The sequence below is a fragment of the Marmota monax genome, unplaced genomic scaffold, assembly GCF_021218885.2.
Source record: "Marmota monax isolate L192 unplaced genomic scaffold, Marmota_monax_Labrador192_F-V1.1 WCK01_AAM20220418_F8-fsc00013, whole genome shotgun sequence".
NCBI lineage: Eukaryota > Metazoa > Chordata > Mammalia > Rodentia > Sciuridae > Marmota > Marmota monax.
In genome coordinates this window covers 23,390,181-23,512,076 of record NW_026692202.1, presented here as the reverse complement: position 1 = coordinate 23,512,076, position 121,896 = coordinate 23,390,181, and the positions used below count along the sequence as shown (strand labels likewise).

Here is a 121,896-nt window from a genome sequence, read left to right as displayed (position 1 = left end):
TAATCCACGCCTAACATTTACATTTATCAGTGAGAAATCTGATCATCCAATTTTTTAAAAAAGAAAAGCACAAAAAATTTAAGGCCCTGTGCTTCAGTTTTAAGAAGTAGGCAATTAGAAAAAGGGTCACTGCCTGAAACAGGTCAAATGGTATTTTACCATTGGAAATCCTTGGTAGGGTTTCTGTATCCCAGGGACTGGTTCCAACATTACAGCAAAACATTTGATGTTAAAAGGCATACAGTAATTTTATTTCAGGAAAATCATCAATCCAATTCACAAAAGACATAAATAAGAATAATAATTCCAGTTTATTAGTTTATTATGAGAAACAAGAGCTTGTTTAGAGAGCAGCCATTTCTGTCACCACTCATTACTTTCTTTCCCAACAGACACATTTTTTATGGGAAACAAAATTATAATTACAAAGTTGCTTTGTAAGCATGAGAACAAAGGATAAAGTGAGAATTGAATAATTTCAATAGTTGTGTCATCAACAGCTATAATAACCAATAGTAATAATAATCATAATAACAGCCACTATTATTGAACTTTTACTACATGCCAGGCATTGTGGTAATTTTCATGGATTTATGTTCATGTATTTTAAAACTGTTTTACAGATGAGGCTATAAAAGATCAGAAAGGTTAAATGACATAAAACCCCTGTCTCACACTGTCTTACCCGAGGGTGGTGCCTTGCCACAAGAGGGTGTATTTACAGGACAGAACAGTTCTCCCTGAATGATGCCATAGCCATTCTGCCAGTAGTAATTTTTCTGTTTTTCTTTTCTGTGCCTCCATTGAATATCATCACCTCTTTTTGACTTATTCTTTCTTTGGTTATGTCAAAAACCATAATGAGGTATTGAAGTCTGTCTGAGAACCATTCTGCCACTTGAAGTGAGACATCTGAATTCTGATACCAGAGTTAGGTCCTACTTTGGATTCCTCTTTGGGAGTTTAGCTTCTAGAAGATAATGCTTGTTCCTCATTCCTCGCATCTTCAGTTATATCATGTCTTGTGCACCTCAGTCTTGAGAATACTTCAGAAAATTCTCTGGCTTCACAGTAGAAGCATCTTGGAAACTTAAAGAATATTATTTTGAGGCCTAACAATAGACAATTGGACCAGTGTTAAAAAATATCTCCTTGGGTGATTTAAAAAGAAAAGTTGCTTACCTGAAATATGTCATATCCTTCAAAATCCAGATATAATGGGGGATGTTCTCTGGACTTTTTAGCTCAGCATTTGGTAGAAATGGTATGCTTACAATAGGCCATTAAATTGCCTTTATTCATGAGATCAAATTCTTCTTTAATTTTAATATAATTAAAACTCTTAATATAGAGTATTTCAGTGTCTTTGAGTCAATTATTATGTCTATTGGGCTTTTCAATATATAAGACAAATCTGGCCCGTTTTTCTGAGATATCAATTTTACTCAAGTATTTAGGAAAAGAATATTATTTTTGTTAAGATAAATTTAATTGTATTATAGATTTACTTTAAAAATTTGCATGAATTTTAGAGATTAATTACTAAGACTTGAGAGAAATTTCTTGTTGCAGTAACTTCAATTATGGTATGAATTGTTTCATCTTAACTGAGGCAGATAATAATTTACATTATTCTGTGCAGACAATATAGTAATAAAGCAAAGGCAAGAAGTGTAGGCTATCAGGGGAAAAAATGGAAAATGGGAATGAATTAGTGAAAAATTGGGGACCTCATGTATGTATTCATTTAGCAAGCAAATTATTCAACAGACATATGCACCAGAGCTGTCCTGAATCTGGAGATCGATTCTCAAAAGCTTGCAAGTTAGTTGGAAGAACCATGGTATAGGTATAATTACAGCAAGTGTGATCAGTGCTGGGAAAGAAGTATATATAGAGTGCAAATGCAGTGCAGAGTGCCAACCCTGATAACTTTAAACAAGTTAAGAGTAGGGATGAAAAACTAACAGAGATGATACCATATATTTGTATAGAACTTTTTTTATTTCAAAGCATTTTCACATAAATTATTTGGTGGTCCCCAAGCACTTTGAGGTAGAACAGATTATCTTAATAAATGAGGGAGAGATTTGTCAGGGTCACTTTTTCAGTCCATGCCCTGGTCTTCTGTGTCCAAACCCATTACATGTCCATGATATCATCTTCCATTCATGCCATTCAAATATGATGCCACTGATGCTAATTAGGAAATAGGAGAATTTTAATGTTGTTTTATTTTCCTTTTTAAAAAATATAAGTGTGAAGTGATTTTGGATAGAAACAAAATCTTTCACTTTTTAACATTTCTGTAACACCTGCATGATGCTACTTGACTGATTGATTTTGCCAGTATTAAAGGCTGATGAATAAAACTCCTGCCAATCACTGTTTTCTTGGTCTGAGGAAGATAACTTTTCTTCCTTTTGAAGTCCTCAAACAATCCTTTTCATATTTAAAGATTAAAGCCTGTCTCATTGGTTTCCTTTAAAAATATGTTTTCCAACTTGCGCTGTGTGTTATTATAACAAATAAAAACATTAGTAAAAGCTCTGAGTAAGCTTTTTCCTTTAGATAAGTGCTGTGCTACTAGAACATATGACATCATATTTGGCTCCAATGTTTGGAAGTGAAACAGTATAAAAGATGACAAGTTCTAGTAGCCACGTCATAACAGGAGATGAATTTGAAACAAGACTGACAAAATAAGGTTTGAGGAAACTGACTATTTTTTAAATGGTACATTTATCATGACAGTTTTGGGGTTAATCTCTGGCACCAGCACAAGGATGAAATGAGGTAATATTTGCACATGTTTGTGGATAAGATAACTAAAGGGGGGAAAGCCCATTTCCAGGCTAATGTGCAACTGAGATTATGTACTTGATGGCTGGAAACTGCTGTGTGATTAGGATAATACAGGGTCCAAATAATGCTGCTGGTGAAGTGCTGAGCAGGCACATTGAATCTGAAGGACTCTGAATAGGGCATGAAAAGAGGAGGAGGGGAAAGGAGTAGGCTAGGGCCCGCCAAGAGAAGGATCTGGAAAGTCAGAAATGGGAGGTAAACTACCAGCTCCCTCATAGAAATAACATGATAAGGATTAGTAATTAAAACTTCACTGAAAAGTGAAATCTGATGATGAAACTAGCTTAATGCTGTTCATGTATACATTAGGATATGAGAGGGGAGACTGTAACACTGACTTCCATTGCTTACAAACCAGATGTTATTACCATCAGAGAAATGTTCAGTGGTCTCTGGTGGACCCACTTTGTTTTGTCCTACAGCTTTGAGGAAGGGGAAAGAAAGCATTGTGCGGGATGTGTTGACTGAAGTGCACCATTAATTTTGTGTCTCCTATGTAAAAAGCACTTTTAAAGTGTGCCAAGGCATTTTAAGTGTTTCAACAACATGCTTTTGTGACAATAGAGAAGCAAGGGTACATTTTCATGATATCAATAAAAATATCACAGTAATTTACAGGGTTGAACTGAACTCTAAATTGGATCACAATGAAACTCTTTCAGAGTTAGGGGCAACTTTTGGTCCATGGAGATCAGAATAAACATGATCTCTGATTGTCTCTATGATCTGAAGTCCCAGTTGCCAGGGGGCTTGGGTTTAATGGAGCGCCCCATCTTTGGAATTCTCTTTTCCTCACCCAGCAGATCCCAGATTTACAAGCTTTGAGGTCTTCATAGGAAATAAAAAAGAAAGGCACATTTGTTTCTTTCTTAACTGGTGTAGGTTTCCAGATGGTATTAGAACTATTATTGGCTGAGAAGAAACACTTGTTTGTGTCTCAGTCTTGTACTTGGTTCTGCAGACTTGGCAAATGGCTCACTTTGAATATCTAAACAAATAAACAAAGCATTTCCAGGATTTGCTGACACTAAATATCTTATTCTTTTCAAATTTCCCCAGGAGCAAACACTAAAAGCCAACTCTAGTTTCTGTTCAGTTCAAAATTTGTTCAGAGCATTATACTGTAAGAATCCCATATGGATTGTCCTAATTATGGTGTCTGTGGATATAAGATTCCTTGGTTGTTTACTAGTGAGTTAGTTGCACATGGTAACAAGATAGGGACTTGTTAATTTAACTTCCTCAGTGACGTGCCTGAAGGGGCACTTTTACATCAATGTCACATTAAGTTTTGACTATTCAAAGCATGAGAGTAGGCTAGTATGCAAAGATGATTAGGATGAATTTTCTGACCTAAAAGTATCTATGAAATCAATAGTACACATCAATAGCCCATATACTGCATTTCAAATCTTTTACTTTAAGAGAAATAGTGAAGGAGGGAGTGATAGAAAGAGAGAAAGTGGTAGAAAGAGACAAATGGGTTTTGCCATCCAGATGTGTGTCAGTTCAAATTCTGGCCTCTTCTACTTCCTGACCTAGAGCGCGTCCTTTAACTCTTGGTTTCCATATAGGAATAGTGGGGAAATTGCAGTTACTTTACAGGGATATTACAAACACTAAATAGAATTCTGTATAAAAAGTGTCCAGCATATGCCTAATATATAAAAGGAGTTAAATAAATATTTTTTTGAAAAGCAATTAAGGATTCATATATGAGGGGATATATGGATCCCACTGCAAGTAAGTAGCCTTTAGGGAGAGTATTGAAGGACACACAGAATTTCATACTGGTGACTTGCAGAGCACTGTAGAGGAAGACAGAATAGCAAAGGGATAAGGAAGGAAGTATATTTGGGGAATAACATGCAGTTCAATTTGACCTAAGATAATACAAGGAAAAAAGCTTTGTGTAGGAATGGGCTAGAGATAAAGGTTCTGTAGCATCTCCAAATGCAATGTGAGGAATTATAATATTTTGTGAGGCAAAAACTATAAGTAGTCACAACATGTTATCCCCAAAGAAAATTGATCTTATATATTCACTGGATGACAGTCAGGGTAAGCAGAGGTCAGAAAACTGGTTTGGACAATTTTAGAATGACTCAGAAAAGAAATGAATGTCATACAGCTGTGGCAGAGGAAAGGATAAGACTCCCTCAGTCCCAGACTCTGAGAATATAACCAGTCCCTGAAAAGAATGTGTCTAATATAAGAATGCATACTGAGTAAATAAGGAAGACAGACAAAGAGGAATGGCCAAAAAAGAGTAACAACCATAGGAGAGGAAAAGATAAGTAAAAATGGGGAAGGAAGTGAAGAGAAAAAATGAGAGGGATGTTTTGGAACAGCTTGAGCTCATTCACAAGCAGGGATGTGGAATTGTAGCCATTAAAAATTAGATTAACACTTCCCTTCTTTTTTCTTTCACCCTGAAGCCCTCACCCCATGCACTGCCCTTCATAAATAATACTTGATGAAGATGGTGATGATGTGTCCTCTTCATGTTAATCCAGGCAGTTCTCAGTTATGAATGGATTTGGTTCCAAAAATCTGTTGTAAGTCAGTTGTTTGGCTATTGGAATGTATTTTTCCTTTGAGACAATGTAACACTCAGAGGTTAAATTCTCAAACTACTTCACAAAAGGCTATTTAATCCACAATGTGTCAGAATTACAGTGCTAATGTACTGCAGAATAGTAATTCCTTATAGGCATATTATAGACTTCTTCATGGTTTGCAAAGTGCTTTTGCATACATTTTTGAAAAATGGAACATCTCTGCATAATATTTTTTCCACGGAAAAAATGTGTTCCAAGTTTTAAATGCAGAGGCCAGTTACACATCCTCCACCCACTCTGGTTTCAGTGAAAAGACTTGGCTTCCCTCAAGGAGAGACTCCCACATTGCCCTTCCCAGAAATGGTCATTGCAAGGAACATCCTAAGGTGGGAGCAGGGAGACAGATAAGTATGGGTCAGGGCAGGAGACACCATGGTGAGAGCTGGACCATCACTGACTTCACAGTCCCAAGAGGGGATTTCAATCTAGATTCGGCCACTTACCAGCTGGTAGACTTATGTGAGTGTTCAGTCTCTCCTCCTGCTGAAAGAGGGTCACAATACCTGCCAGACGGGTTTCTGTAGTGTTTGAGATGAGATGTATGAGGGAGCACATAGCACAGTATACACATAGTGGATGCTCAAAGTTTTCACTGATGGGGCAGGGCAAGGGTTCAGGGAGTGGGAAGAGCTTCTGGTGGAGATATCTCCTGAGTGATTAACCAGTTTCCAGAGAAGGAGTCATAAAGGTTCCAGAAGCTGATTCTCCTTGATGACAGTGGCAGCATCAGCATCTGTTTCCACATCAATGTTGTGAAGACAACAATCAGAAAATGGTACCAGGGCTGGGTTTTATTGGCACTGTCACATAGACCCCACATCTCAGTTGCTCAATACTGTGAAAGTCTAGAACTTGCTCACACTCACGTGAAGTTCCATGGCAGCTTTCCTCCATGATGTTTCAGTGATGTGTTTTTTTTTTTTTTTCCATCTGTGGCTCTGCCTAACTTCAAGACTTGGCCTGAAGCTGGTGGAAGAGGAAAGAAAAAGTGTTATTGTTGTATTGTGTATGGGAGGCTTTTCTGGGTCAGAACTGGAAGGGGCTCCTGTCCCTTCTAATTATAGATCAATGGCTAGCATCATGTGATCACATCAAACTGCAAAACATTGGAAAGCATAGTCTTACTACCTGCCCAGAAAGAAGAGAAAATAGTTTTGGTGGTCCATTAGCAGTCTCCAACAAATAGCTGCTTGTTGGTACAAATGATACTTTAGTGTCTCTCCTCTAAGAAAGTGTTTAAGCAGTGCCAAACTTTATAACATAAAGTAACTTCTTAACATTACTGATGGTGGTTTTTTTTTAATTTGTTCAAATTAGTTATATATGACAGTAGAATGCATTTTGACACATCATACATACATGGAGCATAACTTCTCATTCATCTAGTTGTACATGATGTAGAGTTATACCAGTTGTGTAATCACATATACACATAGGGTAATAGTGTTCTATTCATTCTACTGTCATTCCTACTCCCATACCTTTACTTTCCCTTCACTCCCCTCTGTCTAATCTAAAGGTACTGGTGGTGTTCAAAGACACAGACAGTCACTTTTCATGTGGTTCTATTCTTTCTTTCATTTTTTAAAAAAACAGATTCAATATTAGGATATTCAAGTCAAACCATGGCTCTTGTTGATTAAACCAGGTATCTAGATTCCAACCTTTTCTGGACAACCTCTGGAAAAGGTCTGGAAAAGGAATGGATTTTGGAGTCCCATCACTTCAGTAGGTCAAAGTACATTTTGGTGTTAGGTACAAGAGGTACATAAGTCATGGAATCCTCTTACAAGAAGCTTAAAAATCTAGTGATGGAGATAGAAACATAAATAAGGAATGCCAGTACAGTAGGATTAGCACAGTATTGCACATGTTCATGAGGTGATGACTTCTGAGAGTAAAAGGAGCTGGTAGTAAGTAAGCTCTACCTGGTAGCAGACAACCTTCTCCTAGGATTATAATCTGTAATATCACCAAAGTAAAGGGAAAAAGAGGCAAGTGAGGACATCCATTGGAATGGAGGTGAGGGTAGGCAGGAGCCAGCACACAAAGGATCTCATTAGCCATGGCAAGGGGATCAGTCACTCTCCTCTGGCTGACTAACTTCACTGATGCATAAGCCCAGTGAGCATGATTTAAGAATTTTGACAATTTATTTGCAAAAATGTCTTCCCAAAGGTCTCTATATAACAGAAACAGTAAGGAAGGTTGCAGATTATGTGCCATGTGTCCTTTAGGCTAGTAAAATTATTTGTTTTCCTAGAAGAATATTTCTCAAAGTCAACTTAAAGTACAAGTAAATGTATCCCATTGAAAGTTTGGGGGCATTCCAGGTTGCATTGATTTAAATATTGATTTATCAATCAACATTTATAAAACAGTTTGCTTTACCTACTCCAAAAAAATGGGCAAATAAATGGGACCATAGAAGAAAGGAGAACAAGAATCTGTAGAGTATGAACCAAGACATTTCAGTTACCCGTTAAATCTGGGATGCTTGGAGCATTTCTCAGTTTGTGAAGCACCTGTACATTAGAGTGGCTTTTGACTGTGGCTGCTCGTTATAATCACCTGGAAATGTTTAAAAAAATTTTGATGCCTAGCCTATACCCCAGAAAAATGAAAATCTCCAGAAGTGGAGCCAGGTACCAATCTTTTCTGAATCTCCCCTGTGGCTCTAATATGCAGCCCAGTTTGTGAAGCACAGGTCTATTAGATAGGATTACCTGTTATATAGAAATGACAAGTTCCAATGAATCAAATCAATTCATTTAAATCATATGCCAAGCACTGTGTCTGTTCCTGAGGGGGTACTGAGATACTGGTTCAGCATTCAAGTACATCACACTCCAGGAGAGGGGTTGGGCCTTCTTGGGGCTAGAGGAAGGGTAAAAGTTGAAGAGACTGGGCAAGTTTCCCGCAACAGGAGGTGTAGACCAAGAGTGAAACTTGTTTTGTTTCCTTGACTTCTTAATAATGCTATCCTATTCTTCAGGGTAAGGTAAGGTCTGATTCCTCTTTGGGTATTGCAAATGTACATCACTGAAAGGAAGAGAGGAAACTTCAAGGTAGATATTTGATAACAGTCATATTCTGTAACTGGAGAAACTGAATTATAAATCTTGAAGGACTCACTGGGAGGGATGCTAGACAGAGATTATAAGCCAGGAGAACCAGCTCCCATGCTATGTATAGCAGACCATAACTTTTGCCTATCTACTTTGGTTTCAACTAAGAACTTTTAAAAAAGGCAAATCAAGGATCCCTTTTTATAAAACTACTTAAAATCAACAATATCTTCATGGATAAAATGAATACAGTATTTACCTAAAACTTAAGAATAAATATTTTAAAAAAACTTATACAGTAAAATTTATTTAAAATTATTAAAAACACAGTATCTTGAACATACAATATATTTTTTCTCTTTAATGTTTATAACTAAAAAGCTCTGGTAGCCAATAACCTTATCCTAGGATTATAATCTGTAATATCACCAAAATATGAAGATACTTTTGACTCATCTGGTAACTGACGGATAAACCATATGAATACTCATCTCTTTATTTTATTTTACATTTCTTTCATGGGCTAGACTATTCTATACTTTTTCCAAACTAGGATCTATAATCATTATTTCTTTTCTCTTTATCACGTGGTTGTATGTCATGGATGGAGCACAAGCATTGAGCTCTGGTTCTGCTCAGTATGTCTCTGGGCCTGTGTTTCCTTGTCTGTGAAATGGTGACAGCATATGTTTGGTTGAGAAACTTGAGTATTGGGAGGACTAATTTTAACAAATGTGAAAACAAATGTGAAAGAGCCATATACAGGTTTTCATGTTTATTAAATGAATACTTGTAAATGAGTTGTAGAGACATGTGTTGCTCTTTAGCTGCTGAAGTACACATAGAATATGCATATAACATACTGATGCTCTTTTTTAATATTTATTTTTTAGGTGTAGATGGACACAACACAATGCCTTTATTTTTATGTGGTGCTGAGAATCGAACTCGGGTTTTGCCCATGCTAGGGGAGCGCTCTACCACTGAGCCACAATCCCAGCCCCATACTGATGCTTTTAAATGAATGTTGTTTGGACACCTTTTCCCATGCTCTGGAAGAAGTTGTAAGAGATTTGTACATAGTTCCTGCAACATCGATTGTGGGGATGGGGGGCAGATTTCTTTGTGAAACTTTGTCACTTTTTCTAAGTGAACAGAAGCTAAATCAGAAAACAACGTCACAGTAGCTTACAACAATTTTACATGTCCCACAACAATGTAAAACATAAGATAATTTCTATTATAACTTAGAGATCATAACTGGATTCTCCAATATTGTCATGACTAACATAAGATCAAAAGTTCACTTCTATAATTTAACATTTTAACTAATGAAATCCACTTACTTAGATCACATATAGAGTTAAATTTACATTGATCATACATAGTGTTAATATTTATAAAAGGCAATGACTTCTAGGTACCGTAGATAACAGGTAAACAACTTGTGTGAGTTTTTTCTCTGATTTGTCTCATATTAACAGTCCTTTCGAGTTGTTGCTGGTGTTTTAAATTAAAACATCAAGTCAGTTGATACATCTGGCCTTACTTGGTGGTTTCCTAACTTGCCAATGTTGTACCTTAAATGTACTTACGTTAATCATAGTTCAAAATAGCCACATCATTAAATAATCATTTTTTTTAAAGTTTATATTCTTAGAAATGGTACATACACCCGCTTCAGTTTTTGTTGTCAAGTCAGGGGCTGGGGTGGGAGTGGGAAGGAAAAGAGTGCCAAGTCTGCTTGCTGGGCCATGGGCTCATTCCCCAAGCTGTTTCATGTGAGCTTCAATTCTGTTGCCAACGGGAGAATGGAGATGCATGCGGCCACATTGTCGTCCTCTCCTGCCAGCTGCAAACCTCATCACAGTTCCTGTGAAGTACATTTCCACAGATCAGGTTTCTGCCAGGGAAGACTTTAACAATCTCCTACTCTGCTTTCAACCAACAACAATTAGTATTAACAAATGGCGCAGGCCACTGCCTAGGATTACATATGATTTCTATTCAAAAAAGACACACTTTTACTGGAACCAGACCCACATGCTGAACACTTGTGCTCCCCTCTTAGATATAATGAAGCTGAGACAGTTTCTATCTTTCATTTAAATAAGAAATCACTCTCACAACTTGAAATCAAGTTGGCTGTTTTCCCTTGGCTGGGTAAGCCATCTGGTAGGGGGGAACTTTTGGAGCACTTATGTCCAGGCCAGGAGTTTTTGGGAAAAAAAATCATTATCCTTTTGTCCTTTCATGCCTTATTCTTTTAATGTGGTCAAATGTTTTTTAAAAATATTTTCACAGCAGGTTTTTCTTTCTTACTTTCAGATAACACATATGGCAAATACATTAAATTCTTAATATATTTTACAGTCAAAATTTGCTCTTTCAGAGTGTGGATCAGAAAAGCACAAATCCTGATTGAGGTCTACTATGGCTCATGGTAAAACAATGAAGATTCAAAAGAGTTCATTCTCTTGGTCCACTACGTACCTTTGACCCTGCTAATATTGCTATGCTGTTTTCCATGATAGGGTATTCAAGGTAAAGAAGGGTCAATTTGCTGGGAGTGGTGGCATGTGCCTGCAATCCCAGTGGCTTAGGAGGCTAAGGCAGGAGGATTGCAAGTTCATAGCCAGCCTTAGCAACTTAGTGAAACCCTAAGCAACTTAGCGAGACCCGGTCTCAAAATAAAAAAATAAAAAAGGCTGGAGATGTGATCAAACACCCCTGGGTTCAATCCCTGGTACCAAAAAAGAAAAAAAAAAGTCAATTTTCTTGTTTCATTTCTATAAAGCTTATGATTGCCTATTAAAGGACATCCTTAGCATGTTCAGGGATTATACTGATTGTTTTCAGATAAATTCTTGAAAAATTGGTCTTGATGGGTGCTGTTGACCCAATCACTCTTGTGGTGTTTTCTTCATGGGCAAAGGCTGATTACACCAAAGTGTTAAGAAACCTATAGAGAACTACCACCCTACTCTAATAATTCTATTACGGTCCTTCAGCTTCACAGACAATTCAGTACTGAGTTTAAAGATTAAAGATTGCTGAAAATATCATTCCTATTTTACAGATAAGATAGTTAAATTTCAGAAAAATAAGACAATTTTTTTTCAAGCTCAGACAGGTCAGAGTGAAAAGGGTGCTAAAACCTGAATATACTTTTGGCCTTAAGAGTTTTACTTATTTTACCATGTTGTAAGGTATGAGTACTGCGTCTTTGAGTAATTTTTTATATCATAGTGACAATTGTAGAAAACCAGACATTTTAATAAAATTATGAAACAACATGGATCCTAATTAGGAACCTGTTGTTAGCTTAGGCAAAGAGCTTCTTTTAAGTCATCGAACAAGTAAATTTGTATGTAAAATGCATATTAATATGTATGCATACTACTCTAGAGTCATGAGGAATATTTATCTAATAGTCAACAAATCATTTATAAAGGAGTAGCTATAGACTGTGAAAAAACATTTGCAATACACATACTTGTTTACAAAATATAAAAACTGGAAAACTCAATAATAAAAAAATAATGCAATTAAAAATTGACAAAAACATAAACAGGTATTTCATTGAAGAGGATAATCAAATGGCATATAATCAAATGGCATATAAGAATATGAAAAAAAATCTAGCATTATTTGTTGTTAGAGAATTTCACATTAGAACCATAATAGGATACCTAAGAGATTGCCTATGCTGCAGAAATTTTATATATATATAAAATTTTTTAATTTGCAAAATAAAAATTATATATATATATAAAATTATATATATAATTTTTAAATTTGCAAAATAAATAGTGTTAACAAACAATAAAATAAATCTATTACTGTGTTACATATGATAAATGAGAGAATGAACAGTTACAACAAAAGCATTCCAACAATCTTCTCTCAAGAATATTATTGCTATTTTGTACATATGCTCTAGAATAAGTACCCTGAATACATTTAAACATTTGAATATTAAATTTCAAAATCCATCACCTTGATGTTGATTGCCTCAAGGAGAATGAAGAAGGAAAATCAGAGGTTAAGTCAATGGCATTGAAAGGCTATGTAATGGCTTTGTAATGTGTCAGTTTGGTTAGGCTGAACTAAATTTGTCAGAATCCTCTTTCTTGTGTAGCATGGGCCACAGGGAGGGATTCTTAGGAGATATGGAAATTGGTATTGAAGCAGCAAGACTTTTGCAGCTCATTTGCTGACTTACCATTGTCTTGAGGTAAAAGTGGGGTCTGAGACTGCTCTACCTTCTCCTGGATCCTCCTTCAGTTTCTCTGACTCCCTGGTCTGGTGTGTGTAGCTCTGGGATGGGGGAGGGTTATTTCTGCAGGACACTTGTATTAGGTTTCACAGCCACAGAGGTGAGGTGTGAAACAATTTCTTATCTTAGTCAACTGGTTAGATGTTTATCACCTACCTAGTGGGGATAAAACCAAGATATCTGCAAGCCCACCTTCATTTCTAGAGGCTTCCTAGAAATTAAATTTAGTTCATCCTTTCTTTGCACTTTTCAGCCTCTGGAGGCTGCCCACATGCTTTGGCTCATGGTTTTTCCTTCCACTGTCTTGAAAGCCAACAATGGCTGTTCCAGTCTTTCTTATAGATCATTACTCTGACACTGACTCTTCTGCCTCCTTCTTCCAATGTCAAGGAGCGTTAAGTTACATTGGGGTCACCCAGAGAAACCAGAATACACATCTCATCTTGAGGTTAGCTGATTTCAACCAACAACCATTGGTATTAGCAAGGGGTTCAGGCCACTATCTGCAATTACATATGATTTCTGTTAAAAGAAGATGAACTTTTACTGCAACCAGCCTCATATGTTAAACACTTGAGCTCCCCACTGTAGATGTAATGAAGTTGAGACAGTTTCTCTTTCATTTAATGTTTTAAAAAAATCACCCTCATATTTGAAATCAACATGGCTGTTTTCACTTCCATCCAAAATCCTACTTCCCCTTTGCTGCATACAGAACACATTCACAGGTTTCAGGGATTAGGGCATATTTTTTGGGGGGGCATCTACTACTCTGTTTTTGTTATCAAGGTCAAGTGCAACAGGAACTGGCATGGGTTTCAGTTGTTTTTGAAGGGTATTTCTAGCTCGAGCTTTTGATCCAAGTTTGTTCTTATTCCTCTCCACTTCGTATCCCTTTTCCTTCCCCCCCACTTTTTAAAATTTCATATTTTTAGTAAATTATTCATCAAAATAAAAAATTGGAAACAAACTTAAAAAATGGATTAAGAATTTCAGCTTCTGATAAATGTGGCATGAAATGAACACAAGTAACATAACTACATACATTGCAACTACATAAAAATTTATCTACAAATATTAAAGCAAGTGGCATAAATAGCTAATAGTTTCTTTTTCTGAATGTTTATCCTGTGGTCTTCAAGAGGCAGCATCAGCTACCGACAGGAGTCTTTCAAAGATTGCTTAATCAGCTCCTGTTGTTGCTTAGGGCTGATTCCCTGTAACAACTACCTATCTCTGCAAATCAATGTGTCTGTCTGTCTACCTGTGTGTCTACCCATCATCGATCTAATATCCAGTGGTTTATCTTCTCGGGTTGATCCCTGTGTGGTATAGTACTCAATTCATCCTCCAGTAACTGCAGGTATAAGGGAAATGAACTGATGTCATCATGACAAGGGGAGGTTAGAGTCAGTTTGGCACAAGGTCTACATTCAGAATCATTTCAGCTGTAGGGTCATCTCTACCTTTTCCTCTTTGATTACTTAGTTTCATAGTGCATTAGACCATAGTTAGTCACATGGGCATGCCTAGTTTCTAGGGGACATGAGAAGGATATGAGAAGGGTAATCCTTTATGTTCCTAGTAATGAAGAAGAAGGTGATACTGATGAATAGTAATAATGTCTACCACAAGAAAGGTAAAAGAGAAATATGTGACAATGAAGGAAATGAGAGACCATGGCTAGAAAACAAAAAGAGTAGTTACAAAAGATGAGCTCTGCTTGGATTTGCTTGGATCTCTCCTCTTTAAGTCCTAACAAGAGGCTGCCATGTCATCATCATTTATTTAGCCCTTTGCTTGTCTGGATGGGGAAAATAATTTTGGATTGTTCAAGGCTATAATGGCAATACTATCATTAAAAAAAGGAAAATTGTGGGGAATTTTTTATATAAACATTTTCATGATTTTCTTCTTTAAAATCCAGGTACAATGTGAAAAATACAAGGGATATTATGGAACTAAATACTTTAAATGTAAAAACACATTACCTACAGGCAAAAAACTTATTCCTTTAAGTACATCATATTAGGCAAGCAGACAATTATGGGAAATGAATTTGAACAACTTTGGGTGCAGGAGAAATCTCCAACTGTTTTTTATTAAGCAATGAAATTTTTTCATGAAAGAGGTGGGATTTAAGGTTCTTTTGTAAAGAATTAAGGAAAAAAAATTGTTTTTGGCAGGAGGCTCTTTTTCTCTAATGTATTGCAAATCGACTAGAAATATCTAGATTATTTCCTCTCCCTATTTTCTATCTTACGATCTGACTCTAAGTGGAATGTCGTGGTAGTTATGCAAGTGCAATCATATCATGTAGGCAGTTTAGAAAATATGGTAGTGTATGTATGTTCACAAAATTCCTGTAGAAATAATTGGTATAGACAAGTCTTTTCCTTGTGAAGTTCACAAAGAAACATTAGCAGTTACTCAGAACTGCCTGGAAATTTGACAGTCTGGAAAAATATTGAAATTTGGTGGATGTCTACTCTTCACATATTGAGAAAAGCATGTCCAATTTATCTTCTTGTTCAACTTCATTCAAAATTTCAGCATTTGCTGATCAGCTGGTGTGCTGATGTGGTTGCCAGAACACCACTCCCTCCAAGCACACTTATTCAACCACCCACATCCTGGCCCTTGGCCCACTGGCACACTGGCTGTTCTTTGTGAATCAGGAGGAGAGTGTAAACTCAATCAGCTACACACACAATGGCACATTCTTGGAGCGTGGCTGTCTAGACCACTTCCTTCGCACAGTGGCTCAAGGGTCTTTTTATGGAACAATTACCGAAACATTAAATTGCAAGTAGTGCCTTCTTCAATAGATTCCTTACCCAGTTCTGACAGTGGCATTTTTGAGTGGTCTTCTGTGGATCAGTGTGGTCATTAACTTGCCTGTTTACATTAGCTTGGAGTACATTCTCTTGCAGAGGTGCTCTGCACCTCTCACCTCTTCTCTCCAGAAAGGAAGAGGATTTAGTCTTCTGTCCTTACTCCCCCCGACCCCCATTTCTTTTGTTGTTTTTCTGGACTGGGATGTAAATTTAGGGCAAAAAATAGAAAGTATTCAAAATAAACACAAGAACATTCTGATGCTGGTATCTGTGAATTTTCAACTGGTTAGAGAAAGTTGAAGTATTTAAAAGGATGTTTAATGCCTCCGACCTCCTGAAACTGGGTACGTGGCACCACACTTGTTGGCAAAGTAACTTCATTTCCATGCACCTCATCTTTCCTATTTAAAAGCAAAAAGCAAAACAACAAGAAACCCAAAAGAAAACGGTGTTCAAATAGTCCCCATAACAAAAAATGTGAATATGTGTTGAGAGTGATAGATCAAAAATAAACAGAGGAACATAAACTAAGCATATGTTAAATAAAACTGTAAAATAATGCATTATTTTGGAGTTTGAAACTGTACCTTTTTATGTCTATACTGGGAAAGCTTTCCTTCTAGTGTTACAAAAATGTCATTTCACATTGTCTTTTGCTGATTTTATGATTCCTTTTGCTCAGATTGTTACACCAACTGTAATTTATTATTGTGTATATCTTAGGGCAGGTATTATGTCCAATTGTTTCAACATCTCTCATTTAATCTTCTTCCAATTAATTTACTAGATATTTTTATCAAATTCTAAATTCTTGGTAACCTCTGGATCTCTTTCTGTTACATTCACTTTGCCAATGCCATAAAGTTTTAGTTATTGTAATTTTGTATCATGTTTGATAATTGGTATATCAAATAAAGATATCCTGTCTTTTAGAGGTGCACATTGGAATCAACTTGCCATATTTGTTAAGAAATTATGATTATGATTATGCTGAATTTACAGATGCATCTGGTACAGTTGCTAATTTCATATTGCAAGAACATGGTCTATTTAGGTCTTCCTTTTCGTCATTTCATCTTTCTCAGTTGTTACACAGCCTGAGTTGTTTACATTAGAGAAGAAACAAAACAAAAACAGAAACAAAAACCAAAACCTCTCCATGATGCTTGAATTCTGTCAAACCCAAGTTTCTTTTGTGATTGTTGTTCTAGAAAACGTCAGATTGTTAAAAGTATCAGTTTTATAAATTAAAAAATAATATAATTGCTTTTACCACTTGAGTGTAAATTTGTTTTTTGTATCACAGAACATCAGTTAGTAACTGCTTGTTATTGGCTACTAAGTGCTGACTATTATTTCCAGGCAGGGAAGCTTCTGCCCCAGTTTTACAGCACTTCTCCTGATGATCAGTAGGGGGTGCTCCTGCAGCAAGAGGTCCCCTTAATATCTGAATCCTAACAAATCTCAAGTCATAGGAAGTATTGGTTTATAAATTATCAACTGCAGTTCTCACACATTCTAACAGTCTCACATCTGTAGGCATTTTATGTAGAAGACAAGTAATGGGAGAAGGTGAGATCTTCAAAGTGTCTTGTAATCGAAGAAGGCCTGCATTATTGAAGCACAGAAGGCAGAAAGGGATTATAACAAGTCATGTTTGGGCTAACAAGTAGAACCTCTGCTTTTAAGGCCTGTTCCTGTGAGTGCTGGTGCCAGCAGACTGCTTTGTGAGCTGTCAGTTTCCTGATCTTAGTTCTTTAAGGGCAACATCTTTCAAAGTGATGCTTTAAAATGGGGAGACAGCTCAGGAAAGCCTTGAATTGGGGGCTGTGGAAGGAAAACAGGTCTGGTTATAGACTATCAGAGGGAAAAAGATTTGATTTTACTTACTGGCTTTGGAGCAGTTTCCCTCATTGTAAATGGTGCTAATGTTCATACTTCTCTACCTCCTCTACTAGTCTGAGACCAGCTCTTCTTTTTCATGCTCCCAAACCACTCAGTGCTTATTTCTATTTTGCAAACACAACATTTTAAGGCATTCACCTGGCTATTTGTTTATATCTTTTTCTAGGTTAAGCAACATGTGCACAGGACGTGTTGTGTTTGTCAAACACAGAAGGCAGGCATTCAGTAATTATTTGTGTAATAGATGAAGGGGAAAAAGGAAGAAAGGGAAGAAGAAAGGAGGAATGAAGAAAAAGGTTTTACACAGCAGGAGATTGTTGTATTTATGGGTAAGTTAACTTTTAAACTGATACAGAATCTGGAAACAATAGTATCAAAGTCACACCAAAAATTACTGGTTTGTACCTAGTACAAATGATAACAAAAAGCAATTTATTGGGCTGGGGATATAGCTCAGTTGGTAGAATGCTTGCCTCACATGCACAAGGCCCTGGATTCAATCCCCAGAACCATAAAAAAAAAGAAAAGAAAAAGAAAAAGAAAAAAAGCAATTTGTTTCTAATGCACTTAGTAATAATATTTGTAATACCCAATACGTACATATAACCATAACCACAACTGTAATAAATTCTATTTGATATTTATGTGGATTACAACATTTAATTGAATAAACATTGCTAAAGACCTAAAAAGAGCATGCTACAGGGACACTGCTACATCGATGTTCATAGCAGCACAGTTCACAATAGCAAGACTGTGGAACCAACCTAGATGCCCTTCAATAGACGAATGGATTAAAAAAATGTGGCATTTATACACAATGGAGTATTACTCTGCATTAAAAAATGACAAAATCATAGAATTTGCAGGGAAATGGATGGCATTAGAGCAGATTATGCTAAGTGAAGCTAGCCAATCCCTAAAAAACAAATGCCAAATGTCTTCTTTGATATAAGGAAAGTAACTAAGAACAGAGTAGGGACGAAGAACAGGAGAAGAAGATTAACATTTAACAGGGATGAGAGGTGGGAGGGAAAGGGAGAGAGAAGGGAAATTGCACGGTAATGGAAGGAGACCCTCAGGGTTATACAGTGGAGGGGGTAGAGAGAGAGGAGGGGAGGGGGGGGAGAGGTGGGGAGGGGGGAGGGTGGATGATGGGAAAGGCAGCGGAGCACAACAGACACTAGTATGGCAATTTGTAAATCAATGGATGTGTAACTGATGTGAATCTGCAATCTGTGTATGGGGTGAAGGTGGGAGTTCATAACCCACTTGAATCAAAGTGTGGAATATGATATGTCAAGAAATTTGTAATGTTTTGAACAACCCACAATAAAAAATTAAAAAAAAAAATTAGTGAGGTTCTCTAATGTAGTGTTTGTGTACAATTTTATTAAAATTATATGTTTTCCTGAAATTCAGATATTGCAATGTCAATTCATATTCCCAACTGTGACTTTTATTAGAATAGAATTTTTCTTATGTTTGCCTTCTCCTTCTTGCTTTTTCTTTTTTACTGTAACAAGGAAAAACATCAGATGACTATTAATTGAAGAGGCTGGTTGAAGAGTTGAAATTCAATAAGGAATTAATTCCTTGTATTGCCATTTCCAGTAATACTGTGAACTGTCTTCAAGCAACTGCAAATCAAGGTATTTCAGGAGTTCTCTCTCCTGTGGGTAGTTCATTATTTGACAATCACATTTATATGAATCGTTTTGGGGACCCGTAAGGGTAACTTGAATGAAATAGTGATATTTAAATAGAACAACTTTTTAAGATGGTCCCACTCAAAAGTGTCATGTTTATTAATTTTTAAGAAATAATTACATTAATAAAATTGTTTTTCCTGTATGTACCCCTAAAATCAATTAAAAGTGTGAAAATCCTCTGTTTCAGAGATTCATAGCTAAAACAGGACAATATTACATTTTGATTTTAGGCACTTAACTTTTTTTTTTTTAACGATCAACATGGACAATGATTCTTCTGAGCAACTTTTGATTTCAATTTGTTTATTTAGTATCAACTAAATGGGAGCAATGGGAGATTGAAGGAAGCTGAAGAGGGAGCAGGCTTAAGGACACTAATGACTTTTCTAAGGTTTGTAAATTTGGGGATGGATTTTTTAAAAATTATCAGGCCAAAAATCTCACTGTATGTGGGATTATGATACTTCTTAAAATTTACTAAATGTTGATTTAGTAAACATGAGCTAATATTTATATTAATTTGTACAATGTATTCAAATCAATCAAACACAAGTATAGTTGCCTGATTTTTTTAATGTCTAAAATGATGTAATGAACATAAAATAGGAAGGCAGATGTATTTTTGTTTTTAGAAACACTATTAGTATTTGTTGAATATCATCTTTTGGGGGTAAAACTTGCTCTGGAGTCAGATTTCTAGGGTTCAAATTCTAGCTATGGCACTTGGAACTGGGGACATCAGGCACGGGACTTAACCTCCTAAGCTTCAGCCTTCTTATCTGGAATATTCTTTAAGATAGCTACAATCTCTTTTTAGTATCATAGTGGTGATTAAATGGAATAATTCATGTAAAGCAATTGGCACAGTGTCTACCATACGGTAAACTTTCATGGAACCTATTGTAGTCTCACTATCATGCTAGGCCCACAGGAGAACACAAAAATGTTTAAGACACTGTCTGTTGTCTGTTTTCCAATTAGTAAATTTTACCTATTATGTAAAGATTCTGGGCTCTGTGCAGCAGAAGCACACAATTCATTTAAAAATATTCTTGCCTTCAAAATGTACCTTTCATGGAAATACATGTGTGAAATAGGATATTCTTACATTTTATTTATCACTTTTTGTTGTAAAATAAATATAGCCACATAAAACCACACAAAACAAATGTAGACTTTAGCAAGTAATCATACGGCAAACAGCTTTCTAACCATCACCATTTTAAGAAATAGAATATCAGAGCCTCTCCAGGAATGCCTCCATAGATCATCCCCATCACAGCACCACTTCCCTCCAAAGGTAACCGTGATCCTATATGTATGGTAATCACTTCCTTGTGTTTCCTAATGGTTTAATCACCTGAGTGAACACCTATACATATTATACAGTTCACTCTTACCCATTTTTAAAAAACTTAACTTTTTGTACTTCTTTTAACCTACAATTTCTTTAGACATTTATCTCTTTTTCTTACATCATATCTATGAGTACCCCAGGCATCTGGCCTTCCAGAATAAATGGTCATTCCATATGTTCCGCTGTCCTTTGTCTTTCCTGTAAGTTTGGTAGCTGGGTCCAGAAACATAGTTGGACCCAAGTTAAGTCTCTTTGGCAAAATGATAAGTTTTTATCAAGAAGCACATAATATCTGTTTTTTGCTCTTTTTAAATATTTATAGCAGTTGATATTCAAAGCTTACACACATTAATTTATTGGAATTGCAAAACAAGGTAACAATATAACTCCGTTAACTCTTTTTCATTTATTTAACTGGGATAATCTTTTGAGACAATATTTTCCTCTCATCTACTATCTGGTTACTTAGTAACACAGTTCCCAAAGGAGAGGTGATGTAAATGCTTGATTCTTTTATTACTACATTTTCAAAGTTATGAAGTGATTTTTTGTCATCCTCAAAGGATGATCAATTAATTTTATCTTAAATATCATTGCAAAATCCTAGACTTAAATATATTTGATAAGTTTTGTTAATTGTTAATTTTATCCTCCCCAATACTTTCATTGTCCCATCTTTGGCCAATGGGATCATCTTTCAGTTTGATATCATAGAATGTTTTTTCCTTAATTTCTCTTATGTCAAAATATTTCAGATCATCTTGAACATTTCTAACTGCAGAACTGGAATCAGCCATTTCTCTAAGAAGCCCTGGTGTTTTTCAATAGAAAATAGTTTATGAACACCACAATCCAGGCTGCAAGATTTCTCACTGGACCTACATTTGACATGTCTTTTAGTTCCCTCCCCCCGCCCCCAGCAACTTATCCTATCATTTCTAATTCAAATACAGAATTGCAGTGCTTTTACTTTCATTTTCCTTATTACATTTGTATCTTCTTCCTTCTACACTGAGAATCCTGATTCTCCAGAACTTAGGGAATGATAGAATAGAATGTTCCAGAATATTCACTTTCTTTCCTGTGTTACAAATACAACAGCCTCAGCAATAACAGAACTAAGGTCACCACTGTGACTACTGAAAACAGCTAAAACTCTTTCCTTATACCCTTGCTATTCTTTCCCTACCAATTTTTAACAACATTGTACTATATCTATATTAAAACATTACCTAGCCATTATAGTCTATGATACCTTTCTCATTAAATCTTAGTTCTATGAGTAATAGTGCATTTAATGACCTCCCCCATTTTTTAACAGTAGATGGACACAGTACCTTTATTTTATTTTTATGTGGGTGCTGAGAATTGAAACCAGTGTCACACATGTGCTAGGCAAGCACTCTACGAACTGAGCTACAACCCCAGCCCCTTCCCCAGTTTTGATGTTAATGTCCCTGAAGTTGTTTCAATTGTCTAAACCTTGTTCTTCAATAAATTTCAAAGAATGACCTTCCCTAAATTCTTCTATGTTGATAACTGTTTTTTGAAGACTTTTATACAGTTTATATTTTCTTCCCTTGAGCGTCTTAAATGCATTACCTTTATTTTTTTCCTGCCATAATATATTGCTGTCAAAAAAAGAGAAAATCTTGTAATTTGTGACAACATAGATGAACTTGGGGGACATTTATATGTGATCTTACTTATATGTGGAACTTAAAAAAAATTGAACTCATAGAAGCAGAGAGTGGGTGGATTGTTACCAGAGGCCAGGGACCAGTATGGGATTGGAGAGATGTATTTGGGGACATAAATTCAGGAGATCTATCTTATGACATGGTGATCATTATATAGCAATATTTCAAGGTATTGTATTCTTGAAAATATTTAAGATAGTAGATTTCAAATATTCACACATCAAAATTAGGAAGATGCTAGGTAATGGATATGTTAGTTGATTTAATCTTTCTACAACGAATACATATGTCAAAACATATTGTACACCATAAATACATACGATTCTTATTTGTCAATTAAAAGTTTTTTGAAAAAGCCAAATGACAATGTATTTTTTTTGCCTCATAAACAGTGTGTTCTTTTTACATAGATGCAAAAAGGATGCTATTTCTATTTTTTAAAGTTCATTACTTTTATTAAATTATGTGTAGTTATTGGTTGTCTGGGTCAACGTTCTCAGGTGTATATGTTCTAATATGTTTTTTCCTTTTTTTAATTTTAGGAAAACTTTCTTAAATTTTATTATTTATATTTGTTCACCTTCTTGTTTTTTTAAAGCAACTTTTAGATCAAGATCTATATATGTCACTTTTCCATTTTTCCCTTTCCCTTTAAGTTTATTTGTTTTTTTTTAAATTGAGATAAAATATCCATAACATAAGGTATATCATTTAACCATTTCCATGTATAGCTAGCTCAGTGGTACTAAGTACATTTATTCTGTTATGTAACTGCCACTACTATCCATCACAAAATTTTATCCTCCTCTCAAAGAAATGCTACACCTATTTAAATGAGAGTTCAACATTTTTGCCACACCTTTCACTTATTTTTGAAAGTTTTTCATAAGGCATTTTTATGTGTTTATTTGCTTTCTCACAACTTCATTAATATGTAACTGACAAATAAAAATTGTACACACTTAAGTTGTACCACATGATGATTTGATATATGTGTACATTGTGAAATTATTACCATAGTCAAGTTAATTAATATGTCCATCATCTTGCATAGTTGCCATGGTTTATTTGTGGTGAGAACACTTAAGAGCTATGCCTAGAAAATTTCAGGTGCACAATACTTTATTATTAATGGCAGTCACCTTGTTCATCTGGGTGATTTCCAGACCTTTTTGTTCTGCATGATCAAAACGGGTACCCTTTGACCAACATCTCTCCATTTTCCCCACATTTCAGTCCCTGGGAACCACAATTTTCTTCTCTACTTCAATGAGTTTGACGTTTTTAGATTTCACAGAAGTTTGATCACATGGTATTTATCTTTTGGGGGTCTGGCTTTTATTCATTTAACATAGTGTTTTCTAGTTTCATCCATCCATGTTGTTACAAATGGCAGTATTTCCTTCTTTTTAAACTCTGAATGATATTCCAGTGTGTGTGTGTGTGTGTGTGTGTGTGTGTGTAGGAGCTGTGTCATTGGGGGCATACCCAGGAAGGATGCATCTTCTCTGTGGCCCCTTTCCCTCTCTCTGCTACTGGCTGGCTGACATGAGTTAAATAGCTTTTCTCTTTACCATACATTTTGCCATGATGTTCTGTTTCACCTGGGTCCAGAGCCAACCATGGACTACATCCTTAAAACCATGAGCCAAAATAAACTTTCTTCCTCTAAATTTTCTTGTCAGATATTTTGGGCAAAGTGACACAAAACTGATTAACATACATACTATTGCCAAGAAGTCTTTTCCCTATATTTTCTCCTAATAATTTCACAGTTTCAGGTCTTACCTTTAAGACTTCAATCCACTTTGAGTTGATTTTTGTATGTGGTGTGGGATAGTCCAATTTCATTCTTCTGATGTGTATATCTAGTTTTCTCCTAAAATATTGTCATTTCCCCATTGTGTGTTCTCACAATCTTTATAAAAGATCAGTTGACCAGAAATGCATGAATTTATTTCTGAGCTCTCTATTTTAGTTCACTAATCTATATGCCCATTTTTATGCCAGTTATTTCCAACTTTTCCTTTAAGTCTGTCATCCATTTCTGAAATTTTCACTTATGATTAATTTTCTCTAATAAACACATCTTATTCTTAATGTCTTTTAACTCATTTTTGAAATGTTATAATTCTGATTGTTTTTCGAGCATGTTTCTGTAATGCTGTAATTATTTAAAGACTGTGATTCTACTTCATATTTTCTCTTTTATTATAATAACTTTTGTGTGGGATTTGACCTTAAAACTTTCCTTCTGCTTATTTTTATGTGTATTTAGTTTTCTATAACTTCAGAAAGTGGCTTGATTCAGATGTATTTTTTAACATCGCAGAGCAAACTCTTTCATTATTTTCATTTGTATTGAAAAATTGGGTTACTTGCTGTCTTTGAGTTTCCGTTTTTTTTTCCACTTATGCACTTTATTAGAATCTTTCCCTTTGTCTCCATTGTTTCTATTCTTCTCAATTTTGATTCTTCTGCAGGGAGTGTCTGCTTACTGTGAAGCCTTGTCCTGAAAAGCCTTGTCACTTTTGAGAATTTACAAGGGCAGTGGTAAATTGCACTGAGCACTAATGAGTGGGCAAAATCCTGCTCAGTGTCAGTTTCTCTTCTAGACCTTTTCTTCTTGGGTTTGTGGGATCCTTTTTTGCCTTCCTCTGACTTCTTCCACAAAGATATCAACATTTATATTTTGTGCCTATAAGTTATTTGTCTCTTAATTTCATGTATTTTGGTCTCTGTTAAAATACTTTGCCTAGTTATTTTGGAAATGTTGTTCAAAGGTTTTTGGTTTTCCTATCTAATTTCTCTTTCTTTGTTTTTCTCTAGGCATTTGGGAAGACCCCAAACTACACTGGCACCAATTTCCCAACATTCTCCCACTTTCGAGCATGAAAATGATGTTAGCTATGGATTAGTTTATTATTTAATTTTCAACTTTATTAAAAATTAAACTGCAAATCAAATAAAAAACTTTAAAAAAATAGAACTATATTCCAACTAATAAAAATGGGGTTTTGAGTTTTAGGCAAAGTCTTGCCATGCAGGTGGCTAATTTAAAAGTGATCCCAGGGAGCAGTGGTGGAGGACAAAGATGGTGCAGTGGAAAGAGGGAAAAACCAAACAAGGGTACATTATGGAGATGGATCCATCACTGGCAATTGACTGAGGCTGGGATCTTTTATAGAGCTTTACAAAAAGAATCTTAGAAGTGTCTGATAAAAGTGGATGATAAAAAAGTAAAATATTTATTTTCCTACCTTATTTCTGATTGACCTGGAGTGGCTCCACAGTGGAATCTCCAACACTTCTGGTCTGAGCATATGAAAATGCACAGTGTTTTCCCCTGGACATCACAGCCATGCATTATTCCAGGAAATCTTGTAAAATGTAGGAGTTTGAGAATTTTTACAGTGTCTCAAGAGATGTTTACAAAGTTTGGTTGAAAGTTTTGTAAAATACCTAAAAAACAAAATCATCTAAATTAATGAATAGTATAAGCAGATTTTAGAGGAAATATATTAAGAATTTAGGTGTAGACTTCAAGTAATGAGATTAACTTTATATGAGCCTGCATGCAATAAATTACATTAATCCAATCAGATTTTGAAGTGTCAATTACAAGCTATTCTCATAGGTTAATTAGCTTAAGTTCTTGGAACCTGTAATAGGGCAATCACATGGAAACTTAGTTGAAGTTACTCTCTTTTATGGAAGGCTATCACAGAATGTATAGGATGTTTAATCTGAGTAGTTTTTCTAGCAAAAGAAAAGGATCCTCTCTCGCTTTCCCATTTTCTGATTTAGCTGTCCTTTCTTACCTAGTTTACCTCAAACATATTTGTGAGATGCCTGACCAGACTTAAGACAATGGCATATAAGAAAATTAAATGGCCCAAACAAGAAACAGCTGAGGTCCTTGATTTAATTACAGTTATTCCAAACTGCATATTCATATAGAGATGTACTTAAAGGAAACAACAGACAAAACTATTTTGACCCAAAGCACTACATAGAAAATTATCTGGCAATACAGTTATAAATGGTGGCTACATAAACTAACTATGCAATAGACGCTGTCAAAAAAGCTTGATCTTTTTCTAGGTTATATATACACTAAATGACACTAACTTTATTTTTTTATTGGTTGTTCAAAACATTACAAAGCTCATGATATATCATCTTTCATACATTTGACTCAATTGGTTTATGAACTCCCATTTTTACCCCAAATACAAATTGCAGAATCACATTGGTTACACACTCACATTTTTACATAATGGCATATTAGTGACTGTTGTATTCTGCTACCTTTCCTTTCCCCTACTATCCCCCTCCCCTCCCCTCCCATCATCCCTCTCTACCTCATCTGCTATTGTTCAATTCTCTCCCTTGTTTCCCCCCCCCCCTTTCCCCTCACATCCTCTTCTATGTAATTTTGTGTAACATTGAGGGTCTCCTACCATTTCCATATGCTTTCCCTTCTCTCTCCCTTTCTCTCCCCCCACTCGTCTTTGTTTAATGTTAATCTTTTCCTGACACTAACTTTAAATAAATCTTTTGACCTCTCTGGGACTTTAATTCCTCATCTATAAAATGAAAGTTGAGATTTCTGTTCTGTAGTTTTTGAGGTTTCTGAGCCTTAACCTTAAGTACGTTAACAGTGCATGGATAAACCATGACATTTTGCTGTTCCTCTTTGGTAACTAGCACCTACTGGATTTTCAGTATGTGTTTGATAAATAAGTAAACCCAGAGTCCTTCTCATCAGCTCCTCAGAGAAATTACGTTGATTTGTGTCTTAGGCTTTTAAATATCTGTATGTGATCCAACAGCTGTGACACATACTTGAGTGTCAGTGAATAGCCAGAGACCACAAATGTTCTTATAGATACTGATATTAATAATTGATTTAGGTTGTGAATTAACTGTTATGAAATAGGTTGAGTAGTGAGCATCTTTGGGTATTTCCTTTGTATAATGTGCATTAATTTTGATAAAGTTTCACTAATTTGATTTAAGCTTATTTCATATTTTAGATGGCTTAGAGAGTGTCTGGGCTGAATTTTTTTCATGTAAACAGCTCTTTCTTAAGTGATTAATATCACAATTTAGATTTCTGAAAGTTTTGTAGTGTGAAAAACAGTTTGCAAATATTAAAATTATTCCAGAAATTCTCAGATATGCATATTACACATAGACAAGATAATAACTGAAGTGTTAAAGATACCTGCAAGGTAATTTATATTATTTTGAGTCCCTTCAAAAACTTTAGATTAACTCAGAAACATTTTATTGAAAATTATCTAGTAGTTTTTAAACTAATTTAGACTTGTCCTTCTCTCTATGGATGAAAAAAATTCTGAAAATATTGACATATTTTACATTTTACTAAGATAAAAACTGAATACATCATAGATAGGTTCTTTTGATCATCAGAATCAAAATTTATATCAAGTGGAATGGGCCATCATAAAATATTCTATTTGAAGAGCAATACTTTTGTTTTATAACTGAAACACATTCATCAAGGGCCTCCCTGTGCCTTGGGAGCCAAAATAACATCTTCAGTAAATTTGATATTGAATATGTTGGGAAAAAAATTTTTGGGCAAGCCAGAATAGTGAGTATGGTGGGTATTGGTGCTGATTATAATAAATCCTATACAAAGTTCTTCAGTGACATTACTGTAAAACCAAGGAGATATACTCCACTGAATATATATTCATCAAATTTTAATGAGTCCTTAAAATGAGGCAATGTATATGCATATAAGATCAATACTCATTCTTAAGATAGTTCTTTTAGCAGAAAATCTTCTACTCGAAAAAAAAAAGAATAGTTTCTAGAGGAAGGGGACACTGTAGATTGGTCTTAAACAGGGTAGAATACATTTAAAATCAGCATTTTTTTTTAGTTAAGTCATTAAAGATTAAAAAAAGATAGAATACATTTCAAAATGGAGAAATGTGTTTTGAGTTTTGCCACACTCCAATCTCAAGATGTTCTCAGAAACATAAATTCTTTCTACTTCATTCCAATATTTTATTTACAGAGACTTACTAACTGATGCATTGAATTTTAAGATATTAGATCTAGTTTACTCAAATGTAGCAGGGCATCGCAGAGAACAAAAAGGTCATGCCATGCATATACCTGCTTTCATTGTTTAAAAAAAAAGGTTTCTTTAGAAGTGAACACATAATTAATATTAGCATGGATTTTTGATTCCTGTTGGTTTTTCTTGAGTATCACTTAGTATTACAGGATGCTTTTTTCTTCTTCTTTTTATTCTTTATGAAAATCTATAAAAGGGATCAGTTTAGGAATTTGTTTCAGAAGAAATATAAATTGGACAAAAAAGAAAAATAAAAATAAAATTGGAAACTGTTTTTTTTTTCTTAAAGGAAAACCACTGAACATTTCATGGACTTAATACAAGAAGAAGGAAAGCATCTATGGCAGGCAATTACATGTTTTGCAATCTTGATTACATGTGCAGTTAGAGTGGTATTAATACCTGAGAAAAGAAAGTCATATTAAAAAATATTTTTATGCACAAAACACTTTTTAGAGTATTATTGGATCCTGAATAACACTTTCAAATTTATAAGTTGCCTCCAAGTCATAGCTATGTTGCAAACAAAAATATAATATCAATTTATCATAAGACATTATCTACATCTTAATTTTAAAATGAACACTTATTATTGCATTCAAATACATTATCTCCAATAAAATGTTAAAGTGAAAATTATATGCAGATGATAAATTCTTAATCTTCTAAGTTATAAACTGCTTTGTGTTACTTCCTAAGTGCACCATACCTGTTGATAAATTGGGGGAAGGTTATTTTTTGAGATGGATCAAAGTTCAAAAGATGACAAGCTGTGGAGCAGTTTGGGGTTCAGAGATGCATGTGAGTGGGGATTTTAACTATGGATGTGGTGGGTGGGGGGATCTGGTTCTGTTCCTGGTCTTCAGAGTGTCTTGAACTGTTTTTCAGTGTTCTGGGTTTGGCAAACCAAAGTATGTTTTGCTAAGCACTTTTCTCTTCATTTTAAGCCCATGTGTATTATAAAGGAAATTTAATCCGTATGTTTTTGATTCCTTTACACTTAACTCATCAAAATGTTGTTTTGTAAGAGCTATTTGATGTCCAAGAAGGCTTTGAGTCTTTTTATAATTTTTAAAAGCTTCCCTTAGCCCCTGAGACACAGGAAGTTTTGTTTTACTAAGAATAAACAAACTAAAAAACAACAACAAAACAAAACAAAACAGAAATATTAAGAAGCTAATTTATTGGAAGACTTCAAACTGAGTATAAACATTAAAATTAATCATTTCAAAGCAAATACTATGTGTTTGGGTCTAAGAATTTTACATATTTTGAGCTACTCAGTTCTTGGAAATATCCTGTGAAGTTGGTGCTTTTACCATCTGTTTTAAGAAAGAAAAGTGAAGTTCCATGTCCCCAGGTTGTACAAAGAATAAGGTGCAGCTGGGATTTGAAGCCAGCCACCCTGTGTCCAAACTTTTAACCATTATACTATACTGCCTGTTTTCATGATACTACCGTGTACCTTAAGAACTTTAGATATTACTTAATTAGTTACGAACCCAAGTACTAGATACTAAGAGCTTCATGTTCTTGTCAAGAGAGTTTACTTTGTTATAATGGGCACAAGGTGGGGAACCCTAAATAAATACTGTATTTTTCCTAGATATCATTTATTGATTCATTCCCATAAGACCTATTATAGGGTATCTAGTAATGTCAGGATCTATTTTGGTCATTGGGGATGCAACACTCATGAATTTTGTTTCCAGATAGATATTATATCCCTTTTAAAAGAGCACACCCCTGCAGGAAATTGGAAAAATGCCTGACCTGTTTCAGATATTTCCAATCATAACAGGTGGGGCGAGGAGGTCCTCGGCAGACCTGTAGCAACCCCGACCCAGCCTGTGTGCTAGGGAGAATGGATCTAATTAGAAGATGTAAGCATTGGGGATGTCCAGTCTAGCTCCAGAGCAGCCACTACATACTTTCTTGCTAGCAAGTTCTTCTGTGCTCAATAATGTCAAGAAGCAAGTATTCCTATAAAGTAAAATAAGATTTTTATCTTTAAAAATCTGAGCTAAGTTGAGAATAAAATATCTTACAAAACTCCCCAGGAAAGGTCACACTCATTAATATAAGTTGATATGTTTTACTACATCTTAATTATGAATAAGATAGCAAAAACCAAAAAGAAGTTTAGCAATTAACTCAGTAGGTTAATGTTTATTTGAAAAATCTCATGGGTATTCTACAGAACATTTTAACATAAAATATTAAGACCAATTTGTAAAACAGAACAATATTAAGAAAATGAAATTCTACCTGTAAACACAAGTACAGATGATATTTCTGGTGGTTACAAATGTTCTGTTTATTTTTTAAACATAGCTGAATTTGTCTTGATTTTCACTTGTTTCTTACCTTTTCGATAACTTTTTTCTCATTCAAAGAAGAGAAACATCATATTTTAGATTTTAAAATTTAAAAAATGCAATAGAATTTGGAGCCTTGAATTCAGCTTTGCTTAATGTTTGAAGAAAATCACATTTTCTTAAAGAAAAGGCCACTTCAGTAAGGCATAGTTTGGCTAATCAGAATTTTTTATTGTTTTTGTTCTGGGGATTAAACTCAGAGGCACTGGACCACTCAGCCACATTCCCAGCCCTATTTTGTATTTTATTTAAGGATAGGATCTCTTTGAGTTGCGTTGCACCTCGCCATTGCTGAGGCTGGCTTTGAGCTCATATCCTCCTGTCTCAGACTCCCAAGTCGCTGGAATTACAAGTATGCACCACTTTGCCTGACCTGCTAAACAGAATTCTGGCTCCCAACAGAAGGAAGTCACCCAGGAAAATGTGAAATTAAAGCTATCTGAAGAGCTGTATGGAAAGGCAGGAAAAGTCACTCAGAATTACACCCTTAAGAGTACACAAGACAGTTTAGAAAGTGTTCCCTACCAATCCTCCCAACTATATAAAACCCTAAAAGTGGCTGGCTGGAAATAACAAAATTTTGTCAGGCCTGTTACAAAGATAAACTTTTCTTCCAGTTTTTCTAAAGGAGTTTGAAATTAACTATATTTTGGAAAAATTACTCTACTCATCAATATTGTGTGTGAGAAGACCTTTAAAAGTTTAAGCTTTAAAAATCCCTAAAACTTTCACAAATCAAGCTTTAAAATAAAATATGCTGAAATATAAGCCTAAAGTGTCAAACAGTTTTAAATTAACCTCAAATAAAAGATAAATAGTATTTTTACTTTAATTTTTTTAGTTGTAGATGGACACAATACCTTTATTTAATTCATTTATTATTATTATATTATTATTATTTATATATTATTATTTATTTTTATATGGTGCTAAGGATCAAACCCAGTGCCTTACAAGCAAGCGCTCTACCACTGAGCAAAACCCTGGCCCTGGTGTTTTTATTTGTATCAAAAATAATACAGGAACCAACTACAATAAATAAAAAATCAATATGCTGACAAAAACTTGTGTTTTTGATCTTTCTATTACATATCTCTGAGCATTCAGAATGGGCTTGCTTCTTTCTCATGACTTTCCTCTTTTTGTCAATCAAAAATTTTAATAATTTTATTAAAATGTTAAAGGAATTAAGCAAATGTTAAGGAGTTAAGAAAAAATGAACATTTTTGAAGAAGAACAAAAAGGAAATTTCTGAGTTATTCATGTTTCATACTTCAAATTCATTTATTTGAAGGATTACATTTTGCAGATTTATTGAAGCTTTTCATTTGTCTTACAACAATTTCCTCTTAATGTGCCTCTGTGTCCTTTGTCATTTTGCCAGAGTTATCCTCATCTACCTTCATCTTGTACTCCAATTCGACTATAGTAATGAATTTGTAATTCTCAAGCATGTCTTTATCCAACAGTTCTTCCCCTGAACTTTCTCTGGGAAGAAGAAACAAAGAACAACTAAAAGTATTTGGCTGCTAGTATGGCTAACAAAAGATTCCCTTAGAAAACGAATTTCTCACTTTGAATCCTAATCTTTCCACGTATTATATCCTCTCTTTCAAAGGACATGAGTGCTCATTTTTAGTAGCTTGGGATATTTCAATTTCTACTATTAAGAAATAGATAACCTGTTTTAATGGACTGAAACAAATAATTATGTCACCATTACTATGATGGTGTGAATTCTCTCTGAAATAGGTCATGGAGGTTCAAACAATTTGGCTTGCCACAAGAATTACTTAATTTTATAGCTAATAGATGCATCTAGCTTTCAAAGTCTGGGATCCTGTGTCTCCATTGGAGTGGATGAAGACAGTAGTGAGAAGTCCTTCACTTTGTCTCATCTTTGTTTTTTTACTGCAATCTGTCTCCTCGGTGTTCTAGAAAGGAAGGACACACAGAGATGAGTAAGTGGGTAAGAATTATGTGGACTGTCTTCCTTTCTTATTGGGCCTCAGAGCCTTGTTTAACGGGGCTAATCACTAAGACAAAAGTGAAGATCTTCTGAGGACCTGATGAGGTCTGAGTGGGTTCCCAGCTCATCAAATTCCCACTCTAAAGACAACTAAGTCTTTCCTAAAATGTGGCTCATATGAGCAGCTTTATTTGAAAAGAAAGAAAAGGATGTAAAGAAATCAATTCCATTTATAAGTCACCTAATATAAGAAGTAGTCATCAGGGATACTGCACAGTTACTCTGGTTTATGAATCATGAGGTGGCTCTTAACTCCTCAAAGCCAGTCTTGTCTCTAGATCAGATGATAACATTTTCTATCAGTCACTTGAGTACGGATAGGGAAAAAAATTAAAATTTCTTTGCATAGAAATTGAATGGAGTGGCCAAGGCACTGGAATTTTAGACACTGGGAGAGAATCATCATCTCACAGTGATGCTGAAATCGCTGACTTAAGGGTCCTCCACTATTATTTCTGTTCCATTGGTCTGGGCCTCTTATGGACTTAAGATTCTTATCTTAGGCAAAATGTAAGGCTCAATAGTGGAGGGAGAAGAAGATGAGAGTGGAACCTGGAAATTAGAAAACGTGGGCCTTGCTGTTTTCTCGGTACCCTTAATAAACAACTGTGGGCGGGAAAATGGCTTCCAGCCTGGGCAGAGGTTGTGAGAGGAGGGAGCCAACTAGAGACAGAAGATGATGCAGATGGTGTGCAGGCCTGAGCTGCTGCACCCCACTTCTGGAGCTGACATGAAGGAAGAAAATAGCAGCTCAGCAGAAACATTGTAGAGGCAGGGGAAAGGGAAAGAACAAAAAGTGAGTGAGCATTTGGTTATTTACTATGTGTTAAGTTCCATGCAAGCCACCAGAAAGCAACTTCACAAAGGAAAGATTTTCATTCTCATTCCATAGATCTCTACATATGAGAAATCCATACTTCCAAAACATTTCCTAATTGTGCTAGTCAGCTTTCTACCAGTATAACACATACCTGAGATACTTGACTTGAAAATAGACGAGTTATTTTGGCTCAAAGTTTTGGAGTTTCCAGTTTACCATCGCTTGCCGTGTTGTTTCGGGGCTTGTGGCAAGGCAGTATATCATGGCAAGGAGCAGGTGGTGGAGTGTAACTGCTCACCTCATAACCAGAAAGTGAAAAAGAGAAAGAAACTGATGGCTGTCAGTCTCCTCCAAAGGTATGCCTCCCAGTGACCTGTACACCTCCCACGAAAACCCACTACCTAAAGCCTCCACCATCTCCCTATAGTGCCACTGGCTGGGGTCCAGCCTTGAAAACGTGGGCCTTTGGGGAACATCCCAGATCCAACTTGTATCACTAATAACAAGTTTCAAGATCTTTGCAATCAGAACAAGATTATAGGTGAGATCTGAATGCAGCATTCTCTGTTTTCACAGGAAAGTGATTCAGGTACAGTGCATGAAGAAGTAGTTCACCACAGAAAAATTCTTCCCAGTGAGCAGTTTATCTACTAAAGCAGAAAGAATACTTAGGGAGAGATATTGACTACTTGTGCATAACATACTTTAATGTCCTGTTGGCCAGAGGACAAAATGATTAACACAGAGGTAGGAAAACCCACTCTCCCAGTGATGCCCACCCTTCCAGAACCCCAGAGCATGTTGCAGTGGCCTCACAGACCAGACACAGAAAGACTCACAAGCAAGTGAAGACACATGCACTGCAGAGTGTATTGAATCAATTTGAAACATAAAGCAAGAAATAAAGAGAAAATAATGGTGTGGATGGAAACACTCAGGATAACAGCCAGAAGGGCAAAGGAGCTCTAACCTGCATCCTGAAGTATGCAACACTCATGTGTCTTCTGTCTTTCTGCCACATCAACCTTTTCTGCTGACTATGTGGTTACAAGATCCAGACTTGAGAGTGAGAAGGGGTCTCAGCGACAGAGCCAACAATACCTGTTCCATTGGAAAGATGTAGAGAAAAGCATGCAAAGCCAGAAAGTGAAGCTAACTCAGACTTGAGTGAGTTTTTATCTGTAGATGAGGTCACTAATGGCTTATTAAAGGATGCTCAGCTGTCATAAATATTTAGCATATCATAAATGTTTTTATTCTCAAAAATTAAGTTTTAAAATATCAGCTTCCTTGAGGTATAATTGACCTAAAATAAGCTGCACATATTTAAAGTGTACAATTTGATGAGTTTTGTCAGATTGTAACCATAACCATAATCAAGATAATGATCATATCCATCATCCCCCAAAGATTTTTTTATTCCCTTTTGTAATTGATCTTTCTTGCCTCCCCAAGTCTCATTCTCAGACTGCCAAGGATCTGCTTTCTGTAATTATAGATGCTTTGCATTTTCCACAATTATTTTTATAAATGGAAACATACCCAAAGTACTCTTTATTTTTTGGCCTGGCTTATTTAAATCAACATAATTGTTCTGAGATTCTTCCATGTTGTTGTGAGTATTAATTGTCAGTAGCTATTTATTGTTGAGTAGTATTCCATTGCATAGAAGGACCAAAATTTGTTTATTCGTTTATTTGTTGATGGAAATTGCATCACTTCCAGTTTTTGGCTACAGTGAGAAAAGCTGCTATGAACACTCATGTGTAACTTCCTCTTTCCTTTTGGGAGAAAAGTCCTTCATTTCTTTAGGTAAATATCTAGAAATGAAAACACTGAATTACATATTCGTTTAATGTTTTAATAAACTGACAATTGTTTTCCAAAGTGGTCATACTGTGGTATTTCCAGCAGCAACATATGAGAGTACCAGTGACTACTGACTTCATGTCTAGACAACAGTTGTATGGCCAGTGTTCTTAATTTTATCTTTCTATTGTGTTTGTAACGATATCTCATTGTAGTTTTTATTTTCACTTCAATAATCTCTAATGAGTATCATGCACTGTACTTTTTTTTGGTGAAATATGTGTTCACATTGTCTATTTTTATTGGGTTGTTTGTCTAATTATGTGATGAATTCCTTTTAATATTGATATGTCCTTTTTCTGATTCTTCCAGTGTTCAGTATGCTTTTTAACTTTTGTAACAGAATATCTTCAAGTAAAACTTCATCACTTTAGATACAGCAAAAGAATATAGCAAATTGTGTACTTCCATTCCCCCAGCCTTTGTGTTATTGCCATATATTTTATTTCTACATGTTGTAAACTTCAAACTCCATTGTTTATTATTTGTTTTTTCAAAAGCCAGTTATCTTTTAAAGACATTTTAAAAATAATAAATAAAAAAACATTTATACTGTGTTCTTCATTCCTTTGTGTCAACCCTGGTTTCCATGTGATATCAAAGTTCTTGTACATGAAGGATTTGTTTTAACCATGGTGTGTGTGTATGTGTGTGTGTGTGTGTACGTGTGTGTGTACGTGTGTGTGTGTATGTGTGTAATGTCTCATTGGGAATTTTATCAGGCTTTGTACAACTGATTATGTTTTTAATCTTACCTTTATTTATGAAGAATATTTTTTCTGTGTATATAATTTTAGGTTGATAGTATTTTTTTTCATTTTACAATAAAATGAAAATGCTGTCCTCTGGCTTGCATTGCTTCTAATGCAAATTTAATTGTCTTCCTTGTTCCTTGGTACAGAACCTGTCTTTTTCTTTGGTTGTGTTTAAAGTGCTTTTTTTTTTAAAAAAAAATATTATTATTATTATTATTATTATTAGTTAAGCAATTAGACTAGTTGCTTTGGTATGATTTTCTTTATTTTTTCTTTATGATTTATACTGGGGTTCATTGAACTTTTTGGAGATGTGTATTTGTAGATTTTATAAAATTTAGAAATGTTTCAGTCAGTGTCTTTGCAAATATTTCTGTCTTTTGTCTCTGGTCTTCCTTGGGGACTACTATTACATATTTATTGGGTTGTCTCATAGTTGAAGTTGCTTTCCCACAGTTCATTGACATTCTTTTTATATTTCTATTGTCTGTTTCTATTTTTTTCATATTTCTATTTCTCTGCCTTCAAGTTTATCAACTTTTTATTCTACTGTGTCTAATCTACTGCAAATTTCATCTGGTAATCATTGTTTTTGATTCTGGGAGTTCAGTTTTGGAGTATTTTTAAAATCTTCTAATCTCTCCTTATTATGTTTATATTTATTAAAAGCTATTTTAATGTCCTTGCCTACTAATTCTGTCGCCTCTCTAATTTTTGAGTCTATTTTTAATAGTTGATTTTTCTTTGAGTTATGAGTCATATTATATTGCTTTTTTGCATATTTGGTAGTTTTTTGTTGCATGACAAATATGGTGAATGCTACTTTGTTTAGTACTAGATGTTTTTTCTATTTTAAAACATATCCTTGAGCTTTGTTCTAGGAATGCAGTTAAGTTACTTGGGAACAGATATATCCTCTCAAGGCATGCGTTTAAACTTTATTAAGGTGGGTTAACAAAAAAGATTTTAAGTCTAGGACTAATTTTTACCCACTACTGAGCCCAGGCCTTTTTGAGTACTCTGCCTGATTCCCTGTAGATTATAAAGATTCTTTCTATGGTACAAACCCTTCGCGACTCTGTGTGAGCTCTGAGTATTGTTCTGCCTTTTCCTTTTCTGAGGTTCTGTCCTTAGCACCAGGCGGTTTCCTCACACATGTGCTTGTCAGTATTAGCTGAAGATTCCAGTTAACCTTGTGCAGATCTCCAGCTCTTTCTCTGGAACCCTCCTTCTCTTACAACTCTCTTCTCTCCACTAAGTTCTCTCCTCTCAATTGTCTTCATCAGAATTACAGCTGACCCTGTCTCTCCATCTTCAACTCAGAGAAGCAGCTGATAGACTCTGAGTTCTCCCATCTTGCTCTACAGTCTGGAAACAATAATAAACTCTCCTCTGTTCTCCTGTTATTCTCATATGTTCCTTTTCCCAAGGATGACTGTCCTTATGCTGCCTGTCAATATCTGAAAATCACTAATTCATATTTTTGTTCAGTTTCTTAATTGTTTATGGAGGGAGATACTTGGTCCTTCATGTTAACCAGAAGTGGCCCTTTCTTTCTATCCTTCCCTATCCAGGTTTAGCACACATATGCTTTACTTTATCACTAATGTCTCAAGAGCTATTTACTTACTTGCTACATATGCAGGCTCATATTATGGAGAAAAATATGTTAGAATTTCCTTCCTTATTACACAAGTACCACATGTTTATTTTGGAAAAGACAGAAAGTAAGATAAGCAAAATGAACAAAAATCATCATTACCTTCTACATTGAGATCACTATTTTGGTGTTGACATTTCTGGATATATTGATATGTATAGCAGAAGAAAGTTCTGCTTAGATAAAAAATCTCAGTGCTTGCTTCCTGGTTTAGGAAAGGAGAGCATGATTTTAAAACTGGAGAGTTCTGTTGAGAAACATCAAGACATTTCTTGCTGGACTCATCTGGTTGATAAAATGAGGTCTTCTGGGCATTTGATACTCAAGGAGATAAGGAAAGAGAAGACTGTTTTGTTCTGCCTAATATGGACGAGAATGTGCAACTAACTCTCTAGGAGCTTTTCTGAAGTGATAAAGAAAGACAAAAAGAAGAGAAGGCTTAAAAGAAGTCATGAAAAGGTCTATAACCTAAGGGGAGAAATTCCCTGAGGCTAGGGAATTTCTTAATAATTTTTTTCTTACTAAATTTTTAGAACATATATCTAATATTAAGTTATAGTCCTAAATTTTGCTGTGTTAAGGTTTCTAGAACAGCTTGGTTATGCTTTTGGTGCTTTATGGAAATATATTCATCTCTCTGGGTATCTATGAGCCAGGCACCATTGTAGATGCTTACAATGTAACACAGATCCCTTCTACCCTTTGAGCTTGCATTCAATTAGATATTGAACAATGTACAAATAAAATAATAAATAGGTAAATTTTAATATCTTAAAAAGTGATAAGTGCTATGGGAAAAAAGAGGAAACAGCAGAGGTACCTCATGGGGGTAGTTGGAGTGAAGGGGGCAGGTTATAATTTTAGGTAGGATGGTTAGGATGTGCAAAGACTTAAAGAAGATGAGAGGGATAGCCACATGGGTATCAGATATCAGGGAGAACAATCTTAGCAGAGGGAAACATCTTTGCAAAGGCCCTTAGAGTCTCCTTTGTGGAGGCTCACCAGGCTCACCCAAGACTGGCTGAGGAAGCGGGGCCTATGGAGGTGGGCAGGTTCCGGCCTTAGGATACCGCAATCAGGAACTGCACAACCAGCCATCTTCAAGCCTGCACTATCGCCCAGTTCTAAAACCTGGCTGAGGCTGCCCAGGGGATCTGCAGGCTTGGTCGCTGTCTCCCCAATGTGTGCCCCACTTGGGCTCACACTCACTCAGCTGCTCAGTCCAGATTCCAGTGGGTGTTTCCTTCTCTTTGTCGGTCGAATTAGTGTTTCTTCTCCATATGCATGTGCAGTGGCTTTAGGGCTCTGGAAAGTTTAGGATTAAATGTATATCAATGACTGGTCATGGAAACTGGCATTCCTGCAGAGCCATTCTTAGGACTCTAGGTTGCCAGCTTCTATGTGTCCTTCTAGTCTGGAGATGAAGACTCTTTTCCTGTCTCTCCAAACTCATTGCCATTTGTGGTGCCACGGCCCCAAGTCTGGGGGTGAATGGATCATAGTCTTGTCCCACATGGTGCTGGGAGAGGCATCTCTGCAGGCAAGGGTCAGCTTTGGGCAGTCAAGTGGGAGGGCTGCTGCTGGCTTCCTGCTCCAGGTCTTGGCTGTGGTCACTGATCACCATGCCACCATGCCACATAGCAGGGCAACACCAAGACTGTCTCACTGGAGCCTGGGTGGCCATTGTCATCAGCCTACCCCTTTGGCCTTTGATTTCCACTGGGTGAGTAGGAACTGACACTCCATCAACCTGATCCTGGGAAGAGGTATGATGCTAGCAGTGGCTGGGACTTCCTCAGCTGCTCTTTAGCTGGCCAGGCACTGCTATTATTGGTCAAAGTGACCATCCTCATTGTGGCATTTATTTCCACAGCCAACACTTAGAGGATATGTGTGTGTGGGGTGCACAGGGGCGGGGTTTGGGGACTACTGGGTGCAGCAGGCCTGTGGCCACCAGAGGAGAGGCTGTTGCTCTGTAGAAGAAGGACCTTTGCCATGTCTGTGGGAAAGTTACTGCTGGACTCTGCACACAGTGGGAATGACTGTTGGACACAGCAAGGCAGGGCTTCTGCTTTGGCTACAACTTCCTTTCCCACTGCTCCTTGGGCCTTTAGCCCCCATAGATAGGCTTTCCTTCCTCCTGCAGTGGGTTTGCTGTGGTTTGACTAGTCAGGGGCAGAGCCTGTCTGATATCTCTTTTCTGGTTATGTATAGGATCTTGCCTAGATCAGAATGAAAGAGAAGGGTACAAGGCACGTTTAAGGATAGATTCTTGGAAGGACAATGGTTTCATGCCCAACCTTAGGAACTCCACAGATAAAGAATAAAAACCCTTATGCAGAAGCTGCCTTTCATGTTAAAGATCCACAAGGAGGTCAGAATAATGTTTAATTACTCATAATAAAAAATATAACATAGACATGTATATTCAACCCAACAGTGTTTGGTAAACCACAAATTTTAGGAAAAAATGCACTTGTATCTAGACAACAACAAGAAGCCCAGGCAGATACTACTTGGAGGATTGAATTAGGATGACCATTAGCAAAGAAGTAGTAAAAATGGTGCAAAGCAGGCAATAAAATACATCTCAAATGTACTTGATTTGTTATTGGTTAGTAGTTAATATTAGAATTGTTTAGATTCAAGTCCTAATCTGCTTTTATAGTGTCCATTTATAACTTTGGTCTTCTCTTTGTTTTTCACATCTTCCTTTTGGGAATTTGCCCTTCCCACCCCAGGGACTGTCGATCAATAGGCATCAAGTACCTCTAACCCTGGGGCAGGCAGGAAAGTCAGAGGACTTTAATTCCTAGACCAAAACAATTGGTTCAGAGATAGGCACACTGTATAATACAGATATATATAAGTCTTTCTGAAAATCCATGTAGATATCAAGAGGTTGCACTACTTTCTTTAAGAACACTGGTTACAAAGATATGAGCCAAGTGGATATTTTACTTATGTGGAGATAAGCTTGATTAAAAAAAAAATGAAGTAGGAGAAAGAGAGGGGAATGGAAGGGAAAATAAGAAGGAGGAGCTAAAGAGAGAGAAAGAGAGAGAAGGGAGCGAGATCTCAGTTAACCATATACAATGGCATAAATTTAGATTGCATAGAAGTGAAGATTGAAAGTGCATAGAATTAAATAGGTCCAACTGCCATGCAGGCTGAACAAGATAGACTCTTAAGTAAATAAAAAGCTTTATTCTCAATTTTAAAAAGCTGAGCAAACTGGTGACTTGTCAGTCTACACTAACATTCTTACAAAATAATCAGTATTATGGCAATTACTTCTTTCAAAACATATTTAGCATCTATGAAGGCCATAGACCATGACAGCTATTTTCTTACACCACCTTATATGATTTGGAATAAAGTTATGAAAGGTACTCTCTAATCTACAAGTGAAATCTAAAAGTAGTGGTTAAATAAAATTCTTGGCCAATCTTTTAATTTCTGTGAAGTAAGTTAAGTACAGGGTTATGTACTTGGTTTAGGGGTTATTGAGGTAGGTTAGGGGAGGTTTGGCAGTGGAAAGTGATGTTAGGAGAACTTCCTCACCTTATTTTATTTGAAGCAGCACTAGACCTTACTGGGCTCCAGGACCCACGTTTGATTAAGAAACCTAGAATTTGGAAAGGTATCAAGTATTTATGATTTATGCAGAGGGTTTTTTATTTTGCCCATAAATTTGGAAGATTATGCTTTTTTATTGGTTGTTCAAAATATTACAAAGCTCTTGACATATCATATTTCATACATTAGATAAATTGCCAAATAATGGCAAAACCTCAGACGTAATTTGCAAAACCCAAGCACCTGAAATTTTTCCAATCTCTTGGAACACCCCTGTAAAACACGTTTCAGGATTTGTGACTGTATCTCTTTTTTATCCTTTCTTTAACCATATAATGAATAGTTTCCCTCTTTTCTCTCTCAAACCTACACTGATTTCAGAAGAGCCCTTTTGTTCTGCAATAAGTCTATTACAACTTTCTGGGTTCTTCAATCTCAGCCCTGACCCTACCACACCCTAATGAGAGGGGTTGGAACCACTTTGGGTATCATGTATCTGACCCAGCAATGATAAATTCCAGAATTTAGGGGAAATCTCTGCCTCTTCCTCTTTATTCCCTCTTTTGCTCCACACTCCAAAACAGTTGAAATGCTAAAAGAATGCAAAAGAACAAAGCAAAAGAACAAATGAGAACTCAAAGTGAAAAAAGACACTTTCTATATTTTTTTTCTTTCCCAATGCAGTATGCTTGTGTTGTAGCAGATGGGATTTCCGAGTCACTGACTGCCCTGTTTGGCACAACATGTGGAAAAAGATTCAATAATTTTCAGTCATTCTGACTGGCCAAGAGAACTCCCTATTGCCACTGGTGCCATGTGGTAGGAATATTGGGCCAAGTGTCTGGTAATTTGGTGTTGTTGTTGGAGTTCAATCCAACTAACTGAACCCTGTGCAGCATCTTTGTATTGAAGGAATGGTTCAGTATGTAAATAGAATCATTAAAGGTACAAGCCCAATTCCCAACTTAAAAGCTTTGGTGCCTCATGGATAAGTATTATTACTCCTTAAGCCAGTTTTCAAAAAGCCCAATATTTTCTATTCTTTCTTACATTAAGTAATACAAGTTCTATTTAAAAAAAAAAAAAAAAGAACCACCAAGAGGAAATGGAAACACCAAAGAGGTGAGAAGCCAGTAAGCAAACATTTGCACAATTCTTCCAGTGGTGGCCAGAGGGAGCAGGAGTCTCCGTGAGACACTAGGGAATTCCTTGCTTTCTTTTTTGTGGATTTTTCCACATAATTATAAAAAACTACTACAGGATTGGAAAGTTTTGACTCGCTACAAGTTTCTTTTATTTTAGCAAATAAAAATCTACTCTTCCCATAATTTTCTTTCTCTGTGTGCCAGGAATCTAAAAATAAAAAAAAAATTCTCTTTTAATCAAACATTTGTCTCTAGGTATGTGTCAAATCAACATGTTTCTCCCTTCAAAGTCAGGGCCTTGTGCCCAGGTGGACAGATATCCTCTCAGTATGATGTAGCTCATTATTATTTTCTATATCTGTGTGAATATTAGAATCTCATTTTTTTTCTTATCCAGTAGAGTTCTAGACGTTCATTAAGTATTTGTTTCAGAAGGTAATTTGTGGAGCATTTGTGACTAGTAATGGTAGACCACTAGCTCACATTCTGGTTCTTTCCCTCACTGTCCCTGGCAGACATTACTGATCTCTGTGGGTGTGCTTTCTCCTACAATTTGGGTGTGCTTTTGAACCTTCCTCAGTGGCATGCTTCAGACAGCTACTTCCCATCAGAGATGGCAAACAAAAGTCCACTTATTAGCCAGTCCTTGGCTCCAGCATCTCTGGTCAACCTAAGCAGCATTGCTTCATTTCAGCTCTCCTTGATGAAAGGAGATGAGCAGGGATTCCCCTTACTGGAAGATACTTCAAAAATACTGACTTCATAGACCTACTGAATCAAAGGAGCACTCGGCTTCAGGAATTCTGAAATAAGAACATCTGGGGAAGTCATTCCCAACCAAACAGAATTTCAATTCCACATAGTCCAGAGGAGACAACCAGCATAAGAGACACCAGAGACTGCTGTCATTTCTTAATTAGCTGGGCCTCAGTTCTCTCCATTCTTTAAAGGACTCTAAATATAACTCTATCCTACAGCAGCCCAAACAAAACTACCTGAGTTGTAGAAGAGGATGGTCAGACTTTGAAGTTGTAAAATAGACTATAACTGCCTTTTAGGATAACAGAAGGAGAGAAAGAGAGCCAAAGAGCAGAGGGAAACACCCATGAACTGCACTGCAATAATACAAAACTCATCATTTGGACAAGGCTGCATTATACTTAATTTTGGTCATGTGAGTTAAGAATGTTGGACAAATTAGGAAGGTAAAAGATTGTTCTGTGAAGACAGATTATTTTATACATTTAGAGAAGTTCATGTTAATGAACATATTTAAAAACATAAAAATTGCATTTTGCTGAAAATGTTCTCTAATTTAGACTTTTCATAGCAGAGGGCAGCCTTGGCTTGAATTTGCCTCTTCTGACCAGCAGAAAATATCATGGCTTGATATAGGTAGTCCCAACCCATAGAATCGCATGTTGGCTGCTTGCATCTTGATTCTGTGCCCATTCCCCTTCTCTTCACCTCTGCATTCTCTGCTCTTACCAGTTTCTCTGCCTTACTTCTTCTTTGTGGTCTCTTCTACACATGCAACATTGTCTTCCTTTAAGCTTCAAATTGTCAGCTTCATTTTCTAGGATACCTATCATGACACTCACTTTATACATCAAGGGTATAAAGGTCTGTTGTCTTTAAAGGAAATAGTCAGAGGACATTTCATCTTCGTACCTTTACTTCGAGGTTCATCCCCAAATGGATATGGCCCAATCTTATTAATGAGCCTGGGCACAACTAGTGATGTTTTCACATAGAAGAACCTGCTTTAAGCAAATGTATAAATCTGGTATGTTTTACTTATTTATTTTAAAATTTTATCTCACTTTCCTTATGGTATATTTCTCTCCAATCTTGGCACTTAAACACACACACACACACACACACACAGAAACTTTAGAGATTACTTTTTTAATTTGTTACCTATTTTTGAAATTATCTTTGTAAGTATCTCTAACAACACAAAAGAATAATTGATGAGTACTACTTAGGAATCAGGGAATATATTGCAAGAAGCATACTCAAACTTAATTTTCCTATTTTTATCTTAGGGCCATATATTTTACTGTTTTCCATGATATATCTTTGCTTTTATTATATAATAATTTGCTATTGTTTAATTCTACCTGTTTTATAAAGTTTAAGATTGTCAGATTTAAGGAGTAAGAGATAAGGAAACTCAGTTAAATTTGAATTTTATGTAAAGAAAAAATAATTTTATATAAGGACACTTTATCTGGCAACTCTAGTAAGGGCTGAGGTGCTTTGCTTTGCGACTCTTTTCTGGAAACTGACATGTTGACGTGTACTGGCAATGGAATCAGAGTTTTTCTTCATTGAGTATCTTAATATTTCAGTAATTCAGAGTCCAGTATATAAAGGTACACATTATATTGCATCCATGCTGAGCACAAAAGGATCACAAGAAGTTTTAAACCTTTGGTAATTATGCAGGTTAAACTATGACTCTCCGACCTTATAAAGTAGCATTTCATCAGGGAACTCTCATCTGACATTGCAGTCCAGATTCTGTTTCTATGATACTCAGTCACAATTCTTAACCTTATGGACTTTTTTAACTATGGAATTATATGGTGATTGCAGTGATTATTTCATGTATGGCTCTATCACAGCCATAGGCTTCATGAAGGAAGGGTATTTTCTGTTTTGCTCGGTGCTGTGCCTAGTGTTTATCATTGTTCCTAACGTAATACATGATCAATAAAATGAGAAGCTACAACAGAAGTTCTCATTTTCCATAAAAAAAAAAAAACAGAAAAAAAAGTTTGGAATAAACATTTTAACACATATGGAAAACAAACATGAAAAAAACTTTAAAGTACTTCTGAAAGACACAAAAGAGAATAGGAAATTCAAAGTTATATCCTGTTTTTAGATGGGAAACCTTAGAAAATATATAGATGTTATTATGTATTGAATTGATTTACAGGATTCACATGTTTATGAAACTTAAGAAGGTGAGTCTAATGTTCAAATGTAAACAAAACAAACAAAAGAAGAGCTAGGAAAATTTAAAGAAAACATCAGTAAGAGTGGATCATCCTTCTTCTTTTTTTCTTTTTTTTTTAAATTTTTACTGTTGGTTGTTCAAAACATTACATAGTTCTTGACAAATCATATTTCACACTTTGATTCAAGTGGGTTATGAACTCCCATTTTTACCCCGTATACAGATTGCAGAATCACATCGGTTACACATCCATTGATTTACATATTGCTATACTAGTGTCTGTTGTATTCTGCTGCCTTTCCTATCCTCTACTATCCCCCATCCCCTCCCCTCCCATCCTCTCTCTCTACCCCATCTACTGTAATTCATTTCTCCCACTTGTTTTTTTTCCCCCTTTCCCCTCACTTCCTCTTGTATGTAATTTTGTATAACCATGAGGGTCTCCTTCCATTTCCATGAAATTTCCCTTCTCTTTCCTTTTCCCTCCCACCTCTCACCCCTGTTTAATGTTAATCTTCTTCTCCTGCTCTTCCTCCCAACTCTGTTCTTAGTTACTCTCCTTATATCAAAGAAAACATTTGGCATTTGTTTTTTAGGGATTGGCTAGCTTCACTTAGCATAATCTGTCTGGATCATCCTTCTAAAGTAATATAGTGTACTACTATAAACTTCTATGATTAAACTGTGGTAATGGCATATAAACAGGCAGATAGGTGGAGGAACTAGATGAAACTTAGTTAGGAAAGATGGAATTTTCATTAAATCATATTTGGACATCAGGGTAGTCATTTGAAAAAGTAAAGTTAAATTCACACCTCACATCATACCCTGTATAAACTTTAAAATAGATTGTAAATTTAAATGTAAAACTGAAACTGTATATGTAGTAGAAAAAAATCTGGCAAAATTCATTTGTAATATTGAATATTCATTTGTAATAAAAACAGAAACATAATTATAACTATGACTTAAGAACTAGAAGGCACAATAACAATACTGAGAGATTAATTAGACTCTCTACAAAGGAAGAAAGATATTTACATGCCATAAACAAAACACTTACTTAAGAAAAGTAAAAAGGTAAATAACAAAATTGGAAAAATACTCACAATTCTTATCATACAAAAAATTCTGATTCTTTAATATATAAAAAGCTTCTTGACCAATAATCTAATAGAAGATTAGTGCTATGTTATTGGAGAATTTATGAAGGAAAAGACATGTTGCTATGAGTGTCACTGGATAAACATTTAAGAAAAGTAACTCAGTAATAACTACAAAAATTAAACATGATGAACAATTTAAAAAATACATGAAAATATAAAGCTATTGGCATTGTTTGGAGACCTAGTGTTTATTTAAAATGGACTTGTTAAATAAATAAATCTTTACAATGGAATATTACTCAACTGTAAAAATGTCTGATTTCATGCTCTTATGTATTGAAAGAAGACCTCCAAAATATATATGTGAAAAAAAAAGGTGTTCAACTGAATGCACAGTGTAACAAAGATTTTGTGAATGTAATATATGCATGTCTGTGTACACACACACACACACACACACACTCAGATACATATAATTTACATGCATATTTAGAATGCATAAGAAACTCACTAAGGATACATTAAAAAATACTTAAGAGTAGTTCTTGTTGGAATGGTTTGATTTTAGAAGAGAAAAATAGATGAACCGGTGCAGGGACAGGAAAGAGACTTTTCACTATGTCATCTCTTATTACTTATTTTATTTTTGAAAGATATGAGGGTAATATATACTTAATAAATTATATTAATAAATTGATTTAAGAAGAAAAGAAAATTGCATGATCTGGAATAATAGCACCTGCTCATTCTGTGAAATTAATTGCTGTGAATTGGCTAAAAGTTCACTAAAAGTTTATCAAGGTCAATGTCATAGTGTTTTATGTTCTTTTATTTTAAGTTGCTGTAAACCAGTTTTGGAAATGAGACAGATGAATAAATAAACATAAGCACAAATATGGATAAACTTGGGATAAATATTTTAACATATATTGGAACACATATATAAAACTTTAAAGAAGGGCACAACATGAGGTATGAACATTTATGCTAAAATTTGTTGGTTAGTACTGATTTCTCTAGCAAAACTACCAATTCCATTATTTAGAAATAGGTGTCTCTGCAGAATTATTCAGACTCATACAGGCTTCTTAAGATATGTTCATAGGTTTTGTGCTGCAGAAAGAATGAGTAAAGGCACCCTGGCATTCTATATAGCAAGAAAACAACTCAATAAATACCTGACTAGAAACTAAGCCATCTCAAGGGGATAACAAGCACTCTTCTTCCTGCTGGGTGGTGCTGGTAGTGGCCTCCGGTGCTGTGATGGGAATGGAACATCAGAGTCAGAAATTGTCCTCATGTGAAGTGTAAAGTTTACTACTGCAACTGTACCATGTCACTTTCAACAACAAAAGAGCTGGAGAACATAAAACAAGTTCCCATTCTTATATACTATAGTAGGGTCACTCTTTACAAGAGCATCCACTGAGTATATTTTAAATCCAAACAGAACAATTTCCTTGATACTCTGTTTATAATAGAGGTCCTGATGAAATCCACATGGCTTACATTCAACTGAAGTGAAGTTGATTGACAGGGGAAAGGAGTTCAATAACTGGCAAGAAATAAGACTTCATTGTGGAGTGAGGAAGTTTACCTCCAAATTATGAGGCTGAGATGGAAATCGTAAGTTCCTTTGCTTCTTACTAGAGTCATTCCCATCTCCTGAATTCCTCTGACATCAATGGCTAAATTATTTTTCCACCTTGACCTTGCCAGGAAAGCCTGCCAGAGCCATCTTTGTGTTCATCATCTCCTGGATGCAGGATTGTGAAGTGATGAATTGGGTGCAGAGACGGCGAGTGAGGATGGGGAGTGGAAAGTAGTCCCAAATGAGCAGAACAGACTACAGAGGTTTGGCTAAGCTATGTCAGGTCTTGGCTTTAAAGAATCTCTTAAGGCCATCTTAGTATCTTTTCTTTTTTCTTTAATAGCTAGACTAACAATTTCTAGGAGATGATTTACACTGATATTGCTATCTTAAAATATTTTCGTTAGGTGTCTTTTTTTTTTTTAAACAATAAAACCTCTGTTTTTGGTAGCTGCTTCTTTGACCTCTGCAGAAGCAGTTTGTATAATTGGCAATGTGAATCCCTATTCACTGTCTAAATTTTAGATGAACGTCTAGTTCCATATCAGTACTCTGAAATAGATGATATTCATAGCTCTCTCTCTCTTTTTCTGAAATAATTACCTATATGTTATAGAATTTGTATGCACACACATATATACATAAATGTTTACCTTTTACTTGTTAATGTCTACTTCTCTCTGTCAGAATAAATAAACACATGAAAATAGAAGTCTTGTCTGCCTTTTTTTTTTAACCTCTGGATCTCTTATACCTAGCAAATCCTTGGCACATGGCAGGTTTCAATAAATATTATTAAAAGATTAATTTGGGCTCAAATCCCAATTCTAAAACTTAGAACTTTCTGACCTTGGAAAAATCAATTAAAAGTCTCAGTCTCTTCATTTGTAACAATTGTAGTAACTTTCTCACTGAGATTTTGTTGCACTAAAATAATGCTTAGGGAAATGCCTGGCACATAGCAAGCCCTTATTAAGTGGTAGCTGTGGGTGGTGGTTAGCTTTGTGCTACTTGTGGTTTCTCTCAGAGAAATTTATGACTGGACAATGAGTTCAAATCTGACATGTTGTGTAATTGGTTTACTTGGTGAATAAATTTGTGTAGGAATTACAGATGGCTCAGTTTACAATTATTCTCTCAGATTAGTGATATGCAGGAGGACACTCTTGGTGCTGGGCAGTGGCAGTGAACTACTGCTCCCAATTGTAGAATCAAGGGAGGAAACAACTGATACTTTATAGTATACTATGTTGCTGGGCAAATTAAATGTATTTTAGATCTGCAATATTTTCAACTTAAGATATAAGAATATAACCCCAGAAAAAGTTGAAGTGCATCTATATACCTAAATTTGCTCCATGTACTTATTTTCCTTAGTATATTGAAGGCACAATTTCACAATATTCTGCCTACTTTTATTTTGGGAAAGTCATTTTAGGTGAACTTTCTTTTCTCTCTGGCAAGTTTTACACATTTTCCTTTGGTATTGTGTACTTTCATTATGACATGTTCAGGTATGGATTTCTTTCTATTCTTTGTGATTGATATTGTTAGGCCTCCTGCATTGGAAAGTTGAATATGAAAATCAGTGAAAACTTCTCAGCTATTGTCTCTTTAGAGGTAGTCTGTCTCTTCTGACTCATTCCCCTTTTTGGCACTCTGAGCTTCTCATTCTGTTTTCTGTGACTTTTCACTTCTCTTTCGTAATTTTTGACTCTATTATTCTGTGTTACATTACAGGCATTTGTTTAGATCAGGCTTTCCTTTTATTAATTCTTAATCTGTTTAAGCTCTGTTGAACTTTTCCATTGAGTTTTTAATTCCAAATCATATATTTTTATTTTTTTAAATTTCTACAGCTTTATAAATAACTGTTCATTTAAAAAGTCTTTCTCCTCATTCACATTTTTAAAACTTCCCACTTTATTTTTAAGCATATATATAACACACTTAATTTATAATTTGCTCAATGACAGTAATAACTGATAGGTATTCTTTAGGAAGTGGCTGTCCATGGTGACTTATTTTCTTGTATTTTTTTAGAGACTTTATTATGATTTCTAATTCCTTAGATCTTCATCTGAATGAATTCTTTGATGACTGGTTTGAAGGTGGATTTCTCCAGAGGTGATTTCCTTCTGTTGTGCCAGTCAACGACCAACTTTGAACTAAGTTCTGGATATGAGATTCCTCATATCTTCAAGGTAGAATGAATTTGGGCCATGGCCCATGTAAGGCAAGCTTGTTACAAATTTTCTAAAGGGAGTTATTTTCTTCTTCTTCCAGCATGAGACAATTGCCCTTGCTGTCCCTTGAGAAACAGAAGTATGGGTTTATCGATAGCTCACCATAATGTAGATGGTATAGCTCATTAGGGCTTCAACTATAGATATGGTGGGTAGGTCCTGGGTTTTTTTCTCCTGTCTTCTATGGCTTGGTAGGCCTTAAAAATCAAAGCTGCAGTTAAGCTGGGAATCAGTCTTCTGAAGGCAAGTTCTTCTTCGTTCTTGCTAATCACTTTGGATTCCTTCTTTCCCTTAGTTATTGGAGTCTAAAAATGTCTTATCTCCTTGACAGGTTATAATTATATTTTAAAAGATGCTTTAAAACTTATCCTGCATTTTAAGAGATAGTTAGCAGAAAAGTCTATCAGTATCTCTCATCAACCATAAGAAAACAGAAGTTCCAGGAACTGTTTTTCAGAAAGGATCTTCCTACTGTCTTTCATCTTCCAAAGCTTTACCCAATTACCAGCATATATTTGGATTATGTCCATGATTTTTGTTATTGCTGTTGTTTTGCTGTTTTTGATTTATTCTATTAGTTACCAGATGTTGGAGTTAAAAATTTCTTGGGAATCTGAATAAATGCCTTATTTTAGTGACTTGTTTGAAATCTGGTGGGATATAGTAACATATCAAAATACAATATTAGTGTGGGAATGTGGGAAAAAAATTAGTTCAGGAATTTGCAAGATGAGCCTAGAATATTTTGGAAAGCCAGAAAGTAATGGAGTGCTCAGAAAAGCAAAAAACACAATGATGGGGTTTATCAAAGGGACACAGGAACCAATTGAAAATGTTCTCAATGGCCAAAGCTGAAACAATTTGCAACAAAATTAATAAAGTAGTAATGAATTATAACCCAAATCATAAAATAAATATTAATCCATGCATCTATAATGACATAAAGATTGAATAAGTAAATTAATGGGTGAGAGTAAGTCTGAATTGTTCTAAACAATTTATGTAGGTATTCCTCCTTCAAGGACATGGAAAAAACACCTCACTCCTTAAGTGTGACCTGTACTTAGTGGCTTCATTCTAGAGAGGACAATATTAAAAGGATGGTGGGGTGAGGGTGAGTGACTTTATGGTGTAGAAACCTGACAACCAGTGCCAGCCAGGTGAACAAGGTTAGCATCAGCTGCTATGTACCCTGGATATGATTGATGCTAATGATACTTTGACTCTGTGGCCTTTCTTCCACCAAAACATAATCATAGGAAAATTATGAGGAAAGTGTCAAGTAAATCCCAAAGAGAGATTTTTTTTATTTATTATATTACACTCTTTCAGGCTCTTTAAAACTTTCATGGTTATAAAAATCAAGCGAAGTCTGAGCAACTATAACCAAGGGGAGCCATAGAAGACAGGATGACTAAATGCAATGTATTCTAGATGAAATTCTGGAATAAGCAAATGGTATTAGGTAAATATTAAGAAGGTATGAATCAAGTATTGACTTTAGTAATAATAGATCAATATTGGCTCATTAATTATGACAAATATTAAGATATTTGTAACCAGGGAACCTAGGTGTGTGGGTTATGAAAACTCTTTGCATTATCTTTATAATTGTTCTATAAATCTCAAACTATTCCAAAATAAAATGCTTATTACAAAAAAGAACAGCAAAATCAAAAAATTTATCTTAGAAACTTGGAGCTGTAGTTTTGGCTTTGAGCCAGTCATTTAGATTAATATTCCTTACCTATACAAATATAGTACAGTATTATATCTAAGTTTCTTTTTACTTCCTACATGTGGGAATAAATGTCAAAATAAAAGAAATGAATTTGAAAATAATTTTGCCTTCTTGTACTCGTGTCAGTGTCATCTGATTCCTCCCTCTACAAATTGTAGTGACAATGTGAATCTCATGTGAACCAACATGGTGGCATGGAATAGGATTTGTGATAAGAATCAGGAGGTAGAAATGATGATACTGATGATGCTGTTATCAGCATTAACAACTAATTTGAAGTGATAACTTACTGTGTGCCATAGATTGTCTAAAACCTTTAAACATAATCTTATTTATTCTTCAAAATGGTCCTAGTGGGTAGTGTTTTTATTTGAACTCTATAATAGAATATTAAATAATATTCTATTATAGAGTTCAAATAAAAAATAGAAATCTGTTGCTCACAGTTTTGGATGTTGGGAAGTCCAAGATCAAGGCGCCTGCAGATTCATCATCACAGAGGAGACTTTCTAGTGTGTAATACCATGGTAGAAGGGGTAAAGAATCTTTCTTTTTATAAGACACTAATCCCATTTATGAGGGCTCTATGCTCATAACCTAATCACCTCTAATTGCCATTACGTGGAGAGTTAGGATTCCAACATATGACGTTTTGGAGGACAAAACATTCAGGCCACACTAGGTAGGTTTTAAATTTCCATTTTATCAAAAATGAAAAATTAGTATCAGAAAGGTTAAATGACAACCCAAGATTCTGTAGTTCCTAACAGATACAGATGTGTTTCAAACTCAGTTCTGTCCAATAGTAAAATCTTTTCATATAGTGGCTACAAATTCCATATCTGCCATTTACCAACTCTGTGCCTTGGTAAAATAAAGAATTTCCAGGGCTCAATTTCTTCATAAAATAAGGAATTTGGAATAGGTCATTTATAATATCCCTTTAGGTTTTAATACTTTTTAAATCTTTATTCTGAGAAATTTTCATTGAATTTTTTAGTATAGAATATAAGAGATCATTATTTTGGAGAATTTATTAGTGGAGTTTGCAGAGAAAATTAATTAAGTGGGAAGAAAATGACCAATTATATGAATATAAGCAATTGCCTAGTACTACAATACCAGCACTGGTAGAACCCAGGAAGCCAAAGAGGAACTTCTGTAACCCCACTGCTGAAATGAAGACAAGAGCATATTTGGTTGCAATGCCCTCCTGACTCGCCTCCCTGTATGTGGGCAGGGAATCTTAGAGAGAAAGGAATATATTTTGTTTTATGTACTGGGATCCTGCCTACTGCATAGGGCTCAGCTGACATGAAGTTTTAACAAGTAAAACTCCTTTGGGCAGATTTGGCTGTGCATGAGCGTGGAGAGAAGAAAGGGAACTTTCATTCCAAACTCTCTCCTGTCTTGAAAGATAGGATAGAAATATTCTCTATTGGAAGAAACACAAGAAAGTCGTAAGTATTTTCCCAGTTTCTTGACACTGCCTGAACCTCTATTTTATTCCTCTAGCCACACTCAGGATAAGCCATGTCCTTTTAAAAAGGTCAGTAGTTTATGAGGTGACTGCTGGCCCATACATGAGATTCTGCTCACTGATGCTAGCTCTGCTTCTCCTATATTCTAAAGCAATAGGATGAGCAATTTATCTATGGTTCCAAAGCTTTTGAGATGGATCTGAGAAGGACTTTTAAGTTAATCTTGAATCCAGGGGCCCAAATTCATCCTCTATGGCATTTCCCCATTCCAATTATGCTATCACAATAACCAGCAAATTTCTTGAGAAAACTTTCAATAAGCTTAGCTAACACAATGAAATAATCCTCTAAAATGAAATAACCTTCCTTATAAATCATCATCCCAAACTCTGCTCTCCCTAAGTTTGTACTTTGAAGAGTTTTACCTCTCCAATTTTACATTTTGCTGAATATGATACCACATATCCCTCTCTTTGCAGATGGTTTTGTCTCTTCACAGAAAAAATAAGAAGCTATCATGTGGAGTATCGTGTGGAGAGATGCTCTCAATTTCATAAAACAATTTTCTGGTCATGTCAGTATTATCTGTTGTATTATCTGTCTATCCATCCATTTAGTTCATGCTTCAGAATCAATCACTTCTCACCTTAAACTACTAGTTACTCTTTCTTACATACAGTCAACAATTTGCTTTCATTGGGATAGGTAGAATAATAAAACACTTCTTGTCAACACATATGCATGCATGCATGCATGCATGCATGCACACACATACACACCTTCTCCAGCTCCCAAATTATCTTTCTCAAATGAATTTAGCAAAGTAGCAGGACACAAGATCAATGCTCATAAATAAATTGCTTTCTTATACTCCAACAGTGATTCAGTTGAGGAATAAATCAGGAAAACCACTCCATTCACAAAATAAAATATTTGGGGATTAATCTAACCAAAGAAGTAAAAGAGCTTTACAAAGAAAATTTTAGAACACTGAAGCAAGAAATTGAAGTTTACTTTAGAAGATGAAAAGATATCCCATGTCCTTGGATAGGCACAATTAATATTGTCAAAATGGTCATACTACCAAAAGCAGTATACATATAATAGTGCAATCCCCATCAAAATGCCAATAGCATTCTTCACAGAATTAGAATAAGCAATTCTTAAATTCATTTGGAAGAATAAGAGACTCAGAATAGTCAAAGCAATACTAAGCAAGAAAAACAAAGTGGGAGGCATCACAATATCTGATCTGAAATTACACTACAGAGATGAAGTAAAAAAAAAATCAAACAAACAAACACCAACAAACAAACAAAAAAAACACCAAAAAACAAACAAACAAACAAAAAAACAGCATGGTATTGGCACCAAAATAGACATGAAGTCCAATGGACTAGAAGACACAGAGACACATGCACAAACCTATAGTGGTCTGATATTTGACAACGTGAGTAAAGTATATCTTGGAGAAAAGATATCCTTTCTAACAAATGGTGCTTGAAAAACTGGATATCTATATGTAGAAAAATGAAATTAGAATGCTTTCATCCTGCACAAAACTCAAACCAAGATATATCAAAAGCTTGGGAATTAGACCAGAAACCTTACAGCTGCTAGAGGAAAACACTGGGTCAACACTCCATCATATAGGTGCTGGAACTGACTTCCTTAATAAGATCCCCAAAGTGTAAAAATAAAACCAAGAATCAGTGTGATGCCATTAAACTAAAAATCTTCTGCATAGCTAAGGAAATGATTACGAGTATGACTAGAAAGAGCCTACAGAATGGAAGAAAATCTTGGCCAGTACTCCTATAATAGGGGATAATATCCAGAATACACATACTCTCTCTCTCTCTCTCTCTCTCTTTCTCTCTCTCTCTCTCTCTCTCTCACACACACACACACACACACACACACACACCTCAAAAAACTTAACACCAAAAATCAAACTCATAAATAAATGGACAAAAGAACTAAATTGACACTTCTTAATAGAAGGCCAATAAAGCCATGAAAATATATTCAAAATCTCTAGTAATCAGGGAAATGCAAATTAAAACTACATTAAGATTTCGTCTCACCCCAGTCAAAATGACAATGATCAAGAGCACAAACAAAAATAAGTGGCAAGTTTGGCAAGGTCGTGGGGAGAAAGGAACACATGTACATTGTTGGTGGGACTGCAGACTAGTAAGTACAACCACTCTGGAAAGAAGTTTGGAAATTCCTCAAAAAACTATGGATGGAACCACCATATTACTCAGCTATCTCACTGCTTGGTATTTTCTTAAAGATCTAAAATCTGCATACTACAGTGACATATCCACATCACTGTATATAGCAACACAATTGTCAAATTATGGAATCAACTCAGATGTCTATCAATAGAAGAATGGATTAAGAGACTGTGGTATCTATCTATCTAATTATCTATCATCTATCTATCTATATTACCAGCCATTAAAGAATGAAATTATGGCATTTGCCGGTAAATGGATGGAAATGCAGAATATCATGCTGAGTGAAACTAGTCAAACTCAGAGATAAAATGTTCTCTCTCATACGCAGAAGCTAGAGTAAAATTTTAAAAAGGGGAGGGAAGAAAAAGATTACATAAGCAACCACTCAAATACAAATTAATAAACAAGTGAAAGGAAGTTGAGTAGACTAGAGGAAGGAAAAGTCGGGGAGGGGGGGAGGAAAGTAGAGAAAAGGGGAGGGAAAAAGGGGGGTCATGAACTGAAATCAATTTCTATGCATGTATGAATATGTCAAAAAGTAACCTAACTACTATGTATGACCGTAAAGCTCTAATAAAAGGTTATTTATCTCTTTCCTTTTGAAGTAAACTTTATTTTAAAAAGTATTCTAAATTCATTGCTTAAATTTGTCACCTCTCCACCAACTCCAATCTGGCCTATTTCTTAAATTAAAGCTTCTCCATTTGATCACCATTGACTTCCATATCATTAAATCCTTCTCACATAATCAGAAACATCTGAAATGAGAGTCAACTTTCTATTTGAAATACCCTCACATCATGGAAACCAATCTTTAAGAGGCTTAGGACCCATATTCCTCTGATTTTCCGCTTCCCTCCCTTTCCCAGTCACATTTCACCTTGAAGGAAAGCTCAACCTTAGCCATCTGGACGTTTGCTGTAGAGGTCCATGAGCCTCAGTCCCATGCCCCTTGCTCTCACTATTAGTTGCTCCTTAGGCAATTATCATTTATGCCCATGGCTTGATTTCTGACCTGTAATAATGCAACCATAAGCAGAAAACTTTCATCAGAGATCCTGACTCATATATTGTGATTACTTGGCATTAGACATTGCAAAGATTCCTCGAAGTCAAGATTAAATTTACGATCTCTCCTCCAATCTCCCTCTTTGTATAGTGCTGCCTGTCTCAATGAATTACATCAGTGCCTATCCATTCAATTAACTCAGAAACCACACTTCCACACTCACCTGTAGTTTATAATCAAGTCCTGCCAACTATTTAAAAAATCTTTAACATCATCAATTTTTCTCCATTTTACACCTTATTCTAAGCTTTGTTCATCTCTGTTCTATTTCAAGTCAGTGGATTCATCCTCCAGCTTCATTTCTTCTTGCATCTTCAAATTGTTGTGTTTGGGAGGTAAACTTTTTCACAAACAAATTTGATCCTGTCATCTCATTGCTTAATGCCTCCCATTGGCTTTTTAATGTTCTTAAAGACTCAACTCTGTAACCTAGCCCCTACAGCTTTATACAGCTTCTCTAGTGCTTCTCTGTGTGGTTTCATCTCTCACTGTCTCTCTTTGCATTTCACCAGAACTGGTTTGATCATATCCTCAGAATCTCAGCCCTATCTAAGACTGTTTCTGTCTTGAAATCTCTCCCCCGCCCCCTCAATTAATGTGAATTCTACTCTTCTTGAAGATTTCAGAGTTCATAACATTTCCTTAAGAGAACCTGATGTAGGTTCTTTTGATAAAATATTTCACACCACGATTTTTTTCCCCTTTAAAACTCTTATTTCTATTGGAAAGTATACTCACTGGGTGATTATTTACTGTTTATCTCCCTAAGGACTGCATTTTTGTTTACCATTACATTTCCAGAATTTAGAACAATTCCTGGAAACTCATTTGTATTTAATAATTATTTGCCTAATGTGTGCAAAAATGAAGAAGAGCTCCATTCAAAAGCCTGGTTCTATGATAGAAACTTGATAGAATAGGTGGCAGTAGAATAATAGATACCTGTCCTTCAGTGTCTGCAAAGGTGAATATATCCTGATCCTCCAATTTTGACTTTTCAAAGTTCCAAAGCACCAAGAGAACATCTATAACAGCAAACTCCATAGTAACACACAGCTTGAAGACAATGTAACTCTCAGCACAAAAGCACTGTCCAAGCAAAAGCAAGAGAAAAGAGAAGAAAACCATGCTTTCGGCCTTTTTTTGGATCAATTATTATTATTATTATTATTATTATTATTATTATTATTATTTTAGTTTTATGACTTGAAAGTTAAAATTCATTTGGGAAAAATTTTCAGTAAGTTATATGTAATTATTTATTCCATATGTAGGAAAACAAATCCTCCTGTTTTTATGGCATCTTATACCAAAAATTGGCATTTGAGACAGACTTGTCTTCTTACAAAATGGTCACATTCTCCATATTCAACTTCCAAGGCTACCTTCTTCCCCTTAGGACTCACTAACATGCTTAAACCCACTAAATTTTGATTTTCTTTTTGTGTTCCTGGAATATTGGTTTTGACACAGTGGAGTTTCTCTTCAGTGATCACAGGTGTTAATTTTTCTTGTAACCATGACATACAGCACATCTCTTTGAGCATTATTCAAAGATATATTCAAAAGGGCTAGCTTTTCCACATACTTATCTGACATTTGCTCTGCCTTTCCATCCTCTGCAGGATCTCCTGAAGCAAGATCCTCTGGACTTCTTTTCTCTGTGCTTCCATGACTGCTTTCACTGCCTTTTTTCTGGGAAATCTTTGGCTCAAATATCACATTTTCAAAGGAATGTTCCATTGTGTTCCCCTCATTTTGTCCATCAAATTCTTGCACTAAAGACATTAGTGATAATTCTGATTGCTGTGTCCTCAGTTTCACTGTAAGGATTCATAAACCTTCATTATGTTGTCTTTTTCTAAATGTTTGCTTTCCATCTCATTTGAAGTTGTTTGGAAATGTGTGTTCTTTGAAGGTCAGCAGAAACATTCTGTTTTTTTACTCTGTAGGGTTCTTTTCCCCATCTTTCAAGTGGGCCCCACATAGCCTTTAAAAGTTTAAGACATTTCGTAAAATAATTCTGTTTCTTTACTGCCATGGATAGGGCAAATACCATCTGCATCCTCTTTAGTCTCTTCCTTTTCTCTAGGTTCCAGTCCCTGGTTTTCTAATATGCTTCTCCAGGTTCACTCTAATGGGATTTGTGGTGAGAAAGGGAGTTAAGAACTTTCTCTCAAGTGTCCATTTTTTTATTTAGGCTAGTACTTATGCAAATTAATAACCTTACACATTAAATACCTCTGGTACTGAGTACCCATGGAGACAGGGAATAACAGGATGAATCCAAGAGCTACCAAATGCCACTGAGTTATGAAACACTTGATAGAAAATATTTAAAGTTTCCAAATCTGAAACACTGGTGTGCTAAACTTATAATATAGAATTTATGTATTTGATACCCCATCCCCTCTGGCATTCAAATTCTGCTAATCTAATATTAGCCTGCCACAAAAGTTGTGGCCACAATATAAACCAACTAGACCCACAGGAGCCAAAGTCAACTGTTGCAGCCACTGTCTAAAGTCAGGTAGATCTGTGGTGCTATGACCGTCTACATCAAGTGAAAAAGTTTTCATTTACTTACCTGTTGGTGGACAATTGGCCCAAAATGCTAGTGCCTGAACGCATATCCCATGAACTCCATGTGGCACATCAATGGGTTGAGATAGGAGGTACCACTAACCTTCTCCCCTCTGGGGTTTTGGCAGATAGAGGATATGCCTAGAAATTGCAGGAAGAAAAGACACATAAGTACAGAGCTTACTGAATGTGTATGAGTTCAGTTATTTCCAAAAAGATTTTAAAAAACATGCTTTAGCCAAGGTACAAACTCAAGGCTCAGATTCATTTATTTCTCCTTAGAAGTGTAAGATACACAAAGACCAACCAAATCGGAATAAGCAAAGGTTATGAATTCAGAGCTTGCTATGGCAAAGGAGTCACCCATCATTACATGCCTTTCTACAGAGACTCAAATGCAGACAGACTGGGACAGCTTCATAGTAGGAAAAAAGGAAGCCTTTAAGTGTGCCCTGATTAGGGGGAAGCTGTATGTGGGACAACTTGAAATAAGGCATTCTATGTGATTGATAGGGGTGCATACTTGGCTTTCTCTAGTACTTTCCAAGTTGAAAGTAGGGACCAGATTAAGGTAGTTGTCAAATACTGGCCATTTGGGGCCAATTATTACAGAGCTTGTTGTGCTTCCTGGATTGTTCCTAGAGATAACAGTCTGACTTCTTACAGGTCTGACTTACAGCTGGCTAGCTTCGTGGCTAGTTGTTAGAGATAAGGTTTGCTGAGCAGGTGGCTGCAGGTGTGGGTCAGAGTGCTACTTTTGTATTTGATGTAGGATTTGTCAGTTTGTATATTCATCCTTTCAGGAGTAGAGGTCAGAAAGAGAAGATACACCCTTTCACTAGGTTAGTTCACACATCCAGAGGAAGTCCAACTTTTTAAGGGCAGAAATTTAAATATGAGAGAAGGGGAAGAGGTAGATTGCACTTGCCCACCAATCTTGAAAATTCCTATGGAGAATTTGTTCCCAAGTAATCAAGAAAAATAATGTATAAACACAAAGAACCATAAATCAAATTCAAATTAAAGTGTATGTATAGTGCAGAAAGGATTTCTATGTGAAATAACTTACTCTATGAAGATGCTGACACATTAATTTGCAGTAAGTGGTGACTGGATGCAGAAGGTACCAGGTCCCTTAAATATACAAGTGTGCCTTACAAAGAGAGGAAGAGAGAAACCAAAATGCAGAGAGAGCCTGAAAGTTCTGAGCCATCAGCGCTGTGACTCATTCACAGAGATTGGGGAATGTCACTGCGAATGTTGTCTTTGAAGTAGAACATATTGGTTTAGACGCACATACAATGGCCGTTCCATGGATGTTCTAGTGAAACCCCTTAGCCTTGCTCTTTGATTTGTGTTTCTAATCATCCTGTTGATGGGCTGGCTTTAGCAGAGTGTGCCCTGGTTAATATTCATTGTGACTGATCTTATAGTCTGATTTGGGGCTGATGGAAGGGAAAATGAAAAGTACTTAGGAGACTAGCCAAAATATCTGCATAGCATCTATGAAAAATGGAAACCCCAAATGCCCTGATATACAATCTAATTTTCAGGTTTACCTAATGCTAATTGCTTCCTGGCCTTACCTCTCAAAATGGACCTTTAAATTTCAGATCTTCCATTTAGAAGTCCAGTGTTTCATCCCTTTCCATGATACGGAAGTGAACACATTTTCATTTGCTTTCTTGGGCTTTCCTTAAAGACAGTTCAATTAACCTCTAAGCAGTAGGTTTGACAACTCTGACTTTGCATCTAACCATTTTCTTGAATTGCCTCCTCTACTAGGCTCTTGGTAGTAGGATCAGGAAATTATCACAAATGATTCATTTATTTCCTAAATCAAATCAAGCAATGGGAGCTTGTATAGCAATCTTTTGTGGTTTTATTTTTTTTAGAATTAATTTTTAAAGGAACTGATTTTTATTTTTATTTATATTTATTTTTATCTTTTTTTTTAATTTTTTATTGTTGGCTGTTCAAAACATTACATAGTTCTTGATATATCATATTTCACAATTTGATTCAAGTGGGTTATGAGCTCCCATTTTTACCCCATATACAGATTGCAGAATCACATCAGTAGGAACTGATTTTTAAAGGGAGTTTTTTTTCTTTTATTAATGTATCTATTGTTCTTTATGCTATAGATTCACCTTGCCTATATTTTTTATTTATCTTGTTTTTCTATAAAAAACTTCTCGGTAGATGGAAAAGAAAAAATGTAAGCAAGCAAATTAGTTCAAGGGCCTTTGGACTCCCCTTTTATATAGACAGTTTGTTCCCCTAGAGCATTTTAAAACTGCTCTACTGCCCTTCCCTGTATTTAATGAGACCTGTGGGCAAACACATGATTCAGTGGAAACTAAGAGGCAGAGTTTAAATATGCTCCGATGACAGCTGGCTTACTGGTGTGAGCCGTTGCAAAAGAACTTCACTAATGGTTCAAGCAGATGGACAGAGGGAAGAAAGCTGAATGTTAGAATGTGTGAGAGGCCAAAGGTCAAGGTGAATGAGCCTGGGATTTCCTGAGGTCTGTGGGTGTTTTTGTGTTGCAGTCCAAATTGAGGGTTGTTTTTAATTTGATGCATTTTTCTAAACTTGAAGTAGGTTCATTAAACAAATTTAAAAAAAAGAGTCTCAATTCTTCATTTAGTTTTCAGTTAAATTCTGGGTTTTAACTTCAAAGATAATACAGCATTTATTTAGCAGGTATAACCATTTATGATACATTTTAAAGGTAAGTTCAAAGTTGTTTACTTTACAAATTTTTTTACAAAACATAATCCTTTGAGGTTTTAAAAACATTAACAAAGTCTGTATGTTATATCTTTTCACCCTCTTTTTCAACTTAGAAATATTATTTTTCTGCTGGTGCAAGGGAATTACAAAACAGTATAAATACATTGCATTAAAGAATAACTACCATTTGATTCTTTCTAGAAAATCCTACTTTCCAGACACTTGCTGAGATTTAGGTTAAAAATCCGGTGCTGCTTTTCTATTTCTTCTGATTTTGTAACTCTTATATCTTTCAGCTTTAATCAAGCTTTATTGAAGGCAAGACATTAACTAACTTTTAGTTTGACAATCAAGCCCTTTAAAGGAGGTCATAAATTTAAAAGGAAGATTGTTTTTGTTCCAGAAAAGAGATTATTTTGAAAGCTAAAATATATGTACCACTTATGAAAAGAAACAAAGTAGTGCTTTGTTGCAGAAAGCACAGTTCTCCATTTCTCTGGTTCCATGAATGGAGCAGGTCTCAGGAAGAAGCAGAGCAAGGTACCCACCAGCCACCCAGGTCTCAAGCCTTCCTTTCCAACAGGGATGCCCTCGGCTCTGGCAGTTGCCTTGGGGTCAATTATTTATTCATTTTAAAGTGAAATTTAAATTATATGAAACCAAAAATTTAAGGGTGTGTAAAATATTAACACAGCAATTAGATGTATTGTTTATCACCTTGATTTCCAAACCTTTTCAGACTGAAATTCATTTGGGAGTCATAAAAAATGGCCAGGACTGGCCATTAAAAAAATTACCTCAAATCACAATTAGCAGCTCTTTCTTTGCAGTTTTCATACGTCGTGGAGGTACTGTTTGTGTTGCCATTTCAGGAATAATTCATTATGATCAACTACATTTTAAAAATGAGTGTACAGGTAGAGGCTGAGGTCATTCAAAACCAAACAAGTTCAAAATTCAAAGTAACATCCTTCCCAGAAGAAATTGATTTTTCTTTTTTTAAAGTTTTCATGAACTTTGGTTTCTGGTGACCTGTGGGATGAGGTCTTTGAAGGCTATAATTCATAAATGCTTATTACAGGGGTTCTTTAGGTAACAGGACCACCCCCCCCAAAGAAATTAGAGAAACAAAATATAACGCCTACAGAAGGAAAGAATGCCAAACATTTACTTCGTTCTCATAAAGTTCTCAGCAATAGATATTGGCTAGAAATTTTTAAAATTTGTGTTCCAAAAGTGACTTCTATAAAGAGAAAAGTATCAGTTCCACCGAATCAACAAATTTTCCCAAGTGGCTTTAACCTAACCAGCCATGTTTTTGAACAAAGAGGCACAGGTTTGAGGAGCTAAGAATTAAGGAAAAAAAAATGTCAGTAAATGGTACTTGATGGTGTAAGCTTGACTTATTTTTAATATAATTAAAATGTGGCTTAATAATAATAATACTATAAATGTTTAAACTACTGGTTAGTCATTGTGAGTGAATTTTTACAGTAAATTTTAGTTGTTGCCTTTTCACACTTTTAAAAAACACATGCTTAGAAAACTTCCCTCTCAGGGCGCTGTACAATGGTGAGGAAAGGGCTCCGGGTGGAGATGGGGTCAGCAAGTCTGACACAGGACAGAGGGCTCCCCTCACAGTTTTCTTACTGACTGTTTTTGTGAGCTTGAGCAGATTTGTTAACCTCTTTGAGCCTTTATGTCCTTAGTGGGTGTGACACCTAACCGGCAGGGTTGCTGCAAGTTTTAAGTAAGACAATTCATGCAAAGCTGTAACCTCTGCTTAGGAAATGTGAGTTTTCTTCTTTAAATCACTTGAAACATTTATTCAGACACTGTTCTATGCTAAATGGTTCATGTGGATGCGTCTTGTCTATCTTCAAAACAAAAACCCAAACTTATATGGTAAGTTAAATTGTTGACGTTCTGCACTAAGAAACTGAAGTACAGAACATGGAGTAAGTGGCTTAAGTCTGAATCTGCTCCATTCTAAAGCCTGTATTGTTAACCAGGAATTTGCTGTGGAAAGTGATAGCTATGTGAGCTTGGAAAGATGACATAAATTAGTACTAGTATGGGAATCAAAGAATAAAAAAATAGATCTAACATCTAAATGTTAGATCCTCTATATAAATCATATATATATAAAACAACAAGGGAGAAAAACATTGTAAATGCTTGGCCATGATACAGAATGTCTGTTGGTGACTCCTCTATAATGAAGTTACTAGGATGCTGGCATCAGTAAACTTTTCTCTAGTGTATACTGCATTAATCAGACTATGTTCTAATAACAAAGAGCACCTACATTTCAGTAAGCTAACTCAACAAAGGTTTTTTTTTTTTTAATTGTAAAAAGTCTATTGCAAGTTCTCCACATGATCACCCTTAAATACAGTTATCTTAATCTCAGGTCCCTGTCACCCCTGCGTGGAACTTGCTCTGTGATTGACATGGCAGAGGGACAGGTGCTGAAGGGCTTTCCTGGGGAATTGAATTTTTCCACCCTCAGCCCATCAACCAGGGCTAGGCACATGCTCTGCTTAACTTAAGGGGAGGAGGACTGAGAATTAGAGCCGCAATCTGCACCTATATACTTAAGACTGTCAGTAAAGAGGCTTTTCTGAATGTGGCTTTTATGACCATTTCATTTATATAAGCGAAAATTCCCTCAGCCAGTAGACAAGAGTCACTTTCACTTCAGCCATTTCTGAGTAAGACACATTCAAATACTTAAAAGGATTTGGAGGGGGGGGGAAGTTATCTGGAAGTGATTTTTAAAATGAACATTCACTGATCTCCAGTCCGAAGGGATTCTGTAATGTTTGCTCTGCTCTGTTTCAAGCAGACGATGGTCTTCTAGTCAACAACCTGGAAAACAAAGAAACAAAGGAAACCAAAGCAAACCAAAGATCTGAGCTGTGTGGCTGGGTAGGACCTGGTTTGTATTAGGGATTGTTCATTTGTGCTTGGGCACTGAGAGCAGAAAGGGTGGTGGGAGAAGTGTGAGGGACTTGGCCTCTCCAGAGCACCCAAATTCTCAGGTTCTTCCAGGAGGAGATTTCTGCCTTCCCCAATTCAACAGCAATAGTAGGGAACCTGTGGCTTACATGGTGCCATAGCAAGTTATCCTAGCTCCATAGCATTTTCAATAATTTCATAAATCAAAGCCATCTCATGATCACTGTCAAAACACTTTTTGTAAACCAACACATGTATGTACATAAACATTATGTCTATTTGGATTTTTTAAACAATTGCTGTTCATGTCATTCTTTTGGAAATTATCCTATTATTTCTTAAGAAAGCAGAATTCACTTCTCTGTTATAAACATGGTGAAATTACAGGTATAAAAAGGGATAGTGAAAAGTTTAAACTAAAACCATTTATTTTCCTTGGCTTTGAATTTTTGTTTTTAACAGGTCAAGTGCTGCATTTATTTGTTAAAGGTAGTAAGTAGACTACAAAAAGGGTTATTTCAAAAACCGTCAGCTCAGCACATTTACGGAGTACTCAGTAGCTCTGAGCCAAAAATGTAAAAATAAAGTAACAGATAAGTAAATCAATTAACTGAACAATCAACTAAACCACAAATGAGGCATTTACTTTTGTTCTTTAATTTGTTGGCATCTAAATCTGTACACTCTCTGAAGATTTATATTCGTGGTTTTACTTTCAGTATGTCTTCTTTCTAATATTTCTATGAGGTATTACATGAAAAAAGAGTTGCATCATCCAAAACATTTGGGAGCTGGGTGTGGTGGGGTATGCCTGTAATCCCAATGGCTCAGGAGGCTGAGGCAGGAGGATCATGAGTTCAAAACTAACCTCAGCAACTTAGCAATGCCCTAAGCAACTCAGTTAGGTCCTAAGCAACTCAGTTAGGTCCTGTCTGGAAAGAAATAGGGCTGGGGATGTGCCTCAGTGGTTAAATGTTCCTGGGTCCAATCCCCAGTACCAAAACCAAATAAAAAATGTGGGAACCATAATTTCCTGATTCATAGTTTCAGATGGGACATTGGAATCAGTGTTTTTAGAAAGTTCTCCAAATGATTTGCATACATACTTGTCTTGGAAACCCTAATTTTGGAGTTTTCCAAAGTGGGTGGCATTTGTGATCTAAGAGAGAAATAACTACAGGGACATTTTATGGCCACTGTTTCACAAAAGGATTGCTTTCAAGCAGCCCCGGCTTGGCAGGTTACCCTCTGTCCAGGGACTTTGAATCTTGCCTGTCCTGCAGGATGCTTGGGTGAAAACTCTGGCACCTCTAGGTTGCCTTTTTGGCTTTTCCATTTCCTAGCTGTATGATTTGGGAAAATTTAAAAACTTGAGCTTTGACTGTGGTTGTCTTATCTGATAAAGAAGTTAATATTATCTGTTGGGTAATACTAGAGAGAGTATTTGTTAAAAAGTACCCCCTTCAAAGCATGGATTGTGGTAAGTACTCCGTTTTCATTTCACTCAGAGTGTCCCCCCTTTTATTACCCTGAGCTCATGGATCGGTCTCTCCTTTACTCACCTCTCTGCCGTGCCTCTACTCTCTGCCTCTCCCTGAAGTGTGCTGCCCTCAGCTAACTGCAGGCTTCCTTCCTTACTGAAGCAAATCTGTTCTCAGTGAGACCAGTGCTCACTTTCCTGATTTAAGTTGAAACTACTACTAGTAGTCCCCTTTCTTGCATATTGCACCATCTACTATCATCCATATTTCATGTATCTGAGCTTGTTCCTCACCTCCTCTTTACCAGGATTTCAGATCCAGAAGACACTTTTTATTTGTTCTAATTTCTAATAGCCATAGCCGTAGGTATTGGGTAAATGTTTACATGGTAATCGTTATGAGCAATGATAGGTTGACCTTTGGGTTATACCTGGGTAAGGAAGCTTCATTGTTAGCCCAGAAAACCTTCGGCCATGACTATGGCTAACTTTGCTTTCAGATTGTCCTAGGTTTCGCACTTGAGCATTATTTGGGGTTGACAATATCGCCACACTGTTCCTGTGAACACCCCAGCTTCCCAAGAGACACTTAGAAATGAAATGACTCAGCCTTGTTCTAGATACCACTTCCTTCTGCTTCTTTCCATTGGAACCATCCCTCAGGGCTAACAGGGCACTCAGTCCATATTTAGGAAAAGGAGAACTGGGTAATTTGAAAACAAATTCAGAGATATTTTGGGATATCTGTTTGATGATGTTTGACTTCTGATTGATAACTTTGATTCACACCTCTCACTAGTGAAATTTCTGTAGTTTTCCCTGAGATTCATCCTAGCAAACTTCTCAAGCTTCCTTGGATCCACAAAGGGAAAAAATTCTCATATCTGTCCTCACACCTTGCCCTCTCTGTTCTGCAGACAAAGGCATATGACTTCTTTGCCTTTATGGTGCCCAGAGAAGGGGGTCTCCCTCCCTTTCACTGCAGAAATGGATAACCAAACAGAGAACTACCCCAATTTTCTCATTCACCCACTAACAAAAGTATTTCCTAAATGTAGTAAAAATAAAGCTGGGAATTATCGTTTATGACAGAAACGTCAATTTTGTGAAAAAATGTCAGTTTTACCAGATGCTTCTGGTCTTGGCTGCCTAATCCAATTGCTCTCTCAACAGCTGCAAGCCCTTTGTGGGACCCCACACCTCCTCCCACGTGCTGTCTCTATCAGTTGGAGTCCAATTGGTGCCTGCTGCAGCCACTAAACGTAAGGCAAATAAAATAGCAGGGGTGAATCATGAACACGACCAGTAAAAATAACCTTCTTCTGTGCCTCTAAATTATAGTATCACAATTACACTCTTAAATGCTTTGAGAAGGCTGAGTCAATGATTTGAAGATAATTTGTTTTCAGTTGGGGAACCCAAGGATATTGCTAAAAAAGGAAGAGAACTCATTTATGGAAGGTGTAATGCTGCAGATGTGCCATGCAATATTATGTTTAATGTATTTTACTTAATCCTCATACTCTGGGAGCAGCATTGGAACCCATTTTATAGGTGAAGAAATTAAGGTTCAGAGAAGTCCATTAAGTTACTCAAAGTCACATACCCAGTAAGTGGAAGACTAGATTTGTATCTTGAATTTGAAGTCTGTGTTCTTGTTGGCATATCATGTTTTCTGCCCCTGTTTGGTATAAAACCTGAGGGACATAACAAGCACGCTTGCCCTCTCCCTGATCCCTCATTCTTTTCAGTATATTTAAACATCCCCAAATTACTGTATTCAAATACATGTTGTCATTGAAAATACTCATGATGGAAATTTGTGTACCTACAAGAGTCTGATATTTGCTAAAACAATATCTTGAGAATTTTCAAAACTCCACATTAAGAAGGCATAAAGGAATAAACTTTATCACTGTGGTGAAGCTATACTGAAACAGGGTTGCTGGGTGTACAGTGAGGCTCAATTATTTTATATGATATGCTCCCGAAAGCTAACCAAAATGATTCAGCTCCAAGCCTTGGAATAATTGCAAATAATCACAGCACGAAGGTGGAGCCTTGTAATAAGTAAATATTAAGTTTAACAATCTGTTGCACTAGGACTTTTCTTTAGAGCCAGTCTTAGGAGTAGAACAAGGGTTTTGGAGGCTGACTTGCCAGTCTTGACTCATTGGCTCTGCTGCTTACTAGCAGTATCAAAAAACTGTAAAAGAGGAAATTTGTTTTTGACCTTTTCTAATCTCCTGATCTTGAACTAGAGTTTCCTTTTGTGTTTCAGTTTCCCAAGCTTTTCATGGTCATGATGCAAATTGCACCATGAAGGTTGGTGATGCCTGAAATGATGGGCATCAAATGCTGAATGGAGTGGCATTCAGTAAGAATCCAAGTCTTAGCAGTTATTACAATTCACGTGTAAATTTTCTTAGTTTAAGGGTTCATTTATATAGGGTCCTATTGAATTTTGCCCCAAAATCTATACCTTATTTCAATTACTTGATTTACCAGAATGAGGGATGTACAACTTTATCCATTTTCAAATTTTATACTTACCTTCAAGATAAATGGCATTTTCATTGTCCAGCAAAGTCCATAGCTCAGTTTCCAGCAGCAATAACTAGATGAATGTAAAGCCTCCACCATGATTGCTTTTAAAAGGACAATACTTGACTTGCATTTGTTAAGTTCTGCAATGTTGGTTCAAAAAGCAGTCATGTTACTTCATAGTAGAACCTCTCCTCTGCCCTTTTCCTTCTAACCTTCCTTTCTCATTCTCCTTGTGGGAGCTCTACCTGTCTCTGTCATTTCCCATTAAGGAGGAGATTTAATCATCCTGGTATTTTCATGGTGACCTCCCCTCTTCTTCTAAGAGGTAAAGAAGGTAATTGAAACAGGAGATTAGAAAAGGTCAAAAACAAATTTCCTCTTTTACAGTTTTTGATAGTATAACCAAAAAACGATCACAAAATTCATGCATGTGCAATAATTATTTCTTGAATTAAATATAAGCTATTCTCTGTATTCTTACTGTTAATGGCCAATACTAGCTAAGTGTGTTAGTGCTTTTGAGGGTGGTGATGGGGATTGTTCATGGACTCCACAATTTCTTACTTTAGGAATATTTTTTTTGTGAACTTAGAGCTATTAAAGACAAAATACATAACAAGGAAGAATTAATTTTGTTAGTAGAACCTCAGCCCAAGAGATGGGTCTATGAGAAGAAAGCTTAGAGGTCTAGATGAAGAAGGTCTTCCCTGAATTCTGGGATCATTCCAGGAATGTGTGGTGTATGTTTGGGAGCGACTGCACTAGAGATTTTCTAATATAATGTTAAATTTAAGTGTGAATCTTTTAGCATGAATAATAAGAAGGACCAGTCCCAGGCAGAATAAGGACTTATTTCAAAGTGGATTTTTAGACTTTATTTATACAGAGGGTTTTCCAAAACAACACTATGAAAAAAATGATTTCATTTTTTCCTCTCCTTTAAATAATAAAAAAAAACTACAAAAAAGTATCCACATCATAGTATATAATGTCTTTCCATTAGGCCCTTATTTTCCTGTCAATATTTTGTCTTCGAGCCTAATCTTTTGATGTGACAGAGGCTTCAAATTAAATCACAAACAGTGGTTTTCATTTTCTTACTTTAACATGACACACACATTTCTAGCTCTAAGGTGGTTGCCAAGAAAATGCGTAACTCTCTAAATTGGCTATTTGAAGCGCCACCATAGATTTGACTCCTAAATCGCATCCATGATTAAAGTTCACCTTGCAGTGTATTCGGAGTAGGTGCTTTGTGTTTAAAAACCCAGAGTGTAAAACTTCTGGTGTTCCAAGTTTTCTGACTCCAAGTTAGTTGGTTTGCTTTAATATGAAAAGAATTAAAAATGTTAAATGTTGGTTGTCAGTGCATATAATTGTGGGCTCCCATCTCTCCTTTTTCTGGAAATGAGAGGAATGTTGAAAGTGTTCCCATTTTATAACGTAGGAGGTGGCCAAGCAGTTACAGCTCTATATACTCCTCCAGTTGAATTCTTCTAAACCTCAGACCTGGCCTGCAGGTTTCTCCCAGACGATTTTCATTTTCATAACATTCACATCCAATAAACTGCACAAAACATAGTGTGAGAGAAAAAAGGGGGACAGGAAATGGCTCTGTTGCATGGTTATTACATCCTATTGCCTGTGGGTTGCTTGTTATGAGTTTTAACTATGTAAATATGACGTATATGACATCAGAATTTAATCTTAAAGCTTCTATGTGGGAGATAGAGTGTGACTTTATTGTTAGGGCTAAAATCAACTGGGTGTTGACAGGTTTCAAAAGTCACCGAGTAAAAGCTTGAAAAGAAAAAGCTCAGACTGATAAGCTGTTCTTTGATTGACAACTTCAGGCCTGACTGCCACTATTGAAAACAGTTGAGCAGAAGTTTCATAGTGTGTGGGGGGGTGGTATTTCATAAGAAGCTATACTGGGAAATACAGGAAGATTTATAAGCTGAAACGGCACAAAACCCAAAGAAAAACAGGTGTGAGGTTTAGAAAATCTGGAAACTTCGAGAAAGGACACTGTCTATGAATGATTTAATTAATATTATAAAAAGACTTTATCCAAAAGAATGCTGACTCAAGTAGAAAAAGAAAACATTTCTATTCACTAGCTTTGGCTTTCAACAAATCATTTGTCAACAGCTTGTGGTGAAACAATGAAGGGGTGGTGGTGGTGGGTGGAAAGAGCAAAATACACAAGCAAAAGATTACAATGGAAAATAAATGTAGGAAGAAAAGAATATGGTTCTTTTTCATCTTTCTGATAGAGTATAACCAATTCTGGCGCTGTAAAATCCATTATGGAAAGGATAAAACAAATGCATTCTAAAGTAGCCATCATTGGTTGATTGAAATGTTATGATTTTCATACATGCCATATCTTATCGAATATTATCCATAAGGAAGTATTCAATTCCTATTGTGCCAATTATCCTACTATGTGCATCATAAACTTTTATGGCTTGTTATGGAATGTCACTTGGCTATTTTTCCCTTCAAATATTGCATCATCAGATTCAGATGGAAAACATATTCTAATGTGGCAAAGTGTTAAAGAAATTTAATACCCTAGGGCTAAATGAAACTGCTATGGTTCATCTCCTGGATAAGAACAACAATTTATGAATGCAATATTCATTTCCTGAGGTGAGCACAAGCAAAAACCTCGTCTGAAACTTAAAACCTAGATGTTTGGCCTCTGGTAGTTTGCTCATTTAACTCATTGATGTCATATATTAGGCCACTGGTAAGATCACATCTGGGGAGTGCTCACTTTTTCAACTTTCCTAATTACTTTTACAGGGACTCTTACCACAATTGCATCAGCCAGGATCAGACTACAGAGTCTATAGTATCATCTTTCACTTTTAACATATTGATTACATGTCACAGTAATCTGTTTGTTTTTTCTTGATCATGAAAATTGATGAAGAGATTGGCATCTAAATTCACAGGGTCATCCATTCGGAAATAGATTCTAGAATGGTGCATATATAATTACAAACTTAGCATGTTTAGTGTAAGACCAAGGAACCCAGAGATGGTTCCAAAGACATCTTTGCAAAAACAAAAACAAAATAAACAAACCAAATAACAATTACCAAGAACCATAGTTTTTCTCTTTCCAAGAGCTAAAAACATCTGCACTACAAATTTTAATACATTAAACTTAAAATAAATAAATTGAACTTACAGGGAAACTCATTTGAATTTAATGGTGAGTATCAGGGAATGGTAGGGGACAATATCTTGAACTTTTAGTACTATCTTTTTTCATTAAAAAACGCCTCAAATCCTACTTAAATATTCTAGAATTCATAGAAATTCTGGGCTTCAAGGTGAAATGTTCAGATAAACATGAAAATTTGATTTTTTTGTCCATCTGATATTTCTATAGAATCAGGAGCAAGTCTCTCTCAAAGCAAGAATCTGCAGCACTGTCATGCAGCCTGGATGCCTATAACTGGGACAGTGATAGAAAGAAATGCACGGCAAGTTTTCAAATAAAAAGTCTCCGTACCTTTCATAAATCATCTTCTCTGACCACTGAGCTAAACCAACTACAGAGTTGAAAGAACCTCTTATAAGATCTAGCATTTAGAGAGTTCATATCTGGTGGGAAATATACTCAGGGTGAAATATTTACTAAGAGTAAAATGAAGCAATTTGGGAACATGAAAAAAGTAAGTACAGTGATAGGGAAAAGCCATTTTAGTAATGACTGAAAAAAAATTTCCCCCAAATGTAAGGCAGGCTCTGCCATAGCATTAGAATCCAAACCTGAGATATGCTTTTAAGAAGAGAGGGTTATCTGGGCACATCTTGGAAGAAGAAGTGGGGAAGCAAAGGAGAAATGGGGAAGAAGCCTGGTTTCTTGCAAGAAGCACATGCACTATGCTTTGACATAAAATGTGTCCTTTAGTTATTCTCCCATCTTCTGACAATCTAATGCTTGGCTTCAAATTCCTTGCAATTTTTCACAATTTTTTTTCCAAATATTAAAAAAAAGCTCAGAATTTACTCATTTATCAGACCTATAGGAAAAGAAAGCACCTTTCTCTGTACTACAGTTATGGCATATTGTTTCAGCTTAGCTGGAATTTGCTCAGGAGAATAAACCCATTGTTATCTTTACTCAAGGTGCTGACAAGCCCCTCATCTCTGCATTGACAAGTGAACTTGAGCTCTGTGCCAAGAACATATAGAGGCCTACATCACTACCTTTTCATTTGCTATCCTCTCAGAGAAAAGCAGAGCAGGCAGAAGGAGGCAAAAAATGAATTGAGTCCTTACTAATTGCCTTGTGTTTCACCAGGTACTTGACATACTTGCATTATCTCACTCCATCCACATCATGACCTATGCCTTAGCTACATTTACTTTCCTTTAACAGGTGAGAAAACAGACGAAAAGCTCACCTCCTTTATAAGAGCTTAGTCTGACTCCAAGTTTATGCTTCTTCTACTACATTCTGCCGTGAGCTCCTCTTCTCAAATATCCTAAAGGCTCTTTCTTTGGATTGCAGAATGTTCAACTACTGAAGATATTTTGAAAGTCAAAAGAAAGCCCGTTTTCTAGAAGATAAAAAAGGGAAAAAACTCTGTTGTTGAAATACACATAAGGTGCAGTTGGCACATCATAGAACAAGATCAAATGAAAAGATTCAGATGAAGGAAAAGTGGGTAGAGTAAGTCAATCAGTAATGTCAATCCAACATACAGTCAGGATGGTGGATTCTCAGTGGGTTGGAACACAAATTCCAAGGGTCACCAGTTTGTCCAGGTTTGCAGAGTCAACCATGTGTCAAGGTTATGGATTGCAGTATGATTGGATAGTAGGTATTCATCTGGGTAAAATCCCAGGCTGTCTTTTAAATTGTGGTCAAGGAAAATATAGGCATACTCTATTCTACAACCTTGAGTGAAGAATACTTTTTGTTTCCCAAGAATAGTTGACCTTTTTGGTGGACGATGTGACTTCTGGAAAGAAGTACTACCATGTGATAAAGTAAGGAGACACAGATGCAGACAACTCAAGACAGCCACATCAGTCCTGATGATGGATGAGGTAACAGGTGTCAGAGCCTGGTGACCTTTGCATACATGGGTGCAAACTGGAAAACCACGGGGTGACTTGCTAGTTCCCTGAACTTCTGGGAAAGAGAATGTTGTTATAGGTGAGAAAGTGGGGTGAAATCTAGGAGGTTAAAAAATAACACAGGATTTATTGGAAGGATAAGATTTTTGATGCAGTTAAAACATAGGATTAATGGGGGAATGGGAGCTACAGAATTTATATCATCATCGTAAACTAAAGGCATAATAAAGTTCCTAGGAGATGTTTTTCTCAACTTTGTCCAACATCAAAAAACACCTTTTTTTCTGGGTGTTAATAAAAAAAAGATGAATTGAGGCTGAGAGTAATCATAATTCTTAGTTTGTATCTTGGGGGCATATTGCTGAAATACAAAAAGGGTTTTTCATGTACCATCTTAATAATCCTTACACAGCTTGATGTGTTACGTGTACTATTGTTTTCCTTGTTTGATTTATGTGGACACTTAGGCTTGGAGAGACAGGTAACTTATCCCAATAAAGGCTAATGTTTAGAACTCGTCTTTTGGTCTCTGGAGATGGTGGCCATCACCAATAGGTGGCGCTACTTCTCACCAAGCTATTCTGTGGGTAGATTTAGCAGGGCCTCATTACAATAGGCTATGGTGTAGCTATCAGATGCTAGTGTATTTTTAATTAAAACCTTTGTAGATAATAAAATATCTTTAAATAACTACTATCTGAAAATTGACCATATGCTTAACACTGGGATAGGTTGTTTGCTTTAAAGACAAAGGCATTAATGAAATGTTTCCGTATGTGTGTTGGCTAAGTTTAGCATGAAATGTGAAGTCTATGGTATTTAAACAAAACCGTAAATCACAAACATGTATATTATCACAGTCCTATTTTCAAAACAGAGTAGTTGCTTTTTAGAATTGAAGTTCATATAGAACTCTGTTTTTCTTTTCCAAATTAATCATTAAATGTCCTTACTGTAATCAAGATCCTGGACTTTAGTCATGGTATTCTCAGTGGGTTGAAACACAAATTCCAAAGACCACCAGTTTGTCCAGGTTTGCAGAATCAACCATGTGTCAAGGATATGGATTTCAGTATTATTGGGTAGTAGGTGTTCATCTACTACTGAGATCAGATGCTTTTAGGAGTATGTGTGTATGTGTGTGTGCATACATGAGTGTGCATGTGTATGGTGGTGGTTGGGCTGTCACATAATTGAGGAGAATATTGGAGAGACTGGCTCAGGTGGAGAAGCAGAATGAAACACCAAATCAAAGGCAAGACATCAATTGTGTGCGGCATTGCATAAATCAAAGAGGTGCCAGATGATAAGATTATGCTTTGGTTGTGAAAGTAGAGAGGAAAGGAATTATTTTAGAAATAATAGAGAAAAGCTGCTGCTTGTAGAGTGCGAAAAAGAAAAAGATAATTTTAGAAGTATCGTAAATAGAAAGATAATTATAAAATTGAATGTTCAATAAAACTATGAAAAAAGGGTTGCTTTCCCAATGCACGGTGACTCTTACAGAATTTACCAACCAATTTTTTCTTGACTATATCATAACCCATCAAAACCGTTCTATAGTTGTTCATAATTTTTTTTCCTCTGAGGAAGGCTTGCAACATATTAAATCTTAAGCTTCAGTAAAGACTAATACATTTACATGTAGACTACTTATATAGACTTAATGTTTATTCTTTTAGTACAGAGCCCTTGCTAGAAAGAATTCATTTTCTTTCCTGTTTGATTGAAAGGTTATAACAATCCCCTTCCCAAATTTACAATCAGATCAAAATGGCATTTTATTTGCCCATCTGGAGATCACCAAACACGCAAAGCTCGTTGGTGTGGAGGCCATCTGTTGTGAATAGAGACACACATGGGAACTTAATCCTTGAACTTCTTTTTCAACTTTCTCTCTTCCTTGCCTGAGTACAAGGCAATTCAGACCAGTCACTTGAGATGCAAACTGTAGGCCAGGACAGGTTGCTGCCTTTTAATGTCACTAAAAGTTTAATGCCCAGCTGCAAACATCTCTCTGTGAAGATCTAAAGAGTGAAAAATTCTTGGCAATGCCTTTACTCAACATCATGACACAAATTTAAGGGTACAATCAGAGTTCTTCTTAATGGGCTGTTGCTTGGACTGTACTTACAAGACAAGAGTCTTGGGAAATCACATCCACTTATTTTTCTTTGAAGGTGTCCATGATCTTTTAAGCAAATCTGAGTGTCTTGAACATGAAAAAAAAAAAAAAAACAGTCTTGTTCAATTATTTTTTCTTCACATCATCACATTTTCATTTCAAGTTGAAGAAAATCCTTTGGATCAATAATCATATCAAAACAGTGTTTTTTAATGGTGTAACAAAAACGAATCATGTAGTAGTGTACTTCCTAGAGACACCTTGAATGAGGCCAAAATTTGGCAGACTTGTATTGGTTTTGCTCTTTTATCTTATATGCAGGTACAATTTTATGTCCAAAATACTGTAGATCAGTGTGTTTACTGGACTATCTTGATACCAGGATCCAATGCACAACTGTGGACCAGGAGGCCTCAGGTCTTTCTCTATATGCCATCTGTATTATGGTATCTCATGGCCCTTCTGTCGACTTCAGTGCCTGATTCTTTGCCATTAAAGTCAACAAAACTTCTTCTTAAATAATAATTTTAAAATCTCAGCTTTGCATTCATTCTCCATTGTCTTATCCTTCAAACCTCCTTACATTTCTTTTTAACATTCTGTACGTGATACTTCCTTTTCTTACAGTCTTAGCCCAAATGCCAGGCATCTTTCCATTAAGTGATTAGAACATCTTTGAAGACATCTTACCCTCAATTTAAACCACCTATAAAAATTCTCAACACTGCTACCAAACTGATCCTTTTTTTCTGGCCTTTTAACTCCCTGATTTCAATTTGTGTACTATTCTTAAAAAACACACTGATAACAGCAAAAGAAATTTCTCTTCCATTCTCTCTCTCTCTCTCTCTCTCTCTCTCTCTCTCTCTCTCTCTCGTTTTCTTTCGGAAGAAGAAAAAAGTTGTTCCCTTGATAATAGCAAAAAATTGAAAACAATTTAAATGTTGAACCATAGGGAAATGGATTAGTGGATTATGGTGTATAAACATAATTGAATCCAGAGCGACCACTAAGAATTATTTTAGAAGAGAGTTAATGATTTGGACAATGTTCACAATAAATTAAGGCAGGAGAGTGGGTTAAAAAGAGTATGTGAGGTATCACCACAGATGTAATAAAAAAATTATATCTTTATGTAAAGAAAAAGATTATACAGACATATGTCAAGTCATGTTAATAATTTAGATGGTTATTTTTGAGTGATGGAATTATAGATGGCTGAATTTTGTTCTTTAAATTTTCTGTATTTTTCAAATATTGTAGAATAAAAGCATTTTGTTTTAGAGACAAAATTATTTTGGAAATTAGGCAAAAAAGAAAAAAAATGAAATGGTGCTTTCCTTCTATTATTCCAAAACATTTATCTTAATACAGAGTTAAAAATTAGTTAACTAGAGAGATGTTACACATCTAAACCAAGGAACAGATGAAAATTCCATATTATGTGTAACAAATCAGCCCAACAGGCAGAGTTCTGAAACACTTTGTACTGTTTGAGACCAGTAGGTGATTCCATGACAATAAAGTCCATTGATGTTCCAACATTCCTAGAAATAGTAGCACATATCACATTCCCTCCTCTAATAGAAGACCCGATGGCTGCATCTTCCATTAGAAATCATGTTCAAGGGCATACTTCAGAAGAGTTAATTTCCTTTAACCTCTTTAATGTTCTATATTTTCTCTTCCTTTGTTCAGTATTTCTTTTATGGGTTATCTCAGATCAATCTCGGAACCTTCTCCCAAGACATGACATATGCCAGAAATGTCTTGTCCTGTCCTGCAACAGTAAGTTGAGACATTTCCATGGCTACTTCCACCATTGTGTAGCTCCCAGACCAAATTGTGTAGGTCTCCCATCTGTGTGGCTTTTAGACCAGTTTGGCATGGGAAAAATACATAGAAAAGGCCAGTTAGGTATCTCAGGGTTATGTGCCTGAGGCAACTCCAGAGAAACCCCTGAATACTCCCATGCTGGGGTGGGTGTGAGAAGAAGGACAAGGAGCAGGAGTGGTTGAGAGGAGTCCAACCATGGCTATCCAACCTTGATAAAAAAGCTATTAAGGCCTCCCAGGCAGCAGGAAGAAAATGCAGCAGTAATCTTTCAGATGATGGGGAAGTCTCCTCAACACTTAGGATGACTATTGTGAGTGCCCAACTAAGGAAGTAACAACCAAATATGAAGTACTGCCTACTACTTTTTGATGTCTCAGCTTTCTGTGGGCACCTGGGACTCATACATAGATCTAGGGATCTGATTGTCTGAAAGATCCAGTTGTGAACTAAAACTGATCCTCTGAGACTGAGTTTCTCCCATCCATGAGAATAGGCTTGACAAGAGAGAAAAAAATTGAATTATGTTCAAACAAAGATTTTTTTTGGGCAGGCCTGAGGCTGTGACTTGAGAATTATGCCTGCTATATAAATAGGGTTGGAATTGTGCTTAAATGGATGTTATTTTATGTATGTATAGTAAATATGTGTGTATATAGTAAAATAAAGATAACTACCTAGATAGGTAGGTAGGTGTTATAGTTTGGGAGTGATGTGTCCCCCAAAAGCTCACGTGTGAGACAATGCAAGAAGTTTCAGAGGAGAAATGATTGTGTTGTAAGAGTCTTAACTCAATCAATGAACTAATCCTCTGATAGGGATTAACTGAGTGGTAACTGAAGTGGAAGGGTGTGGCTGGAGGAGGTGGGAATTGGGGCATGGTTTTGGGTATATATTTGTATCTGATCAGGGTTTCATTTAAGCTGAGAGCTGATGTGAGCTGCTTCCCACTGCTACCCTGTCCTGTCATGATGTATGTCTCACCTTGAGCTCCAAGGAATAGAGCCAGGCTTCTATGAACTAAGACCTCTGAAACTGTGAGCCCTCAAATAAACTCTTCCTTCTCTATAATTGTGCTGGTAGGGTCCTTTAGTCACAGCAGCAAAAAACTGGTTAAAACAGTAGGTATAGATTTGGTTGTCTGAATTATTTACATATCCATTTTCTGGCCATTTTCAATTCATTTTTTTCTGAGCAGTGCCCCAAACTATGCCATTTACAGATGAGGACTTACTTAATAAAATCATTTTAGAGGAGTGGATGAAGAAGAACATGCCAATGTACATTTCTTTATTATTTAAAACCCAAAAGTACAGAAAAGAATTCAGTATTCTCTTTGGTGTAAATGGAGCTGTTCATAATCCCCGTAGAGCCAAAAATCGCATTTCTATGTTTCTTTGCTTATTCAAGAAGCTAAATGCTCCTTAAACTGCAAATGAATTATCTCAGGGCATGATCTTATTCAACCCCTTGATTGTTCCTGGGGTTCACAAACTCAAAAAACTTTTAGAACTCAGGTAAGTAATAAAAACACATAAAGGTGTGGAGAGTACAAAAGGATTGGTGGGAACTTTCAAGGTGAGACTTGAAACTAGCAGCCAGCCAGGTGCAGATGCTAAGAAAGAGTTCACAGGAAGATGAAAGTGTGTTTGGAGGCCAAAGGAAAGTGGAAGCTTGGTGCATTCCAGAGGGTCAAAGAAAAAGGCAGAGTGGGAGGATGTAAACAGAAGAACAAGAGCCGGAAGCCAGAGATAATATGTTCTCTCTCTCAGAGTAAAATGATTGATAAATTCATCTCCAGATACTTTCCTTCTACATTCATGCTGTATTTCCCTTTTCCCTCAGTCTTACTGAGATATAATTAACAAAATACAATTTGCATGTATTTACAATACAATGTGATATTTTCCCAAATGTACACGTTTTGAAATGATGATCATGATCAAACTACTTAATACATCCATCCCTCCATCACCTCTTTTTTTTAATGTGACGTTTTTTCCTTCTTTTTAATGTGTTTATTATTTTCACTAATTGTGAGAATACTCCAGACCTACTCTCACAGCAAACTTCAAGAATATTAGTACAGAAGTATTAAGTATAGTCATCTTTCTGTATAAGTACATTAAGTCTCCAGAAGGTGCTCAATCCCGCATAACTAGAACTTTGGATTGTTGGCCAACATCTCCCAGTTCCTTACCCTTGCACTTATCCCTCTCTTCTCTGCTTCAAAGACTTTGACTTTTTCTGATTCCCCATATATGTGAGATCCTACAGTATTGGTTTTTCTATGTCCGGCTTATTTCACTTGACATAAGGTCCTCCTTGTTCTCCATGTTGTTGCAAAAGGTAGAATTGTCTTCTTTTTTATCATTGAATAGTGTGCTACTGTATATACACACACTACAATTTTTTCTCTTTTCATCCATTTATGGATATTTAGGTTGCTTGCATATCTTGGCTCTTGTGAATAATGAACATGGGGATGAAGATCTCTTCAAGACAGTTATTTTAATTCTTTTGGGGCATAACAAAAAGCGGGATGGTTGGATCATGTTGTAGTTCTGTTTTTAATGTTTTTAGGAACCTCTATGTTGTTCTCTATAGTGGGGCTATCATTAATGGAATTTCTTTTGATATTTCTTTTCAGATAGTTTTTTGTTAGTTGATAGCAAAGAAACTGATTTGTGTATGTTGATTTTGTATCCTGCAACTTCCCTGAATTCACTTATTACTTTTGACAGATTTTTATTTTCTTTCTTTTTGTGTGTGTGAAATCATTAAGGTTTACTATATGTAAGATCATCTAATCTGTGAACAGACAATTTTCCTTTTTCCTTTCCAATTTGGATCATTTTATTATTTTCTCTTGCCTGTTTCTCTGGCTAAGACTTCTAGTATAATGGTGAGTAGAAGAGGTGAGGGTGGAGAAAGGATGCTTTATTTTATCAAATACCTTTTAGCACCTATTGAGGTCAATTCTGGCCTCATAAAATGAGTTTAGAGGTATGTTTTCCTTCTCTGCAATATTTTGAAACAGTGTGAGAAGGACTTGCATTAACATTTTTTTTTTTTTTGGTACCAGGGGTTGAACTCAGGGGCACTTGACCACTCAGCCACATCCCCAGCCCTACTTTGTATTTTATTTAGAGCCAGGGTCTCACTGAGTTGCTATGCACCTCGCCTTTGCTGAGACTGGCTTTGAACTTGCAATCCTCCTGCCTCAGCCTCCTGAGCTGTTGGGATTACAGGTGCACGCCACGGTACCCAGCTTGACATTAACTTTTATTAAAATAGTTAATAAAATTTACCCAAGTTGTCCTGTGCTTTTCTTTGTTGGGAGGTTTGATCTTTGTTGATTGCTTTGATATCCTTATTTGTTTTTTGTTAGTTGATAGCATTGCAACTGTTTTGTTTTGTAATTGTTTTGTTCAGATTTTTATTTCTTCATCATTCGGTCTTGTAAATTATATATTCCTAGAAATATTTCAGTTTCATCTAGGTTATTAAATATGCTGGTATAAAATTGTTCCTGGTAGTTTCTTGCAATCATTTGTACTTCTTTGATATTTGTTGTAAGATAAGGTCTCCTTTTTCATTTATGACTTTATACACTAGAATTCTCTGTGGTGAAATCTTTATCAATCTGTAATGATTTTCTGTTTAAATAACAATTGAAACATGTAAAGTTGGGGGCACACATGAGATGTAATAGTTATCTTTATCACTTGCTTGGCACCTGTGGAATAGTACTCTGAAATGTAAAATTGTTGTGTGTCTCTTCCTCACTTCCACAATCTGTTTTGGAAGGCAGGGTTTGCAATCACACCTTTTATCTCCTATAGTGATTTGAACATATAAGACCCTCTATGAAGATTTATAGATTGATTTTAAAATACATAATAGAAAACTTTATATTTCTGTTATAGCTACTTCATTTCTTTTAAACCTAAGCTTGATTTTTTAAAAAATCTTAGTCTACATTTTCTCATGGTCCTACCCCATCCTCACTTGTACTTCCTTTTCCCAGCAGCACTTAAAAATTATGCCTTGGAAGAAAGGGAAATCATGTTAAACATGGCAGCAGCTAAAGATGTCAATAAATTTTCACTACTTTGTCTTTCGGAACATTGTAAAAATATATTTATATGAACCCTCTAGGAATAAAAGAATGCCTTCTTTTTCAGGAATTCTAGAAAACTCAAAAAAGAATACCACATCAAAAGTAGAGCACAGACCCAAATCCATTTGCTGCTTCTTTTATTTTCTTTTTTTTCTGTAGCAAGAGAGGGTATGGATTTTGCTATAAAAGCTGTTCCAGCACAGGCACCTGCAGGACAGGGGTTTCTGGAATGAGCAACATTTATTTGGTACAATTCTGAGAAGGAAATTTGGCAGGTTATACCAAAATATCTCCAAAATATACTTTCCAAAAGACTTCCTCCACAGCCTGCCAGGTTGCCAGGCTCCTGGGGTCCTCCAGTCATCTCTCTTTTGGTCTACAGCCCCCAGCACATTATTAGAACACAAAAACTCCCCAACATCCCAAGGTTTGCCGCAGTGTGTCCTTGAAAAGCTTTAACTCCATACTCCAGGTTTTTTTCATCTCTGAAAAAGAGAGCTGTGCTAGATGAAATCCAAAACCCCTTTAAATGTTAACCTTTAATGATTGTGTTTGGTTCAAATCTTACTGTGTAATAATCTAGTGAAGTGACTTCAGATGATCCAGGTAGATTTCAGGTCCAGGTAGACTCTTGGGCATGGGCATTGTATAAACACAGCTGCTCTACAACCTTGCCTCTTCCACTGGTACCTTTGGCTCCACAGACCTCTCAGGGGTTGAAGTCTTGCTTTCCCTAACAACTTAGATGATGCTCACAATCAGTAAGGTTTTTAATTATGATGAAGCAGATATTCTGGTATAATGAAGCCTCAAAAATGGCAGAGATTCCTAAATATCAGCTAGCAAAAAGATGATAGGCCCTAACTGAAATAAATAAGCAAATAAAACCCAGAAAGCCAACTGGACTCTGTTACACTTGAACAGGCTGCTCTCCAGAGGGCAGGGCTTTCTGATTCTTTTCAGTCTATGGCTCCAAGATGGCTGGCACACCATAAGCATACAGCCAGTGTCTGCTGAATGAATGAAACACACATTCCAGTGCCAGCAGGTAGTAGTGTCTCACTCTGCACAACTGCTCAGCCTGGCTGAGGAACAGTCCCAGTTAGGTTTTAAAGGTCACACCTACTTACGGTAGCTTGGCATGGGGTAGAGGGAGGGAACCTACCATCAGTTTCTTAAGGCTGCTCCTGGCCTCCATTGGACCCTAAGAGGAAAACTCACACGTGGGATGGCATGCTCACTGAAACCTAAGGGAAATGGATCCTTTTCAATAGGACTTGTCAAAAACAAGACTCTAAAGCAAGGAAAATGGAATCTGCTTTTTTTCTTTTTGTGAATGTCTGGCTGTCTAGAAAATCTCAAAGCCTTGACTTTGAGCATTAGCCTTGCCCAGGTGCAGCCTGTCTTTTATCCCCATTAAAATCCACAAAGGGGACTTGTAATGTGCTGCAGAGAGAATATAGATGTAAGGTGGAATTCACACATCTGGAGAGCTTTTAATGAATGGGAAAAAAGGGATGGTTACCTGGCAACCCCGAGTAAGTGCAAATTAATCCACTTTTATTTGATGTCAGGAGGGTGGTCCAAGTCTTCCAGTCCATGGGGACAGAATGAAAGCTGATGATGCTGTAGTGAGTTTGGAGATTTTGTTTAATTTTAATTTCACCCTCATCTCTGTGTTTGAACAGTATCCCCCAGGCACAAAATTGCAATGAGTTGACTCTGCTGTATGCCTTTATTTGGAACAGTTATACTAACTCATGAATTCACGAAATGTTGTTGAGGTAGGGAACCTGAGTTCTGTTTCCCCATGCAAAGCTTGTGAATGCCAAAAAGTATAGCGTTAAATTACTTTTCTGGTGATGGCCAGAGTGAAAGCAGAATCGCAGGCTAGTAACTTTGTTTATGACTCCATTCAACTGTGCCCTGCTACACAGGTGGTGGCAGTCTCATGAAGATAATTTATACTAAGGTGCTAACAATACAGTCGCATTTGTTTTAATTCAATAAAACCCATTTTTGTTGTTAAATTCCATTACTTTTTTTGTTGTTGTTACAACAGGGTTTCACTACGGTGGGGGGGGGGGGGCTGATAGTTCCACTTGATTTAAGAAAGAAAGAATACAGGTAGAGCTAACATCCTGTGCTGAATATGTTAATTTTATTGAGAAAAGATATCATTAACACCTTTATGTTAGTGTACTTTCAGATTTTAAAAGTAGCATTGGTGACCACAGCTGATTCTGGGGAGTTGTTGTATTGTGTTGGGAATTGTCCTCCTCTACGGTAAAGTGTAAAATGTTCTAACCTGGGTGGGAGAGCCCTGGATTCCCATTCCAGCTGCCATTCTTTAGCTATTTGAGAATTATCATGATAAGCACAAAATCTCTACCTAGGTTTTAATTCTGTGGCTCCATGATTATATATTTAAACTGAGACTAGGGAATATTTTTTTTTTATCTCAGAACTAAGATGATTAAGTACATGCATATGAGTTATAATAGAGTCTTATTTGTTCAAATGTTCTTTTTTTGGTATGTTTTATAGCATTGGTATTTTCTACTTTTGGAGCAAGTCTGGAGGTTCTAATCCCTGACTTGAGAATTCTTTTTCTAAGTCCAAACACTGCTCCTTTTTTTTTTTTTTGAGTTCTAAAAACTACTAAACCAGTCTTGCCTCTTTGTACCATGTTCCCCACCTCTTTCAAAAGCTTGAGAATCAGATCTGTATATTGGGTCAAGACATGTAGAAAAACAACATTCTCCAATATGAACTTGAATATAGTTTTCATGGCTAGAGACGTTTTCCCATCAGAATAATGAAGGATTTAACATAATTTTTCTAATTCCTCTATTGTTATCATGGTTTAAAAACAAGCATGCTTGTTTCCAGATGTCTTGCTCAGCAGTACCCAGGAACACATGGGAATATTTTGTAGTGGCTGACAGAGTAAGTTGGAGAAAAATAAAAAACAGATGGACACAGATTAACTCTATCTGTTCCTGGTCTAGGTTTCTGTATGGATTCTAGTCGTGAGGTGTTTCTCTACCAATTTAATATCACTAAGTCATTCACAAACTTGGCAATGAACCAGAAGAAACCATTGGGTTGGTCCAAACACTCTGTGTGTAAAGTCGTGTCACACGCATATTGCCAGTTTGGGGCAGAATTGGTATTAGTTGATCTCAGATGGCAAGAGAGATAATTGGCCAGTAATCTGATCAACAGACTCTGACCAGTCACTCCTGCTCTTCAATAATTACAGGGAGAGTTTAAGATCTTCTGGGTAAATTCACATACTTCCTAATAACCAGAATTTGAACTCCAAATCTCTATTTGATTTCCTTTTCTGTTGAACTAAAGTAAGGCTTTAGTTCAAAGATAAATCAAGTGGATTTCTTGTCCTCATTTCTTGGGGCTCATATCCTAATCTTAAACTCGTGGCTGTTTTTACTCAAGAGTATGAGAAGTTTCATGAAAAGTGAGCAGAAACAGATTCCTACCACAGAGGGAAGAGCTTCAGGAATCCTTTTCTTAATATCAGTTGTCCAGTGACACTTCTGAGGAAGGGAGGCTGCCACTGTCAACTAAAGAGATGGTCCCCAATCTGTCTTCCATCACAGGTCTTACAGGAGTATCTTAGGTTGGGTTTCCTACACATACAGCCTAAAATGGAAATTTTTATCAAGCAATTTATTCATAGAATGTCTCAAAAGAAAAATAATGAGGGGAGGCACAGTAAGTCAGGGAAGAAAGCTGAACTAGAAAGTTGTTTCATCTGGGGACCAGTTTCAGCCTGACTTCATGGAAAAACCCTGGGACACAAAATGCATTGAAGAATTGTTCTCAACATGAAGCAAGAGAGCCAGTGTGTTCTTTTGTACCCTCCCCCGCACCTTCAGTCAATAATTGGCCATTAACATCCCCTCAGGAGAGCAAGGGATTCTCTCCTTCTGTTTTGTAAAGGGAACTTCCTGGTAAGAAGGCAGTTGTGCACCCTTTACAACCCATAGTCCAGCACCCTGGGCATGGGTTTAACCAACCGAGTAAAGAGGATCTTGGCCTAGCACTAAGAGCAGCTTTCATGGGTAGGAAGAGAGAGAAGCAAGTAATACCCAAATTACCACAAGGCAGGAGGAAAGGGAATTTAAGTTTTTCACTCCTTTTACCACAAAGCTCCACTATTTATTTATTAATTTTTAGGAGGAATAAATTTAATTTTTTTGTTTATATATGACAGCGGAATGCATTACGATTCTTATTACACATATAGAGCACAATTTTTCATATCTCTGGTTGTATACAAAGTATATTTACTCCAATTTGTGTCTTCATACCTGTACTTTGGATAATAATGATCATCACATTCAACCATCATTTATAACCTCATGCCCCCTCCCTTCCCCTCCAACCCCTCTGCCCTATCTAGAGTTCATCTATTCCTCCCATGCTCCCTCTCCCTATTCTACTATGGATCATCCGCCTTATATCAAAGAAAACATTTGGCATTTGGTTTTGGGGATTAGTGAACTTCAATTAGCATTATCTTCTCTAACTCCATGCATTTACCTGCAAATGCCATGATTTTATTCTCTTTTATTGCTGAGTAATATTCCATTGTGTATATATGCCACATTTTTTTTATCCATTCATCTGTTGAAGGGCATCTAGGTAGGTTCCATAGTTTAGCTATTGTGAATTGTGCTGCTATAAGCATGGATGTGGCTGTGTCCCTGTAGTATGCTGTTTTTAAGTCCTTTGGGTATAGACTAAGAAGAGGGACAGCTGGGTAAAATGGTGGTTCCATTCCCAATTTTCTAAGAAATCTCCATACTGTCAAAGCTCCACGCTTTATAATGGAATGATTTTGACATATATCAGAGCTTATCCTTGGTGAAAGAGCAGGTGGGAAGGGTAATCCAGAGCCATACCCAGGGATTAGGCAGCGTGTTCTGCATTTGGATCCAAAGCCTTCTGTAAAAGACCTCTCTAGCAATATAAAATAACAATATACTTTGATGATTGTCTATTTTTTAACTTAGTGAATGCTCATGTCTCTTAGACTTTGTCTACTCTCATTTAGTTACATAGATTTTGTGGCTGGTAAGTCTTGGAAGATGGTTTCTATTGTTTCTAGTGTGCATCCAATAGCTACTTCCTAAAAAGAGGCACTAGGCTTCTGTACTTAGTGCATTACTTCCATGTCTCTATTTCATAGATTATCAGTGTACTGTCTTAGTAAGAGTTGGAAAACCATAGACTCTGAGAACTTCAATATTAGTTCATAAAATTTCATAATTTAAAAAATGAGATTCTGAAGCTTAAAAGATAAATAACCTGCTCAGGTTCTATAAATAATTTGTCCCAGAAGGATAGGAACCTGGGCAGAAACTGTATTGCACTGTTGGTTCTAATTTGCCATGCTGCTACTCAGTGAATTTTTCTTACTCCAGTATTCTTTTCTTACAAGTGATGACTATGAAACCATCACTTTCCCATAATTTTATTCACAGGCTTCTTAGGGAAAGGAGAATTTTCAATACCCTCCTCTTTCCTTTATCTGTTACCCAATAACAGAGAATTATAATCCAATTGTTTGGATAAAAAATAATTATACCATGTTTGCCACAGGTGGGGGTCATTTTGTGTCAAGTGTTCACGTTCTGTCATGTTTCAATTTCATTTTATTTCTCTTCTCCTTACGAATGATTCTGGCTTCCTGAAGGGAAAGCAAGGAATGAGAGACAGGTAAGCAAGAAATGAAAGATGGGGACCAGGCAGAGATACACATGACATGAGTTTATTTGTCAAAGTTGACAAATAAAGGCCATCTCTGTATAGTGGAGAGAGGCAAAACAGGCTTGGGTTCCAGGACTTTCATGGGGAAGGCCTCGTGGGTCCTAATGCTGGCAGTTACGGCTTGGGTTGGTATGAGGGAGTGGTGAGCCTTTCTTAGAAATGCCCTTGGGCAGGAAAGTGAAACTTTTTCCTTAAAACGGTGGCTGTCATTTAAGATGGTCATCCAGATCCTTATACTTCCTCCATTCTAAAGTATGCTAGGTACTTTTGATTTTATTGTCTAGCTAGAGGGTCCTGCGAACCTAAGGCTGAGGTTCTGGCAGAATTTTTACTTAGAATTTGAAGTTGAGTCATGTGTTCTTGTCCAACTTTATCAGATTACAGCACTATGGTATTTGAGGCATTTATGCATCAAAATAGGAAAGTCATATTTTGGGTTCTTCCTCATGTATATAATAGCTTTGGGATACCTGAGGAAAAGGGTGATTTCCTTGGTAAGATTCAGAAATTCCTGTGTCTGCTTGTCAAATATTATCAAATAATATCAAAATCACCCTTATAATTATTATGTTAATTATCTAGCTAATGTATATTATGCATCAAAGCAATGGATACTCTGACCCACTATGCATTATGATGACTAGTATAGTAACTATTTGTAGATTAGTTGAATTAATGAATGCATGAAGGGCACTAAGCCTCATCTTCTTCAGTTAAGACAATGGATTCAAATATTTTTTTGCTTCCTTATTATATGTGTGACCTTGGGAAAGTAAGTGACTTTTTGTTTGGGGAGAGTAGTTCTGGATCAAAGGATAAACATGGAATTATGAACTTCACCACCACCGGTTATTGTCTTTGCAGGCTTCATTATAGACCAGGTACCATTTTTTAAATTTATATATGACAGCGGAATGCGTTACAATTCTTATTACACATATAGAGCACAATTTTTCATATCTCTAGTTGTATACAAAGTATATTCACACCAATTCATGTCTTCATACATGTACATTGGATAATAATGATCATCACATTCTATCATCATTTATAACCCCATACCCCCTCCCTTCCTCTCCAACCCCTCTGCCCTATCTAGAGTTCATCTATTCCTCCCATGTTCCCTCTCTCTATCCCACTATGGATCAGCCTCCTTATATCAAAGAAAACATTCGGCATTTGGTTTTGGGGATTGGTGAACTTCACTTGGCATTATCTTCATCCCCTAGTCTGTCAAAACAATTCATTTCTCAGGCAGACCTGGGGGCTAAGCAACTGCTTGGCAAGTGTGTTTCCTCTAAATTCACAGCTTCCCTGAATCTATCCCTTTAGGGTAATAGCTGGCTCTTCCATAATTTGTGAGAAGAAAAGTTGCAATTTGCATAAGTGCATTTTGCTAAGCGTCTTTGTGTGGAAATGTCTGATCCATTAATGAGCAACCTGCATTCTTGTAGCATTCTGTGCTTCAATGACTCCAAAATAACTCTTCAGTTTGATTGTAAAAAAATGTTCATTATGGGAAAGTTCTATTTAAAGCTTCAGAGAAAGGGAAACTCCATCCAATTCTTCATATAGATTAGTGACTATTAAATTAAACACAGCCCACAAAGGCTGTGAATTAACATGTAGAATGTTTACTGAATGGAACTCTATTACCATTTTGAAAATTTTGAGTCATTGAATCACATAAATTAATGTATTCAAGTCATTGAAAATATCTTGTGCAAAAGATTTTCCCCCAAAGCAATATAAACAAGCCTCAATAATGATTAAATTATTGCTAAATGTCATCTTTTCCAGCCTAATAAATGTTTTTAAATAGCACTTTAAAACTTACCCAAAAGTCTAGATCCACCAAAACAATAACATTAGACTTTAAAAGTGAGGTCTATTGAAGTGGTCATTACCTAAAAAGTCCATCTTGAAATACCACTTCCTTTCATTGTTTGGAATGTAATTATTTAAAGGCCTGTGTTTAGGAAACTTTAAGAGGCCACTAAGGACAATATCTGCCAAGTTTTGAAGTCAGGCAAATCTGGATTCAGATTCAGTGAAGAAATATAGACTTTTGTTTTCTTCTCAGTTCTTCAAATTAAATGAAACAGCCCTCAGGACCCCAAAAGTTGTAACTAATACCATATTACTTTCAGATATATATCTTTAGATTACACTAACCAAGGAAAGTTTGTGGTCCATGTGACTACAATATTAGTGGCCCTATGCCAGTTTCACCCTGAGATCCAGTATGGATTCATCCTTTGCTTTATATTCATTCAGGAGGAGGACTAAAAATACTATATATTACAGGGGGACTGATTCTTGAAGGCTTCCATTGCCAGGACCCCATGTGTTCTGTTTAACTGGTGGGAGGCACTGGCTAATTATTGGAGGATATACATTTATTCTTCTTACAAAATTGATGGGAAGGATCTTTTGGGAGACCAAAAAGAATAAATGAAAATAAAACTATTATATTTTAAAATAATATTATTTCTTGGGTTTACTTTAGATAATGTCCATCTCTCTATAGTCATCACGAGGACAAGGATCATGTCTGTACTTCTCTTTACCCAATATCTAGAATGATATTTGGCATATGATAGGTGTTTAACAAATACTGTTGAATGAGTGAGTGAATAATGGGTAACTATTTATTTGAGGTCACTTAACTAGTTAGTATAGAGCTGGAATTCAAAGCCCAAGTATGTCCTACTTCAACATGATGAACTTTCTATTAAATTGTACTATGTCCATTAAACAAGATAAATTTTGTAGGGTTTATATTTTTAAAGTAAAAAATTAACTTTTCATACTTAATAAGGTATTAACAAATCTTTTCTACTCAAATTATACAGCAAACTCATCTTAATGAATATGATTACTATGTACAATTGTTCATATTGACTTGCCTACATGCTAACAACCCAGAGAATAGGGTACTTGTACCAATGGAGACATAATCACAAATGTCTGAAATATATTTTTTTCTCTAATTCTGTCATCCCTTCCCCCACCTCTTCCCCTGTTCCCCTCCCTCTACTCTACTGATATTTCTGAAATTTCTTTATAGTTTTTTAAAATTGGTGTCTTATTGATATACTTGATGTTGGAATTCATTGTGGTATATTCATGTATATACATACGTAAGTTTAGTCAGATTCTTTCCACCATTCTTCCCTTTTCCCGTTCCTCCTTCATCCTCCTTAATCCCCTTCTCTATTCTACCCATCTTTCCTCTATTTTGATGAAATTCCCTCTCCCTTTTTACCCTTTCTCTCCCTCTTTTGCTTTTATGGATTCACTTCCACATATCAGAAAAATCCATATGTAGAAGAATGAAATTTGACCCCCATCTCTCACCATGCACAAAAGTGGATTATAGACCTAAGAGTTAGACCAGAAACCCTGGAATTGCTAAAAGAAAATGTAGGTCCAATACCAGCATATCTGCACAGGAACCAACTTCCTTAATAAGATTCCTAATATTAAGTATTTTTATCTAATAATTACAAACGGAATAGATTGAATAAGTGCAACAATAAGTGACTTCTACTCCCAATAGTAGGTATATTTGTTTTTACATTAGCTTTTTATTAGTAGCTATATTTGTTTTCCATTACCATAACAAAATACCTGAAGCTGAGTAATTGTAAAGAAAGAAGTTTATTTATCTCACAATTTTGGAGGTTAAAAGTACAAGCAAGCAGCATGACACTGGGTTTTGTAAAGTCCCCGGAGCTGTGTTACATCACAGAGGGTATCATCATGGTGGAGTGCACACAGGCGAGAGAAATCACATGGAGAGACAGAAAACTAGAGACAGCATATGGGTAAGGCTTGCTCTTTATAATAACTCAGGTTCTCAGGAGAATCACTTAATCCCTTCCAAGGGCAGCACCCTTAATGACTCAGTTACTTCCCAGTGAGCAGCACCTCTCACAAGTTCCACACCACCAGTACACTATCACACTGAGGACCAAAATTTTAATACATGAACCATTTGGAGTCACACTCAAAGCATTCCCAAACCACAGAAGTATGGCAGAAAAGAGAACCCAGAGGATGTGCTCTGAGAAACATAAACAAGAAAGTTGGTTAAAATACTAAAAATCATTTTTCTAAATATATCAATGAGCTGATAGAAAAGGAAGAGATGAGCAGAGCCTCATCCAAAAAGAAAGCAGAAATCCTGACTGAAACTTTCTTTATAAAATATATATTTGTTAAATACACCAAATTATTCATCCATGTATAAGAATATAGGCATGTTGTGGGCAATTTTTCCTCTAAAGATCCTGTTAATGCAGGAATAATCAGAGTTAAAATAATTAAGAGAGCTGTAACCTAACCAGTCCATCTGAGTTTGCATGCTCTGGTGGTAACCCTAGGCAGATGGGGTATGGCTGAAGGTGGTGGACCACTGGGAGTGTGCCCTGAAAGGGTACAACTTCCCTGGGCTCTGTCCTTCACTCTCTGCTTCCTAGATGCCATGGAAGAGCAGAACTCCTCCACCACACTCTTCCACCAATGATGTGCTGCCTCACCTTGGGCCCAGAGCAATGGAACAGGTTATCTATGGACTGAGACTTCTGAAACCATGAACTCTAAATATGATTTTTCTCTTCTAAGTTGTTCTTTTCAAAGTGATGCAAAAGTTGACTAAAACAATAATATAGTATATTATCCCAGGATTCTCCAATAAACGTGTACTGCTCTTCTAACCAAAAATATATATATGCTGAGTACTTCCTAAATTTCCTCCTAGGATATAGAAAACTGGAAAGAAAATAAGTCCCATTCATACAGCCACTGCCACCACCACCAAGAACAACAGCAACACAAAGGAGCCTGACAAACTGTAAAGTCACGTTCTTCATCCATGGGAGAATTGAGCACACAGAGATTTTTAAGGAGCGATGAGAAAAGACCATTTGTTTCTCTGGGATAGATACAAGTGGACACTGGTAAGAAGAAACCAGCTAAATTTTTTAAGTTAGTGGAGGAAAAATGTGGCCCAGATATTAGAGTCTGGAAAGAGAGGATTTTACTTTCAGTCTGCCCAGAACATTCAGAGAATACCAGTTACTCTCAGAAAAGATTGGCAAGAATTCTGAGAGTGTCGCTTATGGCACAGGCCTGGGTAGGGAACAGCAGTCACTACAGGAAAGAAATAAAATCTCACCTAATTCCTTCTTCCTTGTGGTGGGGAAAAGTCTTAAAGTATGTGTATATTGGGGGAAGTGTAAAATCATTCTCATCCATTGCAGTTAGAAACATGTGAATAGGAAAAAAGTACAATATCCTCTTGCCCTAAGGCAGGGGTGAAAAAAAGACCTTGGCCCAGTGGAAGAGGAATATGAGTACAGAGAAGACCACACCACTAAGACACATGGACACAGTGCCTGACTAAAAGTGAGACCAAGAGAGAAAGCTCCCTGCCCACTAGGCTAACAAATGTCCAGTAAGAGGTAACAGTGGCATTCCATTGCAGACTCACAAAATCATAGGGGCTCTCTCTGAAGTATAGTGCAAAGGCATGAATTTTAAAAAATGAAAATATAAAAAAATGAATAAACAAACAAAAGTATTCATGAATCAGCCTCCACCCTCAAACTTAGGGATCACTCCAACAATTTGAAGCCCATGATGCACTGAAGGAAATAATAGAAGCAAACCTACTTTCTCAAACCTATCTAATTCCTGAATAGGTTGTCATGAATGCTTCAAATTAAAGATCTAGTGATGAATGCTGTTCTCCTTTTCAGGCATAAAAGCAATTTGCTTTTATACTAAATAGCTTGTGCATGATATCTGGTTTTAAACAAAAATTTACAAGTGATATGAAAAGGCAAGAAAAAGAAGCACAAAAGAACCACAGTCAATATGATATAGATATTGAAACTATCAGAGAATTTAATGTTTGATAAAATTTAATGAAATATGCTTAAGTCTTTAGGGAAAAACTAGAAAATATGCAGGACATGGTGAGGAATTTTAGCAAAGAAATGAAAATGATAGAAGGAATCAAACGGAATTATTATATGTGAAAAAAATAGTATCTGAGATGAAGAATGCCTTTGAGAGATTCATCAGTATACTCAACACACCAGAGGAAGGAATTGGTAAACTTGAACACAGATCAATAGGAATTTCCTGAACTAAAACACAAAGAAGAATAAAAAATAATTAAAACAACACAAAGAAGAAATAGTGAAAGAGACAAAACAGAAAAGAGCTCTCAAGAAAAGTGGGATCATATAAAAAAAATCTAGCATGTATGATGAGAATCCCTGAGAAAGAAGAAAGAGAAAGAGAATAAAGTGAAAAATTTATTTGAAGAAATAATGGTCAAATATTTTCCAAAATAAATGATGTAAATCATATTCATTTTCTACTTCTGATATAGCAAATTACCACAATTTTAGAGGCCTAAAATAATAAAAATATTTTCTTAAAGTTCTAGACATATTTGGGGGCATTATTCATTCTACCACACTCATCTAAGGTTCAAGATAGGTCCAAGAGTTCAGAGCAACATCAGAACAATCTTAGATTCATTGAAGAAAAACAGCTGGTACCCCCAAACAAGAAAAAAGTCTAGCAAGTAATCAGAGGGAGAAAATCATGCATTCTACACAGAGGAACACATACGTAGTGGCTATAGTTTTACATCTCTAAGAAGATATTGCATGTTCAAATGCTTCCTTATGATTTAATTTATAACTGATATAATACAGAAACTCTCACCATGCTTGCATACTAAATTCACTAACTGAGCTAGCATGATGTAATCCTGGCAAACCACTTGGACTTGTCAAAATGAATAATCAAGGAGCTTGGTCAGATGGTTCTATTGAACTATCGGTTAGTGCAAAGTCAGCAGAGCTCTCAGAGTATTTTTCCTGGTGTCTTAATGCTTCCACTCAATGCTAGCTGGCTGTTCCGAGTTTGATTCAACTCTGTGTAGGAAACACTTTGATCTGAGAGAATGCTGGGTAGCAATCTCAGATAATGGAATGCTTGAAAGGTTGCACTACCTTTCACCTTTTTAAATATAAGGGGCTGTATTAGGGGCTTAATCACTGATTTTGCAAACAGCATTGACTCTTCTCTTGGACTAATAGCCAACCAAAAGCAGGATAAAATCTTGGCATCTCTACCTTCTTTTTCTATCTGCCTCCTTTGCTACCTTAAACTGTAGGTCAGATTGCTGTTCAACTCTGCAGTAGACATGTTAATCATTTAAGGAGTGTCTGTCTCTCTAAAGCTGTAATGCAAGTTTCATTAGTCATAAATTTATCTAACCTCTCTTTCCCTTTCAAGACTGAAGACACCAATATAAGAGTAACCAAGATATTTTAAAATTCCAACAGCTAGCCTTGCAGGCAGATCACCTCATGATGGGACTGAACCCCTAAGTGGAGGTGATTATTCCATGATGGGAAACAGGCTATACCCTAAGCAGGAACAGTCATCTCCTGATGGGAACCAAATTGCCCTCAAGCAATAATGATTTACTGGGCCAGCAGAACTTTGCAGAACCAGACTTGAGATAGTGATCAACCGGACCACAGTTTGACCAAGACATCTTAACCATGCATGTTTCTTGTCCTCCACTTCTGTTCCTTCCTTTTAAACCTGAAGCTCTTGTTTGTACCTCCAAAGACATGACTGAGTATGCTTGGTCCTCCTTGTCTTCCTAGAATAGTTACACTGAATAAATTCCTTTCCCACCTCACCAGGACTTTGGTTTTGGGGGAAAGTAGCCATATCTGGTCTATTTGGATTCCCTGAAGTCAGACTTCCCTGGCCTAGGACTCTGATAACAGGGCCTTCATTGATATCTTGAAGGTTTTTGATACTTGGCTCATTTATTTGATGAAAACTTCACAACAATGGAGTTATATTTTATAAAACTTTCTTATCTTTCTATTTCTCTTTCCCTTCTTCTTCTCCCTCCTCCTCCTCTTCCTTGCCTTTCTCTTCTCTCCTGCCCTTCCTTCTCCTCCTGCTCCTGTTTTACAAACTTAAAATACACATTCTTCACCTTTCACGGCTGGTATGAAACTGACAGTTTCTTTGGCTCTTGAATCTGGACTTTTGTTGCATCTAAAGTCATTCCTTATGGAATCCAAGGACTCTCTAGGGGCAATGGATATTGTATTTCTTGGGAAATCAGGACACCACCTAGCTGTGACTTTGATATTCAGGTTATTTTTCTGTTTTTCTACTAGTTAGTTAAATAAGTCATATTTATTGCTCAGTAGAATACCTTCCATGCTTCAGAAAATGAGAAGAGGTTAGGAAATCCCACCAAAATCTCAAAAATTATTATCTCTTCTGGGAATTGATTTGCTCTGGGTCCCATTAAAAGTATTTTAGAAACACCAGATTTGGACAATAACTACTTCTATCTCTTAATAGTACAAATGTAATGCCCATTTTGCATATAAGAAAATTGAGTTTTAGATTAAACAATTTGTCCAGGGTCACATAGCCAGTAATCAGCAGAGCTAGGACACCAACTCATAGGGCTGGTTCCAGACCAGTTTTTCTTAAATAGGATCTTCATGGATGCTTATGCATTCTGTGTAAATTTGAGTTTCAATCATATTTTGCTACTGGAGAACTTTGGTACTTAACTTGACTGTTTAGATTAACCCTTCCTTGGTGAGAAGATATAAATCATGGTGTATACAATCAACTGTGCAATACATATTGCATGGCTATATAGGATTTTAAAAAAATATTTCTCAAATTCCATACCAATGTCTCCACACTAGTCTTGGTAACTTTAGAATGACCCAATTAGTGGCAGTAATTTTGCAGAGAGGATTTGAGAAAAGTCTCTGTGTCTTGTCAAAAAACACATTGGTGGAACAGGAACTGGAAAAGCTTGCCATTAAAGTTTCAAATTAGTTTCAAGGCCAAGAGAAAAAAATGTTGTTTTGGAATTCATAAAGTAAAAGAGCAGTTGTGTTATGATATTAACATGCCCAAGTCTGAGCCTGGGCTTGAGGAGTAGCAGAGTGAGGTGAATTGAACACCACCAAGGCCAGATATTCCTTACACGTTGGGGAGCACAAGTTGAGGCACAAGCACTTGGAAATGTGACTTGGAGAGTTGGTTTGAATTCTGAGATGAGGTATAGAGAGAATAACTTATTAGATATGAACTCAATTAATTAAAAACCCCAAACAAATTAGAATCTGAGGAGTCCTTTCATGTTTGGGTGAGGTTGAGAAGTGTTGTGGGTTGGTTATCAGCTGAAATTTAAGTGCAAGCAATTGTTGGAGGCCCAGGAAGACCTTGGATGCAGGCATGAGACTGAAGGTCAGAAAGTCAGTCAGAAGGAGACTGAGGTACCCTTTTGGCTGGAAATACTGATGGACATAGTGGGAATCAAGCTACCAGGGAAGACAGAACAGGCCATGAAACTCTTATCTGTGAATCAAGGAGGTGACACAAGACTCTGTTACTAAAAGATAATAATAATAATAATAACAACAACAACAACAACAACAACTAAACAGTTAAGTTTTTAGAAGCACTTAGTATCTTCTGTGCATCAAGCACTATCAACTGCGCTCAGTATTTCATGTGAATGGTCTCATTTGACCTTCACAACAGACCTGTGGAGAAATGCTATCACTATTTCAATTTTACATAGGGAGAATTGAGGCTTACAGAGATTCTGTATCTTGACAATAGCTTGGCCACTGCTCACTCCCAGTACTGGAGCTGGCTGGCTCTCCCAGGTGCAGGCTCGGGTGGGGTATGGGCAGGACCAGTGTGCACTGACTTACAAGTGCAGATCTGGTGCAGGCCCTTCATGTCGAATCAGAAGAGGCCCCCAATTCTGTCCTGGAATAGGTTTATGGGTTAGTAGAATTGGCTGAGGCAGCTCAGAGACTCAGCAATCTTGTCATTCTGTGAATATGAGGATTTCTATCCTGGGTCAGACCCACCTCCCCAATCCATTGGTAAAACAAATGTATACATTTACACATATTGATTTGATTAAAACAAATTGTACTTGAATTAGCTTTGGGGTTGGAAGGTAGATGCAAAATATCTTAAAATTTCAATCAAATATTAGTAACAGATGCTATTAAATTTTCTTAATGATAACAGTTTATATTTACAATGCTTATTTTTAATCAAGATATTTCTGTGAGACAGGGATAGACTTGGTTACCTTGCTTTAAAAAGAATTTAGCCATAGAGAGACAGCAACTTATATATGCCCAGATCCTGACCTATTAACTATAACATTAAATTCAAGATAATCCAAATATTGTACATTTATTTTTATCACCTTTACCCCAAGGCCATTATAAAAGTTTTAAAGTATGTTGCTTCTATACCTTTATTATCTGAAGGTGCCAATTTTCTCCTTCTTTAAAAATTTCTCATAGAAATTTATGTATTCAAATGTTTACCTGTTTGACATTTAATTTTGTTTGGAGAGCATTTGCTTTCTCAAATGCAATGTTCTGAAGTGTACTCACTCAATTATTTAAATAACTAGTTACAAATATGAAACATGGTCAAGTTATGTGAGTAGTAAGACAGGGGAAAATCTAATCAATATGTGCACCCCTATTTTCAAGTGTTAAATGGCTATTTTATGTAACCTTTGTTACAATCACTGCGATTATATTACCAGCACTTCTTTATAACACCTTAAAAAGTTTGCCTGCTTCCAAGAATGGTATTATAAATATATCCCTTTATTCTGCTCTCATTATAACAAGAGGAGGTCAATGGTCTAAAGGGTGGTTTCCTATTATGAAAGGGATAAAACTAAAATCAATAAATCTCCAGATCATAAATGTTGCTACAGTCTGGCAAGGTTGAGAAAATTATGAGCCGAGCCTCATGATGTCTGGATATTGTAGCTTGTAAATTTCTACATACATATGTATGTGGTTATGTATATACTTACTGCCGGGCTCTTCCTAGAATTTGTTCACAAATATGGTAGAATTTTGTTCAGTATTGGTTTCAGGATTATTGGGAAAATGTTGGTAGAATATACTCAGTGTACAAAAGTGAAGGTGTAATAACGATTTTAGGAAAATGTTCCTAAGGTTATAAAGTCACACTTTTCCCTTTTGGCTTCATTATTTCAATCAGGAAACTCAAACAGGAAATCATTTGTTTCCATTATTCAATAAGTTATGGATGTTGAGATTAATTGGCAAAGCTTTTTGCTGTGGTACAAATGTTCACTCAGTGGTGATGATTCTAATAATTCTACCAAAATAAGAGATAGCACAAAAATCATAACAAGTTGCCTCAGTTGAAGACAAATATATTAAATTATGCAGCTCAGCATGAACTGAATCAATGTTTCCTAGTGATTAAGTGCAAGGATGATGAAGCCAGATTGTCCTGGTTCAATTTCTGCCTCTGTTATATAAGAACTGTGAGGTTTGGGGCAATATTTCTAACCTCTCTGTGTCTCATTTTCTTCATCTTATAAACTGGGGATAATAAAAGGTCCTGCTCAGAGAGCCATCGTGAGGATTAAATTGTAAATTTATGTAAAGAGCTTAAATATATATACATACATATACACACATATAAACGCTATACAATGCCACCTTATTTATAAGCAAGGGCGAAAGAGGTATAGCTAAATTAGAGAAAAAAATTAAATTCTCTCTCACTGAGCACTTACTGTCATAGAGCTCTAGAAGAAAGAAAAAGAATCTCAAAGTTTTATGGAACAACTTGGAACTGCAGTAGAGGAATTCATTACCTACATACAGCTGTATGATAAACTCACTATTCAGAATTCATCTGAGAACTGGGAACTCAGTTCTCTGCTCAAGAACTATTGAGAGGCTGTGAAGGAAGCCCGCAAATCCATTTACTCTTTGCCAACAACACTGACAAAACAGAGGGGTTTTTCAACCCATAACAGATTAAGTACAGCTTAAAGATGGGGTTTCAGAGAAGGGTATTATGTCTAAACTGGCAGTGTAAAAAAAGACTACTGATAGCAAGAGTTGACGAAGAAAAACAGCAAAAAGCATAAATGGGCACTCCAAAAGCACAACAGTGCAGGTGCAAACACTTCTACATCCTTTGAATATAATATGTTCTTACCCTATAGTTCATTAACTGATATAATCAAGTGACTGATTTTAAATTTAAACACAGTTGAGTGTGGTCAAGTTGTTTTTGCTTTAATAGGTTGATGAATTAAACAGTAAGAGAACTTTTATTTAGGCATAAATCATGCCACATGAGTTTGAAAACATGAGGCTTTCATGTGTTATCAAAATGGACACTGAAAACACCTTCCTTAATTCAGTTAGTATCTTTGCAAACATTGTTGTGTATATGACAAATTATGTCCACCATTAATAAAAAATGGGGAAAAGTGTAAAGATCTTTCATAATATCCTCAAATATTATGGAAAGCATGGGGCTTTTTGGTTTGAAACTACTGAGTCAATTATCACCAATTTCTGCACCATTCTGCATCTTCTACCTCAAATTCTCTAACCCTGATGTCTGTTAGACCATGCCATCATAGTCCACTGACTGGCTGTCTCAAAGGCCTATAAGGGTTGCTCAGGTTTTGCAGTTCTTATTACATCAATTTGAGAAAGCAAAAGAAGGAAGCGGGGGCTCAAATAGGAGCATTATCACCAGAATTAGCCACCCTATCCCAGAGATTTGTTAGCTTTATCCATTAAATGATGGTCCCCAGAATTTAAAGGAAGCAATTACTTGCAAGGTGCCTTTCCTCCTGGGACACCCAAAGTAATCAATTTTGCAAAGATTTCTGGAAATAAATGAACCCATGTCTCTTAAAACTAGGATGCAACTTTTATTATCATGTAAGAGTCCTAAAATTTTCATGATTTGTAGGAAACTTCAACATATTGATCACGACGGACTTTTACCATTGTAGTGTTTTACACCTCTCTCCCACAAATTACCTCCTACACCTCATCCACATGTCTAATCACTGTTTCCAAAGTGCATAGATGAAAGCTCAGAAATGATAAGTGTACACTGAACACGAAAACAGAATGTCCGCCAGAACCCAGGGGGTAAGGCAAAGCAGCAGGATCTGCTAAAACACGTCTAGCCTACATGACTGCTCAGCAGTAGGGATCATTTTGAATCCAGTATCAGAGGAAGGCAAAGGGTCCAGAAGTTATATACAGGTTGTGGGGCAGGGTGGACAAAGAAAAGGAGCCTAATATAGGGGCAATTCAGGTACTACTTGGAGAAGTCAAAGAGTGGATCAAAGTTAGGTAACAGCCAAAAGACAAGCCGAAGTTAGAAACCAAAGCAATGCAGCAAGCAGATCTTTCTTTTTGAACCAAATTCCTCATTTCAATGGCTGACAGATACATTCCTACGTTTTGGTTCTCTCCTCCAGTCTCCCCCTTTTCTGGTGTGAAAAATAAGTCTTCTGTGAGACAATGTAGTTGGCAAGTGGGAGTGGGCAGACAACATCTCATGGGGACTTTTCAGAAGATTATCCATTTTCATAAATTATTCTCAAATTGCTCTCGCCATTTTAAAGAGTGAAGAGTCTCTTGGGAATGTATTTGATCATCAGAATTTTTTTTTCTGATGCTTTGTATTTAAAATGAATAAAAGTTAATGGAAAATTGATTGAGGCTGACAGTTCACTATGAACTTCAATGTACTGCAAACTAAGCTGGCAAAATTCTCTTTAACAGGAAAGAGAAATGGGACAATGGAACAAAACCTATCATATCACTTCTCAATGGCAGCTCTCGTGGGAGAAGCTTTGTCAAAACCTGTTTGTCATGTGCTTTGTGCTCTTTGATGATTTCTTTCCTAGCTTCGGCCTCCAGGAACATATTTAAGATATAACTTTACTACATAACATCTGCTATGGGGTTTTGAAACCACAAAGCAAGCACATTTAATGATTCAAAGTTCACAGCTTTATCAACAGCAACAACTGTTCACAATCAGAGTCAACATGCCATCGCCACATGTTATTGACGTGATTGTGAATGGAGCTGATGATTACCACATTCACATGGTACCTTCCCCAATGATCTGTTTTCAAACACTAATTAATGAATCCTCTCTGGACTAGTGTGAAGAAATACTATAGCACTTTAGTTGGTTTGTTTTACAGGCAGGCGTGTTAAATGACTTTGCTAACTTTCTCCACTCACCACCCTTGTTATCTTTCAACTCTTTGCGTTGCCCCCACCTCATGTGCTTCCTGAAGCTAGAGTATTTAAGGTCAAAAGAAAAATGCACGGGCAAGATGGCATTTTGGATGCAGCACTTCTAAAGTATATTTTCACAACCCAGTGAGATGCTGTGTGCAAAGATTTGTCAAACAAGCCTGGGGATAATGCATCCTATTCCTCCTTGGAGATTCACAACTAATGTTACCATATTAAATTAAAGGCTCTGAGTGTTTCTATAGTATGGTCTCTTTTGAGGTGTTGTGTTTCGCCTGAAGTTGGGATTTCAGGAAAAGGATAAAGAGACTTTAAAAACTGAAGAAGTGGGAAAGGATAAAGGAGGGGGTGGATGATGATTGTTTGAAATATCAGCCAATTGCAAGGAAAATGCAAAGAGTCAAACAGAGTCCACCTGTTTTCTCAAATGCTGAAAGCAAGTAAGCAGTTTCTTAGAAAATATGAATGACTTGCACAGAGGAGCGATTTCAAGTCTACTTCTGACTCTGAATACTAATTAACTGACTGGCATTTCATCTCTCTGGGAATCCTTTCCCTCAGAGATAAAGAAGATCAGATTTTATTCTCATTTCTATAAGGTTTGTTTCAAAAAGACACTAAAAAGTCTTAAATTTTTTTGTAATGGTCTTATATAATCTTTAGTCTTATATGAAAACAGAATAATGCTCTTATGCTCTCTTTAAATAATTTTTTTTAAAGTCACCTTGGGAAAGCACAATTTTGACATTTCCCCCAGTAAATTTATCACAGTCCTGACTATGGTCCTTAGGTTTTCAGCCCTAGCATGTTGCTCATGGCCAACCTTCAGGAACATATTCAAATTCATAGAACTTACAATGATAGATGTATAAATAAGGCATGAACTTATTTTGCTTTTCAACAAGATGTATAAACATTGACTGCTTTGTTAGTATGTTTTATACTGGTGGCATCTAGGAAGGAAGTCACATAGCCATTAGAAGTGGTCTTGAGGTCTGAGGAATCAGAAAGCATGGAGTTTATTATGTAGCTGAATTGTTTGGTAACTAGGAACCCTGATGATTCCTAGAGGGTAAAATTTATCTTGGGTCTGGCAAAGTCACATTCTGGAGCCAGCAGCAGCCCCTTCCCCCTGAATATGTACTCCTATAAATCTCCCCTTCTGGAGCTTCCATGGCTGACCTATCTCTCTAGTGATCTTCATTTTTCCCCTTTATGCATATAAGTACCTGGAATGAAGTCTCATTCTGGCTCTGGTCTGGAAGAAAAAAAATATCTTCCTTGAAGTCTTTTATTTTTTTCCTTTAATATTCCTAAGCTCTTCCATTATAGTTTGGTTTTATAGTTAGCTTTCAGAAGACAACTCTGCCTCCCTTTTTGATAGCCAAAATCTTTTTTGTGATGGGGTGTCATTGAAATCCCCGGGCATCATTCATAGAAAAATCCATGTTTACTATTTTCTGGAGGAAAATGATTGAAGGACCTCTATAAACCAGAAAAAAAAATTCTTTCCTGGTCTCATACTTGAATGTGATGATGTATGTGAAATGCTTTGACTTTAGTCTGGCAAACTGTATTTAAAAAATGTCAAACTTAAAAAAGAAAGCAAAACAAAATATAAATAAATAGACAAGACCTACCAGCAGAAGTCTGAAGGTTAAAGGAAGAAAATCTTTGCACAGTTTGTTGAATGATGATCCAAGAGAATAGAAGCAAGTAAGATATTTTCTGAAACATCTGTTATTTTATTATTAAAACTATTCTAATGAGCTATTGTAAGGAATAAATGAAAGAATGCACAATGTTTTAAAGGGATTTATAACTTGTAAAATACTTTCCAAAGACATCATTATGGTTATTAAATTGATTTTAGGTATTTAACATTTTGCTATTCAAAAACATAAATATTGTATATGAATGTCTAAACTATAGATGGGGCAGGAAGTTGCAAAGGGTAAGAAAAATCCATTTGCATCATACTGGTATGTTGACCATTCAGGACATTATAGCTGAATGTATTGTAGCCTGGAATATCAAATCAGTGCTATGCCCTGAGTTTTTTTTTCTGGTTAAAATCTTAACAGTAGGGTGAAAACAAGTGAGCTATGTTGTCTGTGGGCGGCCTTGTTATTAGACTGTGATGAATGTGGCTGTTAAACATTTAGGCAAAAAAGATTTGCAGCTTTCAGTGCCATGGGGAGCAGCTTTCTCTGTGTCCTTACCCAGTCAAGTGATACAAAGCAAACTTGGCTGCTGAATAATTTCATGTAATTGTACCCTGGAGGGCTGAAATGCGCAGGAAGGAGGTCTTTTGCGTATGAGTACCCATTTAAGAAACTACAATGGAAAATGAATACATCTGTTGGTGGACGCTTACCTGCAATTATCTTTAGTCGAAATTTCCAAATGTTGAACATAATGAAAATTCCCTGGATAGACAAACGTCCCTGGTTAGCTTCAGTAGCTACTCATTACTTTCTAAATGTTCTTACCAGGCAAACTGAGTGAAAAAGAAACTCATTTTATGAAAATATTACCTGCAAAGCACAAGGGTAGGTTGGCTGCTCTGTCGCAGGCAGTAATTCCTCCAAGGGGCCTTGTGATTTTTTTTGGTGGGAGGGGGTTTTACGCTCTCACCTGCCTAAGTCCTTCATAGGCATGTGCTTGATTAGGTGGGACTCTTTCTGTCAATCTCCTAAACTGGAAGTAATTGGTAAGGGAGACAGTTTCAGGTGGACAATTAGGATTTTCTTTCTCAAGAGAGGTGTTAAATATTTTACACCACACATTAGACATATATCATGCTTTACAACCCTCATTAGCCCACACAATAAGCCAGGGGAGAGCGCCAAGTTATAACCCTCATGTGATAGTTGAGGGGAAACTAAGTAAGAAAGAGGTTGCCCGAGGCCACACTCTGTGTAGAAGCAGAGTTCACTGGTTGTTCTACTCTTGAACTGAGAGCAAAGGCTTCAGACACAAGTGCTCACAGCTCGATTTTACAGCAGCCTCTCTCTCCCAACTCCTTCCTTGAATGCTCTGTTGGAGTCTCTCTCCATCGTTGCACAGACCTGGTCCCTCTGAGCTCTTCCCAGGGAACACTGCATCTCTTTGTATTTTTATTTTTTTAAAGAATGCCTTTATTTTTATTTCTTTAATTGTTTATGCGGTGCTGAGGATCCAACCCAGTGCCTCACATGTGCTAGGCAAGCACTCTACCACTGAGCTAAAGCCCTATCCCCAGAATGCTGCATCTCTTACTGCTGTATCTGGCATTGGCTCTCAAGATAGATGCCAAGGCTCTTTGCTTTTCCTAGTTTTTGTCATTTTGTTAATCCCACTTCTGGGGAACTTCCGGAAGCTCTCCAGGTTTTATTCTCTATGTTCCCTTTCTGGCACATCACCTGGTAGTCTGTCACTACATTTCTTCTTCATTGTTATAATCAACAGTCTTCTCTTTTCTTGACTTTCCTCCTCAGAACTGTCCAGTGATTTTGAGGATGTATCTGGACGAACGACTCCCCCAACCCTCTTTTGCATCCATTTATCTCACCCTTTTATCGTTACCATTTGAAAAACCAATCTTAAAATTGGTACCTCAAATAAATTCCCCCACACACAAAAAAGTTGAAAATGAGACAATGACTTCATTTAGTATGATGACTCTGGTGGAATTTTATGATATTAAGTAATCATAATAAAGACAGTAGAGAAATACAAAAAAGTAATTTTGATTAAAATGTTAAGTGGAAAGACAAATGCAAGATATCATACTTTAAAAAAATTTTTTTAGTTGTAGTTGGACATAATACCTTTATTTTATTTATTTATTTTTATGTGGTGCTGAGGATCAAACCCAGTGCCTCACACATGCTAGGCAAGGCTTCTACCACTGAACCACAACCCCAGCCCTGAATATCATACTTCTTATGGCCCAACTGACTCATATGCTTATGAGCAAAGACTATAGTGGAATGTCTGAAATAAAAATATCGATGACATGGGTGGTGAGATTGCTAGAATTTTCAAATGTAAGTCATTTCTGTGAAGTCATCACTCTTTTCAAAATAATCTTCAAATTTGACCCAGATACTAATTTATCCCTCCTTCTTTCCATCACAAATTATTAGCACCTTTAATAGCATGGCTTTCTCAAACATAAGATTACATTTTTTTCTTCCTCTTCACAATTTGGAAGATCTATAAGCTCCATCTCTGAACAAAAATGATGATCAGAATATAAGATGAATTGCTTTAAGGGAATGGTTGTTTAATTTGTTTTAATTATCTTAATAATTCAGACTAAAAAATCCTGGTCCCTCTGAGGTCTTCCCAGGGAACACTGAGTAGATTCGTCAAATTTAAAAGTTGCCTGAATGGGAAGGAAATTTTGTTTCTCTTTGTTGTTGTTTTTTTATTCTCCATCTAGAAAATCACATACTCTGTAAGGGAAGAAGAGTCCAGCAGTGCTACTCTCCAAGAAACAAGATGTTCTAGGAGTTTCACCTTGTGCCTTATTTGTTCTGTATCTGTTGGATTGGGTGTCTTTGAGTGCATCTGTTTAAAACACCAGTGTTCCAATTTACAGCAGTGTGAATATATTTCCTTAGACAAAACTAATGCCCTGCTTTTCTTCCAGAGGAAAGTGGAATAAAATGCTCCAGAACTCATTTGTCTAGTTGTGCTTTTGCTATTGTCTTATGCTTCCCTCTTGCCCACCTGCTCTGAGCTTATGATTTCTGGAAGTCTGCACTAAGGGTGCCGCTTGGGTTTGGTCCAGTGTCTCCAGAAGATCAGAGCTGGATCTAGTTAACAAGTATTGCTTCCTTCAGTTCTGTGTCTCCTGCCTCTCAGGCCGAAGGCTCAGGGATTTAGGCATTAGAGATGGTGGGTGTGAAACCAAGCATCCAGCTAACTATCTCCAAGCTGAAGATGGATGCAAAGCAAAACTCCCTGGGTTTTAAGCTTTCCCAGAGCCCTGACATTTTAGCCCTGGATCCAGGCTTGTGGGATTGATAATTCTGATAATGCAAGAGTGGTTCATACCTCAAGTCCAGTGCCTCAGTGCCAGAGCTCAATCTGCCCTCAGCCGAAAATGGAATAGTTCAATGTTGCACACAGGTTATTAAAGATTCTGCTTACTTTACAATGGTCTGTTAACAGCTCTAATGTCTTTAACATGTGCAGCCTATTGACTTTTAAGTAACATTTTATTGAAGTAACTGCCGCGCTTATTAGCCCGTAAGATTTACGCTTCATTTTCAGTCCTGAATCTGAAGGAGGGGGCAGCCTTCCTTTAAATTGTGGGGTGGGAGCACTGTGAGATAAGAGATGCTCAGTGTGAATGGGAACATATGGGGTGCTGTAGGGCTAGGAAGAGAAGCAGCAGATCCCCTAGGAGTTGAGGTGAACTAAAAGGTCATAGAAAAACAATCACATCTTCATTAATGGGACTGAAAATTGGAGGAAAAAAAGATTTGCACATGTGGCTGGTGTGTATGGCTTATGTAGTGGTTGTACTGTTTTATAGTGTCAGGTGGATAGTTAATTTCAATGAGTACAAAATTTCACATAAATGAACATATAGAGAACCATCAGAGCTGACTCCTAAATGTAATATGATATTTTTACTTCTTCATTTTTCAAAATTCAAAGTTTCTCCACATGTGGACAAACAAGTCCACATGCAAATTTCTTCATCTATAAAAACATACCACGAAGGAAGTTGGCATTCACTTGACCCTGAGATCTTTGGATTTGTCAAATAATTAACTAGATAATAAAAAGAAACTTTAAAGCACTTAAAATAAATTTGATTTTATATTAAATGTATTAGAAATATGTTTGTAAACTGCTAACTACCAGTGTAGTTTTTCTTTTCTTTTGCCTCAGTGCTGACAAAACCGTTATCATATGCACAAAGTGAGTTTATTTAACAAAAGAGAATCTTTCCACATAGCTGCATATTCATGAGCTCAGTGTCATGGGGAAGGAAATGAAATCTTCCAGTGACTGTGAAAGATCATGGAATAGATAGTGAGAAACAGTTTATAAGGGAAGGTGTAAATATGACTTATACAACGATCCAATGTTTTATGGCTTATGGAAAACTTTTGATCCCACATTTCAAGCAGGGGTTCAGAAATCAACTGAAGAACCCAAGAATAAGGCACAGTTTCTCATAATTTTGCTGGACCAGAGATATGGCATTCCTGAACATTTATGGTAAAATTCTAAAAGACAGATAAGAACCATGGCTAACTCTGGGCTAACTCTCCTTTTAAGATCTCACCTCTTCCTTTCTGAGAAATCTCATCACCCCTACTTGAACTGATGGAACAAAACTATCTGTCATAGCCCTGAGCTTAAATTACCAGCTTTTCAGGTCTGCAGAGACTTTGAGAAATGAATTAATATATTCACAACAGGAGGAAAGTGCCAACAGAAACAGATCCTGAATTGGTTCCCAAACAGGATGACAAAAAACGTCTATCAGACCACACACAATTCAACGGCATTGCATGAGGTGGGGGGCTGCAACCTACACTTGTTTGGCTTCCCCCACCTATCAGCAGCCAGGAGCACTTCACGTGGGAACTAGATTGCTCCTGTCACTTAATTAAATTTTGCACTTAGCTCAGCAACTCAGAATCTGTGTTGGTAAAAAGTATTTTTCTTCCAAGTAGTTCAGTCTCCGAGGGATGTTTCCTTTAAGAAAAAATTAGAGGAGGGTGAGAGCAGGAGAAAAGTAGGCAGTGTGCAAACAGGAGAGTCCAGTTTATGTTCTGAAATTGCACGCTGGTGCATATATATATCATTTGTGCATAAGTTGCATATACATCTCAAAATTTAAAATTTTTAGTAGAGGGGAGGTTTTTTTCTAAATTGTACAAATATTATTTAAGATAACAAATCACTAATGCAAGATTCAGCCTGTCTATTGCAAAAACCTGAAAAGTCCATACATTTTTAATAAAATTAGTTTCTGGTCTGCTAGTTTCTGGAAATAGAAGCTTTAAAAGAGGTTGTGAAATCGCTGAGGGTGACATCAGCTTTGAATATTCAGATAATATTCCTTAAAAACTTTGATTCTAACCAGAGCAAGTGAGACAAAATGCTCCCTAAAATGACTAAAAATGGTCTCAAATCTAGTTGCCTTGCCTAAAATCTAAGCATTGCAGGCACAAAAATAAAATGCTAAGTACTTGAAAACATCTGTGGTGTCTTCTTTAACTTCTGATTAATTGTAGACTTACGCCATGTGAAAACAATTGATAAAAGGCTGAAAAAGATTGGTGGTTATAAATTTCAAACATTTAGAACCTTTGAGTTGAACTTAATCGTTAATATATTAGTCCCAACACCTTTAATAAAATCAAGGTGACAGACCATGAAAACATTTACTTCAGAATTACAAGCAAATCTGATACTATTGCTGAAAGATGCCCCAGGGCACGTGTACAAGTGTTCCACAAGAGAAGGACAGCTGAGGAAGTGGTGGAGGTGTGCTCTGCATTCTGCATGAGAACCTTGTGACTCCATGGGGCGCTGCAGGGTTTTGATATTTTAAACCAGCCAAAATTAGAGAATATCTGGTACACAGAACACAAGAAAGAGTTATCCAAAGGCAAACTTATTTTCTTATACAAATTAAATATTTTTCTGACGTTAAGTAAAATGTTGGATTCATAAATTATTTCCTGTGCAACATGAAGGAGGCTGAAATATGATCATGAAGTTATTTCACACTGAAGTTCACAGCGCGTGCTTCATCCACCACAAACACAGACCCTACATGCAAATAGGAAATTTCAAAGCTAACTTATACATTGATTGTTAAATAACATCAACTTTTCGAATTTTCAAATAATATATTTCATAAAACAGAGGGAGTAGCTTTGCAACAACTTGGACAGGAATCAGAGAATAATAAAATGTAAATCATTTCAAGGACCTGACAGATTTAAAAATAGGTTATGACCCATGTCCATTATCATATTCTCCCTTGCTCTTAGTGGCTATAGCTAGATTTTTAAAAATCAGAGCATATTTTTTTCATGATGTTGTGATTAGTGTTTATTTCTGAACTTAATTTCTTTTTATTTTCTGCCACATTGTGGTAGCTTTCTCAGAAAGTCTGTTCTGCATGCAACAAGTGTTTAAAAATACCCTGAGGACTTCAGAATACCAAATATTTGGATATTTCTCAAATATTGATTACTTCAGAAAGGGAATTGTACTCTGATGTTGCACAAGTGAAAATAAAGTGATCACAAAGGGGAAAATAGCCTTTTTCCCTGAGGAAGTGAAGAATTTCTATTTCGTTTCATAAAAAATTAGCCTAAAGAGTTGCAGAAATGTGTTCTCAAATGACCAGAAAAATATTTGTTATTGTTATGGCAAAGTTTAGTAAAATTGTCTAATATATCTTAAAAAGAAATGAATTATATGCAAGTGAAAATATCATTTGTAACAAAAACAGCCATTTTTTTACAGTGATGTTTATTTTTAAATTTTAAATAGTCAAAATGAGGTAGATTATTTCTAATTTGAAGTCCAGGTAGATGCTTCAGAGATGATATAAAGAAATGTAAACTATGGTAGGTTCATAGACCTCATTCTCACCCCTTCCTGTGTCATGCCATTTAATGGCATATTATTTAATTTTAATAGGATGTTGGATCTCTGTTATTTATATGCTACATGCTCAATTAAAAGTCTTAATTTAAAACAATATTATATTAATTAAATCCCATTTTAGATGACTTTATTTATTTATTTATTTATTTAGGTTCCATGGATTGAACAGGGGCACTTGACCACTGAGCCACATTCTCAGACCTCATTGTTGCTGAGGCTGTCTTTGAACTTGTGTTCCTCCTGCCTCAGCCTCTTGAGCCACTGGGATTACAGGCATGTGCCACTATGCCCAGGTTAGATGACTTTTAAAATAAAATTATGTACTACCATCTCTTGTCAACCAAAGTCTGTGAAAATTTTGGCAAAATTGTAATCACATACTTAGTTTTGATAAAACTGCATTTTGTCTGTTTTTGTTACTATTGTTACAATAAGTGCTATTAATTAGAGAAGATCTGTACTTTTATCATTATAATTATTATATAATTTGAAGATTATTTTAAATTCATTTGTATGTGTATATTTATGTGTATGTGGGGGGGGGTCTGTGCGTGAAACCATATTGTTCTCTTCATATAAGGAAAAAAATTTTATTGGATTTATCTAAAAATTCTACATATTGGTTGGCTTTAAGTATATAATAAGTGACAGTGATGGGGGTATTGGGAGGAAAAAACTCATATAAATAAATTTCTTGCACAAACCACCAAAATCTTGACAATTCCTTTCCAAACAGTGGGTTTAAATTGTTAATCATATTAATGTAATTGCAGGTCTCTGTAGAAATCCTAGCCTTATGAAGACTTAATGACTCTGCATATTGCAGTATGTTCTTCTATCATTTCAATGCCCAGTTCTTAATTTTAAAAAGACATTTTTTTCTCTACTTTCCACAGAGCCTGAGTGGTGGTCAGCTGAAACCAGGGAAAATACACAACATAAAACTGAGTTTTATACCACCGTCTGTAAGAAAGTGAACAGCTTTTATTCACTTCATCAAATTAGTCAAAGTATAGGGCAAAGAGGAAAAGGGGAGAGAAGAGAAAGGAGGAGGCATGGGGGTAGGAAAAATGGTGGAATGCAATGGTCATTATTACCCTAAGTACATGTATGAAGACATGAAGGATGTGACTCTACTTTGAGTACAATCAGAGATATGAAAAATTGTGGTCTATATGTGTAATATGAATTGTAATGCATTCTGTTGTCATATATAATAAATTAAAATTAAAGAAATTAAAAAAGTATTTTCACAAACATAATTCTGAGAAATAGGTAATTTCAATGGCTATTTATTTAGTAGCTGAGGACATTGAGAGACAGAAAGTTAAGTGAGTAGTAGATTCTAGCTAGATCTTAGATCCCAATTCTGAGTACCTGTTAATCTTACCTGGGACATCTTTTAACATTACATCTTTGTAATACACCTCAGTTGCATTACAAACTGGCCAGATCGTTCTCTGGGGATGCAACACAAACGTCTATATTTTTTAAAGCTCTGCAGATGATTTCAGCATACAAATTTAGGAACTGCTTTACAAGGGTATAGTTGGACTCTGGTCCCTAGAGATCCTGGGTTTGTTTTTGTTTTTTCCGGATTAAACCGGAATCTTTGGGTTTTAACTGTCCAATGAACCACAGAAACATTTATTGTTTTGTCAGCTAACCCGTGCAAATCATGGTGCTTGACTCCTACACATCATTTATGCCTCTGTGTTCTCCAGCTCCTACTATCTGTAGGAGTGAAATTTAATACAGGACATGATAGGAAACTTATGAGGCCAGTCAAGCTCCAATATCAGTGACATTGAGCATTTAAGAGGACTTTGACTGGTGGTGCTCAATGTGACATAAAATTTTGCCTCCAAATCTGAATTAAGCCAAAGCCCTCGGTGGTGTGGGGGAGCCCATATTGCTGGTAAATTCCTAAGTATGCTTTTCTAATAAGAGCAAAGTCTCCTGTTTTCTGCAGGAGACGTCAGGGTGTTGACTAGAGTAATGATGTTTGCTGGGCAGTCCAATGCCTTGATGAACTTTTCTTTTAGTTATTTTTTTTCAACATTTTCACATGCTGACCTTCTCCATAGATTATAGGTTTCCTTTCACAGCAAAACTCTAGAAGGAATTTGGGATGGAAACCTGGTATAACAGCACTTCTATCTAAAGGTGAAACACTAGTCCCTGCTGACATGCCCACTAAATTCAAAGCATTTCTGATTTCTACCTGGCTTGGCAGTTGGATCATCAAATGCAGGTCTTCAAGAGTTTCCATTAGTGATCCCTTTGTCCTTACAGCTTCACTTTATCCCCCCTTAAAAAATGACCCCATGCTGGGCGCTGTGGCGCAAGCCTGTAATCCCAGAAGCTCCAGAGCCTGGGGCACAAGGATCGCTAGTTCAAAGCTAGCCTTAGCAATTTAGGGAGGCCATAAGTAACTCAGTGGGACCCTGTCTCTAAATAAAATAGAAAAGGGCTAGGGATGTGGTTCAGTGGTTAAGTATCCCTGGGGTCAATTCCCTGTTCATCCCCCCCCCCCAAAAAAAAAACCCAAACAAAAAAACAAAAATATGATTCCAGAAATCAATCAGCCCTTCTTTCACAGTAAAGAATGCATAGTTGATAAAGCAGACTAGGTAGCTGTCCCAGAGTTATCTGCAGTCAAGTCACAACTTTAGATCAAAACAATAAAGTTCCAAAGTGTAGCACTTACACGTTAGCCTGAAATCAAGATATATTTTGAGTTAACAGAATTCTGGATCTGATGTCCTGAAATCACATGATATGGCTGTTCACCTTCTCTTCCTCCACATTAGCCTAGGTCCAGGGCTGGCATTTTCACAGTATCCTGGTTATTAGCCATCCACATGCATCCTGTCATCTCAGCCTAAATGGTATAAACGGAATAAACGGTAACTAGGGAGACTGAAGTCAGCTTGGAAGGGGACATGGATCCTGGGAAACTTGAGCCTTGGCCAGGAGAAAGAGGTGGGAGTTTAATGACCTCTCTGCAATTTCCACCCTGGGGAAGAGGGACTTCTCCTCCCAAGCAACACTGAAAGGTCAGCAGATAAAAACATGCAAAGACATTCAGTTTATCCTTATGTAGATAGGAAAACTATATTTGAAAAACAAGAGAATGAATATCACAGAAGTCAGTATAAAGGTTACCTCTGTGTGAAGAGACATAATGGAGCAGGGGCAGGAGGGGATTTCTAAAGTAGAGAAATATTTTCTCATTCAATAGATTTTTTATTATTATTTATAATAAATGTTTTATATATTTATTTTTATGTTGTTTATATTCTACAAATTATAAAAAATATGTCAGGATTAAATTGAACTATGAGATATAAAAGACTATTTTTTCTTTAATTTATTTCATATCATGTTTTATGCCAATGGTGCACTTGATTTGTACATATGTCAATTATTAAACATTTCTGTTAACATGTAACATTTTTAAGTTTAAAAGCTTTCATAATCCATCTTTCAGACATGAGGGAAGTTCCCTTCAGGGGCGAGGACAGAGCACAGCAAACAGTAGCTCTGCTCATTAAAAACCAGTTTTTTTGTAATCATCTCACTCCTGAAAAGAAATCCTGACAGATAAGTACAGTGGTAGTTCTGTTGACATAAAAGCAGTCACTGGAAGAGAGGTCTGGATGGGCAGTAAAGCACCATTTAACTAGTCTTTCAGTTCATTTTTCTAAGTGCTTTTCCTGGGAAGTTTTCCATTATTTAAATATATTTTTTTCATGGATTTATTTACCTTCCTCCAATGATGCTGGTTTTCACTTCAATTATGCCTGCAAAAGCCACTTTTGAAATCAACTGAAAGTTTTTTTTTTTTGCCAGAAATGGGTTGTGTAGATCCAGAAATGCTGGACTAGGCTCCTGAATCTGGCTGCCTGTCCCGATTCCTTTCCTTGTGAATTGCCTGAAGAAATGCCTCTGCCAGGTCTTGTTATATTTGTACAGAGATTTTTTTTTCCATTGTGTGTGGGAGTATTTTGAGTCTTACTAATATTGAAAATGGCAACAACAACAACAAACAACAAATTAAAGTTAATGCAAACAACTAGCCTTACAGTTAGTTCTTTCAATACACATTTCTATTCTGCTAATGTGGATACAGAAGTGCCAAGTAGAATTTCAATTATATTAGTCCATGTTATCCTAAAAAAAATATTTTGGAATGAACACAGGAAAGGTAATGCCCTCTTTACATAAAAGAGATCACTGGGAGGAAGATGGAAGAGAATGTGGCTGTAAAAAAAAATTTCTTTTATCTCTACAAGAATTTAATTGCCTTTTCACAGTGACTTTGTTTTGTTCCTAATTTCTTAATCCTGTTCAGCACTATTCCTAATTTTCTATTTTTCAATATTTAACAAATCACACACACTCAAATTCTGGCTTAACACTCCAGAAAATTTAATTACACTCATTCTTATTTATTAGTTTTGGCAATGTTAAGTCAATCATATATGATCCTTTGCAAAGCAACGATATAGAAACATTATGGGTAGTGATGGTAGGTATTTAAACGTTTAATATAACTAGAATTTTTTTTGAGGGTGAATTTGGTAGCACGGGCTCTCAAGGCTTTCTTTGTTACAGCAGTATTTATTTACTCAGATCCCTACACATCTTCTCTACTTGGGATTGGGGGCAAGTCAGAGCGCGAAGTACTCAAAGGGATCCCTAAATTCAACAACTCCTCCACTACTAGTGCAGAAAGGGAAGTTATTTAGAATTGCTGATGTTTTAAATAGGCCTAGTGAACGAAGCTGCTTGACGCAGACTAATTGGAGACCATTGGGTGAGGTTTAGAGCAGAGCACCGCCCCGCGATGCCCTTTGCGTATTTTACCATGGGGTGGCGCTCTAAGGCCCAGATTTGTCCGCTCTGCCTTTGTTGCGAGATCGCTGGCCGCAGAGAAAGAACCTCCTGGGTTCTTTGCTTTTAGGCTCTTTGTCACTGTACGTGTAGAATATTTGCATTAAAAACTCACTGATAGTCAGCACTGATGAAAATAGCAAAGAAATCTGTTAAACCTTTGTATACTCAGCTATCTCAGGTACGTTTATACAAGTGATGGAAATGAAAGTTTTGAATAAAAGGAATAGTAGCCCAACCATATAATTTCGAAGTTTAAATTTCTTCCTGAAAATATTTTAGTAGGTCTAAAAAATAAAAATAAAAAAAGAGCAAATAACAAAACCAAATCAAACCAAACCAAACAAACAAAAACAAAATCCTGCTTCCTGCTCCTGTCTAAATCTTGGGGATCTACCTTAACTTTTTAATAAATAATGCCATACAATGTAGCTTTAAAATCCAAAAATTCAATGTGATTTAAAGTTAATATCAAATGCAGAGTTATTGTATTTTTTCCCATAATTAAAGAAGAAAGATGACCTTCGTTTTAGATAAATGAAGATTTCAAGCCAGCATCTTTTAGTTTAGCACCTTGGACTCTGCCCTGTGAAAAGTCTTAAAGGAAAACGCAGTCTTAGAATAAACCACAAATTAAACTCTGTTCCTCAAATAAGTTCATGCATTTTTATTGTTTAACTGGGCAGACATTGCTATGTGCAAAGGGAAAAAAGAGAGCACTCCATTTTTGAAGGGGAAGAAGCATAAATGATAAGGTTCACAGCTACAAAATACATATGATTCTTTTCCAAATGTAGCCTCCTTAAAGACAGTGTTCTGGTCAATCTCCAGCATTGGATTGCCAAGAAAAAACATCCTCCACGTGCCCAGTTAGAATTGCATCCTATCTACCTCTTCTCATCTTACTGGTTTTACTTAAATGTTCTATCATGGATTCTTTCCCAAGTTATTAAATGTTCTTAGAAAACCTGGTAATTGATGACTTTAATAATTTACTTATTAATCATTGTGCAGACTGTTTTCTATTTTTCTAAGTACTGTAATGGCTTAACAAATATTATAAATAAAACTGTCACAGAGCTGTATGTACATTAAAATATTTGTCAAGCAGCTGTTTTAATTTTTAAAGAAATTTTTCTTTCAGTGTAAAACTAATGTTTCTTATTTCTTTAAAAATGCTTTTTTTTCCCCCCAAAAAGGGTCCATTCTTCATGCAGAAGTAGATAAATATGTTTATATGATATAAAATTGATTGGATATAGATAAGCACTTTTTTCCTTAGTCTGGATTTTAAACTCTCTCATGAGAGTAAACTGATACCAGATCTACTTGGATTAATTATGAGATGATAAATTTCTAGAAATACAATATTCATTTCCAGAACTATTTATTAATATTTCAATATCAGCTTTATGTTCTCCACCAGTCTGAAATATTATATTTGATTTAGTATTTAAATGTTGATATTTTGTTATTTTTTTTAAAGAAATATTTGTGATTGAAAAGGAAAGCAAGAGCTATCCTGGGAAAAACTTTGATGCCCCGAACTCTAAGAAAGTGCCTTTATTTTCGAAAGGATCATGCATTTAACTTTTGCATTGAAAAAAAATTTCCCTGAATGAAGGCTGCTAAATACAGAATACATTTGTCTATAATCTCACAATAACGGGTGAAAATCTGAGGAAAGATTTTCTGTTTGAACATAGGGCTAGCCATAGGGTCTGCTTTGAAATTCTCCTATATTTGGGCATGAACGTTTTGCTAGATAATCAAGCATCATCTCTTTTTCTTTGACTTTCTGTTCTCTCTCTCTCTCTCTCTCTCTCTCTCTCACACACACACACATACACACACACACACACACACACACACACACCATAGTCATGTTTTCCTAGTGAACTTTTCCTTTAAAAAATTTGCCAGTGAGAAAGTAAAAGACGTTTCAACCCTAGGCTATTCAGACTGAAAAGGTACGATTTAAAGCAGATATTGCAGAACCAAATTTCATCTTTAATTTTCTTTCCCACTGTTGGCTGAAATAACTTTTAAATATATTGAGATAACCACCTGGAAAACTGAAATATTAATCCACACATCCAAAAAAGACATTTCTTAAAGAGGACCATTTTAAAGTGCTGTTTTCATTAAAGAGAAAAAGACTCATTTAATGGAGAATATTTTCTGCTTGAACAATGAAGACATGAAAAGTTACATACCTAAGGGTTTTCCTTTCATAATCATTACTATGGGAAGACCTTCGGAGAGAAATTACCCAAGCTTCCTGAGGGCAGTGACCACCGTGAAGAATTTGTATGGTGCCCAGGCCAGAGTCTGTGCAAGTAGGTGTTTCACTCACACAATTGGCTTGGGGGAATGTGTGCACCAGGGAAGTCTGATTCTCCTGCTTTCCATCTGTGGATGTCTGTTATTTGGGGACAGTGACTAGCACTATATTTTCTTAACCCAATATGGACAGAGAATGTGTTTAGATTGTATTGTGTGTCATCCCCTTTTGCTATTGAACAAACCCGAGGGCAGGGAGTAGGGGCTGGCTTTTTCTGGATGGGTCTAATGTGTTCAGCTGTTATCACACTTTGCTGATTATAATCACTCGTTTTATGGTTTCTTTTCCAGCTGCTCCAAAAATTCATTGCATTGTCTTCTAGGTTTATTTTTAATATCCTGTAATTCAAAGATCTAAGCAAGAAGACTTGAAATAGAAATCCATGCTCTGATTCTCCAACCCCCCCCCCTTTTTTTTGTCTTAAGGGGAAGAAGGGATTTAAGATTTGAACACATTCCTCAAAATCCTTTCTTGAGAAATATGTTCTTTTCTGTAGGAGAGGAGCCAGCTAGGAACACATCCACAGGCTTCTTCAATTGATAGAGGACTTGGGAAGCAATCCTATGTAAATATACAAACATTTTTAAATTCAAAAAATTCTTCCTTCAGAGCTTTTAGAATTAAAACGTTTCCTTTTGAGAGTGGTAGCAGAACAGTAGTACTCTGTTGGCATTCGGGGATTTCTAGATTCCCTAAATCAAGTATTTACTCTAAACCCTGTTTTTCCAAAACTTACTTCGTAGAGGTTAAGAGGTGTACAGCTCTGTAAATTGTAGAACACTTTCATGCTTAGGAATCTGTGAGGCAGAGGGTTCCCCAAGTGGTATCTCTGAAAATATCTCAATTTACATTTTAAAATCCACTTATTTCAGGGGAAGGATATGCTGTCAGTTTTCTTTGTTCTCCCTACCCCCCAGCAGTTTAATCTTTTGGGAAGTTAGATCTGATAGATGACTTGGTCAGAGTTATCTACATGTCTACATTTTCCACTACATAGCAGCAGCTCCCTTCAGTCATTTAAAAAGTCCTTTAATGGCCCATACATGGTGGGGGGTTGGGGGGGCTACCTATAAATCAGAAGGATCCAGTTTCTTGATTGCAGTGAGGGGTAGTTTTACTGTCCGCTGTCACCACAGCTGTCAGCAGGATGCCTTAAACATCCTAATTGTCACCAGGGATCAGATTGTTCCTTAACTAATTGTTTAGATCAGCTAATCTACATTCATCATCTGCAAAGGGCAGGCAGCCTCAAGCATCCTGCAATTTAGATAAAACTCCTATCCTGAGTCTAAACACAGTTGTTTGGGTGACCAAGGGTCAGGGGACCAAAAGGATTACCTGCAGGTTGAACAAGAGTGTAGATTGTACTCTGAGGATTTGTGTTAGCCTCCCAGCTTACAAGCCCAGAGCACCTGCCTGTGTCCCACTCAAACAACTGTGAATGGGTAAAAGGTTCCATTTCATTGATTATAATATGCCAAGAACCCAAACAGAGCATGCAGCCAAGATCATGCCCAAGACAACTCTTGGGTATGCATTGTATGGGTTGGGGGGGGATTCTTTATGATACAAATGTGCTGAGCAATTTGAGTGATTCATAAGCCTTCCTTGAGTTAAACTTCTAAAAACATGTCAACAACAGTGTTGTAGTGAAGCAACAAATGTGACACACACATTTTATATTAGAACACAGCATCCCTTCCTAGAATCTCTGCTTTATTTGGCTTACCCCAAACAATTAGTTAACTTATTATTTTAGACTCTGGAGTTGTTTTTTCTTGCATTCATTTACTCATTCTTCCATTCGATAAAATTTATTTTGAACCCACATGAGCCAGGCAAAAGTTTTCATGCCTTAGAAATGCAATCAATTTAGAATGAGTCAACCCCTTACATTTATATAATTCTTATGATAAACCAGATCTTCTCCTGAGAAGCGAATAGGGGAAGAAAGACAGATGGATCTATGATAAATGACAAACAGTTATAGCATTTCTGAAAGAGAAATGCAGCTATTTCTTAAGATGCTATGAGGAAATGGGCCCATGGATTTTTTAAAAATAGAAGTTTGAAAACAACAACAACAACAAAAAAAAAAACATACAGCACTCTTATCTCCTTCTTTCAAATTTAGAACAGATCCTATGAATTTGCAGTAAAGAACCCTATTAGTTTTGTTTAGGCTAGTCTTGCCTCGACTTAAAATAAAAACTGGTGTACCTATTAATACCTGAAAGAATCAGGGTGCTGTGGAACAGACTCTGATAAAATAGAAAAATAAGAACAATTGCTGAATAGAAAGAATAGCCAGGGTTTTTCATGTCTTAATAAAGGCATCATTTTAAGCATTTTACATGTATTAACTCACTTAATCACAACTGCCCTATGATGTAGCTACTCTTGTTCCCACTGTGTTGGGAAACAAATTTACAGAGAGGTCAAGTGATTTACACAGGATCACAGATTGTGCTGGTGGATCAGCACAGAATAGAAAGAAACATGAGAAAATGTTTTAGAGGAGATAAGCTTTAAAATGAGAATTAAAGGTAGGCAGTAGCAGAGAGGGTTTGTTCCACAGAGGCAGGAAGACAGATTTTAGATGCTAGACATATCTGTGAAATTGGAGTGGAGAGAACCAGAGGCCCAGAGTGGGCAGATGAGAAATGAGAGCAAAAGGGCTGCTGGGCACAGAGGCAGCTACAGTAAATGATGTTGGGGCACACTTTCAGCACTGGCCCTTGATTCTGTCACTTTTACCTATAACACTGACTAAAAGAATTTAGCAAATCCGTAGACTGCTTTTCTTCCTTTCCCCTGCCCAGTGACTCCTGTCACTTTTTAAATGATAAAAGTGGTATGTATGCATTGTAGAAAATATGAAAAACATGACGCACACACATATGGCAAAGGAAAAGAAAACTAGAACACTTCTAATTCTACCTCCTCAAGGTAACCACTTTCAACCTCTGGCATATGTAATCTCAGACTTTTAAAATAAGAAAATGGACTCATAATGTACAATGGGATTTATCATTTCCTTCCCCTTCACACAGCTTAGTTTGGGGTAGTAAATTTTTTCTTATATTTTTATCTATTACCATTTTAATGAATACCTGAAAATGAGTTTTTTTTTAATTGAATTGATCTGCTTTTGATAGCAGATGTATTTTCCCTGATTTGAGATTATTTCTTCAATATAATTTCACACAAACCGACTCATTAAATCACAGTGTGCGTGTGTGTATGCAAATACATGTAAATACATACAGGTACAGATGCTCTTGTACTTCCAAATTTGATTTACCAGCTTTCATGACAGAACAAAGCAGAGCCTCACTGCAAAGGCATGTCACCTCTGCTGGCCACCAATA

At 36.3% G+C, this 121,896-nt stretch overlaps 1 long non-coding RNA gene across 1 annotated transcript; it reads right to left on the bottom strand.

The window, feature by feature from the left end:
• Positions 1-292: 292 nt before the first annotated feature.
• Positions 293-63,379, bottom strand: LOC124084613 (uncharacterized). The gene is made up of 5 exons (XR_006849160.2): positions 63,265-63,379; positions 59,733-59,869; positions 25,605-25,806; positions 10,228-10,427; positions 293-6,452 (listed from the first exon to the last, which is right to left on the bottom strand). It is a non-coding gene; the product is annotated as an uncharacterized LOC124084613 (long non-coding RNA).
• Between the last annotated feature and the right edge of the window lie 58,517 nt (positions 63,380-121,896).